The 121,896-nt window shown below is 45.8% G+C and overlaps 1 protein-coding gene across 1 annotated transcript; it reads left to right on the top strand.

The window, feature by feature from the left end:
* The first annotated feature begins 20,567 nt into the window (after positions 1-20,567).
* Positions 20,568-53,898, top strand: LOC140204434 (potassium channel subfamily K member 13-like). The gene is made up of 2 exons (XM_072271154.1): positions 20,568-20,925; positions 52,025-53,898. Exons 1-2 carry the CDS (start codon positions 20,571-20,573, stop codon positions 52,903-52,905), a joined length of 1,236 nt encoding a protein of 411 aa, XP_072127255.1. The 5' UTR covers positions 20,568-20,570; the 3' UTR covers positions 52,906-53,898.
* Positions 53,899-121,896: the final 67,998 nt, after the last annotated feature.

Genomic DNA, 121,896 nt, shown 5'->3' with positions numbered 1-121,896 from the left:
CTGAAACAGCAAGACGAATCCTTCTAGATCTGCGTAGGAATGAGGACCCTGAACCACACCTGGGGCACAATAGAGAGGGCGGCCAAGGGAAGATAGAGATGGAGGACTTTCATTGATGCCTTACAACGCCAGCGATGTAAGTCTCTCCATAGATGCTGACTGACTTGCTGGGAGTTTTCTTCATTTTCTGATTTTATTTCAGAATTCCAGCATCTGCATCAGGCCAGCACAACCTGTGTCAGTATTATTTGTGGAAACTCATAGTTGAGAAATTGATCAATTTTCATAACTTGCTTTTAAACCATGCAGGTCCTCAGTCGGGAGAGACTTAGGAGAAACCAGTCTTAACAACAGTAACACGTGACTCTTAAGTTGTCATGGTAACAATTTTTTTCCAGGCAAATTCCAAATCATACTTTGTGAGTAACTAAACTGATCCATTCTCATTCCTCCTGGTAAACCTCAATTTGTCTTTGCACACTTAATGCTGTTTATCCGTCCAGTGGTGCAGTGGCATAGGCACCGGACCTCGAGGCCGTGGTCCCAGGTTCGAATCCGGCCGGCTCCTTGCATGATTTCCGTCGGTGCTGGGTTGAGCGTCAAGCTAGCAACATGGCCTCATAAAAGATGGACAAATGCTAAGAAATGGCAAGGTTGCCACCTGATGCACCACAAGGCGCGGAGAGGGACAAAGACAAACAAAGCTTAACATTGAACAGCTACCTATTCACCAACACGTCCAAACATCAGCTACTTGGACTTGCTCACATAGGCCTATGCTAGTATTCTATGATCTTACAGTAAATACGCACTCAAAGCTCTCTATTCCTCAGGAACATCCCTTGATTAGATTATGAGGACACTCAGTCCTCGTTTATGGTCATTTAGAAATGCATGCATTAAAAAAATGATAAAATGTTCCTCCAGAAAGATATCACAGAAACACAGGACAAGCCAAGGCTAACTGACAAAACCACATAATTATAACATATACTAGCCAAGCAATACCGTAATTTGATAAAGAGCGGACTATGGGGACGGTAAAAAAATTCTCAAGTCTCGATAGCCCCATCATCTCACGCAGGTGGAAGCGCCGCAAACTTGCCGATGCATTGGAAGCACCTGACCGCAGCCGACTCTGAGTCCGTCCGAAAACTTCGAGCCTCCGACCAGTCCTCCAACACCGAGCACCGAGCACCATCTCTGCTGAGCGCTTCGACCCCGCCCCGGCCGCCGAGCGACAAGCAAAGCCGAGGACTTGGGGCCTTCCCCTCCGGAGATTCTGGACCACACAGTAGCAGCAGCGGAAAAACAGGCATTTCAGGGGTTTCACCAGATGTTCCTCCGTGCTCTCACGTCTGTCTCCATCAAATCAGGATTGTGCACGGCACCCTACTTGACAGATAACAGATATCATTCACCGGAGTGGCCGCTGCGAGCTGCGTCGCACCGCCATCTTCTCCTCCCGCCTAGTTCGATGCTTCCCCCAGTTCAGGGGAATGGTCGTGGCCTGAAATATCTACTGTTTATTTCCCTCCATGGATGCTGCCTGACCCGTCTGTTGGGCTCCTCAGCACCTGGTGTGCTGCCTCATCTACTCCTTTCACCTTCTGATATCCCAGCTTTGCACAAACCATCAATTCTGGAACATCCTTTCCGACCTCTTTAAGGACCCTAATTATAATTTTTCCTCAACTACTGGACCTAGAGACCACCTACATCTCTCGATGCCTATGGCGTGCTCATAACTCTCTGGAATTTAGAAGAATGAAGAGTGACCTCCTTGAAACCTAAGGAATGTTGAAAGGCCTCGATAGAGTGGAAGTGGAGTGGATAAGTCCTATGGTGGGTGAGTCTAGGACCAGAGGACACAGCCTCAGAATAGAGGGGCTCCCTATTAGAATAGAGATGAGGAGGAATTTCTTTAGCCAGAGAGTGTTGAATCTGTGGAATTTGTTGCCGCAGGCCGCTGTGGAGGCCAAATCATTGGGTATATTTAAGGGAGAGGTTGATAGGTTCTTGATTAGTCAGGGCATGAAGGGATACGGGGAGAAGGCAGGGGACTGGGGCTGCAAGGGAAGAATTGGATCAGACATGATGAAATGACGGAACGGACTCGATGGGCCAAATGGCCTAATTCTGCTCCCATATCTTACAGTCTTAAGGTAAAATCACTAAAGACCCATCCCATCCCAGACACTGTCTGTTCAATCTCCTGCCACTTGGTAGGAGATACAGAAACAGGTAGTAAGACTGATAAACGGCTTCTTCCCGACGGCTGTTGTGCAGCTGAATAATGCTAAAGCCTGGCTTGCCGTTGGCCTTTGAGTGTTATGGACTATCAAAGTCACTCGTTGCATGTAACTATGGGATTGTTAAAAAAATTAAGCCGTACTGAATGCATTGTAAATATCTATTTTGCACGGGCCAGAGTAGCACCGGAACCTTGTTATACACAGTATGTGCTGGAGGAGCTCAGCAGGTCAGGCAGCATGGGAATGAACACGCAAACACGAGGAATTCTGCAGATGCTGGAAATTCAAGCAACACACATCAAATTTGCTGGTGAACGCAGCAGGCCAGGCAGCATCTCTAGGAAGAGGTACAGTCGACGTTTCGGGACGAGACCCTTCGTCAGGACTAACTGAAGGAAGAGCTAGTAAGAGATTTGAAAGTGGGAGGGGGAGGGGGAGATCCAAAATGATAGGAAAAGACAGGAGGGGGAGGGATGGAGCCAAGACCCTCCTGTCCCATGATCCTCTCGTATCCCCTTTTGCCAATCACCTGTCCAGCTCTTGGCTCCATCCCTCCCCCTCCTGTCTTCTCCTATCATTTTGGATCTCCCCCTCCCCCTTTCACTTTCAAATCTCTTACTCACTCTTCCTTCAGTTAGTCCTGACGAAGGGTCTCAGCCCGAAACGTCGACTGTACCTCTTCCTATGGATGCTGCCCGGCCTGCTGCGTTCACCAGCAACTTTGATGTGTGTTGTTATGGGAATGAACAGTCGACGTTTCGGGCTGAGACCCTTCATCAGGATCCTTGGCCTGAAAAGTCAACTGCTTATTCCCACCCACAGATGCTGCCTGACCTGCCGAGCTCCTCCAGCACATTGGGTGTATTGATCTAGAATCCCAGCACCTGCAGTACCTCTGGTATCCATGACCACAATCTCATTGTCTTGAGCAATGACAACAAGGTTCTACTCCATTCTATTTCTTTGCCAAAATCAACTGCCTTCAACCTGCCTTCACTCTCGTATGGATGCCAACGCCCCTGTTCCATATCACTAAAGCATTCCTCCAACACATTCAGGAAATGGACATGATACAGTTCCGTGAAACCCTCCTACGCAGTTCATTGTGAGTTCCTGTTTATGAGTCAGGCATGAACAAAGTCTATTGTTATCTGAGAGATTGAACAGTGAGCCTGTGAAATTCTGATCAGTGGCCTTGATTTCCCATTATATTCAACTCTATTCTCCAAGACTAACAAAAATGATTACATATTATCCTCTCCTCATCTGTCCTTCTTTAATTTCACACTTTTTCAATAGCTTGGAACAGAACATTCCACAGTTGGTGCATTCATATTATAAACTGCCTCAGGAGACAGTAACATTCCCTTTGGAACCGTAGGTTTGCTTGTCTACTTAAACAGGCAGGGTCATTACAATTGGGAGATAGGATTGTCTTGTTCAACACACACAAAGTGCTGGAGGTGCTCAGCAAGTCAGGCAGCACCTATGGAGGGGAATAAGCAGTCGACGTTCCAGGCCTGTGTACCTTCATCAGGGCCTCGTCAAGACTCTTGCGCCTACTTGTTGGGACACAGCCTGCTGGCTGTACCTCACAGGTATGGCCAAGATACTTGACAATGAGAGGCATCTCACTTTCCCCCATGATATATTGAAAAGGAATGGAAATCCAGTGACTAATTGGTATTAATGCAAGAGTAACACACATATAAAAGTGCTGGAATTGATATCAGGCTCATTATTGTCCAATGTACCAAGATACAATGTCCATCCTGGCATTAAGTGCCATGCCAAATTACACTACGGTAGTAAAAAACAAATAAGATGCAGAATATAAGATATAGGAGCAGAATTAGGCCGTTTGGCCCATCGAGTCTGCTCCGCCATTTCTTCATGGCTGATCCATTTTCTCTCTCAATCCCAGTCTCCCGCCTTCTTCCCTGACCAATCAAGGACCAGTCAACCTCCACCTTAAATATATCCAGAGACTTGGCCTCCACAGCTGCCTGTGGCAACAAATTCCACTACTCTCTGGCTAAAGAAATTCCTTCTCATCTCTGTTCTAAAAGGATGCCCCACTATTCTGAGGCTGTGTCCTCCGGCCTTAGACTCTCCCACCATAGGACTCGTCCTGTCCACATCCACTCTATCAAAGCCTTGCAACATTCGATAGGTATCAATGAGATCTCCCCCCCTCCCACCCAACCATTATTCTGAATTCCAGTGAGTACAGGCCCAGAACCATCTAATGTTACTCATATGATAAGTCTTTCGATTCTGGAATCATTTTTGTGAACCTCCTTTGAACCCTCTTCAATGTCAGCTCATCCTTTTTCAGATGAGGGGCCTAAAACTGCTCACAATACACCGTGATGCCTCACCATTGCCTTATAAAGCCTCAGAATTACATCCTTGCTTCTATATTTTAGTCCTCGCAAAATGAATGTTAACATCACATTTGCTTTCCCTACCTCCGACTCTACCTGAAAATTAATCTTCAGGGAATCCTGCTCTAGGACTCCCAAGTCACTATGTAGCTGAGATTTTTGAATTTTCTTTCCATTTAGAAAATAGTTTATGCTTTTATTTCTTCTACCCAAGTGTATGACCATACAGTTCCTGATATGGTTCCTGACCATACAATCTTGCTACGTGCCTCTGGTGAAGGGTAAACCTGCAACCTCGAGGACAGTGAGAAAATGGTCAGAGGAGGCTCATGAGGTGCTCCAGGGTTGTTTTGAGGTGACAGACTGGCAGGCACTCTGTGAGCTACATGGAGAGGATATTGATGGCTCACAGAGTGCATCACTGATTACATCAACTTCTGTGTGGACTGCAATGTTCCGACAAGAACTGTCCTTTGTTATTCAAATAACAAGCCATGGGTGACAAAGGACATTAAGGACATCCTGAATGCTAAAAAGAGGGCATTTAGAGATGGAAATAGGGAAGAGCTGAGGGCGATACAGAGGGACCTGAAAGCCAGGATCAAGGAGGCTAAAGACAGGTACAGGAGGAAGCTTGAGTGGAAACTCCAACAGAACAACATGAGAGAGGTCTGAAGTGGGATGAGGACCATCACTGGGTTCCGGCAAACTAGCAACAGAGGAGCTGAAGGCAGTGTGGACAGGGCCAATGAACTTAACCTGTTCTTTAACAGATTTGACAGTGTGGCCCCTGCCCATCCCACACATGAGTCATCTGTTGTCGGCGCCCAACCAACACATATTCCACTCTCCCCTCCTACCCCTCCTCACAGTCCCCCACCCTGCTCTCATGACTATACCCCTTCCCCACACGAAACCACCAGGGTGGGCTTCACAGCTGAACAGGTGAGAAGACAGCTGAAACGTCTCAACCCAAGCAAGACTGCAGGACCGGATGGTGTCAGTGCCAGGGTGCTCAAAGCCTGTGCCCCTCAGCTATGTGGAGTAATTCGCCATGTATTCAACATGAGCCTGAGGCTCCGGAGGGTTCCTGTACTATGGAAGATGTCCTGCCTCGTCCCTGTGCCGAAGACTCCGTGCCCCAGCGGCCTCAATGACTACAGACTGGTGGCATTGACCTCCCACATCATGAAGATCCTGGAGAGACTTGTTCTGGAGCTGCTCCGGCCTATGGTCAGGCCACACTTAGATCCCCTCCAGTTTGCCTACCAGCTCTGACTAGGAGTTGAGGATGCCATCATCTACCTGCTGAACCGTGTCTACGCCCACCTGGACAAGCCAGCGAGCACTGTGAGGGTCATGTTTTTTGACTTCTCCAGTGCGTTCAACACCATCCGCCCTGCTCTGCTGGGGGAGAAGCTGACAGCGATGCAGGTGGATGCTTCCCTGGTATCATGGATTCTTGATTACCTGACTGGCAGACCACAGTACGTGTGCTTGCAACACTGTGTGTCCAACAGAGTGATCAGCAGCACTGGGGCTCCACAGGGGACTGTCTTGTCTCCCTTTCTCTTCACTATTTACATCTCGGACTTCAACTACTGCACAGAGTCTTGTCATCTTCAGAACTTTTCGGATGACTCTGCCATAGTTGGATGCATCAACAAGGGAGATGAGGCTGAGTACAGGGCTATGGTAGGAGACTTTGTCACATGGTGTGAGCAGAATTATCTGCAGCTTAATGTGAAAAAGACTAAGGAGCTGGTGGTAGACCTGAGGAGAGCTAAGGTACCAGTGACCCTTGTTTCCATCCAGGGGGTCAGTGTGGACATGGTGGAGGATTACAAATACCTGGGGATACGAATTGACAATAAACTGGACTGGTCAAAGAATACTGAGGCTGTCTACTAGAAGGGTCTAGTTCCTGAGGAGACTGAGGTCCTTTAACATCTGTCGGACGATGCTGAGGATGTTCTACGAGTCCGTGGTGGCCAGTGCAATCATGTTTGCTGTTGTGTGCTGGGTCAGCAGGCTGAGGGTAGCAGACACCAACAGAATCAACAAACTCATTCGTAAGGCCAGTGATGTTGTGGGGATGGAACTGGACTCTCTGACGGTGGTGTCTGAAAAGAGGATGCTGTCCAAGTTGCATGCCATCTTGGTCAATGTGTCCCATCCACTACATAATGTACTGGGTGGGCACAGGAGTACATTCAGCCAGAGACTCATTCCACCGAGATGCAACACAGAGCGTCATAGGAAGTCATTCCTGCCTGTGGCCATCAAACTTCACAACTCCTCCCTTGGGGGGTCAGACACCCTGAGCCAATAGGCTGGTCCTGGACTTATTTCCTGGCATAATTTACATATTACTATTTAACTATTTATGGTTCGATTACTATTTATGATTTATGGTGCAACTGTAACGAAAACCAATTTCCCCTGGGATCAATAAAGTATGACTATGAGTATGAAGTTATATTCCATCTGCCACTTTTTTTGCCCAATCTGTCTAACATCTTTTGCTTCCTCAACACCTCCTGCCCTTCCACCTATCTTTGTATCGTCTGCAAAACTGGCCACAAAGCCATCAATTCCTTCATCCAAATCATTGACATCTAATGTAAAAAGAAGTGGTGCCAACGCAGACCCCTGTGGAACGCCACTAGTCATGACATGTGTGAGTGACGATAAATCCAATTCTGATCTGGGTCTCTATTGTGGACTGAGAGTGGGAAGGGGGCAGGGAGAGGAGAATCATGCTTGGCCAAAGGGGAAGGGAGAGGGAAGCACCAGGGAGACATTCTGTAATGATCAATTAACCAATTGTTTGGAATCAAATGACCTTGCCTGGTGTCTCAGGGCTGGGTGTGTCTGCACACATACACACCACCCCCAAACCTACCCCCCCCCCGTCACTCCTCCTCCATCACCAGTCCCACAGCACTCCACCTTCACCATTCCCAGTACCCTTTGCCCCGGCCAGATTTACAAACTCGCTCTCCACTCAGTGTTGACAAATACAGTACAGTACTGGGCAAAAGTCTGAGGCACCCGAGCTAAGTAGATGCAGCTCAGACTTTTGCCCAGTACTGTACATCATTAAAGCAGGCCATTATCACATTGGTACTTGTAGGAGCTAGCCGAGTGTTCCTAATTTCAACAGCAACACTTCATTGGCTGTTAAACGTCTGGGAAACCATGAGGAGTTGAGAAGATGAGTCATTTTCTCCCTGTTGTTCTTTTCCATCGTCCCCTCCCTCATAACCACCATATACTGTGCTTTGTGCTACACGCTGTACTGTCTGTGTTGAAATCAAGGCTCATCGGAGGCAGAATCAGGCTTGCTATCACTGACATGACATGAAGCTTGTTATTTTCGGTGGCAGTATTGAACTGAATTGAATTGACTTTATCACTTACATTCTTTACATACATGAGGAGTAAAAACCTTTACGCTGCGTCTCTGTCTAAATGTGCAATGTGCAATTTATAGTAATTTATAATAAATATAATGTACAACAAGCAAAGCCAATATAACATAGAAATACAGTTGTATCAGCATGAATTAATCAGACTGATGGCCTGGTGGAAGAAGCTGCCCTGGAGCCTGTTGGTCCTGGATTTTATGCTGCGGTACCGTTTCCCGGATGGTAGCAGCTGGAACAGTTTGTGGTTGGGGTGACTCGGGTTCCCCAATGATTAGCTACAGATGTGCTGGGCTGTCCGCACCACTCCCTGCAGAGTCCTGGGATTGGGGGAAGTACAGTTCCCATACCAGGCAGTGATGCAGCCAGTCAGGATGCTGTCAATTGTGCCCCTATAAAAAATTCTTAGGATTTTGGGGCCCATACCAAACTTCTTCAGCTGTCTGAGGTGAAAGAGACACTGTTGTGTCTTTTTCACCACATAGCTGGTATGTACAGACCACATGAGATTGTCAGTGACGTTTACGCCGAGGAACTTAAAGCTGTTCACCTTTTCAACCCCAGATCCATTGATGTCGATAGGGGTTACCTGCTCCCTTGTTTTTGCGACATTCAGAGAGAGGTTGTTTTCTTGATCCCTTTGTGTCAGGGTGATGACTTCTTCTCTGTGGGCTGCCTCATTATTATTTGAGATTAGGCCAATCGTGTCGTCAGCAAATTTAATTAGCAGATTGGAGCTGTGGGTGGCGACAGTCATGGGTATACAGGGAGTAAAGGAGGGGGCTTAGTACACAGCCCTGAGGGGCACCTGTGATGAGGGTCAGAGGGGCAGAGGTGAGGGAGCCCACTCTTACCGCCTGCTGGCGATCTGACAGGAAGTCCAGGATCCAGCTGAATAAGGCAGGGTCAAGGCCGAGGTCTCTGAGCTTCTTGTAACGCCAGGAGGGGATTATGGTGTTGAATGCTGAATTGTAGTCCAAGAACAAAATTCTCACTGAAGCATCCTTCTTCTAAAGATGTATGAGGGCAGTGTGTAGATCTGTGGCTATTGTGCCATCTGTCGATCGGTTGTGTCGGTAGGTGAATTGTAGGGGGTCCAGTGTGGGTGGTAGTAAGCTGCAGATGTAGTCCTTGACCAGCCTCTCAAAGCATTTACTTATTATTGAGGTGAGTGCGACAGGACGCCAGTCAGCCATGTTACCTTGGTCTTTTTTAGGTACGGGGACAATGGTGGATGTTTTGAAGCAGGAGGGCCCTCTACACTGGGGGAGGGAGAGAAGCAAAACAAAAAAAAAATTACTATGGTTACGATCAGAAATATGTAACAAATAAGTGGTCCTAAAACAGAGCAAAGAGCAAGACAGTGTTCATGGGTTCACGGTCCATTCAGTCAAAGTCAATTTAAATTTATTATCGAAGTACATATATTTTACCACATACTACCTTGAGATTCGTTTTCTTGCAAACATTTACAGGTAGTTAAGGAAATAGAATAGAATCTATGAAAAATTAACAATTTCAATGACACATGCTGGTGATATTAAACCTGATTCTGACTCTGGAAGCTGTGCGTAAACAAGCCAATGTGAAAAATAAGACAAATTAATTGAGTGTGCCCAACAAGAAAATGAATCTCGGGGTTGTATATGGTAACATACATGTACTTTGATCATGACATTCACTGTGAACTTTGAACTTCATTCACTTTCTACAGGGTGGACACTTTTCTGTTCATGCACGTTGGCTGTGTTTCAGGCTGGAAGTGAAAGGACGACAGCATGAAAATTAAAACAAGGACAGAGATTTCTTCTTGATGGGATTTCAGTTGAACTACACTTTGTCTTTTTATTCTTGAAACCTGTGTGGGCACATGGCCAAGTGGTTAAGGCATTGGACTAGTGACCTGAAGGTCGTGAGTTCGAGCCCCAGCCGAGGGAACGTGTTGTGTCCTTGAGCAAGGCACTTAATCACACAGTGCTCTGCGACGACACCGGTGCCAAGCTGTATGGGTCCTAGTGCCCTTCCCTTGGACAACATTGGTGTCGTGGAGAGGAGAGACTTGCAGCATGGGCAACTGCCGGTCTTCCATACAACCTTGCCCAGGCCTGAAGACTTTCCAGGCACAGATCCACGGTCTTGCAAGACTAACGGATGCCTTTATTTATTTATTTTATGTAGGTCAGACCTTTATCAAGGACACAGCTTTATCTAAGAGAGGATGAGATGGCCTTGCAGAGCAGGTTCAAGAGAAGGATCTCAGGAATGAAAGGATTAATGTGTGAGGAGCTGTTGATGGCTCTGGGCCTGTACACACTGGAGTTTAGAAGAATTTGAGGGTGGATCTCATTGAGACCTTTTGAATATTGAAAAGCCGATATAGAGTGGACGTGGACAGGACGTTTCCTATAGTGGGAGAGTCTAGGACCACAGGATACAAGGACCTCAGAATACAAGGTTGTCCCTTTATTTTCCCCTTTAGATGATGAGGAATTTCTTTAACCAGAGGGTGGAGAATCTGTGGAATTCATTGAGACAGATGGCTGTGGAGGCCACGTCATGAGGGTTATTTAATAAGAGGTTGATTAGGTTTAATCAGAGGCTCCTGATTAGTCAGGGCATCAAAGGTTACGAGGAGAAGGCAGAAGAATGGGCCATGATGGAATGACAGGTTAGACCTGATGGGCCGAAAGACCTAATGCCTTGTGGTTTAATGGCCTGACAATTGTGGTTGGGAAATTAGGGATGACCCAGACACTCAGACACCAAATTACCCTGTATGGCTCTAAGGTGGATATAAAAAATTTTATTGCAATGCATTAAAAGAAGAAATTCTCAATGTGTCTTGGAAAACATCTTTCATGCCACAGTTTACATGTAAGACCTGCTTGATGCCAGATTGTTGTAGGGAAATTGGCTGTTGAATTTCCTGCGTTACACAAGTGAATGTGCTCAGTTGACTGCAGAGTGCATTGGGCAAGAAGCAAATGAATCCAACGTTTGGACGATGATTTTAGCACCGGGTCAAATTGAAAAGGTCAGGGACAGGACAAATCGAGGCGGTGAGGTCCAGTTCCCAGAGTGCATTGGAGTGACAGAACCCAGTGTTTGGACAACGATTTAACCGCTGGGCCCAATTGGAAAGGTCGGGTACAGGCCAAATTGAGGTGACGGGGTCCAGGCCTCAGATCGTATCGAAGCGACAGAACGCGATTTCGGATGACGATTTAGGCCGCGGGCTAGATTGAAAGGTTCAGAGTGTTGGAGCCCGAGGTGAGGGGTGAGACAGTTCAGCTCACTGCTCCGCTCTGCACTGAGTTAAGGGTCTATGCACATACCCTCTTTGTGGACTTAGTTTAAAATGCTATTTGCTTTGCATTTATTGTTTCATGATTTTTTTTTCTCTCAGCACATTGGGTGTTTGATAGTCTTTTTTACTTTTCAGTGGGTTATTTTGGGTTTCTTGGTTTTGTACTTGCCCGTTAGGCAATGAATCTCAAAGTTGTATAAAATATACATATTTTGATAATAAATGGCTGGACAGTAGTATAGTGGCATCTGCACTGGACTTCGAAACGAGTGGTCCCGGGTTCGAATCCGGCCGGCTCCTTGCACGCTTTGCAAGGGTGAGCGTCGAGCTAGCGACTCGGCCTCGGAAAAAAAACATACAGAAACACTAAAGAAAGGGCAGGGTTGCTGCCCGATGGGCGTGGAGAGGATCGACAACAAACTTCGATAATCAATGTACTTTTTACTTTCAAATAGTGAAATGCATTGAAGAAATGCAAATCTTCATTTTCATCTTCAAGTCCATGTTAATATTCAGGATCAGACAAAATTTAAGCATAACGAGGGGATTAAAAACATGTTGGTTATCAGGTGTCAAAGAGTGGTTGTCCTTGCCTGTGGCCTCCACTGTTACAGACTGGGCATGAGATCAGCATAACTGATGTTCTTGCACACATAATAAAGATGCATCTCTCCAAGTCACTTCTGTTAATTAAGGGTGATATTTAAATAATTAGATTTGATTTGTCACTCATTTGCAGCACAAACACACTTGATTCTCCCTTCCCCGCTCAGTTTCAAAGGGGAGAACAAATGTTATTCAATTATTTTGTAATACTGTTCAGCTTGATGCTGTTGAATTAAAATCAAGTGGCAAATCCCAGCAGGTTCTAGCACTCCCAGGACAGGTATGGGACAGGTTGGTTACTGAGTCAGAACTGTACTGTCTCATCACTTGCCCCCAGGGCAGGGACAACATGGGCTAGATACAGAGTGAAGTTCCCTCTACACTGTCTCATCACACACTCCCCAGGGCAGGGACAGAATGAGTTAGACACAGAGTGAAGCTCCCTCTACACTGTCCTATCAAACACTCCCAGGACAGAGACAGCACGGGTTAGATACAGAGTGAAGCTCCCTCTACACTGTCTCATCACACACTCCCCAGGGCAGGGACAGCACGGATTAGATACAGAGTGAAGCTCCCTCTACACCGTCCCATCACACACTCACAGGACAGGGACAGCACGGGTTAGATACAGAGTGAAGCTCCCTCTACACTGTCCCATCACACACTCCCAGATCAGGGACAGCACGGGTTAGATACAGAGTGAAGCTCCCTCTACACTGTCCCATCACACACTCCCAGGACAGAGACAGCACGGGTTAGATACAGAGTGAAGCTCCCTCTACACTGTCCCATCACACACTCCCAGGGCAGAGACAGCATAGGTTAGATACAGAATAAATCTTCCTTTGTATTTTGCTGTCAAATGCTTCCAGAACAAGTTCAGTGCAGGCTAGATATTGAGTAAATTTTCCTCATTCCCCATTCCCTGCACAGGTTTGTAACTTTGCTTATCTTTCTCTATCCATCACAACTGGATTAAGGACATCATGGGTTAGAATTAAAGTGGGTTTGAATAAGGAGGCTTACACTTTCTGGTATTTACATTATTGATTGTATGATTCCAGTCCAGTGTTAACTATGCATTCTATGAGACTGGGTGCATTAAGAATCATATAGATTCCTTTAATTGATTAGAAATTGAAACTTCTTTTTGTACAATTAAACTTTGCCATTTGCACCAATGTTTCTTCTATTTTTTTTTACCACTGTGTGGACCAACTATTCCCCTGAGCAGGAAACTTTTACATAGTCTGAAAACTGCACAGCACTTTAAATACTATATTTGTAAGATGCATACTATGAGAATTTAGAATGACAATTGAAAAATCACATACTTTTAATTTTATATACCTATAGAAGGGCGAGCTACCAGCTTCCATTCTGTGTTTATTGTTACAATTTGTAACAGTGTTGTAACTTGAAACACTGATATTGAAGCTCTAAAATGCTTCAACATAAAGGTTGTGGCATGTCTATTATTTAGAAAAATTATGGATTATATTCATTAACAGGGTACCTCACAATTATATTAACACAGATTTCAAGGTTATATTAATGTGATTTTAAAAAGATATTAACATTACATAAAAGAAAGTTCTAGTTGCACGGCAACAAAGACTATGTGTGTGGGAGCGTTTCAGTCACTGTGCGAGTATGCACATGTGCAGCTTAGAGAGAACAGTGATCTACACCCACTGAACATCTGGCTGCTGAAAATGTAATGTCAAAATGTTGCTCAAGTTTACGTTGTGCTGTCTCTCCTGGACAGAATATCTGTTAGCACTAAAGGCTCCTGCTTTCAAATAATTTCCCTGCACCTTTTCTGCTGATGTGTGGGGAATGTGTCTATATGTTCTCTGAATCCAGTGGTCTAAATGAGGGTGAAAGACCAGAGATCCGTTACCTGAGTGAGAGATAAATTGATTTATTATTGCCAAAAGCACTGCAGTACAGTGAAAACGTAGTCTTGCATGTTGTCCGTACGGATCAATTCATTACAACAGTGCATTTAGTAACACAAGGTAACACAATTACAAAACACAGATCCTTCTCTCTCTCTCTTGATGGTGAGTGAGAGTCTGTTGGACCTCGAGATGGAGGGGCTTGGAGAAGCGATGTGGATGATTGTAACATTGGAAAAGTGAGTTGCTGGTCTCCCCTCTCATTGCAGGAGCGATCTCTCTCTCTCCCTCAAAGTGCTGGAGGAACTCAGTAGACCAGGCAGCATCTAGAAAAGAGTCCTCATCATCATCCTCATGCCTAGTTTGAGCTTTGACTGCTATGGTCCACTCCTGTTTCGGGTCAAGTGGATCAATTCATTGGTATTCATTTCCAGTTCTCTGGCTGCTGTCTCCATCATCACTTGTTTTGTCTTCCTCTTGCTTTCTTCCCTACAATCTTTCCCATAACTACTGTGCATTCTAACTCCTCTTTCCTATTCACATGTCCAATGAAGTTACTTTTCATGATCTCATACATTATTTCTCTTTTTGTGTTTTCTCTGTTCATGACATCCTCATTAGATATTCGTTTCATCCATGATATTCTTTGCATCCTCCTCAAAAACCACATCTCTGCTGCTACAATTCGTTTCCTCATGTTACTAGATTCTGAGCCATATAACATAACTGGATAAACGTAACATTTCAGTACTCTGAGGCAGGTTGTCATGCCTAGTTTAGTATTGGTCAATATACTCTTCATTCTCGTAAACGTGTCTTTTGCCATCCCTATTCTTCTTTTAATGTCCAAGTTGCACCTGCCATCTGATGTCACCCAGCTTCCTAAGCAGCAAAAGTTCTGTACGTTGTCGCTCAGCTGAATGTAAACGTCACCAGTTCAAGAAGGAACAGGAGGGCACTATTCCCCACTGTCAAGGCCAACACGTATCTCTTATCTTCCTGTGAGGGCCTCCTGTGCATACCTTGAACACAGAACACAGAACACTACAGAACAGTAGAAGCCCTCCAAATATCCGGACCTGCCTCTTGGTTTTTTTGCACTACCTTACGTTCCCTTTTCTATTTTCTATTTATGATTTATAGTTTAAATTTTTACTACTTACTATCGATTTGTACTCCAGGAAGTGCAAAGCGCAGAATCAAATATCGCTGTGATGATTGTACGCTCTAGTATCAATTGTTTGGCGACAATAAAGTAAAGTATTAAGTATTAAGCCCTTCAGCCCATGATGTTGTGTTGACCCTTTAACACACTCAGGATCAATCTAACCGTACCCGCCCTCTGTTCTTTCATTCATGTTCCTATCTAAACGTCTCTTAATTGTCCCTAATGCATCTGCCTCTACCACCGCCCATAGTACTGCTTTCCATGTACCCTCCACCCTCTGTGTAAAAAAATCATCTCAGACAACCCCTACACTTTCCTCCCAACACCTTAGAGTTATGCCTCCTCTGGATGCAAACACATTTCACATTAAAAACACTGACTGCAACTAAAAATGACTTTTAACTGGCTCGTAATACAATGTCTGGTGTTCTAAAAGAGAAGGCATACGAGTGTCTTAACTTTCTTAGGAAGTTAAGGAGGTTTGGTTTGTCATTGAACACCCAAGCAAACTTCTATGGATGCATCTGTTCATGATCTCGGGTCAAGTCGAGTCAAGTCAAGTTTATTGTCATTTAACTTGACAATATGTATACTGTGTGGGCACGTGGCCAAGTGGTTAAGGCATTTGGACTGGCGACCTGAAGGTCGTGAGTTCGAGCCCCAGCCAAGGCAACGTGTTGTGTCCTTGAGCAAGGCACTTAATCACACTTTGCTCTGCTATGACACCGGTGCCAAGCTGTATGGGTCCTAGTGCCCTTCCCTTGGACAACATTGGTGTCGTGGAGAGGGGAGACTTGCAGCATGGGCAACTGATGGTCTTCCATACAACCTTGCCCAGGCCTGCACCCTGGAGAGTGAAGACTTTCCAGGCACAGATCCATGGTTTCCCAAGACTAACGGATGCCTTAGATGTATACTGTCAAATGAGACAATGTTTCTCAGAAACAAGATCTAAAACAGAGTAGTGCTCATAACACACAATAACTTTTAAAAGCAAGGATGGTCTACAGATGAGTTATGCATAGATAAACAAGTAAGTGTATAAATTAAATATTGTAAGATGCAGTATAAATTATCTGTACATCTAACCATATACATGTATACCGTTAAATGAGACAAATGTTTCTCCAGACCAGGGTGTAAGGCACAGTAGTACACACAACACATATGTAACACACAATAACTTGGGAAAGTAAGGATGAAATCTACTTTTCCCCCCTCCCCCTTTTCCTTCTCCCTGGGCCTCCTGTCCCACGATCCTCTCATATCCCTTTTGCCAATCACCTGTCCAGCTCTTGGCTCCATCCCTCCCCCTCCTGTCTTCTCCTATCATTTCAGATCTTCCCCCTCCTCCTCCCACTTTCAAATCTCTTACTAGCTCTTCCTTCAGTTAGTCCTGACGAAGGGTCTCGAACTGAAACGTCGACTGTACCTCTTCCTAGAGATGCTGCCTGGCCTGCTGCATTCACCAGCAACATTTATGTGTGTTGCTTGAAATCTACAGATACATTGCACATAAATAAACAACTAAAGTGCATAAATTAAATATTGTAAGATACAGAACAGATTAACCGGTGACACTTCGAATGCGATGCGGCTGGGAGTTCAGAAGCCTGATGGCCTGAGGGACCATTCTTGCCTTTATGCATCGGAGTCTCCTGCCTGATGGTAGAAAGTCAAAGAGGATGCTGGATGGATGGGTGGGATCCTTGATAATACTAAGGGCTCTGCGTACGCAGCGCTCCTGATAAATGTCCCCGATGGATGATAAGGAGACCCCTATAATCCTCTCAGCTGTTCTCGCGGCCCTTTGTAGGGACTTCCGGTCTGATGCTTGGCTGTTCCCATACCAGATGGAGATACAACTTGACAGGACTCTCTCAAATGTGCTCCTATAAAATGCTGTTAAGATGAGAGGCGGTGAGCCTTTCTTTACTCAATCTCCTTAGGAAGTGGAGACCCTGCTGTGCCTTCCTGTTTAGGGAGGTGATATTAAAGGTCCAGGTGAGGTCATCCATGATGTGAACTCCCAGGAACTTGGTGCACTTAACTCTGCATTGTATTCTGTGTGGAGCATTTATTATGTGTATTATGGTAACTAGTCACGTGGGTGACTGGTTACCATAATACACATAATAAATATTCAAAGCAAAGTGAATAAGTTATGTACTTGTGTTTTGTTATGGGCAGTTTAGTTTGGTTATGGAGACCACTGGGTATCATATCTTTTGTCGACTACTTAATTTTGCTTAATTGTGTTTAGTTGCATCGCTTTAAGATTATATGTTTTGCTAGTTGCTAACAAAGGATCGACTTTTGGAAAATCATTACTGGAGTGATTGAAGAAAGCGTGATGCAATGGTGAGAACTTGTGATGGGTCACCAGCAGGGGGGCATTGTTTGTTAAAACAAGATGCTACGAGTTGTACTATTGGAAGTATCCAGACTGTTTGCATCATAGACTGGTACGGCAATTTGAGCGCTTGAGAATGTGAAAAATATGCGGAGAGCAGTGGCCACTGCCCAGGACATTGCGGGCATATCCCTCCCCACCATGGGTAGTGTCTACAAGAGGCGCTGCCTCAAGAAAGTAAGATTTATGGTCAAAGATCCCCACCATCTGGGCCGTGTCTGCACTCATTTCAAGAGGACTAAGATTATAAAAGCAAGGATATAATGCTGAGGATTTATAAGGCATTGCTGAGACCTCACTTGGAGTACTGTGAGCAGTTCTGGGCCCCTTGTCTAAGAGAGGATGGGCTGACATTGGAGAGGGTTTAAAGGACATTCACAAGTATGATTTTGGAAGTGTTATTATTTGAGGAGTGTTTGATGGCTCTGAGCAAGTACTCGCTGGAATTTAGAAGAATGAGGGGGTATCTCATTGAAACCTATTAAATGTTGAAAGGCCTAGATAGAGTGGATGTGGAGACAATGTTTCCTATAGCGGGGCAGTCTAGGACCAGAGGGCACCGCCTGAGAATACAGGGATGTCCATTTAGACTGGAGATGAGGAGGACGGCGGCAAATCTGTGGAATTTATTGCTACAGGCAGCAATGGAAGCTGAGTCATTGGGTGTATTTAAGGTGGAGGTTGATAAGTTCTTGATTAGGCAGGGCGTGAAAGATTACAGATAGAAGGTGGGAGATTGGGTTTGAGAAGGAAAATGGATCAGCCATGCTGAAGTGGCAGAGCACACCCAATGGACCAAATTCTGCTCTTATCTGTTATGGTCTTCATTTTTATATAATGCTTTATTCTTTATAATTGTTGAATGTTGTTTTTATTTGCATGTTCCCTGACCAATACATCACAGCAAATTCCTGACACATGTAAATGTGTATGGCGAATAAAATTGATTCTTGATCCTTGATCAAGAACGGCTGCTTCCCTTCAATCCTTCTTGAACCAAAAGGCTAATCACTGTAATTTAGCAAAAATATGACAACTTTGATCGCTTTTACATAAAAATGAGTATTTTTGTTCTAATCTTCTTTTCTTATGTGAAATGGGGACACCTCTTTTTCCCTTTCTGGTGAGAGAGCGAGCCTGTGGTATGTCGAGTTACTAGGTGAATGAGTGGTCTTTGTCTTTACTGATGCTTTGCTGTATGCTTGAGTTCTTGGTGGAGGGTGCTGATGCTATTTTGCTGGTGTGGGAGGGTGGTCATTGTCTTGTTGCTGCTTGTGCGTGGGAGGGGGAGTTGGGGAGCTTTGGGGTTCTAACATTCATTCTTTGGGGCACTCCTCTGTTTTCGTGGATGTTTGCAAAGAAAAAGAATTTCAGGATGTATATTGTATACATTTCCCTTACATTAAATCTACCTATTGAAACCTATTATAAGAATGGGGTGGTTGGGTGGAGATATGTCTCTACCAAAGATGGTGTAAGGCACTCCTTGCGCCCCACCCCCCCCAGATCAGGGTCATGTGAAGCCATGGAAGCAGGTGGTGGATGGTCCTAACAGCAGCTGGTGCAGATCACAAGTCCTGGTGATGTGACCACTGACACCAGGCAGCCAATCTCTGAAGAGTATTGATAATGGCTGGGGGTCACCCGTCTTGTAAAGACACTACCCAGAAGGCCGCGATGGCAAAACACTTCTATCAAAAAATTTGCCAAGAACAATCATGGTCACAAGACCATGATCGTCCTTCTCATAAGACAAGAATTGGAATCAGAATCAGGTTTAATATCACTGGCATATGACGTGAAATAAATTGTCTTTGTGGCAGCAGTACAACGTAATTGGTAAATGAAATAAGTGGTGCAAAAACAGAAATAATAAAAAAGTAGTGAGGTAGTGTTCATGGGTTCAATGTCCATCCAGAAATCGGATGGCGATGGGAAGATGCTGTTCCTGAATTTTTGAGTGTGGGTGTCTTCAGGCTCCTGTTCCTGATGGTAGCAATGAGAAGAGGGCATGCCCTGGGTGTTGGGGGTCCTTAATGATAGACGCCGCCTTTTCAGTGAATATTTTTGTTGTAATTTGAATATGATAAAATATGTATAATATAGGCTCAATTTCTGCTTTTTTTGTAAATACTGCTTATATGTGGCTGCGTGCTTGTAATCCTGCGGCAAGTAAGCTTCTAACCGCCCATGTGTACACATGTAGTGGCATCCGCGCCAGACTTCGAAGCGTTTGGTGTCTGGTTCGAATCCGGCCGGCTCCTAGCACGCTTTTCCATCCATGCTGGGTTGAACGTCGAGCCTCGTTAAAATAAAACACTGACAAAAAAAAGAAACGGCGAGGTGGCCGCCCGACGCGCCGCAAGGCGCGGGAAGGAACAACAATACTTGCACACGTGACGTGACTTTGGCTTGAAACAGGAGAGGGAAGTTTCCCCCACTCACCTCAAGGCCAGCATTTATGTGTCAGCTCCCCGTGGGAACTTCCGTGCAGCGAGCACTAGGTTTTCAGCATTCAGTAATTAAACTTTAAAAAAAATGGCTTAACTGGCTTTCCGTGAAATATCTAGTGCTCTGACTCAACTCCTGTCTGCCTCTCTCTCTTGTACGTTGGATCTATACGTCCTTCAGTACAAGATGCGGGTGACGAGTTTGTACCGAAGCCTATTCAAGTCGAGTCGAGTTTCCTCACACGAAATGTTGGACAGGACTGAAAGGGAAGGGGCAAAGACGCCAGAATGAAAAAAAGATGGGCGGAGGGGAAGGAGTTTTCTGTCATGTGCAAAGGTGCAAAGGAAAACTTACTTGCAGCAGAGGCAGTGGGCAGTGATACCGTGACTAATCTCATCTTGATCTCGGTTCAACTTTCCCGCCTTCTGTCTGCAACCCTCGGTTCCCCGCTGTGGATGTTGAGTTTTTTTCGTAAGCACCCCGGCCGTGCAGGAGCGTTGCTTTAAGAGTTAGGGAGACCCTTGTTCCTTATATGGGAGGACAAGAGGCTGGTGAGAGATCAGACAAAGGGGGAGTGGGGGAGTGGGGGGTGGGGTGAGGGTGAGACTTCCCTCAAGCAAGCCGCACTCACCCTTCGGGAAGTGGCGAGGCATGGGCTGGAGAGGTGGGGGTGGCAGGTGCTGCTGTCGCTGCTGCCCGGTCTCCCGGCTGAACGAGGACAACGCGCGCTTCGCCTTGCTCGCCCTCTTCATCCTGTGCTACCTGGTGCTGGGCGCGGCCGTGTTCTCGGCCATCGAGCGGCCGCGGGAGCTGCGGGCTCAGCGGGCGTGGAGCCGGAGGCTGGCCAACTTCAGCCGGAGTCACAACGTCAGCCGGGGGCAGCTCGCCGCCTTGCTCCGGGAGTACGAGAAAGCGTACGGCGCCGGCGTCAGGGTGGACCCGCTTAGACCCAGATGGGACTTCACGGGAGCGTTCTACTTCGTGGGGACCGTGGTCTCTACTATAGGTCAGTGTGTGTGTGTGTGTGTGTGTGTATTACTGACTCATTGAAAGCGGGAGGAACTGCGCGGGTCGAGCAGCATCTGTATATGTGCGTGTGTGTGTTTGAAGGGGTGGTGGGTGGGGAAGGAAAGGAATAAAACTCCAGATTCCAACATATCTCGTCTCATGTGCCCCCAAGAACATAAAAGTGTTCCTTTCGGTTCAATCTTCCCTATTTGTAAGGGTAACCTTGCGGCGTTTCCTCAAATAGAATTTTGGTGAGAGAGAGGAAAAAGAACCTTGGAGCGAGCTCTGATGCGAATCCGCAGCTGCATTTTAAATACTGTACAGCTCCAAGACCCCCGGTTTGATCGTGACCCCCGGCGTTGCCTCCACAGAATTTGCACCTCCTCCACCGTGACCGCGTGTCTTCCCCCCCCCCCGCCATGTTCGGATTCCTGCTCACATCCCCAAAGCGGGCGGGTTAATTTGCTGCTGTGAATTGCCGTGGGTGTGTGGGTTAAATGGCTTTGAAAGGTCTCAGGAGTTGTGGAGCTACGTGAGAGGGGATAGTTGCCTTACCGACCGGCTTAGGCTCGATGGGCTGAAGTTAAAAATAATATGATAAATCCCTTTTAATTAATTTGACCCACGAATAATCTTTGTTATATAGCCCTGAACTGCTTTATCGCGGTGAGCCAAAAGCTGAGAGACATGGGCTCTTTGTTCACCTCTTTTTGTTTAATTGCTTCCTTTCCTTCAAAATTGGCGGCTGACTCAGGGCAGACTGACAACCGCCATCCGCTCCCCCTCCTCCACCCTCCCTCCCCTCCCTCTACCCTCCCTCCCCTTCTTCTTTTCCTCCCCTCCCCCTCCCCTCCCCCCCTCCCTCTCCCCCCTCCCTCCCCCCCTCCCCCTTCCTCTCCCCCCTCCCCCTTCCTCTCCCCCCTTCCTCTCCCCTTCCCCTCCCCCTTCCTCTCCCTTCCCCTCCCCTTCCCCTCCCTCCCCTTCCTCTTTTCTTCCCCTTCCCCTTTCCCCTCCCCCTTTCCCCTCTTCCCCTTCCCCCTTCCCCTTCCCCTTCCCCTTCCCCTTCCCCTTCCCCTTCCCCTTCCCCTTTCCCCTCTTCCCCTTTCCCCTCTTCCCCTTTCCCCTCTTCCCCTTCCCCCTTCCCCCTTCCCCCTTCCCCTTCCCCTTCCCCTTCCCCTTCCCCTTCCCCTTCCCCCTTCCCCTTCCCCCTTCCCCTTCCCCCTTCCCCTTCCCCCTCCCCCTTCCCCTTCCCCTTCCCCCTCCCCTTCCTCTTTTCCTCCCTCCCCTTCCTCTTTTCCTCCCTCCCCTTCCCCCTTTCCTCCCTCCCCTTCCTCTTTTCCTCCCCTCGCACCCTCCCCTCCCCACTCACCATTCATCCTCCTCCTCCCACACTCCCTTTCCTCTCCCCCTCTCTTCCCTTCCCCTCCCCCTCCCCTCCCACTTTCCCCCTCCCTCCCACTCCACCTTTCTTCTTCCCCTTCTCCTCCTTCACCCTCCTCCACCTCCCCCTCCCCACCCCTCATCCCCTAACCCCTCCCCCTCCACCCCTCTCACCCTTCACCTCCCCTCCCCCCCACAATCACCCCTCCCCCCATTTCCTCCCCATGCCTCCTCTTCTCCTCACCCTTTCCCCTCCCCTTCCCCTCCACCTGTCCCCCTTTCCCCTTCCAGCCCTTAATCCTGTCCTGCCATGCTGAGTTTTCACACACATTTTAGTGTGTTACTCTGTTTTTGATTTCACTAAATTCTCTTCAACTCTGTTAATACAATCCCTTTTCGACCACTCTGCCTCAAGACCTTGATATGACCACTCCTCTGCCTAGCCCCTTTCTAGCTCCTATCTCTTCTTTGCAACTCAGCTCCCAACCGTTGCCCTGTCCCAGTGCACCCAGGAATCAACTGACGACACAATTTGTGGAAAGTAACATCCACTCTGTGGCCACTTTATTAGGTATACTTGTATATCTGCTTATTAATGAAAATATCTAATCAACCAATCATATGGCAACACACATAAAAGTTGCTGGTGAACGCAGCAGGCCAGGCAGCATCTCTAGGAAGAGGTGCAGTCGACGTTTCGGGCCGAGACCCTTCGTCAGGGCTATCTGAAGGAAGAGCTAGTAAGAGATTTGAAAGTGGGAGGGGTGAAGGGGAGGTCCAAAATGATAGGAGAAGACAGGAGGGGGAGGGATGGAGCCAAGAGCTGGACAGGTGATTGGCAAAAGGGATATGAGAGGATCATGGGACAGGAGGCCTAAGGAGAAAGAAAAGAGGGAGGGGGGATAAACCCAGAGGATGGGCAAGGGGTATAGTCAGAGGGACAGAGGGAGAAAAAGGAGAGAGAGAGAGAAAGAACGTGTGTATATAAATAAATAATGGATGGGGTACGAGGGGGAGGTGGGGCATTAGCGGAAGTTAGAGAAGTCAATGTTCATGCCATCAGGTTGGAGGCTACCCAGACGGAATATAAGGTGTTGTTCCTCAAACCTGAGTGTAGCTTCATCTTTACAGTAGAGGAGGCCGTGGATAGACATATCAGAATGGGAATGGGATGTGGAATTAAAATGTGTGGCCACTGGGAGATCCTGCTTTCTCTGGCGGACAGAGCGTAGGTGTTCAGCGAAACGATCTCCCAGTCTGTGTCGGGTCTCGCCAATATATAGAAGGCCACATCGGGAGCACCGGACTCAATGCATAAAAGCACGCAGACATGGTCAAAAGGTTCAGTTGTTGTTCAGACTAAACATTAGAATGGGGAAAGAAATGTGACCTCACTGTGTAGGACCATGGAAAGATTGTTGGCGGTTTGAGTATCTCAGAAACTGCTGATCTCCTTGGATTTGCCCACACAAGAGTTCAAACTAATTTGGCAGGGTGATGGGGACTGGAGTGGTAGGGTTGTTGGTTTATAGGCAGAGGCAGTGTGTAGGAAGAACAGGCAGTTGATAGTGCTAAACTGCACCCTGTGGGATGAGCTGCACTGTAAAAGGAGGACAAAATCAAAATGTGTTATATTTGAATGCATGAAGTATATGGAATAAGGTAGGTGATCTTGCAGCACAGTTAGAGATTGACAGGTATGGGGATGTGGGCATCACTGAGTTGTGGCTAAAATGTTGAGGGCTAAATGTCCATTGTCAAGCATTGTATTGAAAGGATAGGCAAAGGGGGTGGTGTTGAACTCTTGGTAAAATTGAAACCAAATCTTTTGAAAGAGGTGACATGATGTAGAATCCTTGTGGATTAAGGAACTGCAAAGGTAAAAAGACCCTGGTAGGAGTTATATACAGGCCTTCGAATAGTAGCCAGGATGTGGGTTACAAATTACAATAGGAGATAGAAATATCATGTCAAAAGGGGAATGTTGCGATGATCATGGGGGATTTCAACATGCAGGTAGATTGGGAAAATCAGGTTGGTGCTTGGTCCCAAGGGAGGGAATTTGTAAAATGCCTACAAAATAGCTTGTGGTTGAGCCCACTGGTGGAATCAGTTATTCTGGATTGGGTGTTGTGTTATGAACCAGATTTGATTTGGGAGCTTAAGGTAAAGGAACCCTTAGGAGATAGTGATCATAATATGATAGAATCCATCTTGCAATTTGAGAGGGAGAAGCGAAAGGCAGGTTTATTAGTATTACAATGGAGTAAGGGGAATTACAGAGCCATGAGAGAGGATCTGGCCATAGTTGATTGGAAGGAGACACTAGCAGGGATGATGACAGAGCAGCAACTTATGGAGTTTCTGGGAGCAAATCAGAAGGTGCAGGATAGATACATCCCAAAGAAGAAGTAGTATTCTGAAGGCAGGATCAAAAGTTCAAACGGTTCAAAGGCCCATTCTATTATTCAAGTATGTATGCAGAATACAACTCTGAAATTTGTCTTTGAATGACGCAACTGTGGCTGAAAGGCCAACGTAAAAGCCAAAGAGAGGGCATATAATAGAGCAAAAATTAATGGGAAGTTAGTGGGTTGGGAAACTATTAAAAGCCAACAGGAAACATCTAAATGCCATAAGGGGTGAAAGGATTAAATAAGCTAGCTGATAATATGAAGGAGGATACCAAAAGATTTTCAGATATATAAAGAGTAAAAGAGAGGCGAGAGTAGACTGGTCAGGGATACTATTACAGCTACAGAAAGGGTGGGTAATGTAGCAGGATCCTCTTTTGAGTCAATATGGGTGGAAGTCAGGAACAGGAAGGGAGCAGTTACTCTACTGGGGGTATTCTATAGGCCCCCTGGTAGCAGCAGAAATACAGAGGAGCAGATTGGGAGGCAGATTTTGGAAAGGTGCAAAAATAACAGGGTTGTTATCATGGGTGACTTTAACTTCCCTAATATTGATTGGCACCTGATTAGTTCCAAGGGTTTAGATGGGGCAGAATTTGTTAAGTGTGTCCAGGATGGATTTTTGTCACAGCATGTGGACAGGCCGACCAGGGGGAATGCCATACTAGATCTAGTACTAGGTAATGAACCGGGTCAGGTCACAGATCTCTCAGTGGGTGAGCATCTGGGGGACAGTGACCACCGCTCCCTGGCCTTTATGATTATGAAAAAGAATAGAATCAAAGAGGACGGGAAAATTTTTAATTGGGGAAAAGGCAAATTATGAGGCTATAAGGCTGGAACTTGCGGGTGTGAATTGGGATGATGTTTTTGCAGGGAAATGTACTATGGACATGTGGTTGATGTTTAGAGATCTCTTGCAGGATGTAAGGGATAAATTTGTCCCAGTGAGGAAGATAAAGAATGGTAGGGTGAAGGAACCATGGGTGACAAGTGAGGTGGAAAATCTAGTCAGGTGGAAGAAGGCAGCATACATGAGGTTTAGGAAGCAAGGATCAGATGGGTCTATTGAGGAATATAGGGAAGCAAGAAAGGAGCTTAAGAAGGGGCTGAGAAGAGCAAGAAGGGGACATGAGAAGGCCTTGGTGAGTAGGGTAAAGGAAAACCCCAAGGCATTCTTCAATTATGTGAAGAAAGAAAGGATGACAGGAGTGAAGGTAGGACCGATTAGAGATAAAGGTGGGAAGATGTGCCTGGAGGCTGTGGAAGTGAGCGAGGTCTTCAATGAATACTTCTCTTCGGTATTCACCAATGAGAGGGAACTTGATGATGGTGAGGACAATATGAGTGAGGTTGATGTTCTGGAGCATGTTGATATTAAGGGAGAGGAGGTGTTGGAGTTGTTAAAATACATTAGGACAGATAAGTCCCCGGGGCCTGACGGAATATTCCCCAGGCTGCTCCACGAGGCGAGAAAAGAGATTGCTGAGCCTCTGGCTGGGATCTTTATGTCCTCGTTGTCCACGGGAATGGTACCGGAGGACTGGAGGGAGGCGAATGTTGTTCCCTTGCTCAAAAAAGGTAGTAGGGATAGTCCGGGTAATTATAGACCAGTGAGCCTTGTGTCTGTGGCGGGAAAGCTGTTGGAAAAGATACTTAGAGATAGGATCTCTGGGCATTTAGAGAATCATGGTCTGATCAGGGACAGTCAGCATGGCTTTGTGAAGGGCAGATCGTGTCTAACAAGCCTGTCAGAGTTCTTTGAGGAGGTGACCAGGCATATAGATGAGGGATGTGATCTATATGGATTTTAGTAAGGCATTTGACAAGGTTCCACACGGTAGGCTTATTCAGAAAGTTAGAAGTCATGGGATCCAGGGAAGTTTGGCCAGGTGGATTCAGAATTGGCTTGCCTGAAGAAGGCAGAGGGTGGTGGTGGAGGGAGTACATTCAGATTGGAGGATTGTGACTAGTGGTGTCCCACAAGGATCTGTTCTGGGACCTCTACTTTTCGTGATTTTTATTTACGACCTGGATGTGGGGGTAGAAGGGTGGGTTGGCAAGTTTGCAGACGACACAAAGGTTGGTGGTGTTGTAGATAGTGTAGAGGATTGTCAAAGATTGCAGAGAGACATTGATAGGATGCAGAAGTGGGCTGAGAAGTGGCAGATGGAGTTCAACCCAGAGAAGTGTGAGGTGGTACACTTTGGAAGGACAAACTCCAAGGCAGAGTACAAAGTAAATGGCAGGATACTTGGTAGTGTGGAGAAGCAGAGGGATCTCGAGGTACATGTCCACAGGTCCCTGAAAGTTGCCTCACAGGTAGATAGGGTAGTTAAGAAAGCTTATGGGGTGTTAGCTTTCATAAGTCGAGGGATAGAGTTTAAGAGTCGCGATGTAGTGATGCAGCTCTATAAAACCCTGGTTAGGCCACACTTGGAGTACTGTGTCCAGTTCTGGTCACGTCACTATAGGAAGGATGTGGAAGCATTGGAAAGGGCACAGAGGAGATTTACCAGGATGCTGCCTGGTTTAGAAAGTATGCATTATGATCAGAGATTAAGGGAGCTAGGGCTTTACTCTTTGGAGAGAAGGAGGATGAGAGGAGACATGATAGAGGTGTACAAGATAATAAGAGGAATAGATAGAGTGGATAGCCAGCACCTCTTCCCCAGGGCACCACTGCTCAATACAAGAGGACATGGCTTTAAGGTAAGGGGTGGGAAGTTCAAGGGGAATATTAGAGGAAGGTTTTTTACTCAGAGAGTGGTTGGTGCGTGGAATGCACTGCCTGAGTCAGTGGTGGAGGCAGATACACTAGTGAAGTTTAAGAGACTACTAGACAGGTATATGGAGGAATCTAAGGTGGGGGCTTATATGGGAGGCAGGGTTTGAGGGTCGGCACAACATCATGGGTTGAAGGGCCTGTACTGTGCTGTACTGTTCTATGAAAATGACTCTGGAGAGGCTATAATGTGGGACAAGGAAACGACAGATGAACTGAATAAGTATTTTAGATCAGTCTTCACTGTGGAAGACACTGTTGGTGTTGATTGTAAAGGATGTGGTTTTGGGGTACTTGGAGGCACATGGTAAAAAGGCCCTAGTCAGTATGGTTTCCTCAAGGGAAAATTTTGCCTGTCTAATCTGCTGGAATTCTTTAAGGAAGTAACAAGCAGGATAGATAAAGGAGAATTGGTGAATGTTGTGTACTTGGATTTTCAGAAGGCCTTTTACAAGGTGCAGTGCATGAGGCTGCTTAACAAGATAAGAGCCTATAACCTTACAGGAAAGATACCAACATAGACAGAACATTGGCTGATTGGCAGGGGGCAAATAAAGGGAGTAAAGAGAGCATTTTCTGATTGACTGTCGGTGAGTAGTGGTGTTCCGCAGGGCTCAGTGTTGGGACTGATTCTTTTTGTCTTGTATGTCAGTGATGTGGATGATGGAATTGGTGGCTTTGTGGCCAAGTTTGAAGACATTATGAAGATAGGTGGAGGGGCACATAGTATTGAGGAAGCAGGGAGGCTGCAGAGGGTCTTAGACAGTTTAGAAGAATGGGCAAAGAAAAGTCAAATGGAATACAGTGTTGGGAAGTGTTTGGTCATGCACTTTGGTAGAAGAAATGAAAGTGTAGACTATTTTCTAAAAGGGGAGAAAATTCAAAAATCTGAGTTTCAAAGTGACTTGAGAGTCCACCTTGCAAGATTTCCAAAAGTTTAATGGCGAGGAAGGAAAATGCAATGTTAGCATTCATTTTGAGAGGACTCGAATATGGAAACAAGGATGCAATGCTGACGCTTTATAAAGCACCTGGAGTATTGTGAGCAGTGTTGGGTCTGACATTGGAGAGGGTTCAGAGGAGGTTCACAAGAATGATTCCGAGAATGAAAGGTTTATTGTAGAAGGAACGGTTGATGGTTCTGACCTGTTACTCGCTGCAATTTAGAAGAACGAGGGGGGATGTCATTGAAACCTATCGAATGTTGAAAGGCCTTGATAGGGAGGTTATGGAGACAATGATTCCTATGGCGGGGAAGCACAACCTCAGAATAGAGGGATGTCCGTTCAGATTGGAGGTGAGTAATTTCTTTAGCCAGGGGCTAGTGTATCTGTGGAATTCATTGCCATAGTCAGCTGTGGAGGCCAGGTGTCTGGGTATATTTAAGGTGGAGGTTGATAGTTTCTTGATTATTCAAGGCATGAAAGGTTATGCATGGATTTGTGAAAGGAAAATCATGTCTGACGAATCTCATAGAATTCTTTGAGGATGTAACCAGTAGAGTGGATAGGGGAGAACCAGTGGATGTGGTATATTTGGATTTTCAAAAGGCTTTTGACAAGGTCCAACACAGGAGATTAGTGTGCAAACTTAAAGCACACGGTATTGGGGGTAAGGTATTGATGTGGATAGAGAATTGGTTGGCAGACAGGAAGCAAAGAGTGGGAATAAACGGGACATTTTCAGAATGACAGGCAGTGACCAGTGGGGTACCGCAAGGCTCAGTGCTGGGACCTCAGTTGTTTACAATATATATTAATGACTTAAATGAGGGAATTAAATGCAGCACCTCCAAGTTTGCGGATGACATGAAGCTGGGCGGCAGTGTTAGCTATGAGGAGGATGCTAAGAGGATGCAGGGTGACTTGGATAGGTTAGGTGCGTGGGAAAATTCATGGCAGATGCAATTTAATGTGGATAAATGTGAGGTTATCCACTTTGGCGGCAAAAACAGGAAAACAGATTATTATCTGAATGGTGGCCGATTAGGAAAAGGGGAGGTGCAACGAGACCTGGATGTCATTATACACCAGTCATTGAAAGTGGGCATGCAGGTACAGCAGACTGTGAAAAAGGCGAATGATATGCTGGCATTCATAGCGAGAGGATTCGAGTACAGGAGCAGGGAGGTACTACTGCAGTTGTACAAGGCCTTGGTGAGACCACACCTGGAGTATTGTGTGCAGTTTTGGCGCCCTAATCTGAGGAAAGACATCCTTGCCATAGAGGGGGTACAAAGAAGGTTCACCAGATTGATTCCTGGGATGGCAGGACTTTCATATGATGAAAGACTGGATCGTCTAGGCTTATACTCGTTGGAATTTAGAAGATTGAGGGGGGATCTTATTGAAACGTATGAAATCCTAAAGGGATTGGACAGGCTAGATGAAGGAAGATTGTTCCTGATGTTGGGGAAGTCCAGAACGAGGGGTCACAGTTTGAGGATAAAGGGGAAGCTTTTAGGGCCGAGATTAGGAAAAACTTCTTCACAGAGAGAGTAGTGAATCTGTGGAATTCTCTGTCACAGGAAACAGTTGAGGCCAGTTCATTGGCTATAATTAAGAGGGAGTTAGATATGGGCCTTGTGGCTAAAGGGATCAGGGGGTATGGAGGGAAGGCTGGTGCAGGGTTCTGAGTTGGATGATCAGCCATGTTCATACTGAATGGCGGTGCAGGCTGGAAGGGCCGAATGGCCTACTCCTGCACCTATTTTCTGTTTCTATGTTTCTATGTTATGGGTGGGAGAATGAGGTTGGGAGGGGAATGGATCAGCCATGATGAAATGGTGGAGCAGAGTCGAAGGGCCAAATGGCCTAATTCTGCTCCTATATCATATGGTCTTATGATCTTATTATAAAAGTCTATAGAATTTACAGGGAATGGTGCATAAAAAAAACATCCAGCGAGTGGCAGTTCTGTGGGCAAAAACACCTTGTTAATGATGAGGTCAGAGGAGAATGGCAAGGCTGGTTCAAACTGACAGGAAGGAGACAGGAACTCGTGTAGTGGTGTGCAGAACAGCATCTCTGAATGCACAACACGTCGAGCTTTGAAGTGGCTGGGCTACAGCAGTAGAAGACCACACCAGGCTCCACGCCTGCATCTAATCAAGTCACCACTGATCGTGCGTGAGCGAAAGATGAACACACATTGTTCTGGCCACCAGACAGAAAAACACTGTGTTCTGCTAATGCTCTAAGCTCAGATAGACCAGGCTTTTGAAATACGTTTGAAACTCCTCAGCATGAAAGTTTAGTTAGTATAAACCAACGTTACCCATGGATGGTATGTGTAGGGGTTGGGTTTTCAAAGTGTTAAGTTTGTGGTATGAAAGGCTTGGCTAAAGAGGAAGAGGGCAGGTGAAGTCCTGGTCTTTAATAAACTCCATGCACTTTTCCCTCCTTGTCGCTGTATTGCTTGAACTACATCCCTGTCTTCCCCGCTCCAGTTCTGGTCTCATGTTTATGTGTGATCTTAATTATTTTACCAATGGTAGCCATGCGGTAATCGCCAGTAATCGCTGCTTTCCTATAACCAGCCCTGTGAAATGTATCTCTCTGACAAAGGATTCAGATACTTCCTTATTACTTTGGTTAGGGTTTTGTGAAACTCATTGAGAGATTTAGCTCTGTTAAGTATTCTGTGCAAGTGCCACGATGTTGGTGTGTGTGTGAAAGAGAGACTGTGTATGAGAGAGAGAGAGGCTGAGTATGTGTGTGAGTGAGAGAGAGAGAGAGAGTGTGTGTGTGAGAGAGAGAGAGTGTGTGTGTGAGAGAGAGTGTGTGTGTGAGAGAGAATGTGTGTGAGAGAGAATGTGTGTGAGGGAGAGAGAGTGTGCGAGAGAGAGAGTGTGTGCGAGAGAGAGAGTGTGTGTGAGAGAGAGAGTGTGTGAGAGAGAGAGTGTGTGAGAGAGTGAGTGTGTGAGAGAGTGAGTGTGTGAGGGAGAGAGTGTGTGTGAGGGAGAGAGTGTGTGTGAGAGAGAGAGTGTGTGTGTGAGAGAGAGTGTGTGTGTGTGAGAGAGAGTGTGTGTGAGAGAGAGAGTGTGTGTGAGAGAGAGAGTGTGTGTGTGAGAGAGAGTGTGTGTGCGAGAGAGAGAGAGTGTGTGTGCGAGAGAGAGAGAGAGAGAGTGTGTGCAAGAGAGAGTGTGTGAGGGAGAGAGAGAGTGTGAGGGAGGGAGGGAGTGTGTGTGAGGGAGAGAGTGTGTGTGTGCCTGAGAGAGAGGGAGCGGGTGCACATGTGAAAGAGAGAGGGAGAGTATGTGTGTGTGTGTGTGTGTTTGTGTGTGTGTGTGTGTGTGTGTGAGAGAGAGAGAGAGTGCGTGCGAGAGAGAGTGTGTGTGTGATGGAGGGAGAATATATGCATGAGGGGTAGAGAATTTGTATATGCCTGAGAGAGAGGGAGTGTGTGCATGTGTGAAAGAGCCTGCGCGCATAAGAGAAAGGGAGTGCATGGGTGCGTGAGGGAGACAGAATGTGTGTAAAGGAGAGAGAGTGTGTGTGTATGTGAGAGAGAGAGGGAATGTGTGTGTGAGGGAGTGCGAGAGTGTGTGAGGGAGAGAGAGAATGGGTGCTTGTGTGAGGCAGAGGGAGAGTGTGAGAGAGAGGGAGAGGGTTCACGTAAGGGAGGGAGATAGGAACACTCACAACACGCTGGAGGAACTCAGCAGGTCGGGCAGCATCCGTGGAAAAGATCAGTCGACGTTTTGGGCTGGAACCCTTCGTCAGGACTGAAATGTCGACCAATCTTTTCCACGGATGCTGCCCGACCTGCTGAGTTCCTCCAGCGTGCTGTGAGTGTTGCTTTGACCCCAGCATCTGCAGATTAATTTGTGTTTAGGGAGGGAGATAGAGTGCATATCAGAGGGAGAATGAGAGAGAGAGAGAGAGTGTGTGTGTGTGTGTGTGTGCGTGCACGTGATGGAGAGAGAGAGATAATGTACGTGAGGGAGAGACGGTGGGTGTGTTGAGAGAGAGTGTGTGTGTGAGAGAGAGTGTGCGTGTGTGAGAGAGAGTGTGTGTGTGAGAGAGAGACTGACTGTGAGTATAATTGGTTTCATTATTGTCACCTGTACCAAGATCCAGTGAAAAGGGTTTGTTTGCCATCCACTCAGATCATTGCATACATTGTAGCAGTGCAAAAGATATATAAAAAAATGCAGAACATAGTTTTACGTTTAAAGAGAGTGCAGTGCAAGTAGCAAAATAAAAAGTAAGGGTCACTTTGAGGTAGACTGAGACATTGGAAATTCATTTTAACGTTCCTTACAGACCACATTAGGGAGCTGGAGCTGGATGACCTGTAGATTATTCTGCAGAGTGAGGAGGTGATAGACTGGAGCTTCAGGGTTGTGGCCACCCCTAAGTTGGAGAAGGTGAGCAGGTGGCTGACTGTCAGGAGAGGGAAAGGGAATAGCCAGCCAGTGCAAAGTATCCCTGTGGCCGTTCCTCTCAGTAACAGGTGTACTACTTTTGATACCATTGGGAGGGATGACCTCCTGGGGGAAAGCCACAGCAACCAGGTCCCTGGCACCGAGTCTGGCTCTGTGGCTCAGAAGGAAGGTGGAGAAGAGCGGTTGTGATAAGGAGTCAGGGGAATAGAGGTTTTGTGGACGAGAGAAAGACTCACAGATGGTATGTTGTCTTCCAGGTGCCAGGGGCAGAGATGTCTCAGATTGGTTTCTTAATGGGGAGGCTGAGTAGTCAGAGGTTGTGACACATATTGGAAAAGAGATGAGGTCCTGAAGAGAGATCTAGGGTCTAGGAAGGAAGTTGAAGAGCAGGATCTCAACGGTAGTAATCCCTGGATTATTGCCTGCCACACACCAGTGAGGTTTAGAATAGGATGATATGTTGGTGAAGAATAGATGCAGGGGCCAGGGGCCCAGATGTGTGGATGACTGGGATCTCTTCTGGGGAAGTTATGAGCAATTTAAACACCAGCCCAGATTGGAGGCGAGAGCCAATTTCACTCGCTCCCTGCGATCTTCACTCCTCTCTCTCCAGAGCACACGAGCCGTTCGCTGTTTCATTGTTTGGTCAATTTAAACACGAGCTCAGATGGACTGAAAAGACCGCGTGTTGGGATCCAGAGCAAGAGCCGATTTGGCTCGTTCTCCGTGACGGTTATCTCCGCGGCGCTGAGACGATGAAGACTGTCCCAGCTGCTGTGCTCTGTCCCTGCTAATGTGATGAATGAATAATTGAGGCTTTGGGCCTACTCCAGGCTACTCTGGGGTTCAAATCTGAGGACGCAATTTTGGTTCGGAATGCTGTTGCTCGCTTTAACTGTTTACGTGATTTGCTTTTTCTTTCTCTTGTGCATCGGGTGTTGGTCTTTTATTTTTGTTTTTATTCTTTAATACGGGTTCTTTCGAGTTCCTTGCTTTGCAGTTACCTGTGAGCAAGCAAACCTCACGGTTGTATAATTTATACATTCTTTGATAATAAATGATGAGGAGAAGATGGCGGCGCGACGGCAACACGCGCGGCACTTCGGTGATGTCTGTAATCTGTCAAGTAGGGGACCGTGCACAATTCTGATTTGATGGAGACGGAGGAACATCTGGAAAACTTCTGAAATGCCCGCTTGGCTGCCGCTGCTACTGTGTGGTAACCGGAATCTCTGGAGCTGAAGGCCCCGAAATCCTCGGCTTTGCTTGTTTCAGCGGCCAGGACGAGGTCGAAGGCGCTTGGCAGAGGATGGCGCTCGGGAGGCTGTATCAGAGGGGCTGGTCGGAAACTCGGAGTTTTCGGACGGATGGACTCAGGGTCGGCTGTGGTCGGCTGCTTCGAAGGCATCGGCAAGTTGACGGTGCCTAGAGGTTTATGGCAGGGAGTTTCTCCCTTTTGCCGCCGCTATCGGGGACTCGGGAGTCGATCGACTCAGGACTTTGAGACTATTTTTACCGTGCCCCTGGTTTGTTCTTCATCAAATTGTGGTATTGCTTTGCATGGGTGTAACTATATGTTATAATTATGTGGTTTTGTCAGTGTTAGTCTTTGGTTTGTCCTGTTTTCTGTGATATCACTCTGGAGAAACATTGTATCATTTCTTAATGCACGTATGCATTTCTAAATGACAATAGAAAGAGGACTGAGTGTCCTCATAATCTAATCTAAATCTAAAAATGTACTTGAATCTTGACTCTGTACAAAAGGGATGGTTTACACCTGAACTCGAGAGGGACTTATACTGCCAGGTTCAGGAACAGTTCTCGCCCCTCAACCATCAGGCTCTGGAAATGAAGAAGATAACTTCGCTCAGCTTCACTTTATCTTCAACATTGAAATGTTTCCACAACCACTGGATGGAGACGAGTGGCTCTGGGACATGGAGATCACAAGAGATTCAGCAGAGCAACACACACAAAGTGCTGGAGGAGAAGAATAAAGAGAGAGCTTGCTTTGTGCTGAAACCCTTCTTCAGGACTGGAAAGGAAGGGGGTGGGAATAAGAAGTTGGGAGAAGGTGAAGAGGTGAAAGAGTGCAAGCTGGAAGGTGATAGGTGAAACCAAGTGACGGGGGGGAGATAGGTACGTAGGGGAGGGGGGGATGAAGTGAACGCTGAGAGGTGATAGGTGTGAAAGGTAAAGGATTGAAGAAGGAGGAATCTAATAGGAGAAGAGAGTGGACCATGGGAGAAAGGGAAGGAGGAGAGGAACCAGAGGGAGTTGATAGGCAGATGAGAAGAGAAGAGATAAGAGGGAAGCCCAAATGGGGAACTTAGAAATGGAGACAGGGGAGAGATCATGTTTTTGACACATTGGCCTTCATAAATCAAAATACTGAGTACAGGAGATGGGATGTTATGTTGAAGTTGCATATAAAATGTTAGTGAGGCCTAATTTGTCCTAATATTATTGTGTGCAGTTTTGGTCTACAGGAAAAAATGTAAGTAAGGTTGAAAGAGTACAGAGAAAATTTTCAAGAATGTTGCCGTGATTGGAGGACCTGAGTTATAAAGGAAGATTGAATAGGTTAGGACTTTATTCTTTGGCATGTAGAAGATTGAGAGGAGATTTGATAGAGGGACACAAAATTATGAGGGGTTTGGATAGGGTAAATGCAAGCAGGCTTTTTCCACTGAGGTTGGGTGGGACTACAACCAGAGGTCATGGGTTAAGGGTGAAAGGTGAAAAGTTTAAGGGGAACATGAGGGGAAACTTCTTCACTCAGGGGGTGGTGAGAGTGTGGAACGAACTGCCAGCACAAGAGCTCGATTTCAGCATTTAAGCGCAGTTTGGATAGGTATGTAGATGGTAGGGGTATGGAGGGCTATGGTCCTGGTGCAGGTCCATGAGAGTAGACAGTTTAAATGGTTTCAGCATGGAGTAGATGGGCTGAAGGGCCTGTTTCTGTGCTGTACTTCCCTATATATAGTTCTAACTCAGACCAAGTCTCACATCTGTACCTCAGTAGGTGACAAAGCATGGCAGTTACCCGTCTGTACTCAGTCGTTCAGACTGTTACTGCTAGTCTAGAATACTGGACGGGATTAGGTTTTATTGCCTATCGCAACCCTGTGTATATAACAAAAGGGAATAATTAACTTTTATGCTTTTCAACAAACCATAAAATATTCTGTGATAATAATCAAATGACACTTCAGAAGCAGATGGAGATTAAAATGTGTTTGTGATATCCAAGTACCACGGGGCGAGGAGCTCCAACAAGTCAATAGATAGTGCTGCAAACCGGAAGGTTCTATCGAACATCACCATCTGGTGTGGGGGGTGGTGGAGTGTATGGGGGGGTGGTGGTGGAGTGGGTAACTGCACAGGATCGAAGGGAGCTGCAGAGATTTGTAAACTCAGTCAACTCCATCATGGGTGCCAGCCTCCGTAGTATCCAGGACATCTTCAAGGAGCGATACCTCAAAAGAATGACGTCCATCATTAAGGACCCCCAACAGGACATCCCTCTTCTCATGGCTGCCATCAGGAAGGAGGTACAGCAGCCCGAAATCTCACACTCAATGACTCAGGAACAGCTTCTTCCCCTCTGCCTTCCGATTTCTGAATGAGATTTAGAACCCATGAACACAACCTCACTACTTTTTTATTTCTATTTTTGCACTACTTATTTAATTTAACCTTAAAGTCATCCGTTAGTCTTGCGCGAGACCATGGATCTGCGCCTGGAAAGCCTTCACTCTCCAGGGCGCAGGCCTGGGCAAGGTTGTACGGAAGACCAGCAGTTGCCCATGCTGCAAGTCTCCCCTCTCCACGACACCGATGTTGTCCAAGGGAAGGGCATTAGGACCCATACAGCTTGGCACCAGTGTCGTCGCAGAGCAATGTGTGATTAAGTGCCTTGCTCAAGGACACAACATGTTGCCTCGGCTGGGGCTCGAACTCACGACGTTTGGGTAGCTAGTCCAATGCCTTAACCACTTGGCCACGTGCCCATACATTAATTTAACTATTATATATATTATATATTTACTGTAATGCACAGTTTTTTCTCTATTATTACAGTTGCAAGAAAAAGTTTGTGAATCCTTTACAATTACCTGTTTTTCCCAACTGTGAAGCATAGCTTGGGGCTGCTTTCCTGCCTTAGGGCCTGGATACCTTGCAGTCATTGAGGGAACAATGAATTCAACATTTTATCAAGACATTTTACAGGAGAATGCCAGGGTAGCAGTCTGTCACCTGAAGCTTAATAGAAGTTGGATGATGCAGCGAGACAGTGATCCGAAACACAAGAGTAACTCAACAACAGAATGGTTTAGAAGGAAGAAAATTTGTTTTTTTGGGATGGCCAAGAAAGAATCTAGATCTTAACCCATGACCTTAAGAGGGCTGTTCATGCACGGTATTCCAGAAATATTGATGAACCGAGGAATGGTCTAAAATTCCTCCAAGCCGACTGCAGGATTGATCAACAGTTACCGGAACTGTTTGGATGAAGTTATTGTTGTACAAGGAGTCACACCAGCTAGTGAAAGCAAAGGTTCACCTACTTTTTCCAACAAATACATGTAATATTGGATAATTTTTCTCAATAAATAGATGAACAAGTATAATGTTTTTTTGTGTTATTTATTTAACTGGGTCCTCTTTATTAAGTTTTAGGACTTGCGTTAAGATCTGAACACATTTTAGGTCATATTTATGGAGAAATAGAGAAAATTTTACAGGGACACAAACTTTCTAGCACCACTCTAGGCCTCAAAGTTAACAAATTTCACAACATATGCCAGTGATATTAAAACTGATTCTGATTATTTTTATCCATGGGGAAAATGCTCTCAGAAGGACATAGAGAAATATAGCACAAGAACAGGCCTTTTGGCCAAAAATGTCGTGCCAAACCAGCTAAAAAGTAAATCAAACAACAGGAATTCTGCAGATGCTGGAAATTCAAGCAACACACATCCTGACGAAGGGTCTCGGCCTGAAACGTCGACTGCACCTCTTCCTACAGATGCTGCCTGGCCTGCTGCGTTCACCAGCAACTTTGATGTGTGTTGCTTGAATTTCCAGCATCTGCAGAATTCCTGTTGTTTGCAACACACATAAAAGTTGCTGGTGAACGCAGCAGGCCAGGCAGCATCTCCAGGAAGAGGTGCAGTCGACGTTTCAGGCCAAGACCCTTCGTCAGGACTAACTGAAGGAAGAGTGAGTAAGGGATAAAAAGTAAATCAAATGTTATTCCTTTGTCCAAGAAAGCTAATAGGGATAATCCTGGGAATTATAGGCCAGTGAGTGTTACTTCAGCGATGGGCAGAGTATTGGGGAGGATTCTTAGAGATAGGACTTGCGAGCGGTTGGAGAAGTGTAGTGTGATTAAGAATAGTCAGTGTGTATCTGTGTCTGTCACGAGGCTGATTGACGTCTTCGAGGAAGAGACAAAGCGAGTTGATGAAGGCAGATCTGTGGGCGTGATGTAAATGGTGATGCCGTTCAACAAGGTTCCTCATGCACAATGGGGAAGCACAACGAGATCTAGGTGTTCTTGTACATCAGTCACTGAAAGCAAGCATGCAAGTACAGCAGGCAGTGAAGAAAGCTAATGGCATACTGGCCTTCATAACAAGGGGACTTGAGAATAAGAGCAAAGAGGTCCTTCTGCAGCTGTACAGGGCCCTGATGAGACCACACCTGGAGTACTGTCTGCAGTTTTGGTCTCCAAATTTGAGGAAGGACATTCTTGCTATTGAGGGAGTGCAGCGTAGGTTCACAAGGTTAATTCCCGGGATGGCGAGGCTGTCATATGTCGAAAGATCGGAGCGATTAAGGGATTGGACACGCTGCAGGCAGGAAGTATGTTCCTGCTGATGGGCGAGTCCAGAACCAGAGGCCACAGTTTAAGAATAAGGGGTAGGCCATTTAGAACGGAGTTGAGGAAAAACTTTTTCACCCAGAGAGTGGTGGATATATGGAATGCCCTGCCCCAGAAGGCTGTGGAGGCCAAGTCTCTGGATGCTTTCAAGAAAGAGATGGATAGAGCTCTTAAAGATAGCGGAGTCAAAGGTTATGGGGATAAGGCAGGAACTGGATACTGATAGTGGATGATAAGCCATGATGACAGTGAATGGCGGTGCTGGCTCGAAGGGCCGAATGGCCTACTCCTGCTTCTATTGTCTATTGTCTATTGTCATGGTAGACTCATTCAGAAAGTCAGGAGGGAAGGGACCCAGGGAAATCTGGCTGCATGGATTGGCTCGCCCACGGAAGGAAGAGGGTGGTAGCAGATGGAGGATGGAAGATGGAGGAGCAACACCTCATATTCTGTCTGGGTAGCCTCCAACCTGATGGAAGGAATATCGATTTCTCCTTTGGGTAAAAAGGTTTCCCTCCCCTCCTCTCCTCTTCTATTGCCACTCTGGACTCTTACCTCTTCTCATCTGCCCCCTGAGTCCTCTCTTCCTTCCTTTTCTCCTGTGGCCCACTCTCTTCTTCTATCAGATTCCTTCCTCTCCAACCCTTTACCTTTCCCACCCACCTGACTTCTTCACCTGTCACCTTCTAGCTAGCCTCCATCCCTTCCCCGTGCCCGTTAAGTTTGTTCTTAATAATAAAGACAAACTTGGCGTGGGTAAACGCTAGAACATTTTAGGTCTTTATTCTTTGGAGCATAGAAGGTTGCGGGGGGACTTGATAGAGGTATTTAAAATTATGAGGGGGATAGATAGGGTTGACGTGGATAGGCTTTTACCATTGAGAGTGGGGGAGATTCAAACAAGAGGACGTGAGTTGAGAGTTAAAGGGCAGAAGTTTAGGGGTAACATGAGGGACAACTTCTTTACTCAGTGAGTGTTAGCTGTGTGGAACGAGCTTCCAGCAGAAGTGGTTGAGGCAGGTTCGACGTTGTCGTTTGAAGTTAAATTGGATAGATATATGGACAGGAAAGGAATGGAGGGTTATAGGCTGAGTGCAGGTCGGTGGGACTAGGTGAGAGTAAGAGTTCAGCACAGACTAGAAGGGCTGAGATGGCCTGTTTCCGTGCTGTAATTGTTATATGGTTATATGCTTAACCTTTTATTCTGAACTGCTCCACCTCAATGCTGAGCACACGTGACCGGGTCACTATTGAAACTTCTGATTAGACCATAAGATATAGGAGTAGATTTGGGACATTTAGCCATTTCATCATGGCTGATTCAATTTTCCTCTCAGCCCCAATCTCCTGTCTTCTTGCTGTATCCCATCATGCCCCGATGGTTGAATCACCCACATTGCCCACTGGGAACTGAAGTTCTTTATTATTGATGCATAATTCACTGCTCTTTCATTCTGGCATCTTCCTCCCTTCCTTTCCAGTCCGAAGGAAGGGTCTTGACCCAATATGTCGACTGTCTATTCATTTCCATAGATGCTGCCTGACCTGCTGAGTTCCTCTAGCGTTTTAGGTGTGTTGCCTTGGATTTCCAGTGCTGGCAGAATTTCTCATGTAGATGGTGTGTATTCTGCCTGGACGTCTGTGTCTAATGGTGTTCTGCATGGACCTGTTCTGCTCTTTGTGACTTTTATTAATGGCTTAGATGAGGAAATGGAAGAATGCATTACTAAGCCTGCAGATGACATGAATGTTGGTGGTATTGTGGATAGTGTAGAAAGCTGCTCTCGGTTACAATAAGACATTGATCGGATGCAGAGTTGTTCTGAGAAGTGACAGAGAGACACAAATGAGAGAAAATCTGCAGATGCCGGAAACCCGCTCTCCAAATCTAGCCTCTCTCCTTCCGAACACACTGCTCTCCACTCTCTCTGCACTAATCCGGACCTCGCCATCAAACTTGCTGTTGTAGTCTGGCGGACTGACCTCTACCTTGCTGAGGCCAGGCGACAACCCTCGGACACCTCTCGCTTACCCCTCGAATAGGTCCCCACTAAAGAGCACCGAGCCATTGTCTCCCGCACCATCATCAACCCTATTACTTGAACTTCCAGTAATTGCCCCTCTGCCATCACCTTTCCCCATTCCCATTTTCCTCTCTCACCTTATCTCCCCATCACTTCCCTCTGATGCTCCTCCCTCTTCCCTTTCTTCCATGGCCTCCCTTCCTCTCCCTTCAGATTTCCTCTTCTCCAGCGCCTTATCTCTTTCACCCATTGACTTCCCAGCTCTTTACTTCACCCCTCCCCCTCTCCCAGTTTCACCTATCACCTACCACCTTGTACTTCTTCCTCCCCTCCTCTCACCTTCTTACTCTAACTTCTCATCCTGTTTCTCCAGTCCTGATGAAGGGTCTCGGCCCGAAACGTTGACTGTTTACTCTTTTGTGTGCACCATGTATTACTGTGGTTGACACGTATATGGTTATATACATTATATAAGTGTATATAGTTAAGTGACGCTAAACTTGAGTTGACTTTTCTATTGATGCTGCTTGACCTGCTGAGTGACAGAGTGTTTAATCTGGAAAAGTGTGAAGTTATACACTTCAGAAAGTCAAAGTTAAGGGCAGGATCTTTAGCAGTGTGGAGGAACAGGTGGGTATTGGGCTCCATGTCAATAGGTCTCTCAAACTTGCCGTGCAAGTTGATAAGAAAGCATTATTAAGGTTACTAAGAAAGCATATGGCGTGTTGTCTTTCATCAGACCACAAGGCATTTGGCCTATCGAGTCTGCTCTGCCATTTCATTGTAGCTGATCAGTTTCCCTCTCAACGCCATTCTCCTGTCTTCTGCCCGTAACCATTCATGTCCTGACTAATCAAGAATCTATCAACCTCTGCCTTAAATGCACCCAGTGACCTGACCTCCACAGCCACTTGTGTTAATGAATTCCACAGATTCCCTCCCTCCCCACCCCCCGCCTCTGGCTAAAGAAGTTCTTCCTCATCTCTATCCTAAGTGGACATCCCTCTGCTCTGCGGTTGTACCCTCTGGTCCTAGACTCCCCCAGCAAAGGAAACATCCTCTTCACGTCCAAAACACAAAATAAGCTGCAGATGCTGGGGTCAAAGCAACACTCACAACCCAGTGGGGGAACTCAGCAGGTCGGGCAGCATCTGTGGAAACGAACAGTCAACATTTCGGGCCGGAACCCTTCGTCAGGACTGAAGAGGGAAGGGGCAGAGGCCCTATAAAGAAGGTGGGGGGAGGGTGGGAAGGAGAAGGCTGGTAGGTTCCAGGTGAAAAACCAGTAAGGGGAAAGATAAAGGGGTGGTGGAGGGGAAGCAGGGAGGTGATAGGCAGGAAAGGTGAAGAAGGAATAGGGGAAAACACAATGGGTAGTAGAAGGAGGTGGAACCATGAGGGAGGTGATAGGCAGCTGGGGGAGAGGGCAGAGTGAAATAGAGATAGGGGAAGGGAGGGGGAGGAAATTACCGGAAGTTGGAGAATTCTATGTTCATACCAAGGGGCTGGAGACTACCTAGACGGTATATGAGGTGTTGCTCCTCCAACCTGAGTTTAGCCTCATCATGGCAGTAGAGGAGGCCATGTATGGACATATCCGAATGGGAGTGGGAAGCAGAGTTGAAGTGGGTGGCTACTGGGAGATCCTGTCTGTTCTGGCTTACAAAGCGGAGGTGCTCGATGAGCTCTTCACATCCACTCCGTCTAAGCCTTTCAACATTTGGCAGTTGATTAGTTGGGGGATTGAGTTCAAGAGCCGTGAGGTAATGCTGCAGCTCTATAAAACCCTGGTTAGACCACACTTGGAGTATTGTGGTCACCTCTTTATAGGTAGGATGTGGAAGCTTAAGAAAAGGTGCAGAGGAGATTAGACATCATGCTTTATGAGGAAAGGATGAATGAGCTAAGGCTTCTTTCTTTGGATCAAAGGGGGATGACAGGTGTCTTGATAGAGATTTTGATGTTGTGGTGTTCTTACTTCACCCACCCATCTTTCCCTCTATCATGTATCACCTGACAGGTTGTATTCCTGCCTCCTCCCCTCACCTTCTTATTTTGGTTATGACCCTTCACTTTCCAGTCCTGGTGAAGGGTCTTGACTCAAAACATCAAATGTTTATTCCTGTCCATAGATGCTGCCCGACTTGGTGGGTTCCTTCAGCAATTTGTGCATGTACCTTACTCTTAGACTCAATCCCTACTAATCCTATCATTAATCCCATTTTGTTCTCCTTATATTCCCATTCCTCCAAGAGGACCACAGCCTTGTCGTTGGGTTTGGAGGCTTGCGTGCCTCAATGACCTGGAGAGCTATGCCTCCTGGAGTCAGGACTTTATGCTTTGGCTCTTGGTGGGGTCACCCATGCCAAACAGGTCAAAGGGTAGAGGCCAGACTAAGAGTAGTCCACCCATCCTCCAAGTTCGGGAGTTCAGCTCAGGCCTAATAACTCTGACTGGTCAAAAAATTGTTCTGGAAACGGCAATGAACAATCCTTCTATATCCCTGTGCGATGGTATGGACAAATAGAGATGGAGGACTTTCATTGCTGCTCAAACTGTCAGTGGTGTAACAGGCAGTAAGTAATATCCCATTAGATTAGGAACACTGTTGTCCTGTTCCAAGCTGGATGCTTGAGCAGCTCAATAATATTCCTTGGATTGAATGACGTTGTCTGAATGCCTGTGTGACCTTCTGTCTGAACAGGATCCAAATTCAAGTTCAAAGCAGAATTTACTTATCAGAGTACTTACATGTCAGCATATACAACCCTGAGATTCGTTTTCCGTCGGGATACTTAACAAATCTACAGAGTAGTAACTGTAAACTGTAAACATTGGGAACTGTTAACTGTAAACAAACTGTGCACATGTAGATTTAAATAAATAGCAATAAATAACGAGCATGAAATAACAAGATAATGGAGACCTTAAAAGAGTGTAGTTATTCCCTTTTGTTCAAGAGCCTGATGGTTGAGGGGTAGTGACTGTTCTTGAACCTGGTGGTGCCAGTCCTGAGGCTCTTGTATCTTCTACCTGATGGCAGCAGTGAGAAAAGAGCATGGCCTGGGTGGTGGGGATCTTTGATAGTGGATGCTGCTTTTCTGTGGCACTGTTTCATGTAGATGTGCTCAATGGTTGGAAGGGTTTTACCTGTGGTGTACTGGGCCGAATCCACTACCTTTTTGTAGGATTTTCCACTCATAAAGACATTAGTTCTCCCATACCAGGCTGTAATGCAGCCAGTCAACACACCTTGCACCACACGTCTATAGAAGTTTGCCAAGGTTTTTGATGACATGCCAAACCTCCACAGACTTCTGAGGAAGAAGAGGGGCTGTTGTGCTTTCCTTGGAATTATATTTGTTCTACGAGTCTGTGGTGGCCAGTGCGATCATGTTTGCTGTTGTGTGCTAGGGCAGCAGGCTGAGGGTAGCAGACACCAACAGAATCAACAAACTCATCCGTAAGGCCAGTGATGTTGTGGGGATGGAACTGGACTCTCTGACGGTGGTGTCTGAAAAGAGGATGCTGTCCAAGTTGCATGCCATCTTGGACAATGTCTCCCATCCACTACATAATGTACTGGTTGGGCACAGGAGTACATTCAGCCAGAGACTCATTCCACCGAGATGCAACACAGAGCGTCATAGGAAGTCATTCCTGCCTGTGGCCATCAAACTTTACAACTCCTCCCTTGGAGAGTCAGACACCCTGAGCCAATAGGCTGGTCCTGGACTTATTTCATAATTTACTGGCATAATTTACATATTACTATTTATGGTTTTATTACTATTTAATTATTTATGGTGCAACTGTAACGAAAACCAATTTCCCCTGGGATCAATAAAGTATGACTATGACTATGACTATGATGGGTCTAGGACAGGTTCTCTGAGATGGAGAGACCCAGGAATTTAAAGTTACCAACCCTCTCCACCTCTGATCCTCCGATGAGTACTGGCTCATGGACCTCTGGTCTCCCTCTCCTGAAGTCTATAATCATTTCCTTGGTCTTACTGACTTTGAGTGAGAGGTTGTTGATATTAGCCAAATCTTCAATTTCTCTCCTGTACGCTGATTCAACACTGCCTTTGATACTGCCCACAACAGTGGCGTAAGCAGCAAACTTGTATATGGTTTTGGAGCTGTACTTAGCCACACAGTCATGGTGTAAAGCGAATAGAGCAGATGGACTAAATACACATCCCTGCAGTTCACCTGTGCTGATGGAGATTGTGGAGGAGATCTTTTTGCCAATCCAAACTGACTGGGGTCTACAAGTGAGGAAATCCAGGATCCAATTGCACAAGGGGGTATTGAGGCTCAGGTCTTGCAATTTACTGATTAGTTTTGAGGGGATGCTGTGTTAAATGCCAGTTGTAGTCAATAACTAGCATTGGAGAGGGTACAGAGAATTCACTAGAATGATTCCAGGAATGAGAGGGTTAACATATGAGCAACGTTTGTCCGCTCTTGGACTGTACTCCTTGGAGTTTAGAAGAATGAGGGGAGACCTCATAGAAACATTTCCCATGTTGAAAGGCATGGACAGAGTGGATGTGGCAAAGTTGTTTCCCATGATGGGGGAGTCTAGTACAAGAGGGCATGACTTAAGGATTGAAGGGCGCCCATTCAGAACAGAAATGCGAAGAAATTTTTTTAGTCAGAGGGTGGTGAATCTATGGAATTTGTTGCCACGGGCAGCAGTGGAGGCCAAGTCATTGGGTGTATTTTAAGGCAGAGATTGATAGGTATCTGAGTAGCCAGGGCATCAAAGGTTATGATGAGAAGGCGGGGGAGTGGGACTAAATGAGAGAATGGATCAGCTCATGATAAAATGGTGGAACAGACTCGATGGGCCGAGTGGCCGACTTCTGCTCCTTTGTCTTATGGTCTAATGTATGCATCTTTGCTGTCCAGATGTTCCAGGGTTGAGTGAAGAGCCGGTGAGATAGCGTCTGCTGTAGACCCGTTGCTTCAGTAGATGAATTGGAGCAGATCCAACTCACTATTCGGACAGGAGCTGATGTGCTTCAACACCAGCCTCTGAAAACACCTCTTCACTCTGGATGTAAATGCCACTGGCCGATAGTCATTTAGACAGGTTACCACGTTCTTCTTGGGCACCGGTACGAATGAAACCTAGGTACCGCACATTGCCAGAGTGAGAGGTTGAAGATATCTGTGAATACATGAGCCAGTTGGTCAGTACTCGGCCAGGTACTCCATATGGACCAGTTGCTTTCCTTGGATTCACTCTCTTGAAGGCATCTTCAGGTACTGAGACCAAAGGATCATCAGGAGACATCGGGGTGCATGATCATTCCTCCCTGTTCTGGTGGTCAAAGCAAACATGGAAGGCATTGAGCTCATCTGGAAGCGAAGCTTTGCTGTCCACTATTTTGCAAGATTTAGCTTCGTGGGAGGCTATGGTATTCAAACACGACCGCGGCTGTCAAGGATCCCTTGTAGCTTCCAGTCTAGTCCAGAATCTCCACTTCGCCCGAGAGGTAGCTTTCCGGAGATCATTATCTGCACCTCTTGCAGCATTCTTCATCTCCAGACTTGAATGCCTCTGATCAGGTTCCGGATTTCATTGTTCATTCAGGGCTTCTGACTGGGGGGAACCCTGAATGATTTTGTGGGGACACACCCATCCACAGCTGCTTTAATGAAGTCTGTAATGACCCTGGTGTAGTCATTCAGATCCTCAGATGAACACGGCCCAGTCCACTGAGTCAAGGCAATCCTGTAACCGTTCCTCAGCCTCCCACGACCGTGTCTTAGTTGTGTTGATTTCAGAATCAGAATCAGGTTTATTATCACCAGCATGTGTCGTGAAATTTGTTAACTTAGTAGCAGCAGTACAGTGCAATGCATAATATAGAAGAAGGAAGAAAATAAGTAAATCATTTTTAGTATACATATATTGAATAGAAACCATACAAACTACAGCACAGAAACAGGCCTTTTGGCCCTTCTTGGCTGTGCCGAACCATTTTCTGCCTAGTCCCACTGACCTGCACACGGACCATATCCCTCCATACACCTCCCATCCATGTATCTGTCGAATTTATTGTTAAATGTTACAAAAGAACCCGCATTTACCACCTCGCCTGGCGGCTCATTCCATACTCCCACCACTCTCTGTGTGAAGAAGCCCCCCTCTAATGTTCCCTTTAAACTTTTCCCCCCTCACCCTTAACCCATGTCCTCTGGTTTTTTTCTCCCCTAGCCTCAGTGGAAAAAGCCTGTTTGCATTCACTCTATCTATACCCATCATAATTTTATATACCTCTATCAAATCTCCCCTCATTCTTCTACGCTCCAGGGAATAAAGTCCTAACCTATTCAACCTTTCTCTGAATAGATTAAAAATCGTGCACAAAACAGAAATAATACATATTAAAAAGTGAGGTAGTGTCCAAGGGTTCAGTGTCCATTTAGGAATCGGATGGCAGAGGGGAAGAGGCTGTTCCTAAATTGCTGAGTGTGTGCCTTCAGGCTTCTGTATCTCCTACCTGATGGTAACAGTGAGAAAAGGGCATGCCCTGGGTGCTGGAGGTCCTTAATAATGGACGCTGCCTTTCTGAGACACCGCTCCTTGAAGGTGTCCTGGGTACTTTGTAGGCTAGTACCCAAGATGGAGCTGACCAAATTTACAACCCTCTGCAGCTTCTTTCGATCCTGTGCAGTAGCTCCCCCCCCACCTTACCAGACAGTGGTGCAGCCTGTCAGAATGCTCTCCACGGTACATCTATAGAAATTTTTGATTGTATTTGCTGACATACCAAATCTCTTCAAACTCCTAATGAAGTATAGTCACTGTCTTGCCTTCTTTATAACTGCATTGATATGTTGAGACCAGGTTAGATCCTCAGAGATCTTGATGACCGGGAATTTGAAACTACTCACTCTGATCCCTCTATGAGGATTGGTATGTGTTGCTTCGTCTTGCCCTTCCTGAAGTCCACAATCAGCTCCTTCATCTTACTGACATTGAGTGCAAGGTTGTTCCTGCGACACCACTCCACTAGTTGGTATATCTTGCTCCCGTACGCCCTCTCTTCACCATCTGAGATTCTACCAACAATGGTTGTATCATCAGTAAATTTTTAGATGGTATTTGAGCTATGCCTAGCCACACAGTCATGGGTATAGAGAGAGTAGAGCAGTGGTTTAAGCACCCCTAAGGTGCACCAGTGTTGATCGTCAGCGAGGAGGAGATGCTATCACCATTTCCGCACAGATTGTCGTCTTCTGGTTAGGAAGTTGAAGATCCAGTTGCAGAGGGAGGTACAGAGGCCCAGGTTTTGTAACTTCTGCTTGCTTCATTCCCCTCCTCCCAACCTATTTATCTTGACATCCTCCCCACCTTTTTATCTTGACATCCTCCCCCTTCCTTCTCAATCCTAATGAATGGTCTTGGCCGGAAATGTTGACTGTTTAACTCTTTTCCATAGATGCGGCCTGACCTGCTGAGTTCTTCCAGCATTTTGTGTGTGTTGCTCTGGGCTTCCAGCATCTGCAGACTCTCTCGTGCAGACGGAACGTATTCTTCTTGAGTTCCTCTAGCACCTTGTGTGCGTCGTCAGTGAAGCCTCTGGCTTGAAAGATCCCCACTATCCGGGCCTTGCCATCTTTTCACCGGGGTCACAGAAGCCTAAAGCCCCGCACCCCCATTGTGATTAAAGTGGTCATAATGCTGCTGAACTGCAGTGTTGATTAGTGGATTTGGATTTTGTCGGTCGGTTCAAGTACCGGCTGGTTGAAGGAAAGCAGCCGTTTTTGACCCAACCAGCAAAACCCTAATCCCATAATCAATACTGCAGGTTACCAGTCTTATGTCCACTCTAATCAATTTGGACTAAAATTGACTTTTTGCTGTTCTAATTGTGATTTTTAATTAGTAAAAATCATGCATAATATATGTTTCACCTACATTTTTCTCATGAACTATGTACCATGGAGAGTATTTTGACTGGCTGCGTCACTGTCTGCTATGCGGGGCTGGGGGTGGGGGGCAGAGGCAGCTACTGCGCAGGATTGAATTAAGCTGCAGAGAGTTGTAAACTCTCCGTAGTATCCAGGACATCTTCAAGGATCAATTCCTCAAAAAGGTATCGTCCATCATTAAGGACCCTCATCACCCAGGTCATGCCTTGTTCTCATTGCTACCATCAGGGAGGAGGTACAGGAGCCTGAAGGCACACACTCAACGATTCAGGAACAGCTTCTTCCCCTCTGCCATCTGATTTCTGAATGGACATTGAACCAATGAACATAACTCACTACTTTTTTAATTTCTATTTTTGCACTGCTTATTTAATATATAGTTACTGTAATGCATAGTTTCTTCACTATTATTGCAGGTACAAGAAAAAGTTTGTGAACCCTTTGCAATTACCTGGTTTTCTGCATTAATTACTCATAAAATGTGGTCTGATTTTCATCTAAGTCGCAATAATAGACAAACACAATCTGCCTAAACTAATAACACACAAACAATTATACTTCTTCTCATGAATACTGAGTACACTGTTTAAACATTCACAGTCGAGGTTCAAAGACATCGGTGAACTTCTGGGGTAATGCCTTCTACAAAAGCTATTTGGAGTCAGGTGTTCCAAACAATGAGATGAGGTTGAGTGTGTGGGTTGTAGAGGTGCCCAGCCCTACAAAAATGACACACAAAGTCAGGTTATTGACAGAGCCTGCTCTTCTTAAAGAAAGATCGCTTTATGTGCACCATGCCTCGATCAAAACAACTTTCAGAGGACCTTGGAAGAAGAATTGTAGAGATGCATGAAGCTGGAAAAGGCTACAAAAGCATTTCTGAAGACCCGGGAGTTCATCAGTCCACAGTAAGAGAAATTATCCCCAAGTGGAGGAAATTCAGTACTCATGCTACTCTCTGCAAAGTTAACAAATTGCATGACGTATGCCAGTGATATTAAACCTGATTTTGATTCTGAAAGTGTGCTTTTATGATGCTAGTGTTACTGCAAGTTGTTTTTCATTGCACCGGTGCAGACACGTACTTGACAATAAGCTTAACGTTGACCTTGACTTTGAAGGACTGTTTCCCTTCTCCGTTGTTCCAGGCTCCTGCATCTATGTTCCTGGAGTACATGGTTAGCGGTGGGGAGGGCTCTGGGTTTAAGGACCCATTTCGGTGCTCAGTGCTGGCTCAGAATGGTTCACCGGAGCGAAACAATCTCCAATTAATAGGAGTTCCGCCAGCATTTTGTGTGTTGCTCCAGATCCCAGATTCCGCAGTCTCTTAAGACCATTGTGACCGTAAGAAATAGGAGCAGAATTAGCCCACTTATCCTTTCAAGTCTGCTCCGCCATTCGTTCATGGCTGATTTTTTTATCCCCCCCAAGCCCATTCTCCTGCCTTTACCATGTAACCTTTGACTCCCTTACTAATTGAGTATAAGAGCAAAGAGGTCCTTCTGCAGCTGTACAGGGCCCTGGTGAGACCACACCTGGAGTACTGTGTGCAGTTTTGGTCTCCAAATTTGAGGAAGGACATTCTTGCTATTGAGGGAGTGCAGCGTAGGTTCACAAGGTTAATTCCCGGGATGGCGGGACTGTCATATGTCGAAAGATTGGAGCGACTGGGCTTGTATACTCTGGAATTTAGAAGGTTGAGAGGGGATCTTATTGAAACATATAAGATTATTAAGGGATTGGACACGCTGCAGGCAGGAAGTATGTTCCCGCTGATGGGTGAGTCCAGAACCAGAGGCCACAGTTTAAGAATAAGGGGTAGGCCATTTAGAATGGAGTTGAGGAAAAACTTTTTCACCCAGAGAGTGGTGGATATATGGAATGCTCTGCCCCAGAAGGCTGTGGAGGCCAAATCTCTGGATGCTTTCAAGAAAGAGATGGATAGAGCTCTTAAAGATAGCGGAATTAAAGGTTATGGGGATAAGGCAGGAACTGGATACTGATAGTGGATGATCAGCCATGATCACAGTGAATGGCGGTGCTGGCTCAAAGGGCTGAATGGCCTACTCCTGCACTTATTGTCTATTGTTTATAATCAGGAACCTATCAACCTCTGCTTTAAATGTACCCAATGACCTGGCTTCCACAGCTGCCTGTGAAAATGAATTCCACAGATTCACTGCCCTCTGGCTAAAGGTGCCACGATAGTACAGTGATTAGCATGATGCTGTTGCAGCTTGGGGTATTCCAGCGTTCAGAGTTCAATCCCGGCGTCCTCCGTAAGGAGTTTCTGTATGTCCTCCCCACGGAGTGCAAGGGGGGTTTCTCCAGGTCCTCTGGCTTCCTCCCACAGTCCAAAGACATACAGGGCTGGTTATTTGGTCATTGTAAATTGATCGGTGATTAGGCTAAGGATTAATTGGGGGTGTGGCTCGAAGGGTTAGGAGGTGCTATTTTGTGGTGTGTCGCTAAAATAATAGATAAAAAAAAGGAATTCCTCCTCATCTCTGTTCTAAAGGGATGTCTTTTATTCTGAGGCTGTTCCCGCTGGTCCGAGACTCTCTCACTTTAGGAAATATCCTCTCCATATCCACTCTATCTAGGCCTTTGAATATTGAGCAACACACATCAAATTTGCTGGTGAGCGCAGCAGGCCAGGCAACACCTCTAGGAAGAGGTACAGTCAACGTTTCGGGCCGAGACCCTTCGTCAGGACTAGCTGAAGGAAGAGCTAGTAAGAGATTTGAAAGTGGGAGGGGGAGAGGGAGATCCAAAATGATAGGAGAAGACAGGAGGGAGAGGAATGGAGACAAGAGCTGGACAGGTGATTGGCAAAAGGGATATGAGAGGATCATGGAACAGGAGGCCCAGAGAGAAAGAAAAGGTGGGGGGGGAAGCCCAGGGGATGGGCAAGGGGTATAGTCAGAGGGACAGAGGGAGAAAAAGGAGAGAGAGAAAAAGAATGTGTGTATATAAATAAATAATGGATGGGGTATGAGGGGGAGGTGGGGCATTAGTGGAAGTTTGAGAAGACAATGTTCATGCCATCAGGTTGGAGGCTACCCAACCTGATGAAATTCCACCATCTTGCTTGAAATTCCAGCATCTGCAGAATTCCTCGTGTTTGCACTTTGAATATTGAATAGGTTTCAAGGAGATCCCCGCTCTTGTGGCTCCCTGAAACTGAAAGAGCCCCCCTGGGTTTGGCAGGGTAATCTAACGCTGGTGTTCTTACTTGTTCTCTCTTTCGCAGGCTTTGGGATGACCACGCCGGCCACCGCTGGTGGCAGAGCCTTCCTGATCTTCTACGGCTTGGCAGGCTGTGCCGCCACCATCCTGTTCTTCAACCTCTTCCTGGAGCGGATTATCACGCTGCTGGCCTTCGTCCTGCGCTGGTTCCACCAGCGGGGGCTGCAGCGGGGCGGCGAGGAAGGCTCGGCTGCCCGCCGGGGGTCCTTCCACTCGGGGGAGGTCGACAGCCTGGACGGCTGGAAGCCGTCCGTGTACTACGTCGTGCTGATCCTGGGCCTGGCCTCGCTGGTGATCTGCTGCTGCGCCTCGGCCATCTACTCGCCCATGGAGGGGTGGACGTACGCCGAGTCCTTCTACTTCTGCTTCGTGACGTTTAGCACCATTGGGTTCGGGGACCTGGTGAGCAGCCAATGGCGGGCCTACCCCAACCAGACGCTGTACCGTGCGGCCAATTTCCTGCTCATCCTGGTGGGCGTCTGTTGCATCTACTCCCTGTTTAACGTCTCCTCCATTATCATTAAGCAGTTCCTCAACTGGCTGCTGAGGAAGATGGAATGCCGGTGCTGTCGGCGCCGAAGGCAGCTGCGGACCCACTGTAACGCGGTGCACCCCTTGGCCTCCAAGTCCAGGAAGCAGGACGTCTCGGTGGAGACGGTGTGCGACAGCGAGACCGAAGGGCGGCGGATGTCGGGCGAGATGATCTCCGTCAAGGACTTCCTGGCCTCCAACAAGGTTTCCTTGGCCGTCATGCAGAAGCAGCTATCCGAGACGGCCAACGGGGGACCCAGGCAAAGCCACTCTCGGAGCAATGGTCTCTCTGGAGGTGTTGGGGCCTTAGCCATCATGAACAATAGGCTAGTGGAAACGAGCGTGGACAGGTAATCTTCTTGGGCAGGAAGACGTCAGTGGTGGCAATGCAACTGAGCTCAGTATCATAGCTGAAGGAGAGATTCCCACCCCCTCGTTATCTAGAATGAGGAGTTACCTGCATCTTAAGAGGAGGGAACAAGGATAGGGCACCACCATGATGGGGTAAGAGTGGCTCTCGTTCTCAGCTGGTTGGCTTCGGGCTTGTGCGATAGTGGCGACGTGGTATCTGGATTTGCCTTGGCCCGAGATCCGGCTCCTTCATGTGGCGGAGAGCAGCAAGGTGGGCTTCATCTTACGTCCCTCCCGAGTGACAACACTCAGAGGCCCGCAGTGAGTAGGAGCAGCAGAGGGGGCTGGTACCTCTAGAAGGGGAAGGTAGATACCAGGTTCAAATATTCAACTGAGTAATATTTTTAGAGTGTGCTGGCTATGTGGAACAAGCTGCCAGAGGAGTTGGTAGTGTTGGGTATGACCTCTAGGTTTAAAGGACATTTGGACATGTAGGAAAGGTTTAGCGATGTGTGGGCTAAATGTAGGCAACATGGTTGGCATGGACTAGATGGGCCAAAAGGCCTGATTCCTTACTGCATAGCTCTATCATTCCATTAATGTCCTAAAATACCCTGAGGCTCATGGCAAGAACTTCATCAAGAAAAGCTGATACCTGGGCACTTTAAGGGCAAATGATCAGAAGCTCAATCAATGTATGAGACTTTGAGGAGCAACATAGACAAGGAAAGAGAGATCCACTTTGGAGAGGGGTTTCCAGCACCTGGATAGTGGAAGAATAGGCATCAGTGTGATCAAGGGGTTGGAGATGGAAGAGCGTAGACTTGACTTAAGAGACACTATTATTCCAAAATATATCGACCTTGCAATCTACCATGAATTATATGGGAAGATGGCTAGTATCGAATATGTTTAATTTACAGGGTCTTGCAAAATCCATTGCGAACTGTAAGAAAAGTGTAAATATCTGTAATATTGTTAATAAAAATGTCAAAAATGCAGCACCATTATATTTAATGTACACTCATTGGCCACTTTATTAGGTACACCTGCTCGTTAATGCAGATATCTGATCAGCCAATCATGTGGCAGCTACTCAATGCATCGAAGCATGCAGACATGGTCAAGAGGTTCAGTTGTTTTTCTTACCAGAATGGGGACGAAATGTGATCTCACTGACTTTGACCGTAGAATGATTGGTTTATTTATTTACTCAGGCACAACGCGGAACAGGACCTTTCAGCCCTTCGAGCCGCACTGCCCGGCAACCCCAATTCAAACCTTGCCTAACCTCAGGACAAATTACAATGGCCAATTAAAACACCAACTGGTATGTCTTCCTTCCTCCGGGAGGAAACCCACGCGGTCACGTGGAGAACATACAAACTCCTTACAGGCAGTGGCAGGAATTGAACCCGGGTCAGCTGTACTGTAAAGCGATCTGCTCACAACTACGCTATTGTTGGTGCCAGACAGGGTGACGTGAGTATCTCAGAAGCTGCTGATCTCCTGGGATTTTCACCTGCTTTTACAAAGAATGGTGCGAAAAAACAAACAAAAATCCAGTGAGCAGCAGTTCTGTGGGCGAAAATGCCTTGTTAATGAGAGAGATCGGCAGAGAATGGCCAGACTGGTTCAAGCAGACAGGAAGGCAACAGTAACTCAAACGACCACGCATTACAACAGTGGTGTGCAGAAGAGCATCTCTGACTGCACAACATGTTGAACCTTGAGGTGGACGGGCAACCATATACTCAGTAGGCACTTTATTAGGTACAAGAGGTCATTGAGTGTATATTTTCACTAAAGAAGATCGAGGAACTATAAATATAGGATAGGAAAGGGGATTTCAGGAGGAACTTCCTGACCCAAACATAGGCAGAAATGTGGAACTCTTTACCACAGTGAGCCCATTAATGTAGATACACTTAAAATGGGAAGAAAAGATAACAGGAAGACATGCTGTCCCAGGTCAGTAGTCTAGTCAATGGTTCAATGGCTCCATTTAATATCACAGAATGTATACAATATACAACCTGAAATTCTTACTCTTCACAGACGCCCACAAAGCAAAAGAACCCCCCCCCATGGAATGAATGACAGAAAAAATGCAAGAACGGATCCTGACCCGGATCTGGGTGGTACCCTTCAAATATCCGGACCTGCCTCTTGATTTTTTTGCACTACCTTACTTTCCATTTTTCTATTTTCTATTTATGATTTATAATTTAAATTTTTAATATTTACTAATTTTTACTATTTTTAATATTTAATATTTGTAATTCAGGGAGCGGGAAGCGCAGAATCAAATATCGCTGTGATGATTGTACATTCTAGTATCAATTGTTTGGCAACAATGAAGTATAAAGAACCCCAAAGTCCTGTCATTCAGCAAGGCCGCCACATTCATAGACCAGGTGAACTCGGTATGTTAGGGTTCTGGAGCAGCAGCTGGGTGACCTTTGGCTTGGACGGTAGAGTGAGGAGATAATCAGTCAGAGTTACAGGGATGTAGTCAACCCTAAGTTGCAGGAGGCGGGTAGACCATAAGACATAGGAGCAGAATTAGACCACCTGGCCCTTTGAGTCTGCTCCACCATTCAATCATGGCTGATCCTTTTTTCCCTCTATCCCCTCCTAACCCCAGTTCTGGGCCTTCTCCCCGTATTCTTTGATACCATATCCAATCAAGAGCCTATCAACCTCTGCCTTGAATACCTCAACCCAACGACCTGGCCTCCACAGCTGCCTGTGGCAACAAATTCACCAGCTGGGTAGCTGGGTGACTGTCGGGAGAAGGAACGGGACAGTGAATAGGTAGTTAGTGCAGAGCACCCCTGTGGCCATTCCCCGCAACATTGGATACTGTTGTGGGGATGAGGCCTTTATTCAGAGGTTGTGCCCCCAGTCCTAGACTCCCCCACCAGTGGAAACATCCTCTCCACATCCACCCTGTTGACTCCTTTCAACATTTGATAGGTTTCAATGAAATCACCCCTCATTCTTCTGAATTCCAGCGAGTATAGGCCCAGAGCCACCAAACCCTCCTGATATGATCAAGCCGTTCAATCCCGGAATCATTTTCATGAATCTCCTTTGAACCCTCTCCAACGTTGGCTCATCCTTTCTTCGGTAAGGGACACAAAACAGCTCAGAATACCCCTAGTAAGGCCTCAGTGGTGTCTTATAAAGCCTCTGCATTACACCCTTGCTTTTATATTCCAGCCCTCTTGAAATGAATGGTAACATTGTCTGTAAAAATGCTTTGTTGAATCGAGCCGACTGGCAGGAAGAGGCTGTACCTGAGAGATATCAGACTCTCTATACAAATGCCTAGGGATATGTAGACTAGAAGGATGTGTCAAATATGCATTTCAGATCAGACCGCGGTGAAAGTAAAGGATTTCACGACAGCATTTTGCTTTCGCCAATGTCCTAGGTTGTTAATTAACTCAACAATCAGCAGGGAAAAAAAACATATTACTGGGAAATAGACAAGGCTGCAGGTGCTAAAATCTATCTATCTATATATCTATTGAGTGAGATAAAGTATGGAATAGGCCCTTTAGGCCTTTCGAGCTGGACCACCCAGCAATCGCCCGATTTAATCCCAGCCTAATCACAGGACAATTTACAATGACCAATTAACCTACCAACCGATACGTCTTTCGACTGTGGGAAGAAACTGAAACCTGCAGAGATTGTAAAAACTTCTTACAGGCAGTGGCAGGAATGAACACAGGTCTCTCATGCCGTAAAGTGTTGTGCTAACCACTATACTATCATGCCACCCTTACTCTGGAGCAAAACAAAAAATTGCAGGAGGTACTTACCAGGTCAAGTAACACCTGTGGAGGCAGAGGGATACTGAACATACATCAGTTCCCTCTTCTTCCATATCCCCACTCTGACTTTCCTCTTACCTCTTCTCACCTCTCCTCCATGCCTCTCCTCCTTCATAGACGTGGAACATAGAGTAGTACAGCACATTACAGGCCCTTCGGCCCACAATGTTGTGCCGAACCTCAAACCCTGCCTCCCATATAAACCCCCACCTTAAATTCCTCCATATACCTGTCTAGTAGTCTCTTAAACTTCACTAGTGTATCTGCCTCCACCACTGACTCAGGCAGTGCATTCCACGCACCAACCACTCTCTGAGTAAAAAACCTTCCTCTTGAACTTCCCACCCCTTATCTTAAAGCCATGTCCTCTTGTATTGAGCAGTGGTGCCCTGAGGAAGAGGCGCTGGCTATCCACTCTATCTATTCCTCTTATTATCTTGTACACCTCTATCATGTCTGCTCTCATCCTTCTTCTCTCCAAAGAGTAAAGCCCTAGCTCCCTTAATCTCTGATCATAATCCATACTCTCTAAACCAGGCAGCATCCTGGTAAATCTCCTCTGTACCCTTTCCAATGCTTCCACATCCTTCCTATAGTGAGGCGACCAGAACTGGACACAGTACTCCAAGTGTGGCCTAACCAGAGTTTTATAGAGCTGCATCATTACATCGTGACTCTTAAACTCTATCCCCCGACTTATGAGAGCTAACACAAGCTAACATAAGCTTTCTTAACTACCCTATCTACCTGTGAGGCAACTTTCTCCCATTGTCCACCCTCCTCTCCTTTCAGATTCCTTCTTCTCCAGCCCTTTACTTTTTCCACCAATCACATCCCAGCTTCTTTTGTCATCTCTTCTCTCTCCCCACCCATCTGTCTTCACCTTCTACTCTTTCCCCTCCCATACCTTCTTATTCTGCCATCTTCCCACTTCTTTTCCACTCCTAATGATGCGTCTCAGCCTGAAATGTCAACTGTTTATTCCCCCTCCATAGTTGCTGCCTGACATGCGGAGTTCCCCTAGTATTTTCTGTGGGTTTTGTTTTTCTTCCAGTCCTGAGGAAGGGTTTCTGCCTGAAACGTCGACTGTTTATTCCCCCTCCACAGATGCTGCCTGACCTGCTGAGTTCCTCCAGAATTTTGTGTGAGTTACTCTGGACTTCCTGCATCCGCAGAATCTTTAACCTTGATCAGTTTGCAATTTCGCTCCAGATTCCAGTTCCTGCGCATCTTTTGTGCCTACATCTTGCTGATGAGTGGGAACAGGAGAAAGAGTTAAAATGGCGGGTGACTGGAAGTTCACAGTGAACTGAATTTTCCCCTCTCTGAAGACACACTTAATTGGTATTTGTTTATTAATATCAGACCTACTTAAAAATCTTAGTTTTGCATGCCATCCAGAAAGATCATTTCAAAGCATAAGTACTTCAAGATAGCACACATGAAAACCAATAACAGAATGCAGAATATACAGTTACCACCAGCTAGGCCATGCACTCTTCCTGCTGCTGCCATTAGGAAGAAGGTACAGGAGCCTTGGAACCCACCCACCAGGTTCAGGAACAGTTACTACCCTTCAAACATCGGTCTCTTGAACCAAAGGGATACCTTGACTCAACTTCACCTTTCTTTCCCCCATCATTGAAATGTTCCCACAACCAATGGACTCAATTTCAAGGACTCCTCATCTCATGTTCTTGATATTTATTGCTTATTTATTTATTGTCTTGCATTTACACAGTTTGTTGTGTTCTGCACACCAGTTGAACACCCTAGTTGGAAAGTCTTTCACTGATTCTGTTATGGTTATATTTCCATAGGATTTATTGAGCATGCCTGCAAGAAAATGGATCTCAGGGTTGTATATGGTGACATATATGTACTTTAATAATAAATTTACTTTGAACTTTGAACTACAGTTACAGAGAAAGCACAGTGCAGGTCAATACTAAGGCGCATGGCCATAATAATGTAGATTGTGAAGGCAAGGGTCATCTTTATTTCACAAGAGGTCCAGTCATCAGTTGGACATAAGCTGTCCTTGACCCAGGTGGTGCATTTCCAAGCTTTGGTAACTTCAGCCGAGAGACAAAATGGCTGGGGTGGGAGGGGTCGTTGATAACGTCAGCTGCTTTTCTGAGGCAGCTGGAAGTCTAGACAGAGTCCACGGAGGGGAGACTGCTTTTCATTGTTGTCTGGCCTGTGATTGCAACTCTCTTCAATTTCTTGTGTTCTTGAGTTGAGCAGTTCCATACCAAGCCCTATTGCAGACTGGATCTTTTCAGTGGTCTGTCTATAAAAATTGATGAAAGCCAATGGGGACATGCTGAATTTCCACTGCAAAGATTCAGTCCCACCCAGTAGAGATTATTTGAATAACTATTCCATTAAGAAGTTCTTGAGGTTCTTGAACTTTGTATTAAATCTCCCGCTTCAACTCCGATCGCTTTGTCCATGATCTCCTGCTCCATCCTAATGAAGGTCAACAAAAGTTCTACAGGTGCCAACACCAAGGATCAGCAAAAGGTTCAGAGAGTGGTGGACATATCCTGGTCCATCACAGGCAAAACCCTCTCTACCATTGAGTACATCTTCAACAGGTACTGCCAAAAGAAAGCAGCATCCTCCATCGAGGACCTCCATTATCCAGGCCATGCTCTCATCTCGCTGCTATCATTGGGCCGGAGTACAGGAGCCTTAGATTCCACACCACCAGATTCAGGAAAAGTTACTACCCTTTAACATTCAGGCTCCTGAACCAACATGGACAATTCCACTCACCTTGACTCTGAAATGATTCTACAACTAACTCTAGGAAGAGGTACTGTCGACGTTTCAGGCTGAGACCCTTCGTCAGGACTAACTGAAGGAAGAGCTAGTAAGAGACTTGAAAGTGGGAGGGAGAGGGGGCTCCCTCCCCCTCCCACATTCAAATCTCTTACTCACTCTTCCTTCAGTTAGTCCTGACGAAGGGTCTCGGTCCGAAACGTCGACTGTACCTCTTCCTAGAGATGCTGCCTGGCCTGCTGCGTTCACCAGCAACTTTGATGTGCGTTGCTTGAATTTCCAGCATCTGCAGAATTCCTCGTGTACAAAACTAACTTGTTCACTTTCAAGGACACTACAACTCAAGATCTCAGTATTATTTTTAATTTTCTTAAATTTACACATTTTTTCTTCTTTTGCACATTGATTGTTTGCCAGTCTTTGTTTACTTATAGTTTTCATAAATTCTTTTGATTTTATCATTTTCCTATGAATGCCTGCAAGAAAATGAATCTCAAGGTAGTATGTGGTGATATATACACACTTTGATAATAAACTTACTTTGACTTTGACAAACATCACTCAACCTTTCAATGTTCACATTATTGCCTTCCACATTCACCAATGATTTCAGAAATTTCACGTCGTAACATCCACCCCTAGTTTTTCAGACAAGGATTGTATTAATATTTGACACACAGTTTTGATCTTGACTTAGTTATTTCCATTTATTCCAGGTGATTTTCATTTATTATGAGCCATGTCGTATGACATCATTGTTATGTGCTATGTCATACGACAACATTATTATGAGTCGTCATATGACATCATTATGTGCCATGTCATGACAACATCGTTATGAGCCGTGTTGTATGACATCATTGTTATGTGCCATGTCATATGACATAGGTGATCATGGTCTGTTCACGACTATGATTGCTTTTGGAAAATTTTTCTAATGAAATGGTTTACCATTGCCTTCTTCTGGGCAGTGTCTTTACAAGACGGGTGACCCCAGCCATTATCAATACTCTTCAGAGAGTGTCTGCCTGATGTCAGTGGTCGCATAACCAGGACTTGTGATATGAGCAGCCAGTGAATACGACCATCCACCAGCTGCTCCCATGGCTTCACATGACCCTGATAGGAAGGAGGGAGGGGCTAAGTAGATGCTACACCTTTCCCAAGGGTGACCTGTAGACTAGTGGAGGGAAGGAGTGCCGTACACCTCCTTTGGTAGAGACGTATCTCTACCTCACCACCTGTGGAATAACAGAAGGCATGGACTAGATGGGCTGAAAGGCCACCTTCTGTTCTCTAGCGTTCTATGACTCTGTGACCCTATCTGGATTATATTGCCTAAAATGAAAACTCTGTAACCCGGGGTTTCCAAACTTGTTAATGCCATGGAGTCTTACCATTGACAGAGAGGTCCGTGGAACCAGGTTGGGGACCTCTGCTACTGTGACCCTTTGGAATCTCGACACGCGTCCATTTGTGGGTTCGTGGATCCACCTTAGGAGGATAGTGCGCGGGGGTGGGGGGGGCGAAGGAATGCCTTACACTTCCTATCTCCTTCGGTAGAGACTCCACCCTGCCACCCAATGTGAACAAGTAGAAACAACAATGTCATTAAAAAAGTCAGTCCGTCACAATAAATATGCATAACATTATAATATTATGTTGGTGATGTCAGAGGATGTTATTGTGAATCTGCCTTTGGAACATATTAAACTGTTGCGTTTATGGACGGTGGACTTTTTAAGACTTACGGTTTTTATAATCTGTGTTTTTTTCACCTGTTTCTTTTCCATTTTGTGCAAGGGGAAGGGGGTTTGGAGGTTGATGTTCTTGTTGTTCTGATAGTTTGGGATTGTTTGGGGTTCGATGTTCTCATTCCGTTTTGTGCAGGGGAGGGGATTTGGGGGTTGATGATCGCGATGCTGTTCTTTTTGTGTTCGGGGGGGATGGTATTTGATGTTTCTCTCTGAATGACTTGTTTTTTCTTTGTTTCGTGGCTATCTGGAGAAGACAAATCTCAAAGTTGTACAAGGATTCATACTTTGATAATAAAAGAACTTTTGAACTGAATGGACTCAAGGAAACTCTGTATTCAATATCAGAAGAGTCATAGGGGGCATAGAACATTACAACACAGAAACAGGCCCTTCAGCCCATCTGCTCCATACTAAACTGTTACTCTGTCTTGTCCCAATGACCTGCATCTAGACCATAGACTAAAAGACCTGTTTTTGTTTTCACCACTTTTGTCTTGTTCCTTCATCCCACCTTTGGATACTAAAGGGTTAACTCTTTACCCTTTGTCCGTGCTACGACACGCCTTCAAAGCCTAGCCTGGTTGTTACCCTGCAGAGATTGTACCTGGAGATTATTTAAATGGCTATCTCATCAGGAAACCAATTTACTGACTGCGCTGGATGAAAATGTCCCGAGAGGTTTGCTGGCCACTTTGATTATTAGCTGGCGTCAGAAGTGAGTGCTGAGTTGTCAAGGGCCCGGCTAGTTAGTCTGTCATCAGTAATAAGTGCCTCTCACTGTTCCCACTCTCACACTTGAAATGTAAAGTAAAATCTATTTAAAACTAACAGACCAATTCCTCTCATTACAGGAAGTCTCTTTCTGACTCTGAAATCAGCGTGCAATCTAAAAGCAAATCAAATGATCGGATAAAAGATTAAATAAATATTTATATCAGTGTCACAGAACTCAAAGTGCTGGCCATTGTGAAGAAATTCACTGATAATGTCATTCCAACAAATTGTTCCAAATCTTTAACCTTTTCCTGGTTAATCTCACTTCCTATTAGTTCAAAGTTCGAAGTACATTTATTATTAAAGTATGTATGCAGTACCCAACCCTGAGATTCTTCTTCCCACTGACAGCCACAAAACAAAGAAAACCATGGAACACGTTCAAAGGAAAATGTCAACTGCCCCAACACTCAAAACATTAAAAAAAATTGCACAAGCGGTAAAATAAAGCAAGAAACATTGAACATAAAACACCGAAAAATATATATATAACATCAAAAAAAGTGACAAAACGGACTTTTAACATTGCAAACCAGGGGTTGTTGTTATGTCTCTTGCTTGCTGTGAAAATGGGGGAGGCCTCCTTTTCCCGTGCTGGGGGAGAGAGAACCTGCGGTTTGTCGAATGTCAGATGAAATGCGAAGCCTTTGGAGTAACTTTGGCCGGTGTCTTTGCTATTGCTTGGCACACGCTTGGGCTTGGTGACGGTACTGATGTGCTTTTCTTTGCTGGTGGGGTGAGGGGGGGATCGTTGCTTGCTGCCGCTTATGCGCGGGAGGGGGCACTGGAGCAGTGGCATATCTAAGGCATGGCAGGTATAGCACGTGCCCTGGGCGCAATTTGAATGGGGGGGGCGCCACTGAGCAGTTTCTATTAAAGTCAGACAAGCCATCCTCAGATAGTGAAAAAAGAATTTTGTTCAGATGTATGATCTGACTCTGATTATCATGAGTGAGAAGCACAAGGTGGGTGTCAGATGTTTGGACAGGGGCGCAATTTCAGTGCTTGCCATAGGCACTATTTTCCGTAGATACGCCCCTGATCTGGGACGGGGACTTTGGGGTTCTCATGTTTATCTGTCATTCATTCTTTGTGGCACTTCTCTGTTTTTGTGGATGTTTGAGAAGAAAAAGCATTTCAGGGTGTACATTGTACACATTTCTCTGACATTAAATTCGACCTTTGAAAATTTGAACCTTTGATATAAAACACAAACCCACAAAAGTTATCAAATGAGTCCAAGAGTATTCAGTTCAGTTCCATCTAGCACTCTGCTGTTCATTATCTACAGGCTGCCCCGATCAAAATCACACAAAATAGCAATAATAAAAGAAACGACCAGAAACCAGAAACACATTGTAACGTGAACTGCAGAGTCCAATCCACAAACTGTGTCAATTAAACCTTGCCCAAGACCTAGGGCTCCGACAGCATCGAGGGAGAGAGAGACCATTCGAATGCTGTTGCATTAAATTAATATGTCTGCAAAAGGAAAATGTTGTGGATATGGGCAAGTGAATTTGTTGCAAATGCTCAGCACTTATTCCCGGAGTTTATATTGTTATTTGAGACCGATATCTCTGGAGAAGGTGTGATTAGAAGATGATTCAGGGCAGAGGAAAGGTAATTAAAAATACAATTTTAGAGGTACAGGATATAAAATTTTCATGGTGCATGCTCGCTGGACTGGTCCCAGGTGTGGCGGACAGCAGACTCTCTCTCTGTCACGGCGGTTGTTGGCAACGACTCATCCCAGGAGCGGAGGAACGGCAGGCGCCCAATGAAGAGACAAAAACAAGAGGTTTGACATAGGGATGCCAACAGAGCCTCGGATGCAACTCATTCTCCACAAACACACAGGAGAACTTCGCTTGCAGAGCACAACGAGAATCCTCTTTAAATAATCATCGAATGCCAGAGACACGTGCCTGTCACAATTAACTCGACATGATTAAGCAGAAAGCAGCTGGACATAGCGGCAATCAGTAAACACAGGAGCTCAACACTCTACAGTAAGCTGCCGAGGTCTGCAGGGCTCATGACAAAACACTGCAGATGCTGGAAATCTGAAATAAAAGACAATGCTGGAAATATACTTTATACTTTACTTTATTGTCGCCAAACAATTGGTACTAGAAACGTACAATCATCACAGCGATATTTGATTCTGCGCTTCCCACTCCCTGGATTACAAATATTAAACATTAAAAATATTAAAATTAGTAAATATTAAAAATTTAAATTATAAATCATAAATAGAAAATAGAAAAATGGAAAGTAAGGTAGTGCAAAGAAACGAGAGGCAGGTCCAGAAATACTCAGCAGGCCAGGCAGCAAGTGTAGAGAGAGGAAGAAAATGAACTAATGTTATAGGTTCAATAAACAATTTGGTGGAAGAACTCGGGGGGATCAGCTGCCGCTGTGGGAGGATTAACATTTTGACCAGAAACATTGACAATTCTTTCGTCCTACATATTGTCGCTCGCTCTTCGGCAGTCTCTTGAGGTGTTGTGTGATTGGTTGACGATTTTGCATCAGAACTGGCCAGAACAACTGGGTGGCAAGATAGTGTAGCGACACTTCATAGTACAGACGACATGGGTTCAATTCCCGCCGCTACCTGTAAGGAGTTTGTACGTTCTCCCCGTGACAGCGTGGGTTTCCTCCCACAGTCCAAAGATGTCAGGTTAATTGGTCATTGTAAATTGATCAGACTCAGATTAGATCAGGGGATTGCTGGAAGGTCCTATTCTGCGCTGTATCTCAATAAATAAACAAATCCATCGGAATCTTTTAAATTCAATATTCAGTCCTGTCGTCGTGGCTATCCCTCGAGGTTGAGGATGATGGTCTTCGTGCTGTTGATCTACTTATGGGCTCTCAAGTGGCTTATGAGTCCAATCTTGGCTTTGAAAGTTCTTCCGCATTCAGGACAGGTAGCTCCAGATGGCAGATCGGGCTTTGGTTGTTGCTGCCTCTCTTTCCATTTTCTTCTCGTTTCTTCTAATTCTGCACATCTGTTGGCTTCAGAAGTTGCTGTTCCTTCTCAGATGATGGCTTGCCAGGGTTTCCTGTCCTTGGCATTGTTGATGTCGATGTTACATTTCTTCATGTTGGCTTTTAAATGAGACAAATCAGTCCTGTACTCTTGGGGTTAACACAGGACTTCACTGGAAAAGTGGAAGAAGCTTAAGGGTAAAGACCATGAGACCATTTGACATTGGAGCTGAATTAGGCAATTCGGCCCTTTGAGTTTGCTACACAAAGAAAGATTAGAGTGGAATGGGACAGAGTATTAAAGTACATGTAACTTGTGTGAGGCAATCTGCTAATTTGTTTGGTCTCTGCAATGTCTAAGAACTGCAGCACGGACTCCAATACCTGGAATTGGAAGGGCTACAAATTGTAAATGCAAGGGATTCCACTTGATGCTGGAAATCTAGAGCAACAGACACAAAGTGCCAGAGGAACTCAGCAAGTCAGGTAGCATCCAGAGAGGAAGATACAATCAACATTTCTGGCCGAGAACCATTACTTTTACATCTGAAGATTTGCATAAGTCTCAGGCACGTACTAGGGTTCCTAAGACTTTTGCCCAATACTATATTTGTCAATGTGGGGCAGAGAGCAGGTTTGTAAATAATGGGGGAGGGAAGGATGTAGGGAATGGCGAGGGTGGAGCGCCGCGGGAGGGGTGTGGGACAGGTGGCAGAGAAGGAGTGCCAGAGGCCAGGAGGAGGGTGGATCTGGTGCTTCCTGCTCTCTCCTCTCTCCTTTCCCCATTTCCCAACCGTGATTCCCCTCTCCCAGCCCCCTTTCCCATTCTCAGTCCACAATAGAGACCCAGATCAGAATCAGGTTTATCATCTCTCACACAGTCATGAAATTTGCTTTTTTTTTGTGGCAGCAGTACAGTGCAATACATAAAATTACTGCAGTACCCTAGTTATATATATGTGCCTGAGATCTTTGGACTGTACTGTATATGGCTTAAAGGACATTCCATGTCTCCTCTCTATTGAAGATGTTACCACAGATCAATGTGGGAAGTCTGACAGTCAATTTCTGCACAACAATGCTCTATCCCAAAAATATTAATGTAGTAATGACCATTTCATATTTATTTACAATATATAATGAAAAGTCACAAAACTGGGGCAGAATTCCCTAATATTCCGAAAACAATGTCATGGTATCTTTCATATTTACTACAAAAGTGTGGTAGGGTGGAGATACGTCTCTACCAAAGGAGGTGTAAGGCGCCCCTTCCCTCCGCTGGCCTGCAGGTCACCCTTGGGCGAGGTGTAGCACCTGCTTAGCCCCCAGATCAGGGTCCCGTGAATCCATGGGGGCAGGTGGTGGACGGTTGTACGAGCAGCCGGTGCAGATCACAAGTCCAGGTTATGCGACCACTGACACCAGGCAGACAACCTCTGAAGAGTATTGATAATGGCTGGGGGTCACCCCTCTTGTAAAGACACTGCCCAGAAGAAGACAATGGCAAACCACTCACGTAGAAAAATTTGCCAAGATCAATCATGGTCGTCATGGTCACGATTTTCTACGTCCCAAACAAACAAACGAGAGAGAGATGAGCCCACAATTTAATGCCACAAATGTCTCCAGACTACAGCAGTCTACCAGTTCATCACTGTAAATTCTGTGGATTTTATGTTCAACAACTTTGAATGAGGTTTTTACCACTGTCTTTTGACTTTAATGGGGAAATATGAACTCCAATAGGGATCAAGGTAAGGGGAGTGGGGGCATTGGTGAGGTTACGGGGGGGTAACGTTAGAGGAAAGTGAGGGGAAGGTTGCAGAGGGGGCTATTGAGGAAGGGAGAGAAAAAGAGAGAGTGAAAAGTGGTGGGAAGAGAGAGAGAAATAAAGAGGCAGAGGAGAGAGACAGAAGGAGGGGTGGTGGTGGGAGAGGGAAGGGGAGAGAAAGACAGAGATAGAAAGGTAAATGAGAGAGGTGTGGGAAGGAGAGAGAGAATGGGAGAGAGACTGCGAGACAGAAGGAGAGGTGTTTGTGGGAGAGAGAAAAAGATAGAGAGAGAGAGAAGGGGAGAGGTGGGGAAAGAGAGAGAAAAGGGAAGAGGTACAGTAGTGGGAAGGAGACGGAGAGGAACAATGGGGAGAGAAGGAGAGGGGTTGTGGGACAGATAAGGGGAGAGAAAGAAAGAGAAGGAAAGAGAAAAAGAGATAGAGACTGAGAGAGAAAGAGAGGGCAAGAGGGAGGGAGAGAGAACACAAAGGATGACCCCAGACCAGACCAGTAGTAACAGTTGTGCATGACGTTGTTGTGAACAAATTAAAACAAAGACACCTAATCCCTTCTACCTGCATATGACTAATAATTCCTTCATCCTCTGCATATTCATGCTCCTACTTTAAAGCCTCTTAAATGCCCCGATTGAATTGACCTCCACAGCTTGATCCAGGAACCCACCACTCTCTTGGCCTGTTCTCTTTTATGAGGGGCATTGATCTTGTGGAAAGCCAGAGGCTTTTTCCCAGGGCTGAAATGGCTAACACGAGGGGGCATAGTTTTAAAGTGCTTGGAAGTAGGTACAGAGGGGATGTCAGGGGTAAGCTTCTCACACAGAGGGTGGTGGGTGGGTGGAACGCACTGCCGGTGGTGGTGGTGGAAGCAGATACAATAGGGTCCTTTAAGACCCTCTATGATAGGTACAGGGAGCTTAGAAAAATAGAGGGCTTTGCACTAGGGAAATTCTAGGCAGCTTCTGGATTAGGTTACACGGTCGGCACAACATTGTGGGCTGAAGGGCCTGTCATGTGCTGTAAATTTCTACGTTCTACGTTCTTGTGTGAAAAAACTGGCCCCCACACATTTCCTTTGAACTTCTCCCCCCTTACCTTAAATCCATGCTCTCTAGTATTAGGTGGGGTGTACAGGGTGTCCAGGGAGGGGTAGCACTTCTAATGGCGAAGCTTGTTGTGTCCATTGGCAATATGGGAAATTGTCCAGGTATGTCCTGTACACAACAAACAGGACAAGTCCAACCCAGCCAATTACCGCCCTATCAGCCTTCTCTCGATCATCAGCAAAGCAATGGGAGGAGTCATCAACAGTGCCATCATGCAGCACCTACTCGGCAATAACCTGCTTACGGATGCCCAGTCTGGGTTCCGTCAATGCCACTCAGCTCCTGACCTCACCACCTCCTAGGTCCAAACTTGGACCAAAGAGCTAAATAGCAGAGCTGAGGGGAGAGTGATAGCCCTCAACATTAAGGCAGCATTTGACCGAGTATGGCATCGAGATGCCCTGGCTAAAACGGAGTCAATGGGCATTAGGGGAAAACCCTACCGCTGGTTGGAATCACACCCGACACAAAGGAAGATGGTCGTGGTGGTTGGAGGTCAATCATTTCATCCTCGGAACATCACAGCAGGAGTTCCTCAGGGAAGTGTCCTAGGACCAACCATCTTCACCCGCTTCATCAATAACCTTCCTTCCGTCATAAGGTCAGAAGTGGGGATGTTCGCAGATGACTGCACAATGCTCTGCACCATTCATGACTCCTCAGATAGTGAAGCAGTTCATACCCAAATGCAGCAGGACCTGGACAATATCCAGGCTTGGGCTGACAATTGGCAAGTAGCATTCGAGCCATGCAAGTGCCAGGCAATGACCATCTCCAACAAGGGAGACTCTAACCATCGTCCCTTGACACTCAATGGCATCACCGTCACCAAATCCCCTAATATCAACAATTTGGGGGTTACCATTGACAGGAAACTGAACTGGTCTAGCCATATAAACATCATGGCAACCAGAGCAGGTCAAAGACCAGGAATCCTGCAGCATGTAACTCACCTCCTGACTCCCCAAAGCCTGTCCACCATCTACAAGGTTCAGGTCAGGAGTGTAATGGAATACTCACCATTCGCCTGGATGGGTGCAGCTCCATCAACACTCAAGAAGCTTGACCCCATCCAGTACAAGGCAGCCCACTTGATTGGTACCCCTTCCACAAGCATCCAGTCCCTCCATCATCGACAAACAGTTGCAGTAGTGTGTACTATCTACAAGATGCACTGCAACAACACACCAAAGTTCCTAAGGCAGCACCTTCCAGACCCACGACCACTACCAAGAACAACAGATACCTGGGAACATCACCATTTGGAAATCCCCTTCCAAGTCACCCACCATCCTGACTTGGAAACATATCACTGTTCCTTCATTGTCATTGGGTCCATATCATGGAATTCCCCACCTAAAAGCACTGTGGGTGTACCTACACCTCAGGGACTGCAGCGGTTCAAGAAGGCAGCTCATCTCCAATTTCTCAAGGGCAGCTAGGGATGGGCAATATATGCTGGCTTAGCTGGTGACGCCCACATCCTGTAAATGAATAAATAAATAAAAAATCCAGGGCTGCTCACTCACCTTCGGTCCCCACCAGACACTCAGCTCTCACCTGTGGCTCCAAGTAACTATTTGCATGTGACAGCGGCCACACCCCGGTACACTGCTACGACAGGCGGGCTAAACCAAATGAGGGTAAGTGGTGGGTCTCATACCCCAGTGAGATAGGGAACAAGACCATAAGATATAGGAGCAGAATTAGGCCATCTGGCCCATCGAGTGTGCTCTGTCATTCAATCATGGCTGATCCTTTTTTCACTTCTCCTCAACCCCAGTTCCCAGCCTTCTCCCCGTAACCTTTGATGCCATGTCCAATCAAAAACCTATCAATCTCTGCCTAAACTACACCCAAAGACCTGGCCTCTACAGCTGCCTGTGGCAACAAATTCCACAAATTTACCACCCTCTGGCTGAAGAAATTTCCCCGTGCCTCTGTTCTGAGAGGGTGCCCCTCTATCCTGAGGCTGTGCCCTCTTGTCCTAGACTCTCCCACCATGGGAAACATCCTTTCCACATCTACTCTGTCTAGGCCTTTCAACATTCGAAAGGTTTCAATGTGATCCCTCTCTCATCCTTCTGAATTCCAGTGAATACAGACCCAGAGCTATCAAATGTTCCTCGTCTGATAACCCTTTCATTCCTGGAATTATCCTTGTGAACCTCCTCTGGACCCTTTCCAATGCCATCACATCTTTTCTAAGATGATTAAGATTAAAGTCTGTCACGAGCCTTGTGGCCCATCGGGCCGTTGCTTATTGCCAGTTTCTGTGGCGTGAAGTGATTGAGAGTACGAGACTCCCCCCCCCCCCCCCCCCAAGATAGGACGCCAGTCTATCACAAGGTTAACCCCCATCATTTTTGCCAGTACCCATTCTCAGATGGGTAGACTGGAGCATTGTGTGGTTAAGTGCCTTGCTCAAGGACACACACGATGCCTCGGCCGAGGGTTGAACCCATGACCTTCAGATCGCTAGTCCAACACCCTAACCACTTGGCCACGCGCCACAACGATGAGGGGCCCAAAACTGTTCACTATGTTCAAGGTGAGGCCTCACCAGTGCTTTATAAAACCTCAGCATCACATCCCTGCTCTTAAATTCTAGACCTCTTGAAATGAATGCTAGCATGGCATTTGCCTTCCTCACCACCAACTCAACCTGCAAGTTAACCTTCAGGATGTTCTGCACAAGGACTCCCAAGTCCCTCTGCACGTCATAAAAAGAAGTGGTCCCAACACTGACGCCTGCGGAACACCATAGTCACTGACAGCCGATCAGAAAAGATTCCTTTTATTCCCACTCGCTGCCTCCAACCAATCAGCCAATGCTCTAACCATGTTAGTAATTTTCCCGAAATACCATGGGCTTTTAACTTGGTAAGTAGCCTCATGTGTGGCAACTTGTCAAAGGCGTTCTGAAAGTACAAATATACAACACCCACTACATTCCCTTTATCTATCCTACTTGTAATCTCCTCAAAGAATTACAAGAGGTTCGTCAGGCAGGATTTATAGACCAGGCTAACCGGTGTATAATTTCCTTTCTGCTGCCTTCCTCCTTCCTTAAAAAGTGGAGTGACATTTGCAATTTTCCAGTCCTCTGGCACCATGCCAGTATCCAATAATTTTTTGAAAGATTATTTCTAATGCCACCACAATCTTTCAGAACCCTAGGATGCAGTTCATCTGGTCCGGGTGACTTATGTACCTTCAGGTCTTTCAGCTTTTTGAGCACCTTCTCTCTTGTAATAGTAACTGCACCCACTTCTCTTCCTTCACACACTACAACATCTATAAAGGCATCCGTTAGTCTTGCGAGATCATGGATCTGCGCCTGGAAAATCTTCACTCTCCAGGGCGCAGGCCTGGGCAAGGTTGTATGGAAGACCAGCAGTTGCTCTCCATGACAACAATGTTGTCCAAGGGAAGGGCATTAGGACCCATACAGCTTGGCACCAGTGTCGTCGCAGAGCAATGTGTGATTAAGTGCCTTGCTCAAGGACACAACACGTTGCCTCAGCTGGGGCTCGAACTCATGACCTTCAGGTCGCTAGTCCAATGCCTTAACCACTTGGCCACGTGTCCACAACTACATCACGTGTATTGCTACTGTCTTCCACAATGAAGACTGATGCAAAATACTCATTTAGTTCATCACCTGTCTTCTTGTCCACCCTTATTATTTCTCCTGCCCCATTTTCTGGCAGTCCTATATCCACTCTCATTTCTCTTTTAACATACTTGAAAAAACTTCTACTTTTAAATTATTTGCTAGCTTGCTTTCATATTTCATCTTGTCCCTTCTAATGATTTTTTTAGTTGCTGTCTGTAGGTTTTTACAAACTTCCCAATCCTCTACCTTCCCACTAATCTTTGCTTTGTTGTAAGCCCTTTCTTTTGCTTTTACAATAGCTTTGACTTCCCTTGTCAGCCATGGTTGTACTATTTTACCATTTGAGTATGTCTTCATTTTTGGAATACACGTGTCCTGCACCTTCCTCATTTTTCCCAGAAACACACACCATTGCTGCTTTGCTGACATCCCTGCCAGCAGCTCCTTCCGATTTACTTTGGCCAAATCCTCTCTCATACCACTGTAATTTCCCTTACCCCACTGAAATACTGCTATATCAGACTTTACTTCCTTCATATCAAATTTCAAGTTGAACTCAATCATATTGTGATCACTGGTTCCTGAGGGTTCTTTTACCTGAAGCTCCCTAATCGCCTCTGGTTCATTACATAACAACCAATAACTGATCCCCTAGTAGGGTCAAAGACAAACTGCTCTAAAAAGCTACCTCTTAGGCACTCAACAAACTCACTCTCTTGAGATCCATTACTGAACTGATTTTCCTAATTGACCTGCATGTTAAAATCTCCCATGACAACCATTACATTGCCCTTTTGACTCGTTTTTTCTATTTCCTGTTGTAACCTGTGGTCCACCTCCCAGCCACTGTTGGGAGGCCTGTATATAACTACCATCAGTGTCCTTTTACCCTGGCATCTTCTTAACTCCACCCACAAGGGTTCAACATCTTCTGATCCTCTGTCACATCGTTCTACTGAGTTGATGCCATTCGTTACCAGCAGAGCCACACCACACCCTCTGCCTACCTTCCTATCCCTCCGATACAACGTGAAACCTTGGACATTCAGCTCCCAAATACAACCATCCTTTAGTCACGGTTCAGCGATGGCCGCAACATCATACCTGGCAATCTGTAACAGTGCAACAAGATCATCCACCTTATTTCTTATACTACGCGCATTTAGATACAACACCTTGAGTACCGTATGTGAAGTCAACTCTGGCGGACTGGATGGATGGATGAGATCTACAGTGAGATCCAGCTGCCAGGTACTGCAATGCCCTGTGGAGAGCGAAGGGCATTACGAGGCACAGAAGACGTCATGGTCCTCCACTGCGACCAAGGGAGACCCCAGTTTGCGACGTTTGTTCATACCACTGGACACGGACTTCTGAGGACAAGGGAGTAGAACTGCTCCAGTGCAATGGCTTTTCTGCTTTAAAAATGCTCCTCCGCAGGTTTCCCGTCGTCGTTGGGCACAATGGACAACCACCACAGTATTAGACACTTCAGCACTGGGAAAAAAGATACTGCTGTCTACTCTATCTATATTTCACATAAATTTCTATCAGCTCTCCCTTCAGCCTCAGTTGCTCCAGGAAAAACAACTGTAGTTTGCCCAGCTTCTCCATATAACATATGCCCTCAAATCTGGAACAGCTTCTTTCCAACTGTGATAAGACTGCTGAACAGATCCTGACCCGGATCTGGGCCGCACCCTCCAAATATCCGGACCTGCCTCTCGGTTTTTTTTGCACTACCTTACTTTCCATTTTTCTATTTTCTATTTATGATTTATAATTTAAATCTTTAATATTTACTAATTTTAACTATTTTTAACATTTAATATTTGTAATCCAGGGAGTGTGAAGTGCAGAATCAAATATCACTGTGATGATTGTATGTTCTAGTAACAATTGTTTGGCGACAATAAAGTATACGGTATAAAGTATAAAATCCAGGCAGCATCCTAGTGAACCTTTTCTGCACCCTCTCAGCACCCTCCGCCCCCTTCCCGTAAAACTTTTTTAAGCCAACTTTTTTATACCGTTATCTGAGGGGTCCACGGACCACAGTTTGGGAACCCCTGCTGTCACGGGCGACCAGAATTGGGTGCAGCACTCCAAGTGCAGCCTAACCAGAGATTCATGGAAATGCAAAATTACTTCTGACTTCTGAACTCAGAGCCTCTAATGCCATACGCTCTCTTTACCACTCTATTGATTTTCAGGGAGCTATGGGCCCATAGTGGGCACGTGGCCAAGTGGTTAAGGCATTGGACTAGCGACCTGAAGGTCGTGAGTTCGAGCCCCAGCTGAGGGAACGTGTTGAGTCCTTGAGCAAGGCACTTAACCACACATTGCTCTGCGACGACACTGGCGCCAAGCTGTATGGATCCTAATGCCCTTCCCTTGGACAACATTGGTGTCGTGGAGATGGGAGACTTGCAGCATGGGCAACTGCTGGTCTTGCCCAGGCCCGCGCCCTGGAGAGTGAAGACTTTCCAGGCGCAGATCCATGGTCTCGCAAGACTAACGGCTGCCTTTAGTATGGACCCACATCTCAAGATCACTCTTTGCATCCAAAGTTTAAAAAAAAAGTTGTAAGTACATTTATTATCAAAGTATGTACGCATTATATAACCTTGAGATTCGTCTCCTTACAGGCAGCCACAAAGCAAAAAGATCCAAAAGAACCCATTAAAGGAAGAAGTCAGTCAAACACCCAACGTAAGAGAGGAAAGAAACAAATAGCATTCAGAGCGAAAGTGAGTCCTCAGACACGAAGCTGGGAGCAGGCCACAGCCTGAGCCTCAGATTAGCGCAGAGCTGAGTCAATGTTGCAGAGCAGCACGCAGAACCAACCTGACCCTTGCCTCTTGTCCAGCTCCCGCCCTTTTCAATCCAGCGTTTAAATAGTCCGAATATCGGATTGTTCCTCGCTCTAGGACCTGGGCCCTGTTGTAACGATACCCTCTGGACTTCGCCGCCACATTTCCGCCTGTACCCGACCTTTGCGAAACGATCAAGCCTCGCTCTCGGTTTTGCAGGTGGACAGGCCTCAAATTCGCCTCCCCTCCGCTCCGACCGGAAGGAACAGGAGAGCTCTCTCTGTTATGTTATGGCCACCCAGCAACAGCAACCTCTGATTCAACCTTAGCCTTATCACAGGGACAGCTTACAAAGACCAATTCACCTACCAACCGGTACGTCTTTGAACTGTGGGAGGAAACCAGAGCACCCGGAGGAAACCCATACGGTCACGGGGAGAACGTACAAGTTCCTCCCAGGCAGTGGCAGGAATGGAACCCTGGTCGCCGTTACTGTGAAGCGTTGTGCCGACCACTCCGCTACCGTGCCGCCCCCATTTTGTAGCTTCAAAACTAATTCAAAATAAGACGTGGGAGTCCGAAATGTGAGTCTAACTTCAGGTTACCTCAAGCGAGGCCCGCACAAATCACGTGGAACCGTGATGATGTATGCAATTCACGTATTTAAATAACCCGTAATAGATTATTTAAACAAACAAGGATGCTTAATCAACCTATATATACATATATACAAGAAGTAAGACAGAATTTCTCCTACAACCTGCACCAAACAGTCACCCTCCTCAGCCATGCATCACCATCACCGTCAATGGCACTGTCCTGAAGAACGCGGAGAGCTTCAAGTATCTAGGAAGCACCATCTCCAGTGACGGATCCCTTGATAAAGAGATCATAGCAAGGATCCAGAAATCCAGCCAGGCACTTGGGAAACTCCGTGTCAAAGTTCTGGAGCACAAGAACATTCAGCTTTCAAACAGGCTCAATGTGTACAAGGCTGTGGTCCTCACCTCTCTCCTGTACGGCTGCGAAACCTGGACCCTGTACCGCAGGCACATCAAACAGCTGGAGCAGTTTCACATGCACTCTCTGCGGTCGATCATGAGCATTCGATGGCAGGTCCGAATCACCAACCAGGAAGTCCTTGACAGAGCCAACAACACACGCATTGAGGCAAGGATCCTCCAGGCCCAGCGACGCTGGACTGGCCGTGTAATCCGCATGGGTGAAACAAGGATCCCCAGGCAGCTGTTCTATGGTGAGCTTGAGCGTGGCAGTCGCAATCAAAAAAAGATTCAAAGACAATCTGAAATCGCACATCAAATGGACAGACCTCCAGCCTCGACAGCCTGAGGAGTCCGCAGCCGACAGGGCTGCGTGGCGCGCCCTGACCGGAAAAGCTGCGTCTGACTTTGAGGATGACGGAAATCAGCGCCTTGCAGCAGCACGAGGACCGACACCACAAAGCTGTGTATGCACCTGTTCTAACAACCAACGTTCCATGTCCTACCTGCAACCACATGTGTGCTTCGACCTTCGGCCTCCGAAGCCACGTGTGTATCCACAGGTGACTGCACAACGTTTAGTCTTCCTCGGACCCCGAGAGACAGCCTTGATATAGTATATATACAAAATGACTCAATACGCAACACTCCTCTAGTGTCAAGACCAACTCTTATCCCTTAACTTCCTGTGCACACGTTGAACATAGAACATAGAACCCTACAGCACAGTACAGGCCCTTCGGCCCCTGATGTTCTGTCAATGTCTTAACGTACTCGAAGATCAATCTAACCCTTCCATTCTACATAGCCCTCCATTTATTTTTCTATCATCCACGTCCACACCTAAGAAATTCTTAAAAGTTCCCAATGTTTCTGCCTCTATCACCACTCTTGGCAGAGCGTTCCACGCACCCATCACTCTCTGCATAAAAAAAAAGAACTTACCTCTGACGTCCCTCTTATACTTTCCTCCAGTCACCTTAAAATTATGCTCCCTGGTTTCTGCCCTGGCTGTCCACTTGGTCTATGCCTCCTGTTAAGGGGCATATTTAAGGCAGAGGTTGATAGATTCTTGATTAATCAGGGGATGCAGAGATAGGGGGACAAGACAGGAGTTTGGGGAGGAGAGGGAAAATGGATTGGCCTCAGTGGAATGGTGGTGCAGACTTGATGGGCTGAGTGGCCTATTTCTGCTCCATATGGTCTATCATCTAACACAGGCACATACTTGCGCTCAAGGTCTCTCCATTCAGCGACATTCCCCATGGCCCTGCCATTCACATTGTATGTCTTAACTTCCCAAAATGAATCACTTTGCACTTGTCTGAGTCAAATTTTATCTGCCATTCCCTATCCTACTTGTTGTAACCCGACCACACCTCTTCACTGTCTGCTCACGTGGTCTGTACATACAAGCTGTGTGGTGAAAAAAGCACAGCAGTGCCTCTTTTACATCCAGATGGTTGAAGAAATTTGGTATGGGCCACCAAATCCTAAGAACTTTCTACAGGGGCACAACTGAGAGCATCCTGACTGGCTGCATCACTGTCTGGTATGGGAACTGTACTTCCCTTAATCGCAGGACTCTGCAGAGAGTGGTGCGGACAGCCCAGCAAATCTGTGGATGTGAACTTCCCACTATTCAGGACATTTACAGACACAGATGCGTAAAAAGGGCCTGAAGGATCATTGGGGACCCGCGTCACCCCAACCACAAATTGTTCCAGCTGCTACCATCCGGGAAACGGTACCGCAGCATAAAAGCCAGAACCAACAGGCTCCGAGACAGCTTCTTCCACCAGGCCATCAGACTGAATAATTTACATTGATACAACTGCATTTCTGTGCTATATTGACTGTCCTGTTGTACATAGTATTTATTATAAGTTACTATGAATTGCACATTGCACATTTAGACGGAGACGTAATGTAAAGATTTTTACTCCTCATGTATGTAAGAAATAAAATCAATTCAATTCATTTCAGCTCAATTCAGTACTACCAATTTCCTTGTCCTCCTCAGACTTACTAATGTGTTACCTCCATTCTTATCCAAATCATTTAACATTTTTACACAGAAAGTGGTGGGTGAGTGGAACGGGGTGATGGTAGACACAGATACATTAAGGACATCTCATCATCACCGTAGACGAGGCCATGGACCAACCTGTCAGAATGGAAATGTTGAATTGTAATGGGCTGGCCACTGGGAGATCTTGCATTTTGTGGCGGACAGACCGCAAGTTCTCTTTAAAGCGCACCCCCCCGCCCCGACTCCCAATCTGCATCGGGTTTCACCGATGTTCGAGAGATGTTATGTTCTTACGTTGACTCTGCACTTGTCCCTGGGCAAAACCTAGCCCTTTAGAGCCAAACCTGTAAGCTGTCAGCTGCCCATCACTGCGCCCTTGACCTATTGCACGAAGTTGACATCTAATCAAAGCAAGCACGGGGATTATTGAAAAACTTTGTATTTGTGAATCAGCACTCAGTTAATCTTGCATGATTACATAAATTATATCCTTTCTCATTCGAGTCTCAAAGAAATCAAAGCTGAACCCTCATGAACTGAACTAATGTCAGTTGCATTATTCTGTATAAGGACTTCCAAGTGTCATTTGCCCAGCTCTAGTAATTGCCTTCTGTCCCATCCAGCTGTACGAGCTCTGAAGTTTCCTGCTTTTATTAGAGTCAGGAACCTCTTGCGTTGATGGCTGCTTGAAAGTGATGCATTTCATTATAAGCCACACACACAAAATGCTGGAGGAAGTCAGCAGGCCAGGCAGCATGTGTGATAAAGAGGCAACAGCCGACATTTTGGGCCAAGTCCTGCCGTAGGTCTCAGCCCGAAACATCTGCTGTACTCATAGAACATAGAACATAGAACATAGAAAGTTACAGCACATTACAGGCCCTTCGGCCCATCGTGCCAACCATGTAACCTACTCTAGAAACTGCCAAGAATTTCCCTACTGCATAGCCCTCTAATTTTCTAAGCTCCATGCACCTATCAAACTCTTAAAAGACCCTATTATATCTGCCTCTACCATCTTCACTGGCTGTGTATTCCACACACCCACCTCTCTCTGCGTGAAAAATTTATCTCTGACATCCCCTTTGTACCTACTTTCAGGCACCTTAAAACTATGCCCCCCATGTTAGCCATTTCAACCCTGGGAGAAAGCTTCTGGCTATCCACGCAATCAATGCCTCTTTTCCATAGGAATAAATCAAACTCTTTTCCATAGATGCTGCCTGGCCCGCTGAGTTCCTCCAGCATTTTGTGTGTGTTGCTTGGATTCCCAGCATCTGCAGATGCATTTCATTATGAGATCGTTTTCTTATCTATTTTCTGTGTCAGAAAACCTGTTGCTACAAGCCTGAACGCATGAAAATCTGCTGGTGCTTGAAATCCAGAGCAACACACACAAGAAGCTGGAGGATCTCAGCTGGGCCCGCAGCGTCTTTAGAAATGAGTAGGCAAGACCAACTTGTTTCAGGCTGGGAATTTTGGTTTTTAAATCACTTTGAATCTTGTCCCTGTTTCGGTCAAACTAGATTATTAGATTACGAGAATACTCAGTCCTCTTTTATTGTCATTTAGAAATGCATACATGCATTAAGAAATGATACAATGTTTCTCCGGAGTGATATCACAGAAAAACAGGACAGACCAAAGACTAACACTGACAGAACCACATAATTATAACATATAGTTACAGCAATACCATTATTTGATGAAGAACAAACCATGGGCACAGTAAAAAAAGTGTCAAAGTCCTGTGTCGATCGACTCCCGAGTCCCTGATAGCAGGCGGCAAAAGGGAGAAACACCCTGCCATAAACCTCCAGGCGCCGTCAACTTGCCGATGCCTTGGAAGCAGTCGACCACAGCCGGCACTGAGTCCATCCCTCTGAAAACTTCGAGCTTGCGACCAGCCTCTCCAATACAGCCTCCTGAGTGCCATCTTCTGCCGAACGCCTTCGACCTCGCCCCAGTCGCTGAAACAAGCAAAGCCGAGGATTCGGGGCCTTCTGCTCCGGAGATTCCAGTTACCACACAGTAGCAGCGGCAGCGAAGCGGGCATTTCAGAAGTTTTCCAGATGTTCCTCCGTGCTCTCACGTCCGTCTCCATCAAATCAGGATTGTGCACGGTCCCCTACTTGACAGATAACCGACATCACCACCGAAGTGGCCGCGCGCACTGCCGTCACGCCGCCATCTTCTCCCCCCTCCCGGGAGGTCAAATGGCTGTAGTTTTGAGTCTTGATGAAGGGTCTTAGCCCAAAATGTCGACTGTATTCCACAAATGCTGCCTGGTCTGCTGAATTCCTCTGGCATTTTGTGTGTCTTGCTCTGGATTTCCAACAGCAGCAGATTTTCTTGTGTCTGATGTAGTTCGAGTCCACCTTAGAGTGTTGAAGGAAGGAGAGCGACTGTCATTAGTTGCTGAAACTTCATTTGATGGACAGGTGAGTGTGTCTGTCTTATTACCGCCTGTCTTATTGCTGTGCAAGGCGTGACGAAGAAGGAGAGTGTGCCCGAAATGAGGGAGTGTGGCATTGTTGAAGGTGTCATCTTTCAGAATCAGAATCAGCTTTAATATCACCGGCACACATCGTGAAATTTATCAACTTTGTGGCAGCAGTACAATGAAATACATGATAATAGGGAAAAAACCTGTGCATTACAGTAAGTACACACTGATTAGGAAGACTGGCTCTAAAATGGACACACTGGAGGCTGTAGTAGGATGAAGGACCCTACGGACAATTCTGGCAATTCTAGTCAACGTTTCTCACTCTCTGCATGCCACCTTGGCCGAACAGAGGAGATTACAGTAATAGACTAGGACCACTACTTTGCTCCAAAGAGCGCTATATGAGGCTATTCTTACCCTCAGACGTTAGATTAGATTATGAAGACACGTAGTCCTCTTTTATTGTCATTTAGTAATGCATGCATTAAGAAATGATACAATATTTCCTCCGGTGTGATATCACAAAATACAGGACAAACCAAGACTGAAAAAACTAGCAAAATCCACTTCATTATAACATATAGTTATAACAGTGCAACAATATCATAACTCAATGAAGAACAGGCCATGGCACAGTAAAAAAGTTCAAAGTCTCTCGAATGTCCCACATCTCACGCAGACGGGAGAAGGAAGGAAACTCTCCCTGTCATGCCCGACCACAGTCCGACTCTGAGTCGTCAGAAAACGTCGAGCCTCCGATCAGCCCTCCGACACCGAGTACTGAGCACCATCTCTATCCGAATGATTCCACCTCAATCTTGTTCGCCAGCAGCAGACAAGGCCGGGGATTTTGGGGGATCTTGGGCCTACCCTCCGGAAGATTTCTCAATCCTGCAGTAACAGCGGCAGCGAACTGGCGTTTCAGAAATTTCTCCAGATGTTCCTCTGTGCTTTCACGTCTGTCTCCATCAAATCAGAATTGTCCACGGCTCCTATTTAACGGATACGATATCATTTTTCACCGGAGGGCTACGCATGCGCGGCACGCTGCTATCTCATCCTCTCTCCTCTCCATTAGGCTCTTTAATGAGTCAACCTATAGCTGGGGAAGTGGTAACCCCCCCCCTCCATGTTAGACTCTTTGTGGTAACTTTGACCTTTCCCACCCACCTGCCTTCACCTATCACTTTCCAGCTTTCCCCTCCTTCCCACCATTTTATTCTGGCATCTCCCACCACCCCCGCCACCCCCCCCCCGTCCTCCTCAATCCTGAAGAAGGGTCTCGGCCCAACATGTTGACTGTTTGCTGTTTTCCACAGATGCTGCCCGACCTGTTGAATTCCTCCAGCATTTTGTTTGTGTTGTTTTAGGAGTCTGTACCTTCTCTCCCAGACCGCATGGATTTCCTCCAGGTGCTTGGGTTTCCTCCCACAGTCCAAAGCTTTACCAGTTGGCAGGTTATTTTTTTTTTAATATAGGCATCCGTTAGTCTCGTGAGACCATGGATTTGCGCCTTGGGTTGCGCAAGGTTGTGTGGAAGACCGGCAGTTGACCATGCTGCAAGTCTACCCTCTCTACGCCGCCGGTGTTGTCCAAGGGAAGGGCACTAGGACCCATACAGCTTGGCACCAGTGTCGACGCAGAGCAATGTGTGGTTAAGTGCCTTGCTCAAGGACTCAACACGCTGCCTCAGCCAAGGCTCGAACTCACGACCTTTAGGTCACTAGACGAATACCTTAACCACTTGGCCATGCGCTAACACACAGGTTACTTGCCATTGTAAATTGTCAAGTGGTAAGACTGGGATTAAATCAGGTGATTGCCGGTCATGCGGCTCAAAGGGCCGGAAGGGGCTAGCCTTGTGCTGTATCTCAGTAAATAAAAATAAATAAACAAACCAGGGGTTCCGTACGTATTTTGATGCCAAGGTTCCTTACTGATAACCGAGGGGTCCATAGACTCCAGGTTGGGAATCCCTGTCCTAAACATGTGACCGTATGCTGATTGACTCCAGTCCCCAGCATGTAAAGGGAAGTTATGTTCCTTAAAAACTGTTCTTAAAGACCTTTCTTGCCTGAGCCAACCGCACACATCCTTGCCCAGACATTATCTTAACCCTTGTCTTGCTGCAACTTCCATACTAGACACACCCATTGCTTTCGATTGTATTTGGATCACTTACTTACCTACTACCCGTTACACCGCTGGCATTTAGGGCAGTAGTGAAGGTCCTCCATCTCTGGTGATGTTCAGGGCTTTCTTCATCGTTTCAGTAGCTCCTCCATTTTCACTACAGTTGGTCATGCAAGTCGCGGGTGGAGACTCAGGAATTCCGTCACACTCAGATGTAGAAGGACTATTCATTGCTGTTTCCGTAACAATCTTCTTTGACCAGTCAGGGTTGTTGGCCCTGAGCTGAACCCCCGAACCTGGAGGACCGGTGGACCACTCTTAGTCTGGCCTCTACCCTTTGACCTGTTTGGCATGGGTGACCCAAATAGCCCTGTCTCTAGTCAACGTAGCTCTCTGGATCATTGAGGCATGCAAGCCTCCAGACCACGGCAAGGCTGTGGTCCTCTTGGAGGAAATGTATTTGGATGCCTGAGATTAATGTTGGTCAGGTCGCCAGGACGTTTGGCATCATGGAAGCCTTGAATGAATATTTCAAACAAGAGAAAATCTGTGAGGCCGACACTTCACCTGTGAGTCTGTTGGGGTCATATACTGTGTCCGGTGCTCCCAGTGTGGCCTCCTCTATAGCGGTGAGACCCGATGTAGATTGTGAGACCCAACGTAGATTGGGAGATGGCTTCTCCGTCCACCAGAAGAAGCAGGATCTCCCAGCGGCCACCCATTTTAATTCCACTTCCCATTCCCATTCCGATATGTCAATCCACTGCCTCCTCTACTGCCATGATGAGGCCACGCTCAGGCTGAAGGAACAACACCTTATATTCCGTCTGGGTAGCCTCCAACCTGATGGCATGAACATCGATCTTTCGTACTTCCAATAATGCCCCACCTCCCCTTCAGCATTCCTCATCCCCTTTCCCTCTCTCACCTTACCTCTTGCTCTGCCATTGCTTCCACCTGATGCTCCTCCCCCTTCCCTTTCTTCCGTGGCCTTCTGCCCTCTTCCTATCAGACTCCCCCTTCTCCAGCCCTGTATCTCTTTCACCAATCAAATTCCCAACTCTTTACTTCATCCCTCCCCCTCCCGGATTCACCTATTACCCTGTGTTTCTCTCTCCCCTCATCCTCATCTGTTTTTCTCCAGTTCTGCCTAGGGGTCTCAGCCCGAAATGCTGACTGTACCCTTTTCCACGGAGGCCGCCTGGCCTGCTGAGCTCGCGCAGCACTTTGAGCGTGTTGCTTGAAAGAATATTTGCTGGCTCTCCCTTGCCACCTGGTGGTCACTTCAAACCTGGCCACCGGTTAAACATAGTCACAGTCATAGTCATACTTTATTGATCCCGGGGGAAATTGGTCTTTGTTACAGTTGCACCATAAATAATAAATAGTAATAGAACCATAAATAGTTAAATAGTAATATGTAAATTAAGCCAGTAAATTATGAAATAAATCCAGGACCAGCCTATTGGCTTAGGGTGTCTGACCCTCCAAGGGAGGAGTTGTAAAGTTTGGTGGCCACAGGCAGGAATGACTTCCTATAACGCTCTGTGCTGCATCTCGGTGGAATGAGCCCTGGCTGAATGTACTCCTGTGCCCACCCAGCACATTATGTAGTGGATGGGAGACATTGACCAAGATGGCATGCAACTTGGACAGCATCCTCTTTTCAGACACCACTGTGAGAGAGTCCAGTTCCATCCCCACAACATCACTGGCCTTACGAATGAGTTTGTTGATTCTGTTGGTGTCTGCTACCCTCAGCCTGCTGCCCCAGCACACAACAGCAAACATGATAGCACTGGCCACCACAGACTCGTAGAACATCCTCAGCATCGTCCGGCAGATGTTAAAGGACCTCAGTCTCCTCCGGAAATAGAACTGGGCAGATTATTCTTCAGCTTGTGCCTAAAAATCCAGCACGCCATTGTTCATTTGCTTCCCGGTACAGTTGCTCATTTGTTCATTATGTGCCGTGTTGTATGATGTGGGCGATCATGGCTTTTCCATGTCCAAGACTGCCCTTGGCCAAATTTTTCTGCTGAAGTGGTTTGCCATTGGCTTCTTCTGGGAAGCGTCATTACAAAGACGGGCGACCCCAGCCATTATCAATACCCTTCAGAGATTGTCTGCCTGGGTGATGGGGGTCCTTAATAATGGATCTTCATTCAGAATAAACTGAGCCTATAGAGGCCGGAACTGTTAGACTAGATTTCTGCTTCTGGAACATAGCACTGTGCTAATGGACTCTTCACAAACTTATTGATTACTGTCTGGCACTACATAGCTGAGGAAAATGTTCCTGCAGTGGCTGCTCTAAATCTTCTTATCACCTTAAGTTTACACCGTAACTGCAGCTGGCGTATACGTCAGCCATCTGCTATCTGATAGTGTCTCCTTGATGGCGCAGTCTTTGAGCAATGCTTGGCAGGTTTACTAAAAGTTTATGTGCAAGTGGAATAGAAAATTTCCAAGAGGACAAAAACCTTGTCATAGTTTGGAGGCTTGCGTGCCCCAATGACCCGGAGAGCTATGTTGACTGGAGTCAGGGCTTTATGCTTTGGCTCTTGGTCGGGTTTCCCATGCCAAACAGAGTCAAAGGGTAGAGGCCAGACTAAGAATGGTCCACCGGTCCTCCAGGTTCGGGGGTTTGGCTCATGGCTAGCAATCCTGACTGGTCAAACAAAACTCTTACGGAAAGAGCAATGAGGAATCCTTCCACATCTGACTGCGAGGGTGTTCCTGGCTCTCCACCCGGGACTTGTGTGATGAGAGCTGTGAAAACTGAGATGAAGCTTCTGAGGCAGTGAGGATCTTCATTGCTGCCCTAAATGCCAGCAGTGTAACGGGCAGTTAGTACGTAAGTAAACAGAAAAATAAGATTTTGTTAATAAAACTGTCAGACTGACTGAGTCATCCATTTGGTTCACCAAATGTCTTTCAGGAATGGGAATAGGTCGTACTTGCACAGAGTGGATCTGAGTGTGGTTGCAGTCTGCCAGCAGATTGTAAGAGTCATAGGAACAAGATTAGGCCATTCAGCCCATCAAGTCTGTCCCACCATTTAATCAAGGCTGATTTTTTATCCTTCTCAACACCACCCTCCTGCTTTCTCACTGTAACCTTTGACTACCTTACTATTCAAGAACCTACCAACCTCCACCTTAAATACACCCAGTGACTTGGCTCCGCAGCAGTCGAGGTGACAGGGTTAGTTCCCTACTGCCCTTTGAATGGACTTGGCAGACCTGTCTGTGTCTCAGGTGGCTGTCCACCACACCTTCCCAGTGCATCCAGCCCAAGATTGTCAATTCCAATCCCACCCCATCCCCAGGAAAGCCATGTCCTGAGGATAACTAATACTGTGCTCGAAACACAAGCCTCATAACGGGAACTGGAAAGACACTGGAGACCCTAGTAGAGCAATCCCATGACTCCCATTCCCCTCCCCTTTCCCAAAACCCCATTCAGATCTCAAATGTCCCCCCCAATTCCCTTTCCAAAGCTCTGACTGCTTCGGTTAGAGTCATAGAACACTACAGCACAGAAACAGGCCCTTTGGCCCATCTAGTCCAGAACATAGAACATAGAACATAGAAAAGTACAGCACAGTACAGGCTCTTCGGCTCACAATGTTGTGCCGACCCTCAAACCCTGCCTCCCATATAAGCCCCCACCTTAAATTCCTCCATATGCCTGTCTAATAGTCTCTTAAACTTCACTAGAGTATCTGCCTCCACCACTGACTCAGGCAGTGCATTCCACGCACTAACCACTCTCTGAGTAAAAAACCTTCCTCTAATATCCCCCTTGAACTTTCCACCCCTTACCTTAAAGCCATGTCCTCTTGTATTGAGCAGTGGTGCCCTGGGGAAGAGGCGCTGGCTATCCACTCTATCTATTCCTCTTATTATCTTGTACACCTCTATCATGTCTCCTCTCATCCTCCTTCTCTCCAAAGAGTAAAGCCCTAGCTCCCTTAATCTCTGATCATAATGCATACTCTCTAAACCAGGCAGCATCCTGGTAAATCTCCTCTGTACCCTTTCCAATGCTTCCACATCCTTCCTATAGTGAGGCGACCAGAACTGGACACAGTACTCCAAGTGTGGCCTAACCAGAGTTTTATAGAGCTGCATCATTACATCGCAGCTCTTAAACTCTATCCCTCCACTTATGAAAGCTGGTACTCCATAAGCTTTCTTAACTACCCTAGTCTGTGCCAAACGATTATTCTGCCTAGTCCTGTCAAGCCGCACACAGATCATAGCACCCCGCACCCGTCCCGTTCACGTATCTCTCCAAACTTCTCTTGTTTCCAATGGGTAGACAGTCGCAAGGCTCTGGGACCAGACAGCATCTCTGGGTAAGTACTCAGAGTGTGCATGGCACAACAGACAGGAGTGTTCACCGACGTTTTTAATCTCCACCTTTCCCAGTGTAGAGTGCCCTCCTGCTTCAAAACATCCTGCTAAAAATGCCAAGGTAACATGTCTGAACGAATAACGTCCTGTCACACTCACCTCAATAATAAGCAAATGCTTTGAGAGGCTGGTCAAGGATTACATCTGTAGCATGCTACCACCCAAACTGGACCCCCTACAATTCACCTACCGACACAACCGATCGACAGATGGCGCAATAACCACAGCTCTACACACCGTCCTTACACTTCAGGAGAAGAAGGATGCTTATATTAGAATGCTGTTCTTGGACTAAAGTTCAACATTCAATACCATAATTCCCTTTCGGCTCGACAAGAAGCTCTGAGACCCTGGCCTTCACCCTGCCTTGTGTAGCTGGATCCTGGACTTCCTGTCAGATTGCCGTCAGTTGGTAAAAGTGGGCTCCCTCACCGCTGCCCTTCTGACCCTCAACATAGGTACCCCTCAGGGCTGTGTCCTAAGCCCCCTCCTTTACTCTCTGTGTACCTGTGACTGTGTCGCCACCCACAGCTCCAAGCTGGTAATTAAATTTGCTGACGACACTACACTGATTGGCCTAATCTCAAATAATAATGAGGCAGCCTACAGAGAAGAAGTTACCACCCTGACACAGTGGTGTCAAGAAAAAAAACCTCTCCCTCAATGTCGCAAAAACAAAGGAGCTGGTTGTGGACTACAGGAGGAATGGAGACAGGCTAACCCCTATTGACATCAATGGATCTGGGGTTGAGAGGGTGAACAGCTTTAAGTTCCTCGGCATAAACATCACCGAGGATCTCACGTGGTCTGTACATCCCGGCTGTGTGGTGAAAAAGGCACAACAGCACCTCTTTCACCTCAGATGGTTAAAGAAGTTTGGTATGAGCCCCCAAATCCTAAGAACTTTCTACAGGGGCACAATTGAGAGCATCCTGACTGGCTGCATCACTGCCTGGTACGGGAACTGTACTTCCCCCAATCGCAGGACTCTGCAGAGACTGCCAGTACTGGAATCTGGAGCAAGCAACAGCCTAGAGGAATTTAGCGGGTCGAGCAGCATCTGTGGGGAGAAAGGGATTGATGCTTCCAGCTGAAACCCAGCATCAGGACTGAGAGCAGAGAGGGAAGATGGACGAAAATCAGAAGCGAAAGGTGGTCCGAGAAGGGGTGGCGGATGACAAGCAGATGGAATCAAGGGAGGGGTTGGAATGGAGTTGGAATATCTGTCAGGAAAAACCATCTTCAGTTTGCAAGGATAACTCACTTCAGCGGTAGCTGTCTGATTCACTTTTTATCTTGGCACCTTCCCCCTTCCTTTTCAGTCCTGAAGAAGGGTCTTGGCCTGAAACATCAGAATTAGGCCATTTGCCTGATCAAGTATACTCCACTATTTCATCATGGCTGATCTATTTTCCCTCTCAGCCCGAATCTCTTGCCTTCTCCCCTTATCCCTCTATGCCCTGACTAATCAAGAATCTATCAACCTCTGTCTTAAATATACCCAAAGACTTGGCCTTCACAGCTGCCTGTGGCAAAGAATTCCACAGATTCACCACTCTCTGGCTAAACAAATTCTTCCTCATCTCCATTTTAAAAGGATGCCCCTCTATTCTGAGGCTGGGTCCTCTGGTCTTAGACTCTCCCCACTGTAGGAAACCTTCAGCGTTCTGTGTGTGTGTGTGTGTGTTGCTTTGGATTTCCAGCATCTGCAGAATTTCTTGTGTTTATGATTCATTGTGGGGTGTGTAGCAACTAGGAAATTGTTCTTACCACACTTCACTCTGGAAAAATCAATTTTGTATTATGTAAAAGATGGACGGACAACATTAAAGAATGGACAGGGAAAACATTTGCAGTGACCCAGGGTCTGGCACACAACCGCGACAGATGGAACAGACTAGTGCAAAGCTTGTCATGACGGCGCCCTGACGACTCCACCAGGAGTTAAGAGCACAAGGAAGGAAGGAAGGATTATGTAACAGTGTAAACAAAAGCTCCATTCTTTGCCTGGGATTCAAGGCCTACACTGCTGCTCCGAGCTCTACAGGTGTGAATGGCCTGTACGCTGTTTTTAAGTCATGGCGGAGATGAATACATCACAGCGTTGTAAAAAATGTCTTTTATTGACGAGAGAGAGATAAGTTGCTTGTTTGACCAAGGCATAGGCAGTAAACTGCTAACAAGTTTTATACAACAGTAAACAGACAAGACAAGCAATAATGAGAATAAACAAAAGGTTTATTATGATGACACACTTATGAAGAAAACTTATGAAGAAGGTGAAGAAAACATAAAAATTACCACATCTTTACCAATAATCCTTCAGGCTGTAATGGAGATAACCTCCTAATACCTATTAAATATTCTCAATGGTATGAGCCTCAAATAGCCTCTGATGACTAAGTCAGATCCTGGCCTTCACGTGTAGCTTGACCGTTAAGCCAAATGACCTGACTTGGTCCAACCAAGCAGAGTCCACTGCCAAGAAGGCCCACCAGCGCCTTTACTTCCTGGGAAAGCTAAAGAAATTTGGCCTGTCCCCTAAAACCCTCACTAATTTTTATAGATGCACTGCAGCAAGCATTCTTCTAGGGTGCGTCAAGACCGGAAGAAGCTGCAGAAGATCGTGAACACAGCCCAGCACATCACACAAACCAGTCTTCCGTCCTTGGACTCACTCTACACCGCACGCTGTCGGAGCAGTGCTGCCAGGATAATCAGGGACACGACCCACCCAGCCAACACACTTTTCGTCCCTCTTCCCTCCGGGAGAAGGCTCAGGAGCTTGAAGACTCATATGGCTAGATTTGGGAACAGCGTCTTTCCAACTGTGATAAGACTGCTGAACAGATCCTGACTCGGATCTGGGCCGCACCCTCCAAATATCTGGACCTGCCTCTCAGTTTTTTTTTCACTACCTTACTTTCCCTTTTCTATTTTCTATTTATGATTTATAATTTAAATGTTTAATATTTACTGTCGATTTGTACTCCGGGGAACGTGAAGCGCAGAATCAAATATCGCCGTGATGATTGTACGTTCTGGTATCAATTGTTTGGCGACAATAAAGTATAAAGTATAAAGCCTGGCGGGACTATTTGTACTGAAAGAGAAGGGGCAAAGGCGGCTTACTGGCGCCTTAAAACCAGTCACTTCGGGCAGGTGGGGGCTCATCAGATGTGGTTGGCAGCTCATCTAGGAGAAGGAAAACTCTGATCTCAAGCCTCTGCTGCCTCGCGGCTACGCCCACTCATTGGGAAGGCTGCGGGAGTAAAACTCCAGGAAAAAATCCTTTGTTGGAGTCTCTGAGGGAGTCCTAGGTTGAGTTCAATGCTGACTGGCAACTCCTGCGATGCTGCTGGTCCCAAAATGTTTTGGTCTCTGCCATTCCTTTGGGTTCATTAGATGTGTGGAGAGATGAAGCTTGCTACGTGGGCAGCATCTTGCACTCCACCTGGAACTTCCTTGGCTTTGCATATCTAGACAGCTAGGATGCAATATCCATAGTTGACCCTGACTAACAGAGGCCTCAGGATCTCTGAATCTTTATGAATAACAAACTAGAGCATATAGTGCTCTAGTGGGAATTGAGTGCGGTTTACTGCATGAGATTCTGGCCATGCCCCCTAACTCTTGCAAAGGGCCCTTCAGTTTGGCCTCTCTTTAAAACAACACTGATACCAAAAATGAAGGCAGTAGAATATCATCAGGAACCTGTCCAATGATCAGCAGCAGGTTTAATATCACCGGCATATGTTGTGTTGTGAACTTTGTTGTTATACAGCAGCAGTGCAGTGCAATACTTTATACTTTATTGTCGCCAAACAATTGATACTAGAACGTACAATCATCACAGCGATATTTGATTCTGCGCTTCCCGCTCCCTGGATTACAATTGATAGTAAATATTAAAAATTTAAATTATAAATTATAAATAGAAAATAGAAAAATGGAAAGTAAAGTAGTACAAAAAAACCGAGAGGCAGGTCCGGATATTTGGAGGGTACGGCCCAGATCCGGGTCAGGATCCGTTCAGCAGTCTTATCACAGTTGGAAAGAAGCTGTTCCCAAATCTGGCTGTATGAGTCTTCAAGCTCCTGAGCCTTCTCCCGGAGGGAAGAGGGACGAAAAGTGTGTTGGCTGGGTGGGTCGTGTCCTTGATTATCTGGCAGCACTGCTCCGACAGTGTGCGGTGTAAAGTGAGTCCAAGGACGGAAGATTGGTTTGTGTGATGTGCTGCGCCGTGTTCACGATCTTCTGCAGCTTCTTCCGGTCTTGGACAGGACAACTTCCATACCAGGTTGTGATGAACCCTAGAAGAATGCTTTCTACGGTGCATCTATAAAAATTAGTGAGGGTTTTAGGGGACAGGCCAAATTTCTTTAGTTTTCTCAGGAAGTAAAAGTACTGGTGGGCCTTCTTGTCAGTGGACTCTGCTTGGTTGGACCAAGTCAGGTCATTTGTGATATTAATACATAATTATAAAGGAAAAACATGAATTACAGTAAGTTGATACATAATTTTATTTTTTATATGTATATAAAAAATTAAATTAAATCAGTAGTGCAATAATAAAAACTGTGAATTACAGTAAGGTACATGGCATGTTATAGATATATATATATATATATATATATGTGTGTGTGTGTATGTATGTATGTATGTATTGTTACATGCCATGTCATATGACCATGATTATTCTTGGCAAATCTTTCTACAGAAGTGGCTTGCTTTCTGGGCAGTGTCTTTACAACGCGGGTGACCCCAGCCATTATCAGTACTCTTCGGAGATTGTCTGCCTGGCGTCAGTGGTTGCATAACCAGGAATTGTGATCTGCACCGGCTGCTCGTACGACCATCCACCACCTGCTCCCATGACTTCACGTGATCCTGATCGGGGGTGGGGGGGGTGGGGGTGGGGTGGCTAAGCAGGTGCTATACCTTACCCGAGGGTGACCTGCAGGCTAGCGGAGGGAAGGAGAGCTTCCCTTGTTCTTGCTCTTCCCCTACAATCAAGATTCAAGATTCAAGATTCAAAAAACTTTATTGTCATTCTAACCGTACATCAGCTCTGCAGGGCAGAATGAGACAGCGTTTCCCAGCAGCAGTGCAATCATAACATAACAAATGCAACACTAAATAATAAACATAACAATAAATAGTAAAACACAACAGCCACATGTCAATTAAAATCAGTTATAATTGTCCAGTGCAAGTTAAAAGTGTCCAAAGCAGAGTCAGGTAGAGCAGCTATTTAGCAGTCTGACTGCCTGTGGGAGGAAGCTGTTTAGTAGCCTTGTGGTTTTAGTTTTGATGCTCCTGTAACGTTTGCCTGATGGCAGAAGAACAAACAGTTCATGGAGAGGGTGTGAGGGGTCTTTAATGATGTGCCGTGTCTTCTGGAGGCATCGACTCTGAAAGAGGTCTTGGACAGAAGGTAGGGAGACCCCAATAACCTCCTCTGCTCCCCTAACCACCCTCTGCAAGGCTTTTTTGTCAACAGCACTGCAGCTGGAGTGCCAGGTTGTGATGCAAAAGGTCAGCGCACTCTCAACCACGCCTCTGTAGAATGTAGTTAAGATGTTAGTGGGGAGTGATGCTTGTTTAAGCTTCCTCAGAAAGTGCAAATCTCTGCTGGGCCCATTTCACAATCCCAGTGGTACTCCTGGAATGAGATTGTCTGAGATCTGCACCCCAAGGAACTTGATGTTTTCCACTCTCTCCACTGTGGAGCCGCTGATGCTGAGGGGTGTGTGCTCAGGCTGAGACCGTCTGAAATCGACGACCATCTTCTTGGTTTTGGTGACATTAAGTATCAAGTTGTTATCCCTGCACCAGCTCTCTAGGTGTTTGACCTCCTCCCTGTACATTGTTTCGTCATTTTTGCTGATGAGCCCCACCACTGTGGTATCATCAGCAAATTTAATGATCAGGTTCTCCTTGAATCTGGCTGCACAGTCATGTGTTAGCAGTGTAAACAGCAATGGGCTAAGCACACAGCCTTGTAATGTAAATTGAAGACTTCCAACCTTTTCCTTTGCAGTCAGATTCAGAATAAACATTGTTGATCTTTGTTTTAGGTAGGACAGCAAATTCAGAGAGTAGTTAAATTACTTATTTACTGCCCCTTATGCCGCTGGTGTTTAGAGCAGCAATGAAGGTCCTCTACCTCTGTTGTCCTTAGCCATCTTCTCTAATGTGCCCCAGGTGTGTTTCAGGGTCCTCAATTGCACACCGATCTAGAAGGATTCTTCATTACCGCTTCTGTAACAATTTTGCTTGATCAGTCAGAGTTGTTAGCCCTGAGCTGAACCCCCTAACCTGGAGGAGCGGTGGACCACTCTTAGTCTGTCCTCTACCCTTTGACCCGACCAAGAGCCAAAGCACAAGGCTCTGACTCCAGCCAATGTAACTGTCCGGGTCATTGAGGCACACAAGCCTCCAAACCCAACAACAAGGGTGAGGTCCTCTTGAAGGAGAGAGCAGTTTTTGGTTAACCATATTACTGTGGGTCACATGAAAGACAGGTGAGGTAAGGACAACAGATTTCCTTCTCCAAAGGACTTTTGTGAATTGGATGGGTTTTTATGAACAGCTGGTAGTTTAATGGTCACCAATTTTCTTGCAATGATTAGTATAATATCATAATTGCATTTAAGCTCTTTAGTTAGTGAGGTGGTATTTTGAATTTCTATCCCCAGATTGATAGCAAAAGGCCTCCAAATTTAACCCGTAGCCCACCATTTCATGGTGGAGATACGTCTCTGCCAAAGGAGATGTAAGATGCTCCTTCCCTCGGCTAGCCTGCAGGTCACCCTTGGGCAAGGGGTAGCTCCTGCTTAGCCCCCACCTCCCCCCACCCCGACTGATCAGGGTCATGTGAAGCCATGGGAGCAGGTGGTGGATGGTCGTATGAGCTGCTGGTGCAGATCACAAGTCCTGATTATGCCACCGCTGGTGACATGCAGACAATCTCTGAGGAGTACTGATAATCTAACATATAACCATATAACAATTACAGCACGGAAACAGGCCATCTCGGCCCTTCTAGTCCGTGCCCAACTGACTAGAACTGAATGGCTGGGGGGGGTCACCCATCTTGTAAAGAAACACACACAAACACACACACACACACACACACACACACACACACACACACACACACACACACACACACACACACACACACACACACACACACAATGTTGGTAGAACTCAGGAGGCCGGGTAGCATCTATGGAAAAGTGTACAGTCGACGTTACGGACAGGTCTTGGCCTGTAAAGTTGACTGACCTCTTTTCCACGGGTTCTGCCTGGCTTGCTGAGTTCCTCCAGCATTTTGTGTGCGTTGCTCCGGATTTCCAGCATCTGCAGATTTTCTCTTGTTTGAAAGTCGAAGCATGCATATGTCACCATAAACTACCTTTTCGTCTTGTAAAGACATTGCTCAGAAGAAGGCAATGGCAAACCACTTTGGTAGACAAATTTGCCAAGAACAGTCATGGTCATGAGACATGTCATATGACACAGCACGTACTGGTGATGACAAAGCCACTAGTTCTGTACTGCTGTTGCGTCTGATTGTCCAGAAAATTCTTCGGAAGTCAAGGAGGAGGCAAAAATGATAGCTGTTTTGTTAGGCGTTCCTAACAAAGAAATAACAGAATCAAACTCACTCTACTGTAAGATAGAATAAAGAAAGAACCAAAGAAAGACAAAGAATTCGTGGTTGGCTTTATACTGAAAACCAGCTCAAACTAGACAAGAACAGCCTCTGAGGCAGGTTGATTTATGTTGGCGTGACACAGGCTGCAGACAAAGAAACTATGGAAAAAGGTAGAATCAGCTACACTACAAATTACTAAAAATTTATCGAACATTTACAGGACAACAGGCCACTGTAGAGATATGTAAGCAAGCATAATGAAAATTAAACTACAAGAAAAGTGACAATTTAGACCAACATGTCGAAGGCCTTCTCCACCTTGGTGAGACCCACTGTGAATTGGGGGACCGCCTCATCGAGCACCTCCGCTCCATCTGCCGAAAGCGGAACTTCCCAGTGGTCCAAACCTTTTAATTCCAATTCCCATTCCTATTCCAGCATGTTGGTCCTCTTGTGCCAAGACGTGGCCACCCTTGGGGTGGAGGAGCAAAACCTTATAATCTGTCTGGGTAGCCTGTAACCTGATGGTATGAATATTCATTTCTTTTTCCGGATAAAAAAAAAGTCCCTCCCTCTTTCCCCTTCCTCTATTCCCCACTCTTGACCTTTTACCTCTTCCCACCTGCTTGACACTTCCCCCTAGTGTCCCCTCATCCTTCCCTTTCTATGATCCACTCTCCTATCAGATTCCTCTCTCTCCAGCCCTCTACCTTTCCCACCCACCTGTCTTCACCTGTCACCTTCTAACTATCCTCTTTCCCCTCCTCCCCCCCCACCTTTTTCTTCTGGCATCTTCCCCCTTTCTTCTCAGTCCTGAGGGAAAGTCTTGGCCAGAAATGTCAGCTGTTTATTTGTTTCATAGATGCTGCCTGATCTGCTGAGTCCCTCCAGCATCTTGTACCCTTCTGAAGGTCTATGGGATGAAAGGAGCATCTCATGCATTCCACTGAGGCTACTATCAGACTTTTTAGCTGAATGCTGGACTGAATGTCATGCTTCCGTGCTATACCGGTCCATAGTCTATCACGTGCGTGGTTGGCGCGTGGAATGCACTGCCTGAGTCATTGGTGGAGGCTGATGCACTAGTGAAATTTAAGAGGCTACTAGACAGATATATGGAGGAATTTAAGGTGGGGTGTTACATGGGAGGCAGGGTTTAAGGGTCGGCACAACATTGTGGGCCGAAGGGCCTGTTCTGTGCTGTACTGTTCTGTGTTCTATGTTCCATGTCTTATGGCCTAAAAATAGATTGCAACCTTCAAAGCAAAGCCTTTTTGGTCAAACATGCATCTCCACCCTACTCCCTTTTAAGTTCACCATACAAATTTTCATCTTATTTTACAACTTAACAATATTTACCACGTGTGTTCCTCTGTAATATAAACACTTCATTGAAAGTGATCTAATCGAATGAGACATGTCATAAGCAGATCTGTCATCTTTTGCAACGTTCAAAATCAGATCGGGACACTGTCCAAAAACAGCTACTTCCCTTCAACCAGTCAGGTCTTGATCTAACCAGCACAACCCTAATCATTGCAGTTTAGCAAAACCAGGCGCACATTGAGAAATTTACACTGAAATAGACTTCCATTATTTATTGTTCTAATTGTGCTTTCTTGTAAAAATTGCACATGATTAATATTTAATGTATGTTTTTTCACGAGAATGTTGCTTAAATGATGCTATGTTGCCAGTGATGCTGCTGCAAGTAAGATTTTCATTGCAGCTTTGCACACACGCATGTGCATGAGACAATAAATGCGATTTTGACCATTGAATAAGACCTTGGCTGTTCTTGGCCTCTACTCACTGGAGTTCAGAAGAATGAGGGGGGGGGGGTCTCTTTGAAACCTGCGGAATGTTGGAAGGCCTCGATAGAATGCATGTGGAGAGGATGTTTCCTATTGCGGTGGTGTCTAAGACAAGAGGACACAGCCTCAGAATAGAGGGGTGACCTTTTAGAACAGAGCGAGGAGGAATTTCTTTAGCCAGAGGGTGGTGAATCTGTGGAATTCGTTGCCACAGGTGGCTGTGGAGGCCAAGCCACTGGGTGTATTTAAGGGTGAGGTCGATAGATTCTTGATTGGTCAGGGCATGAAGGGATGTAGGGAGGAGATAGGTGACTGGGACTGAGAGGGAAAATAGATCAACCATTGATGAAATGGCGGAGCAGACTTGATGGGCCAAATAGACTAATTCTCCTCCTATATCTTACGATTTTTATGGACTTCTGTCCCAGTTCCACATTGCTCACAATTCCCTGATTGAATGTGTATCCGTCTTTTCTCAAGTTCAAGTTTATTGTTTTTCAACCATACACAAATAAAACAACGCTCCTCTGGACCAAGGTGCACAACACAGTGCATATAACTCACACACGACACATTAGCTAATAGTTTTTCAAATAACTTAGCAAATACCGAGGTCCATTTATAACACAAGTTAAAAAGTAAACTGCATAACACTACTGACACTTCATACACAATGAGACCTGGGTGATGGCAGGGTGTTCAGTAGTCTCATAGCCTGAGGGAAAAAGCTGATTCCCAACTTGACAATCCCTGTCCTAATGAGATGGTACACCCTGCCCGATGATAGATTGTTGGACAGATGGGAGAAATTGTCACCGGGTTCCAATATGGCCCAAGTGTGGAGTGCGGGACACTGAAGCGGGTCAATAGTTCACAGACTTTAATGCGAACAGGGTTTGAGGGAGAAGAAAACAATAAACACTAGGCCAAACAGGGCCATTAACTAAAACTCTCAAATGGAACATGAAGCCTACACTGCGGCTGAAAGGAATAACTAAATATAAAATGAATACCGCTAGTCTTCAGAGACAGCTGACTCGACAGTCCAATTTTCTCAGGCGAGGCAGAATGCAAGCAGGCAGTGAAGCATTGCTGTGCTGGGTTCAAGTCTCGACAAGTGCTACGACAGAAAGAACGGAGTTAAATACTATCACAATGAAATAATAATTAGCTTACACATGCATATTCACGAGCGCGATTGCCGTATCTGCTGAGCTGCCAAATCCGTGGTTGCGACAGAAATCACTAAGGGCCCTGCATACGAAGGGCTCCTGGTAAATATCGTGGATGGGTGGAAGAAAGACCCCAATGATCATCTCAGCATTCCTTGGAAAGGTCTTGCGGTCAAGGGCCTTGCAATTCCTGCACCGGATGGGGATGCAGCTGGTCAGGGCACTCTCAGTGGTGCTCCTGTAGAACGTCGGTTGAGCCAGCAGGTGGGATAGTTGGCTATGTGCGTTCCCAGGAACTTGGTGCTCTCAACTCTCTCCGCAGAGGAGCCATGTACGTGCAATGAGGAATGGTTATCTCGCATCTTCCTAAGGTGCACAATCAGCCCTTCCGTCTTGTCCTCGTTGAGACTGAAGTTGTGCTTGTTCCATTCCACCAGCCGCTCATACTCTTCCTGTACGCCGTCTTATCATTGTTTATGAGGCCAACCACCGCTGTGTCATCAGCGAGCTTGATGACTCATTTGGACTGGGTTTATAAATATCTCACAAGCCTTTGGGTGGAGATCTCCAGGTGTCTGTGAGAAAAAGTTCCAATGAATCATAGTTTCAAGTGACTGCTTCCTTGCCCTGTGCATAAGTCCCTTCATCAGCAAGACTCCCCAAATGTCAACATCTCCACTCATGCTCCTTGCATTTCAATAAGATTATCTCTCATTCTTCCAAACTGCAAAGAGCACAGGTCCAATCTTTTTAGCCACTCACAACTGGACAATACAAGTTAATCTTGTGTAGGGTGAGTGTTCCTAACCTGTGGTCCACAGATCCCTTGCTTAATGGTATTGGTCCGTGGCATAACAAGACATTGGGAACCCCTGATCGAGTGGGTCGCTTCAGGACGATTAGTGTATCCTCTATTAAATAATGAGAACAAAACTGCACCCAGGCCACCACAGTGGCATCCTTGTACAATTGTAAAATTACTTCTTTTAAACCCCCGTCCCTTAGCAAGGAAGACTAATATGCAGAGTGACTTACTGCACCTCCCTGCTCTTTGTGCTCCATCTTAATCTGCACCAACTGCGTTGAGATTGAGAGACCATAAGGTAGATAGATACTTTATTAATCCCACAGCAGCATTACAGGTGCACAGATATACAAATATTAGAAGTAAGAAAGAATAAAAAAAGTTACCTTAAAAATTAATAGTCACTTTATTGATCCCGGGGGAAATTGGTTTTTGCTACAGTTGCACCATAAATAATTAAATAGTAATAAAACCATAAATGATTAAATAGTAATACGTATATTATGCCAGGAAATAAGTCCAGGACCAGTCTATTGGCTCAGGGTGTCTGACCCTCCAAGGGAGGAGTTGTAAAGTTTGATGGCCACAGGCAGGAGTGACTTCCTATGACGCTCTGTGTTGCATCTCGGTGGAATGAGTCTCTGGCTGAATGTACTCCTGTGCCCACCCAGTACATTATGTAGTGGATGGGAGACATTGTCCAAGATGGCATGCAGCTTGGACAGCATCCTCTTTTCAGACACCACCGTCAGAGAGTCCAAGATGTAACGAGCCGAAGATGACAAGATTTACGAGTTCACACCGATAAAATGATAGTGCAAGAGTTACCATAATGGGTGAAAATTCACACCCTCCAGATAAGGATTGATGGCAGTATTGCACAGAGTGTCCGCGATAGCAGGGTGTGGTAATCAGAGCTAAACAGAGTTTAAACAGAGGTTAATAATATGAGGGAGTAATCACTTCCCCAGCTACAGATTGACTGATTATAGAACCCTAATGGCCGAGGGTAAGAATGACCTCATCTAGCACTCTTTGAAGCATCGCAGTTGTCTTAGTCGATTACTGAAAGTGTTCCTCTGTTCAGCCAAGGTGGCATGCAGAGGGTGATAAATATTGTCCAGAACAACCAAGGTTTCCCAGAGGTTCCCAAGACCATAAGTAGAGGAGCAAACCCATTTGGCCCATTGAGTCTTCATGGCTATTTCATCATGGTTGATTCATTTCCCCCTTAGCCCCAATCTCCTGCCTTCTCCCCGTATCTTTTCATACCATGACTAACCAATAGTCCATCAACCCCTGCTTTAAATATAGCCAATGACTTGGCTATCTCAACCACCTGTGGTAACATATTCCACAGATTCACCACTGTCTGGCAAAAGAAATTTCTCCTCATCTCCAGGATCGCCAGGGTCGGAGGACAACTCAACCCAAACAGATTCATCATGTTTCTCACAGTTATTTAAAACTATGAGCAGGACCATTAGTTTTACTCTTTACACTCAGTGGTCATTTTATTAGCTAGACAAGGAAAGAGAGATGCAGTTTAGATCATAAAATAAAGGAGCAGAATTAGGCCGTTTATCCCATCGAGCCTGCTCTGCCACTTTGCCATGGCTGATCCATTTTTCCTCTCAGCCCCAGTCTCCTGCCTCCTCCCCATATCTCTTCATGCCATGACTAATCAATAGTCCATCAGCCCCTGCCTTAAATATAGCCAATGACTTGGCTATCTCAACCTATGACTTTTGCACAGTACAGTACTTCTAGTAGTGACAACCCTTAGCCTACAAAAAGTAGTGGATATGGCCCAGTCTAGTCCATCACAGGTAAAGCCCTCCCTACTACTCAGCATGTCTACATGGAGCACTGCCACAAGAAGGCAGCATCCATCATCAGTGGCCCCATCATCCAGGCCACGCCCTCTTGGGAAGGAGGTACAGGAGTATCGGGTCCCACACCACCAGGTTCAGGAACAGCTATTACCCTTCAACCATCAGGCTTCTGAACCAGTGTGGATAACTTCACTCACCTTAGTGATGAACTGATTCCATAACCTACGGACTCACTTTCAAAGACCCTAGGAACCATCGCGCAGCCCCCAGGCCTCCTGATGATCCTTTGGTCTCAGTATCTGAAGATGACAGGCGGGCTGCCTTCAAGAGAGTGAATCCAAAGAAAGCAACTGGTCTGGGTGGAGTACCTGGCCGAGTTCTAAATACCTGTGCTGACCAGCTGACCAGAGGAGATCTGTAGATGCTGGAAATCCAAAGCAACACACACGAAATGCTGGAGGAAGGTAGCAGGCCAGGCAGCATCTAGGGAAAAGGGTGCAGTTGGCGTTTTGAGCTGAGATCCTTCGGCAGGGCTGGAGACAAAACCGGTGAGGAGTAGAGTTAGGCGATAGGTGAAAGTGGGAGGGGGAGGGGAGGGGTGGAATAAAGAGCTAGGAAGCTGATCGGTGAAAGAGATGCAAGGCTGGAGAAGGGGGAATCTAATAGGAGAGGACAGAAGGCCATGGAAAAAAGAAAAGGGGAGAGGAGCACCAGATGGTAACAGTGAGAAAAGGGCATGCCCTGGGTGCTGGAGGTCCTTAATAATGGACGCTGCCTTTCTGAGACACTGCTCCCTAGAGATGTCCTGGGTACTTTGTAGGCTAGTACCCAAGGTGGAGCTGACTAGATTTACAACCATCTGCAGCTTCTTTTGGTCCTGTGCAGTAGCCCCTCCATACCAGACAGTGATGCAGCCTGTCAGAATGCTTTCCACAGTACAAATATAGAAGTTTTTGAGTGTATTTGTTGACATGCCAAATCTCTACAAACTCTTAATACGGTAGAGCCGCCATCTTGCCTTCTTTATAACTACATTGATATGTTGGGACCAGGTTAGATCCTCAGAGATCTTGACACCCATGTTTTGGTCATCCTCATCGGCAAACAACAGAAGCTATAATGAGCGAAATGGAGTCAAACACTGGCTCGCACGCCATCCTGTAGCCTTCTCGCCACGAGGTTTGGTCACGCTGCCTTTGCCTCCTGGAATCCTCTGGGAGACGGCAGAGTGCGGAAGCACCCAAACAATCTCCAAACAGCAAAACACAGGCTCCAACAGATCCAGAATCTGATCCAGGAAGAGAAACAAATGTAAAAGACATAAAATAAGTGGAAAAAAAAATGGTTTCTTGAACTCTTCAGAAGATGTTGATCACGGGAACGTTATACCCTGGCGCCACCTTGATCGGGAGTTCCAGCTCATTTGTCAGGCGGCGTCTATGGAAAAGAGTAAACAGTTGGCATTCCTGGCCGAGACCCTTCTTCAGGACGGAGAAGGAAAGGGGAAGGTGCCAGAATAAAAAGGTGGGGCGAGAGGAAGCAGGGTAGCTGGAAGGTGAGGGGTGAAGCCGGGTGGGTGGGGAAAGGTAGAAGGCTGGAGAAGAAGGAACCCGTTAGGAGAGGAGAGTCGATATTTTGGGTTGAAACCCCAAACCAGGTTTGGATAAGTGTGAAATTGGATGTAGAACATAGATAATTGTTATTTGTTTGGAGATGCAGTGGGGAATAGGCCCTTCTGGCCCTTCAATCTGCTCCGCCCATCAACCCCTGACGACCCCGATTTAACCCTAACCTAATCACAGGACAATTGACACTGACCAATTAATCTACTAACCAGTACTGTACGTCTTTCGAATAAGAAACAGGAGCAGGAGTAGGCCACCTGGCCCGCCAAGCCTGCTCCGCTAGTCAATAAGGATGTGACTGACCTGGCCATGACCTCATATCCACCTACCTGCCTTTTCCCCATAACCCTTAATTCCCTTACTATGTAAAAACCTATCTAACTGTTTCTTAAATATATTTAGAGAGGAAGCCTCAACTGCTTCCCTGGGCAGAGAATTCCACAGGTTCACCGCACTCTGAGAATAAAACACTTTCTCCTCATCTCTGTCCTAAATCTTCTCCCCTGAATATTGAGGCAACGTCCCCCTTGTTCTAGTCTCACTTACCAGTGGAGACAACTCTCCTGTCTCTATCTTATCTATCCCTTCCATAATTTTTATGTGGGAAATGTGGGAAGAAACTGGAGGAGCCGGAGAAACACCACACATTCCATGGGGAGAACGTACAGACTCCTTACAGAAGATGCCAGGGTTGAACTGCGAACTCACGACGCCCCGACCGGTAATAGCCTCACGCTAACCACTACGGTGCCTCATAGAACTGTACAGCACAGAGACACGCTCTTCGGCCCACAATGTTGTGCCGAATTAGTAATCAAATGGCTGACTAATTTCTTCTGCCTCCACTTTGTCCATATCCATCCATTTTCCTGACATTCATGTGCCTATCTAGGAGTCTCCAATATCCCTGCCTCTACCACCATCCCAGGCAGCACATTCCAGGCACTCACCACTCTCTGTGTGAAAACCTTGCCCCTCACATCCCCTTTGAAATTACTCCCTCTCACCTTAAATGCACGACCCCTGCTTTTAGACATTTCTATCCTGGGAAAAAAGACACTGTCTCTCTACTCTTATAAGCCTCTATCAGAATCAGAATCAGGTTTATTATCACCGGCATGTGTCGAGAAATGTGTTAACTTAGCAGCAGCAGTTCAATGCAATACATAATATAGAAGAAATAAATAAATAAGTAAATCAATGACAGTATATGTATATCGAATCGATTAAAATCGTGCAAAAACAGAAATAATACATATTTAAAAAGTGAGGTAGTGTTCACGGGTTCAATGTCTATTTAGGAAACGGATGGCAGAGGGGAAGAAGCTGTTCCTGAATCGCTGAGTGTGTGTCTTCAGGCTTCTGTACCTCCTGCCTGATGGTAACAGTGAGAAAAGAGCATGCCCTGGGTGCTGGAGGTCCTTAACATTGGATGCTGCCCTTTCTGAGACAGGCAGATCTCCCTCCAGCCACCGCCGCCTCTCCAGAGAAAACAACACAAGTTTGTCCAATCTCTCGTTATGGTACATACTCTCTAATCCAGGCAGAAGCCCAGTAAACCTCATCTGTAACCTCTTCAAACCTTTATATCCTTCCTATAATGGGGTGATCAGAACTGTATGCAGTATTCCAGAAATATATTCAAATACTCCCTGAGTATTTATAAATATAAATAATAAAAATAATAGTTTTATATTTATTGCCAGTTATTTTTGTCTCACAGTTTATTCATTTATTGAAAAACAGCACAGAATAGGCCCTTTGAGACCCTGATTTAATCCCTCTCGTTCACGGGACAATTTACCATGAACAATTAACCTACCAACCGGTAGGTCTTTGGAGTGTGGGAGGAAACCGGATCACCCGGACGAAACCCGCTCAGTCATGGGGAGAACGTACAAACTCCTTACGGGCAGCGGCGGGAATTGAACCCGGATCACCTACACTGTAAAGCGTTGTGCTAACCACTACGCTACCGTGCTGCCCTCGTGCATCTCGTTGTAAATGAGAAGACTGCATAAAGGAGTCCAGTGAGACTTAGGACGTAATCTCAGGGGGCCATCAGTTATCTTCATCAGCTGGTCATTGCTGTCATCCCTGGGTCAAACATTCCAGAGTACGTTGTCTGTAATTCTGGCCCTTTCCAGCAGGGAGCACTCTCTCTCATTTTCCTCACAGGCATCGTTGGTTGCTATGGGCAACCTCTCCATGTATTTACCAAAATTTAGCACAACTTAACATTGTAATATTTAGCATGCTTCATCGAAAATAGGAATGCATTGACACTTTTTGATATTATTTATTCCTGTCTTTGCTAGACTCATTAACTAAAATGTATTACACTCATATAAGCCAAATAGATTGTATTATATAATAATCAAAATTCAAAGTACATTTATTATCGAAATACGTATGCCATATGCAACTGTGATATTTGTCTCCTTACAGCCAGCCACAGAACAAAGAATCTCAATAGAACCCATTTTAAAAAAGGAAGATCATCAAACACCCAATATGCAAGGGGGAAAAATCATGCAAACAATAAAAGTAGGCAAATAACATAATAATGTTCAGAACTGTAGTTCACAAAAGCGAGTCCACGGCTGTGAAGCCAGCCACTGCTGATTCTGGGGCAGGCAACTGCCTCAGTTCCATGCAGAGACGAGTAAATCTTGCGGAGCGGCGAGCTGAACTGGCCCATCCCTCGCCTGCGGCTCGGACACACTGACCTCTTAAATCTCGCCTGGCATTTAAATCGTCCAAACCTCGGGTCGTTCCTTGCTTTTGCACCTGGGCCCTCCCGCTTCGACATGCTCCCTGGCCCGGGCCCTGTTGCGTCGATTGGGCCTGTACCCGATCTTTCCCATTCAACCCGGTGCTCAAGTCGATTTAAAGTCAGATCAATTCCTCTCCCTTGGACCTCACCAACTTGACTCCGCTTTGCCTCCATTCGCCTCACCTCGGTTCCGTTGTGTCAAATCGCCTCCAAGTCTGCCCCAGGCCCAGGCCTTGATTTGGCCTTAGGTGCCAGGCTGCAACCATTCTCCATCTGCATGACTTCAGTTCACAGTGCAAAAATGCCAGGTCATACAGGCGGTTCAGAAGCCCAGCTCTGGAAGGGAAGTTACAGGCTATCGATTGCAGTGATCATATCTGAGGCAAAGGCGTAATTATCAAACCAGTTAGTAATTTTCTTCGTTGAGTTTGCCCCCGACAAATAATTGCTGACCTTCAGTAGTGCCATCTTAAACTGAAATGATTTAAAAATAAGGGTTCACCTTCATTTGTCACACTTACAGTGAAACATCAAAACATAGAGTGAAATGTTTCTTTTGCATAAGTGGTTGTGAGGGTGTGGAATGAGCTGCCAGCACAAGTGGTGCATGCGAGCTCGATTTTAAGGCTAAAGAGAAAATTGGATAGGTACATGGATAGGGGAATGCAGGGGTATGGTCTGGGTGAAGGGTGATGGATCTAGGCAGCTTAAACGGTTCAGCATGGATTAGATGGGCCAAAGGGCCTGCTTCTGTGCTGTACTTCTCCGAAACTCTATGGTACATTGGCCTTTATTAACCAAAGTATTGAGTATAAGAGCTGGAATGTTATGATGAGGTTGTATAAGGAATTGGTGAGGCCGAATCTGGAGTATTGTGTTCAGTTTTGGTCACCAAATTACAGGAAGGATATTAATAAGGTTGAAAGAGTGCAGAGTAGGTTTACAAGGGTGTTGCCGGGACTTGAGAAACTCAGTTACAGAGAAAGGTTGAATAGGTTAGGACTTTATTCCCTGGAGCGTAGAAGAATGAGGGGAGATTTGATAGAGGTATATAAAATTATGATGGGTATAGATAGAGTGAATGCAAGCAGGCTTTTTCCACTGAGGCAAGGGGAGAAAAAAAAACAGGGGACGTGGGTTAAGGGTGAAGGGGGAAAAGTTTAAAGGGAACATTGGGGGGGCTTCTTCACACAGAGAGTGGTGGGAGTGTGGAATGAGCTGCCAGACGAGGTGGTAAATGCGGGTTCTTTTTTAACATTTAAGAATAAATTGGACAGATACATGGATGGGAGATGTATGGAGGGATATGGTCCGTGTGCAGGTCAGTGGGACTAGGCAGAGAATGGTTCGGCACAGCCAAGAAGGGCCAAAAGGCCTGTTTCTGTGCTGTAGTTTTTCTATGGTTTTTATGGCTTCTATGGCTCTATTAAAGAAGGGTGTTTATTTATAAAGATAAAGATGATCTTTATTTGTTACACGTGCATCGAGACACATCTTGAAGTATGCCATTTGGTCACCAACCAACACAGTGGGAGGATGTGCTGGGAACAGCCCGCAAGTGTTGCCACGTTTCCAGCACCAACGTAGCAAGCCCACAAGTGACCAACCCTGACCCGTACGTCTTCGGGCTTGCGGGAGGAACCCGACGCGGCCACGTGGAGGACGTACGAACTCCTTACGTAAAGCGATGGGAATCAAACCCCAGTCACTGGCACTGTAACGCGATTACACTAACTGAACCACCAGGGTCAGGAACAGTTACCACCCCTCAACCATCGGGGGGTAACTTCACTCAGCTTCAGTTGCCCCATCACTGAAGTGTTCCCGCAACTTATCGACTCACTTTCAAGGATTCCCCATCTCGATATTCATTGCTTATTCATTTAATATTATTATTTCTTTTTTTTTTGTATTTGCACAGTTTGCCTTTTGCAGACTGGTTGGTGCACTTTTATTGACTCTATTATGGATTTATTGAGTGTGTTTGCAAGAAAATGAATCTCAGGCTTGTATATGGTGACATATATGTATATAACCATATATCCATATAACAATTACAGCATGAAAACAGGCCATCTTGGCCCTTCTAGTCCATGCCGAACGCTTACTCTCACCTAGTCCCACCGACCTGCTGTCAGCCCATAACCCTCCATTCCTTTCCTGTCCATATATCCATCCAATTTAACTTTAAATGACAACATCGAACCTGCCTCAACCACTTCTGCTGGAAGCTCGTCCCACACAGCTACCACTCTCTGAGTAAAGAAGTTCCCCCTCGTGTTACCCCTAAACTTTTGCCCTTTAACTCTCAACTCGTGTCCTCTTGTTTTGAGTGTACCTTGACAATAAGTTTACTTTAAGCTACTGTGCCACCTGGAATGGAATGAAGAGAAGAAAAGTAATTGTGTCGAGGAAAGTTTCCAGGTTTCCTTAGCTCATAGGAGGCAGTCTGGTCCATCCAGTTTGTGTTGGTTCATGGGGCAATTTCATTCCCATACTAGTTTTACTTGCCATTTATCCCCCCACACACCTAATTCTGTCACTCCACTCCCACACTAAGGGAAATTTACAGAGGGCCAGTTAATCCATCAACCTGCATGTTTCTGGGACATGGGAGGAAACCAGAGCATGGGGTTAAAGGGCGAATGTGAAGACTCCACACGGGCGGAACCCAAAGCCGCAATTCCACTGGGTCACTGGAGCTGCCATTATGATGCCCAAGGACTTTGGGACAGATCAGGAATTAGTGTCGACGGTTGGCATAGGCAGTGGTCTGGATAATCCGTGACTCTAATTTCTATGACCCCTTGGGATGATCCCAAACTGCTTTATACAATGAAGCAACGCACAAAGGAGTTGGAGGAACTTGGTTAGTCAGGCAGCATCTGTGGAGGAAAATGGACAGTCAGGTTGGTTCAGCAGGCAGGTGGGGTCATAAAAAGAGTTTTTGGCACATTGACCTTTTCTAAATCAGGGCATTAAGTACAGGAACTGGATGTTATGTTGAAGTTGCATTTGACGGAGGGAGAGAAAAAAAAATCAACAATAAAACAGGTAGGGACATGTCAGGATGGGCATGGACAACCTTGGCCGAGCCACACTGTGAGATGTAACATTCTCAAAACTAGGACCCCGCGATTAGCAATAATCAGGCATTTGCTGAAATGATGCGTGTGACACGGAGTCCCTGAAACTATGAAAATGAACTTGACAAATTTAAAGAGAAAGTACAAGGAAACTTTGAAAGCATTACAAAGAGTGAGTTGCTCGAGAAAAACACAAGGGACTCTAAACGATTAATGACTGTCATTAAACAACCATTAACCAATTTGGGTGGTCTGAAAAGCTTGGAGCCCAACACTGTCCAGCTCCCTTGCACAGGCCCACAGAGCTCATCACAGGGACATGTAAAAACTGTGACAAAGAGATCTGCAGGGAATGTCCGGAAGGTCAGGTTGTTCTGATAAAGAGAGAAAAATGAGGTAATATTACTGTTATTGCTGCAGTAAATTTTATATTATTTTTAAAAATTGAGATACATCGTGGAATAGGCCCTTTTGGCCCTTCGAGCTGCACCACCCAGCAATCCCCCGATTTAACCCTAGCCTAACCACGGGACAGTTTACAATGACTCGGACATCTTTGTGGGAGAAATCTGGAGCCCCTGGAGAAAGCCCTCTCAGTCACGGGAAGGACGTACTACCTCCCTACAGGCAGTGGTAGGAACTGAGTCCAGGTCAGTGGTACTGTAAACCATTGTGTAGTGGTCTGGATAATCTGTGACTCTAATTTCTACGCTACTGTGTCACCCATATGTGACCTGGCCAGTTGTGATATATGCAGATGAAACACCGTGGTTTCTTTGGCTGCGTAAGCCCAGGGAAGACAAGCCCATCAGGTTGAGGCACGCTAATCCCACCCCAACCCTCGGTCTGTGTGGATTCCGTGTAATTCGCTACCCTGTTACAAATTAATGCCACAAAATTACACTGTGTACGATTAAAGGAATTATATTCATGAATCTTAACTGAAGGGTTAGTAAGGAATAACAAAAAGAAAAATGTGTACAAGCTGGAGATCATCTTGAACCATAGAAGCATAGAAACTACAGCACAGAAACAGGCCCTTTGGCCCTTCTTGGCTGTGCCGAACCATTTTCTGCCTAGTCCCACTGACCTGCACACGGACCATATTCCTCCATACACCTCCCATCCATGTATCTGTCCAATTTATTCTTAAATGTTAAAAAAGAACCCGCATTTACCACCTCGTCTGGCAGCTCATTCCATACTCCCACCACTCTCTGTGTGAAGAAGCCCCCCCTAATGTTCCCTTTAAACTTTTCCCCCCTCACCCTTAACCCATGTCCTCTGGTTTTTTTCTCCCCTTGCCTCAGTGGAAAAAGCCTGCTTGCATTCACTCTATCTATACCCATCATAATTTTATATACCTCTATCAAATCTCCCCTCATTCTTTTACGCTTCAGGGAATAAAGTCCTAACCTATTCAACCTTTCTCTGTAACTGAGTTTCTCAAGTCCCGGCAACATCCTTGTAAACCTTCTCTGCACTCTTTCAACCTTATTTATATCCTTCCTGTAATTTGGTGACCAAAACTGAACACAATACTCCAGATTCAGCCTCACCAATTCCTTATAGAACCTCATCATAACATTCCAACTCTTATACTCAATACTTCGATTAATAAAGGCCAATGTACCAAAAGCTCTCTTTATGACCCTATCTACCTGTGACGACACTTTTAGGGAATTTTGTATCTGTATTCCCAGATCCCTCTGTTCCACTGCACTCCTCAGTGCCTTACCATTAACCCTGTATGTTCTATGCTGGTTTGTCCTTCCAACGTGCAATACCTCACACTTGTCAGTATTAAACTCCATCTGCCATTTTTCAGCCCATTTTTCCAGCTGGTCCAAGTCCCTCTGCAGGCTCTGAAAATCTTCCTCACTGTCTACTACACCTCCAATCTTTGTATCATCAGCAAACTTGCTGATCCAATTTACCACATTATTATCCAGATCATTGATATAGATGACAAATAACAATGGACCCAGCACTGATCCCTGTGGCACACCAGTAATCACAGGCCTCCACTCAGAGAAGCAATTCTCTACCACCACTCTCTGGCTTCTTCCATCGAGCCAATGTCTAATCCAATTTACCACCTCTCCATGTATACCTAGCGACTGAATTTTCCTAACTAACCTCCCATGCGGGACCTTGTCAAAGGCCTTACTGAAGTCCATGTAGACAATATCCACTGCCTTCCCTTCATCCACTTTCCTGGTAACTTCCTCGAAAAACTCCAACTGATTGGTCAAACATGACCTACCATGCACTTCTCTGTCACTCACACGCTGGGCCCTCGGTCAACGTGAAAGCACACACCACCTTTTGAACGTCACTCGCAATCCATCTCGAACAAACGGGTTTCCCACCGGGTCGTGGCCAAGGTCGGTTCTCCCCAGTGCCTTCTCTCTTCTTCTCCTCTCGAACAAAAGCTCCAAGCCCAATTGGATGGCACACATTCCACATCATCCCTCATCTTCAACAATAACCCAAACAGGCTGACAGCAGAACAGCAGCTCTTACAGAGCTGCTAAATGAAACACCTACAGTATAACAGTAAAGACGTGAACCAGGGCATTACACAAGAGAAAGCATATTACCTGAGATTGCTGAATTCAAACTGCTCAAATGGAAGATGAACGCTTTTTTTCAAGTTTACATTGGGTCTTGTTATAATAGTGCAGTGGATGATAGATGGGTGGATGAGAGTTGGAACGAGTTGCCGAATTCAAGTGACAGGTAATTGAAATCTCAGGGTTACGTCCATGAGCTGTACCCGATTCTCTGGGCAGAATGAACAGCCATGCTCAGAGTACTGAGACCACAATGTGGACACTGAAGGCAGTAGAACAGGTGAGATGAGGTGGAGGTGAATCACTGTTTCACGTGGGATCACTCTTTGGCTCGCTTGGATGGTGGGGACCAACCTAATGCCTGCAATGTCGTTGGTGTTTAGGGCAGCCATGAGCGTCCTTCATCTCTGGCAGTGTTCTGTCGTGCCAGTTGCTCAGTTTTCGCTGCTGTCAGTTATGCAAATCCCAGGAAGAGCCTCAGGAATACCGTCACACTCAGATATGGAAGGACTCTTCATTGCTGTGTCTTTTAGAGCATATTCGAGACCTAGGGTGTGTAGCGAAACAATAGCTTCAGCAGCTCACTTCAGCCACCAATCCTTTGATTTGAATATGGACTGTAGATTAAATTTTAAATGTAGCTCCGGACAGTGTGTTCCTAAGAGCAGTGAGCCACAGTTAACTGGAAAATTAGACAGTGCTGATTTAGCATTCATTGGGGTGTCTGCTGTGTGGGTGCGAAGAAGAAGGTGTGAAAGTTATATGTAATTTAAAGGAAGCATTGTAGCTACTTTGTAAGTATAGAATTGATCTTTAACATATAAAATGTCATGTAATATTGGATTGAACAAGTCTCTTCCTCTGAAAGAGTCCCTATGAGTTTGCTGTGTCTCATTTTCGTCAAATAAAGAGACTATTTCATATTGTACCAGCCGCGTCTCTCCGGTGACTTTGTTCGTGTGACAAGAGTTTCTGTAACAGTATTGTTTTACCAGTGTAACACGCTGTAAGGTTTCACTGTTAAGGCTAATGTAATGGCTTTTATGTAATGTCCCACTGATAAGGAAATGGTTTCTCTGTAGCAGCAATGTTTGGGCTATGGCTAGAGATAACGGGGCTTTGGAATACAGGGGTTAGCCAATGAGGAAACGTTGATCTTTCTTGCGTGTCTGGAAGCCGGGTTTTTCGCAGCCTTTTGTCGGGGAGTGATGGAGAGAGGAGACGCGAATGGAAAGAGTCGGAAGACCACCGGACGGAGTGTATTGAGGAGCAAGAGTCTGAGGGCCGGCTACGCTTGGAGGTTGACGGGAATGAATGAACGAACAGTGAGCCCCAGCGATGCACAAAAGTCTTTTTCCTTTAAAATGGGCCCTTTCACTTTTTATTTTCTTTACTAGCCCTCTATCCAGATTAATATTTATAAAGTTCAATCATTTAATTGCGTACGGTGTACTGTGAGATATTTTGCAGTTCGGATTTGTAACCGGACAACACATCACACAGCATCCACAGAAACGAGATTTCTCAATTTGGCGGGGCCAGAAGTTGTTTTCCCCCAGACAAACACGGGCTGGCTGGGCCTGAGGGTTACTCTGGTCAGGGTTGTTAGCTCTGAGCTGAAGCCAACCAGACCCCCCCCCGCCCCCAAACCTGGAGGACCGGTGGACCACTCTTAGTCCGGCCTCTACCCTTTGACCTGCTGGCTATGGGTGACGCTCCCAAGACCCAAAGCATAAAACCTTGACTCCAGCCAACATAACTCTTTAGGTCATTGAGGCAGATAAGCCCCCCAACCCCACGGCCAACGCTATGGACCTCTTGGAGGAGATGGTGGGAGGTGCTGCATCTCCTGCAACGAGACGGAAATGAAAAATGAACAGGGTGTCAGGAAGGGATTGATCCCACTGGAAGGTTGAGAGGAGAGATGTGTTTGATGGTGGAATATTTTTGAAAATGACATAATTGCAGCATCCATGAATGCATGTTCTGTTGGGTTGGAAATTAAAACCATGGAGACAGGGAGAATGAAAATGTCAAGTGGTGACGAGACACTAATCTGGCAAATGATGAGAAGCTATGGGGATTGACTCAAAGTTCAAAGTAAATTTTATTATCAGAGTACATATACGTCACCTCGTACAACCCTGAGATTCATTTTCCTCTGGGAATACTTGGCAAGTCTATAGAGTAGTAACTATAACAGGATCAATGAAAGATCAACCAGAGTGCAGCAGACAGCAAACTGCGCAACTGCAAACATAAATAAATAGCAATAAATAATGAGAGCATGAAATAAGATGACAAAGAGTCTTTAAAGTGAGACCCAGTGATTATGGGAACATCTCAATGGATGAGAGTAGTCATTGAGGGGTAGTAACTGTTCTCAAACCTGGCGCTGAGAGTCCTGAGGCTCTTGTACCTTCTACCGGATGGCAGCAGCAAGAAAAGAACATGGCCTGGGTGGTGAGGATCTTTGATGACGACTGCAGCTGCTCACCTGACTTCTGAAAGCCTTTCTATTCCTCTACTATTTTAGAAGTCTGCACAGATTATGCACGCAATATAAAACTCTGATAAACTTCTATAGATGCACGGTGTGGAAACTCTAATGCCCTGGAAAGATAAAGCCTAAAAATAGTGGATGCAGTTAGTCAAACATGGGAAAAGCCCTCCCCAACACCCCCCCCCCAACCCCCACCATTGAGCACATTGACAAGGAGCACTGCTACAAGAAAGCAGCACCCATTATCAAGGACTCCTGCTGTCCAGGACATGCTTTCTTATGGGAAGGAAGTACAGAAACCTTACATAGAACATGGAACATAGAATAGTACAGCACAGTACAGGCCCTTCGAGTTGTGCCGACTCTCAAACTCTGCCTCCCATATAACCCCCCACCTTAAATTCCTCCATATACCTGTCTAGTAGTCTCTTAAACTTCACTAGTGTATCTGCCTCCACCACTGACTCAGGCAGTGCATTCCATGCACCAACCACTCTCTGAGTAAAAAACCTTCCTCTAATATCCCCCTTGAACTTCCCACCCCTTACCTTAAAGCCATGTCCTCTTGTATTGAGCAGTGGTGCCCTGGGGAAGAGGCGCTGGCTATCCACTCTATCTATTCCTCTTATTATCTTGTACACCTCTATCATGTCTCCTCTCATCCTCCTTCTCTCCAAAGAGTAAATCTTGTTCTCCAAAGAGTACAACCCACAGCACCAGGTTCTGGAAAAGTTATTATCCCTCAACCATCAGGCTCCAGAACTGGCATTATATACAATTGAGAGCCTTGTATACAATTAGCAGTATTTTCAAAATGATCCTAAAGGACACATTTAGCCAGTGTAAAGAAGCCAAAATTGGTGAAATATGCTCAGATTTTCTTTTTTTTTTGGGTTAAGATTCTTGCCGATGTATTTTGAACAACTCATATCCATATCTATCTTAGACAGCAGGTTCACATCTTCCTTAATCCTGAAAAGAGTTCACTACAGTACTCGAATTGGCTAAAAACAAAAGTGTGTATCAATTTTTTTTCTGTATTTTGAGTTGTTATAAGAAATCAAACCCTTGAAATATTCCTTAAGTGAAATAACTCAGTCTTAGTAATATGGTTAGTATGTGATTTGAAATTTAACTCGGAGTCAATAATAACTCATAAATTCTTTACCTCTGGCTTGATTTGTAAGGCTAGATGATCAAGTTTAATTCTGAGATTCACACTTCCTTATTGCTATCAATAACCAAAAATTCAGTTTGCTCCTTATTTAGTTCAAACTCATCTATTCTGTAATGCTAGTAAGACACCAGACCAGAGGGCTTCGAACCTCAGTGGCATCAGGCATAATAGACAAATACATTTGTATGTCATCTGCATAGCTGTGGCAATTCACTTTGTGATTTGCAATAATCTGACCTAATGGGAACACATAGAGTGAGAACAACAATAGGCCAGGAATTGATCCTCGCGGCACTCCAAATACACTGCCGTAGATTTGTGACGCACAATCACCACAGCTAACGAAGAACTTTCCTCCTGTTATAGAAGATTGAAACAAGTTTAAGGCAGTACCAGAAGGATCCACCTATTGACTAAGACAGTTTATGAGAATGCTGTAATCTAATGTTTCACTCAAATCTAAGAGAACGAGAACTGATATGTTACCTGTGTCAGCATTAAGCGGCAAGTCATTAACTACTTTAAGCAATGCAGTTTCTGTACTACAAATTGATCTAAAACCTGACGAATAATTGTCAAGAATAGAATTTTTATTCAGATAATTACTTATTTGTCAAAAAACTAATTCGGTCATTATATGTTGTGTTGTATAATAATGGCGATCGCCGTCTTTCCATCACCATGGCTCTTTTTGGCAAAGTTTTCTACAGAAGTGGTTTGCCAATGCTTTCTTCTGGGCGGTGTCTTTACAAGACGGGTGACCCCAGAAATTATCAATACTCTTCAGAGATTGTCTGCCTGGCGTTAGTGGTCGAAAAACTACTTCTTCTAAAATTTTACTTAGAGAAGGCAGGTTGAAAATAGGTCTAATCTTGTCTAAAACAGAGCAGTCTAAATTATTTTTCTAAAATGGGGGTTAACTACTGAAGTTTTTAAGTTTTCACAGATAAAAGTTGATAAATAAAAATCCTCAGTTAAATTGATCAAAATCACTGGTTGTAATGCTCAATTATGTGAACAAAGGGTTGGGGGATGAATACTTTTACAAGGTACTGTAGGTCTAAATTTGTCTAAAATAGAGCAGTCTAGATTATTTTTTCAAAAGCAAGGGTTTAACTACTGCACTTTTAAAGGAACCTGGAAAAATGCTAGAAACTAATGAGCAATTAATTATGTTGAGCAAACTGTCGATTAGTGCATCAGAAGTTTCTTTAAAAATGCTGGTGTGAATCGGATCAAGGATACAAATGGATGGTTTTATCTGAGTAACTATTTCTCAAAGCTCAGATAAACTTATTTTAGTAAAGGAGTTTAGTTCACAGTGTTGAACTTGTTGAAGTTTATTCTTGAGGTCGGCTTTATATTACAACTTATAGTAACTCCACTTATCTCAACCCTGACTGGATTCCACAAACTACAGACCCACTTTCACGGACCCTACAACTCATGTTCTCAGTATTATTTATTTACTTATTTTTATTTGCACAGTTTGTTTTCGTTTGCACATTGGTCATTTGTCAACCTTTGTGTGTAGCTTTCTATTGATTCTATTGTATTTCTTTGTTCTACCGTGAATGCCTGCAAGAAAATGAATCTCAAGGTAGTATTTGGTGACGTAAATGTGTTTTGATAACAAGTTTACTTTAACTGACATTAGGATAATAGGTTCTTGATTAGTCAGGGTGTCAAAGTTTTTGGGGAGAAGGCAGGAAAATGGGATTGCGATGGATAATAAGTCAGCTATGATGGAATGGCCTAATACTTCTCCTGGGTCTTGTGGTCTAATTTCACTTGCAAATATCTCCTTGTTCTTTCCTGGTCACCAGGATTATGGAAATGAATATACAGTCAATGTTTCAGGCTGAGACCCTTCTACAGGACTGGAAAGGAAGGGGGAAGATGCCAGAATAAAAAGGTAGGGGTAGGGGAAGGAGGATACTAGATAGTTATAATGCTGAGCCTTCATAACCATCTGGCCCCACTTGGAGTATTGTCAACAGTTTTGAGCCCCATATCTCAGAAAGGATGTGTTGTCGTTGGAGAGAGTCCAGAGGATGATTCCGGGAATGAAGGGGTTAACATATGCGGAGCGTTTGGCAGCTTTGGGCCTGTACTCACTGGAATTTAGAAGAACGCGGGGGGGATCTCATTGAAGCCTACCGAATGTTGAAAGTTCGCGATAATGTGGATGTAGAGAGGATGTTTCCTGTATTGGGAGTACACAGAACTAAAGGGAACAACTTCAGAATTGAGGGGAGACCCTTTAGAACAGGGATAAGGAGGAAATTTTTTAGCCAGAGAGTGGTGAATCTGAGGAACGTTCTGCCACAGACTGCAGAGGAGGCCAAGTCTGTGCGTATATTTAAGATGGAAGATGATTCCTGATAGGTCACAGCGTCAAAGGATATGGCAAGAAGGCAGGTGTATGGCGTTGAGTGGGATGCAGGATCAGCCATGATAGAATGAAAGCAGACTTGAGGACTGAGTGGCCTAATTCAGCCCCTATGTCTTATGGTCTAAGGTGATTGATGAAGCTAGGTGGGTGGGAAAGATAACGGGCCAGAGAGGAAGGAATCTGATAGGAGAGGAGAGTGGACCATGGGAGAAAGGGAAGGAGGAGGGGACCCAGGGAGATGTGATAAGCAGTTGAGAAGAAGTAAGAAGTCAGAGTGGGGAATAGAGGAGGGGTGGAGGGTGGGATTTCTTTTTCGGAAAGGAGAGATTGACGTTCATGCCATCAAATTGGAGAGATTGCTTCTCCACCCTGAGGGTGGCCTCACCGTGGCACAAGAGGAGGACGTAGTCTGACATGTTGGACAGAGACCACAGACCACAGACAGCAGTGCTTAGGCCACAGACCACAGACTGCAGACTGTAGAGCAGTCCACGGGGAATGAGAATTGGAACTAAAATGCTTGCCCACTGGGAAGTTCCACTTGCCGCGGATGGAGCGGAGGCACCCGACAAAGTGGTCCCCAGTTTGCGACAGGAGGAGGCCACCTTGGGAACACGGGACACAATAGACAACCCCAGAAGGTTTGCAGGTGAAGTGTTGCCTCACCTTCAGGGACTGTTTGGGGGCCCTGTCGTAAGACCGAAATTTCTCTTCTTTGAGGGGGTGTGATATTGGCACAACACAAGTACGTTGGTTAGGACCAGTAAGGAGAAACTGGTAGGAGACCTGATAAGTTAATGGCCAAAGATTCAGTGGTAACTAACTGATTTAAACACAAATGTAGCTAGCTGGGAAGAACTGCTTGAAAGCATACAGACTCAGATTCAGTCAAAGATTCAAAGATTCAAAGTACACCTATCATCAAAGTGTGCATTCAGAACACAACTCGGAGAATCGTCCTCCCACGGGCAGCCATGACACAAAGACACACCATGGAACCCATTCAGAGAAAACATCAAACACCCAAAGTGCAAAAAGAACATGAGCAAATCGTGTAAATGCAAAAGGTGGGCAAACAACACAGAGAATATCAAGTGAGTAGTGTTCAGTTTAGTTCAGTTCAGTTCAGTTTAGGGCTGTGCTGTCACCTACTGCAGGTCGTGAGCTGGTCTTCGCCAAAGTGATCAAACCGAGTAACCGGAATCCAGACACATGCACAATATAAACCTCAAAGTCCCCTGAAAGGAGTCCACAGCCACGTGCCCCACTGATCGATCCTCGCAACGTGGAACCCAGGACTTCTGCACTTTCCTCCAAGAGCAAGCACAGGAAGACCGGTGAAACACAGGGCGATGGTGCGGAAGCCCTACCCGCCCGCCGCTCTCGGCCCTGGCGACTTCATCCTTGCTCGACGCCTCAATCGGAGAGAAGTAGTGCCCTCCAGGCCGCAAACTCCGCTCCCAACCTCCCCAACCTTCCTCAGAGTTGGCAAAGCACCAGGTCGCTCAATCGGTCCAAAAACACACCATCGAAAGGAAAATCACAAGTTCCAGTCGCACGCTGCTCAGTAGCAGAATCATGTTTGAAAGATGGAGAAGTACAAGTAGTAGTTTTGTAGGTCGTCTGCAGGATGTCGCCATGTTGTGTTGGTAGCTGGTGCCATCTTCTCATGTTCAATAATCATTACAGAATTGATGCTAAATGCAAATGAAAAGGGGTTCTGGGTTATGGAAATAAGTAGGGTGGAATCAGATCTCTCAAAGCACTGGTACAGGGTTGAATGGCCACTTCCTGTTTTTTTATGACCATCCAAGTGATTGTGCTTCAGCCAACTTGTACTATAAACTAACTGTCACCCACTGATGTAGAGTTGTTCTTAAAAACAAGACCATTCATAGTGTATTGTCAACTTATCCCAGTTCTCAGAAGTGAATAGATTCTTCAGGGAATCTAATCTCCACTCACATCGGTGGCTGAAACCAAATGACACAGCAAAAATGCTTCACGAATTTTCCACACTTGATTACTCACCGAGAGGTCAGCTGTACTTTTTTTTTAAGAGAGAGTTCCAACAGTCGTAGGTGTAGACGAGAAGTGTGTGTGTGTGTGTGTAGGGAATATTTCTATAACTATCTAATGCACCTCCCCCACCTGAAGTAAAAGGTTAGTGGGTAGCTGGAACAAGCTGCCAGAGGAAGTGGTAGAGGGGGGTATAATCACCTTGCTTAAAGATGTACATGGTACAACCCAGCATGTAAAAACAATTATGAAGAACGCACGGCAGCACCTCTACTTCCTTAAGGACTTGCGAAGATTTGACATGACATCTAAAACTTTGACAAACTTCTGTGCTGGAGAGTGCAATGATTGGCTGCATCACCACCTCGTATGGAAACACCAACGTCCTTAAGCAAAAAACCCTACTGAAAGTGGTGGATACGGCCCAGTCCATCGCGGGTAAAGCCCTCCCCACCATTGAACACACCTACATGAAATGCCGTGCAAGAAAGCAGCATCCATCATCACTGACCCCTCTCCCCACCACCCAGGACATGCTCTCTTCTCACTGCTGACATCAAGAAGAAGATACGGGAACTCTAGGACCCCCACCGCCATTAGATTATTTGTAGCAACTCGAAGGATCTGAGTATTGTATCTAAACTAGGGGTTTTTGACCCGGGGTTCACGGGCGCCTCGGGAGGTCTCCGAATAGATTCCTGACGGTCCATGAGCTTGGCTGGGAAGAAATTTACAACTTGATTTTCACTAACCTCAAACTGAAAGTTAGCATTTCCTTCAATTGTGATTATAGGCAACAAATCACAGTAGTATTAGCAGTAGCTGTGATTTTGTCACTGAAAGAAATTACAGGTATTTTCATAACACATTACAGTCATTACAAATATCTTAAAATATTGTTTTATTCTTCCAGACTTCGAAATTACAGTAATTATTAATGTTTTTGTTCAAGGTAAGCGATGACAGCCTTCACACGGATATATTCTTACAAATAAAATTTAATTTTAAATTGCCTGCATTTTCAATGTATAATCTTGGTATTTAACGTGTTAATAAAGAAGCACATATATCACTAAATCACAATTATTTTAATATTTTGATAACTATATTTCAATATAATTGATTTCTTTTGTAAACCTGTCTATTTTAGTTTATGTATTTAAATACAGTTATTCTGAGAAGGGCTTCACTGGACTGCTAAAAGGGTCTATGCCATTAAAAGAAAAGGTTCACAACCCCCGATCTGAACTGATACTACTGACTTTAATTGGAAATTGTAGAACAAAGCTTCAATCAAAGTCCAAACTGTTGCGTAAATAATTTTTCAGCTATATTCGAGTAATGTTGCATATGTATTGGTTGATTAAGTTTTCCTGTTTGTTTAAATAGTTAATTATTTTATATGTATAAACACAAAAGCATTTGATAAAGTGAAGCACAATAAGTTATTTGAAATATTACAGGAAACTCCAGATCTAGATTCGAAAAACCTCCACCTAATCAGAAATCTGTACTGGGAACAAACTGCCGCTGTAAGAATAGATGGAGAAGTGAGTCAGTTTACGAAAATCAAGAGAGGCGTTAGACAAGGGTGTGTTTTCTCCCCTGATTTGTTTAATGTGCACAGTGAAACAATATTACAAAAAATAAGAGACATCTTGGGAATCAAAGCTGGCAGTGAAAACGTCAATAATTTTCAGATATGCAGATGACACTGTGTTAATTGCAAGTACGGAGGAAGAACTACAAAACTTAATTGATATAATTGTTGAAGAAAGTGCAAAAATGGGTCTATCTATCAATTGCAAAATGACAGAATGTATGGTGATATCCAAAAAGAAGGAGAATCCTATCTGCAGGCTGAGAATAAACGGGGAAGACATAAAACAAGTACAGAACTTTTGCTACTTAGGAAGCTGGGTGACATCAGATGGCAGGTGCGACATAGACATCAAAAGTATAGGGATGGCAAAAGACACGTTTACGAGAATGACCAATACTAAACTACGCATGACAACCCGCCTCAGAACACTGAAATGTTACATTTATCCAGTTATGTTATATGGCTCAGAATGTTGGACAATATCTAGTAACATGAGGAAATAGATTGAAGCAGCAGAGATATGGTTTTTGAGGAGGACGCGAAGAATATCATGGACGAAACGAATATCTAACGAGGATGTCAGGAACAGAGCAAACACAAAAGGAGAAATAATGTATGAGATCATGAAAAGGCAACGTAACTTCATTGGACATGTGATTAAGAAGGAGGAGTTAGAATGCAGGGTAGTTATGGGAAAGATTGAAGGGAAGAAAGCAAGAGGAAGACAAAAACAAGTGATGATGGAGACAGCAGCCAGAGAACTGGAAATGAATACCAATGAATTGATCCACTTCAACCGAAACAGGAGTGCGTGGACCGTGACAGTCAAAACTCAAACTGGGAACGGCACCTGCTGATGATGATGATGTATAAATACACGTATTGACTACCACGTGATCGTGCGCTTAAAAGACGAAGATACGCCTGCATTCTCGGACTCCCGATTCTTTCAATTGAATTAATTGATTCAACCAATTTCCCCTGGGATCAATAAAGTATGACTATGACTATGACTAATCTCATGCTTTGAAAAAATTGGAAAAAGGTAAACAGAACTCGGATCCACGGCATCCACTATATCATCGTGTGCCAATTTCCAACCGCCTAAAATCGAGGAAAAATTTTGCCACAGTGGAGGAACTACCGCACGGAACATCCCCCCCAAACACACAGGGTTGACCTCTGGCAACAAACAGAAGCCAGAACCCCACCAAACAATACAGTGCCAGACCCCACAGAAATGTTGCCAGACGGAAGTGGTGCACTCTCAACAGGGCGAGAGCGGGAGTTTGTAGGACGGGAGACAATATGGTGAAGTGGGGTTTAAAGACCAGCGAATCCTGCGAGTGTGGCGAAAGGGTGCAGAACATTGAACACGTTTTGCGCAACTGCCCACTCTCACCTGAGTTAGCTGACACTGACCTGTTCAACGTCAACCAAACAACGCTAGGGGTGGCTGGCTGTCCGGTGTGATAAGCTATGATGATGGTGATCTCATGCTTTGAAGTCACAGAAGGTAACATTGGCAACGAGGTATTTTTAAAACGAACCCGACATGGCCTGCTGAAGCGAGATGTTTGAAGTAAAATAAAACGCTGCGAGGAGCGGCGAAACAGAGTAGTACACGCGGGGACATCGAGTAAAAAGGCTGTAAACAGGGGAATTCAGGGTTTAACTGTCTTATGTATTGGTGTAAAAGTACCTTTCAACCAGCGGTAGAAAGGGTATTGCAGCCTGTGAAAGCTTTTGAGTGCAGACTGACTGGAGGTTTATACTCTGTTATGTTATAGCCTATATTTCAAATTAGACATAACGCAATTCAGGATGGAAGTTACCTCAGTGGCCACTTTATTAGGTCGACTTGGACATCTGGCCATTAATGCAAAAATCTACTCAGCCGACCACACGGCAGCAACTCAATGAATTAAAGCATGAAGACATGGTCAAGAGGTTCAGTTGTTGGAACACTCACAATGCGCTGGAGGAACTCGGCAGGTCAGTCAGCATCAGTTGAAACGATTAGTCGACGTTTCGGGCCGAAACCCTTCGTCAGGACTGAAGGAAGAACTTTGGGGACGGTTTGAAGAATGCTGGTAGTTGGAAAAAAAACAGTAATTTGAAAGAAAAAGGGGTAAGGGAGGGGAAGCAGGGAGGTGATTGGCAGGAGAACAATGCACAGTAGTAGAAGGAGGCGGAAGTATGAGGGAGGTGATGTGAAATAGGGATAGAGGAAGGGAGGGGGAGGGCATTACCGGAAGCTGGAGAATTCTATGTTCATACCAAGGTGCTGGAGACTACCTAGACGGTATATGAGGTGTTGCTCCTCCAACCTGAGCTTAGCCTCATCATGGCAGTAGAGGAGGCCATGTATGGACATATCTGAATGGGAGTGGGAAGCAGAGTAGAAGTGGGTGGCTAC

This window comes from Mobula birostris, chromosome 10, assembly GCF_030028105.1.
Source record: "Mobula birostris isolate sMobBir1 chromosome 10, sMobBir1.hap1, whole genome shotgun sequence".
NCBI classification, from domain to species: domain Eukaryota; kingdom Metazoa; phylum Chordata; class Chondrichthyes; order Myliobatiformes; family Myliobatidae; genus Mobula; species Mobula birostris.
The sequence above is the reverse complement of the archived record's forward strand: the minus strand, read 5'-3'. Positions and strand labels throughout refer to the sequence as shown.

Excerpts from the sequence above, each read along its gene's own strand:
- LOC140204434 (XM_072271154.1), top strand. The coding sequence starts at position 20,571 with ATGGGCTGGAGAGGTGGGGGTGGCAGGTGCTGCTGTCGCTGCTGCCCG. Across the intron at positions 20,926-52,024 it reads GACCGTGGTCTCTACTATAG|GCTTTGGGATGACCACGCCG; the intron begins GTCAGTGTGTGT and ends TCTCTTTCGCAG.